General features: G+C 38.5%; 1 protein-coding gene across 1 annotated transcript; it reads right to left on the bottom strand.

Annotated features, from left to right (window-relative positions):
* Positions 1–64,235: 64,235 nt before the first annotated feature.
* Positions 64,236–139,279, bottom strand: MOXD1 (monooxygenase DBH like 1). Its single transcript, XM_037136277.2, has 12 exons — positions 138,970–139,279; positions 120,526–120,672; positions 118,647–118,814; positions 118,435–118,518; positions 84,891–85,070; positions 84,508–84,610; positions 81,565–81,731; positions 79,953–80,144; positions 78,401–78,460; positions 73,494–73,636; positions 65,163–65,331; positions 64,236–64,696 (listed from the first exon to the last, which is right to left on the bottom strand). The coding sequence occupies exons 1-12, from the start codon at positions 139,231–139,233 to the stop codon at positions 64,529–64,531; spliced, it is 1,845 nt and encodes a 614-aa protein (XP_036992172.2). The 5' UTR covers positions 139,234–139,279; the 3' UTR covers positions 64,236–64,528.
* Between the last annotated feature and the right edge of the window lie 4,900 nt (positions 139,280–144,179).

Here is a 144,179-nt window from a genome sequence, read left to right as displayed (position 1 = left end):
TCACACTACCTGCCTAGTGTTATTTTACTTGTTTTCTTTCCAGCTTTCAGTTATTCTCCAGAGTATCTGGTCAGTGAGAGATTTTTTTCTGATTTTCTATTACAGTTCTGAGTCTGAAGCTTTTTATTTTGTAGATGCCACATGACAGAGATTAAGAATTTGGGCTCTAGATTCAGCCTGCCTGGGTTGAATCCTGACTCTGCTATTTTCTGTGTGGCCTTGAGTAAGTTTATTAACTTCTGTGCCTCAGTTTCCTCAACTGTAAGATGACAATCAACATAGTTCATGGGTTGTTATGAAGAGCCAATGTATTGGCATCTAAACTGCTCAGAACAGTGATCAGTTCTGAGGGTGTCATCATTCTAAAATACAGTGTGTAGCATGATTCTAAAATACAAAGCCGATTTCTTTAAACTTGCTATGCAAGGGAGATCTACATTCAAAAACACAACCTCTCAAAATGAAACCTGAAAAGATCTTATATATGCAGCTCCAGACAAACAGAGCATTTTTGAAGATCTCTATCCAAAACTGGGAATAATTCCGTTTGGCTCCTAGATTCAAGCAGAACCACTTTAACATGCCTGGCTTTCTGATGTGTTCCAGGTTAAAGCTGGTTTGTTTTTATCTTGTAGTTTGGATATGATTTCCAACAGCCAAGTCTCTCAAGGTGTCTAATTTTAAATGAGGGGGATTCAAATGTTACGTTCTTGCTGTTTGTATGATCTAAGGAATAAGGCTGTTATAACTCCATCCTTAATGGTCACCAGCTGGACATTGTAGAGTTTAACAATACTAAGTGTTCAATAAATGTCACTTGCCATTCCTATTGTTACTATTTAGAGCGAGCATTGTTATAGTGCTCTTTTTGTGGCCAGTCGTGTCATTTGTTACCACTATGTGACCTTGGGCAAGTCACCTAGAAGTTATTATCATCACACGTTTCATTAGCAGAAGGAGATAACAATACCTATCTCATGAGATTGTCATGAAGACTAGAAATAATGTATTTAATCACACAATCATGGAAATTTTTAAATAAATTATAGTTCTTAAAATTATCACAGTTGACCCATTCTGGCTCAAGTGACTAAAATATCTGTTGGGTAGCACAGGATGGTCATTAGCCCATGAACATCCACGCTCATCAGGAGGGAAGAGTGTGCCATTGGGTAAGCGCAGCATACTTTAGTGCTCAGTGTAAAGGTTCATTTCTGGTCCAGCAGGAGCAGCCCACACATTCTTACTGTGGGTTGTTTCAGAATGATGTGGTTGCATCACTGTGGGCAGGGTATCAGTCCACTGGAGCTGTATCAGCTCAGGGTGCTGGCTGTCAGACTGTCACAGCAGAATGGTAGACTATTAAGTGGTAGCCTAGAACAGTGGTCCTTACATTGGAAGAATCTGGATATATACAAAAGCTTTAGAGAAGACAACCCTTGTTCATCAATTCCATTTGTATTCTTACCTCAAATTTTCTGCCTGACCCCTCCAGAATTGCCTGTGGTAGAACTGGAATCCCCAGCCCCTCCTGCCCTCTTACTACTATTCCCTTTCTCTTTATGACGGCCCACTTCTCACTTCATGGAAGAAAACACGCCCATTGGGATACATACTTCTAGGATGTCAAACAAAAGGGCTCTTTGAAACAAGGGTGCCTTTAGGTAACGTCATATTGCCAGTCAGGTAGTTTTAATACTAGCTTTCAGCAAAATTGAAGAAGAACCTAATCAATCTCTTAACTGATGTCTCATTAAATTTTTTTCAATGACAGATAACTATGCGACATTTGATACTAACTCAAGGGTAGTTTAAAGAACTGAGTGTCAGCACGATCAAGTTCACCTGTATTTTTTTTTATGTGATTCAGTTTTCAGTGTTTACATCTATGCAATTTAAAATAAAAAAATACACTGGCACTGGACTCTGTCTCATCCCAGCGACAAGCAATATTCTCCCTGGGAAATGTGACGCTGAAAACAGAAGAGCCCCATTTATCTCCTTGAGAACTAACTGCATTTCCACAACATTGGACTATTTGTCTGACTAAGTACCAGCATTTTAATGTATTTCATATTGCTTTTAAAGTTGTATGCTCATTATTATTGACTCAAGTACAACAAAAAATTACAACATAGAGCCTTCTGGTTATAGAAATGTGGAAAGCCTTTGAATTTCACTTTCATTCATTCAGAATATATTTAGTCAGCATGTACTCTGTACTAGGCCTCATCTCAAGTGTTAGGAATGCAGCAGTGAAACAAAGGAAAAGAAATTTCAACCATATGGAGTTTACATTCTAATAGGTAAACAAATAGATAAAAAACAAATAACAAATGTATGTAAAACATAATTGCAGATACATATATTTGTGCCAGAAAAATGACAGAAAAATGTGGTAGGGTGTTTAACAGGACTTTCAAGCATAAAATATGCTGCAATAATATTCTGTGGAGAGAGCATAAGTTTAAGGGGAAAAGGACCATTAAAATGAAAGGCATGATCATGAATTTTAGAAATGGATGATGGTGAAGATTATATGGCTCTAACCTTAGATGCCACTGCAATGTTAAAAAGAGTAATAAAATATCTTAAAATTCTTATTTTGTCATTTTTAAAATATACTCTGGAAATCTCACTTTTCAAAAATAATGAAAAAGGTAGAAGTCATCTTTGAAATGTATGAGAGAGGACATAGTTGTATAAACCACATGTGCAAATTTGAGGACAACGTGGTAGAAGACACAAACTCTGACCTTTGGGGAGGGCAAAGGACGAGGTTAACCTGTACAGTATACCCTAAAATCTGGATTCTGTTATATCAATTTCGGGTATGTGATGAAATATAACTTAAGGACTCAGTATAAATCCATGTTAGTTTCGCCTAAGTATTTGCTTTGTATTTATGTCAAAGCAAACAATTTGCTTGAAATTTGAACAGCAAATACCTGCTTAATAATATAGTAATAGGGAAACTCTTTCTAATGTTTAATCAAAAACAATTTTATTAAACCTTAAAAAATACTTTTTATTCTGAAGATATTGATCAATTTCATGAGGGGTAAAAATAGGGACTTATTTTTATAATATCATCATTATTTAGTTTGGAAATTACTTCCCAGTGATCATAGAAAATCTTTTGTGTAAACACATACCACATTACTCTGAGTAAGCAGCTCCTGAGACCTGTGAGGCTGGGGGTACACGAAACCCCCTGACACGTGTCTCTGTTAGGATTCTACACATCCAGGACTGCACTAACTAACCCAGCTCTGCTGTTGCCGGTTTCTATTCACAGAAAGCGAGCTATCATTGGTGAAGCTAGGAGGGCTTGTCTCCATCTAGTGGTCGATGTGTTGTACTAATACTGTTCTAAAAACTATTCAGGGTATTTTCTTAATTGTAGTGAAAAAATGACTCTAACCACGATACTACTGTTACTTTCTAGGGTATATGTATCAAAGTTGATAAGTAAATAATCAGAAATAAAAGACATAATTTTGAATAAATGCATTGAAATATGTGGTTTGAATAAAATATATTTTTCAAATTCCATGAAACTCTCTGCTACAGAAAAAAATTAAAAAATATATGCCTATGTAATTTCTACAGTTCATCCAGGGACTTACTCACATGCTTACAGAAAGTTACATTAAAAGGTATGATTTTATTTCTTTATCGGGCATTTCGTTTTGATACTACATGTAAAATAACATTCATTAGCTTATGCGAAAGGTAGATGATACTGTTTGGAGCTGTTCTTGAGAAAATTATTGTGTCTAATGAAATTTGAAATACTTCTTACCAAATAAAGAGACTAATTTCTAATGTGTCTGTTTGTCATACCCAGTATTTTTTTGTAAAAATGTGTAATTCTTCATAATGACTTTTTTCTTCTCACTTTTTCTTTTTGTAAACCCCTTACAGGCAAGAGATTAGAGATAAGAATATAGATCCCATGTTTATTGAAATTGTATCATAAAATACTGCCTTTCTTTTTTGTAGCATGTCACAGCTTACAAAAGGTCTCACATGGTTTGTATTACTATCCCCATTTGCATGTAAGAAAGGTGTTCATTGAGTCTCCCACTCCCTGCTGTAAGATTGTCTTACATATTAATTCATGCTTTTAGAAATCCAAAGTCCTCCCTCAAGATTTCTGCACATGCCCAGGGGTCTCACATCCTTAAGGCCATGTCCATCTCTGGGCTGCTGAAGGAATTACAGCAACCCAGACATGAAAAACAATTTTTTAAATTCCTAAATACATATCTGTTCAACCCTGGCAGGTGTGAGTACGGTAAGCCAGACTGATTATTACAAGGAAAGGAAGGAAGAGAAAGAAGTTTAGATCCTATCAGTTCAAACTTCAACTTGAACATGAGGTAGCTGGGTTCCAAGGATGTCCTTACAGCTCTCCTCCACCTGGAAAATAAAAGGTCTTTCTCTCCATCTGTCCCTCAGATCCGCACGGAAGGCCCTCCGACAAAAGATGCCTTCCTAGAAAGGAATGGCAAGCACTTTTTTTTCATAAAGAAAAGAAATTGATGTTCATGTGCACAGTTTTACAGAAATTTTGTGTGCTGAGTATTTGCAACATGAGACTAAAGGCAGCCTCTAGATCTTAAAACCCTGTATTTTGCTTATATATTTCTTAAACATCCAACAGAGAAAGGGTTGCCCTACCAGGAGTGAGGTTATTTCTTATACAAACTATGGATGTAATGTGCAAGCATGTCAGAACAGAGTTTTGCCCAGAACAAAGAGGGAAAAAAAGCATATTTGTTTTTGATAGGAAGTTTATGGCACCATCAAAAGTGGGTATATTTTCATTTTGTGACCTGGAACTTGCTTATCTCAAGGCCCTAAAATCTGTGGCAAAGGGAATTTTATACCTAAATTAAAAATTCAAAACATTAGAAATGAAGGCAACAGCCTGCCTTCACTTTTATTAGCAATAAAAATAGGTGATCTCATACAAATTACTCCAGGTTCAGTTTGACTTGTTTTTAAAAATTGTAGTGTTTGGAATATCTCCTCCTAAGCCTCCTCAGATCTGTGGCCAGTTCTTCTTTGGCCACGATTACCAGGAGGAATAAACAGGAGATCAATATGTAGAATAGGTAAGATTAGAGGTTTGCCTCACATTAAGAAAGGGACTTCTTATTGTACAAAGTGATAATGTGGTGTGGAATGATGATAGACACTAGTTAATATTAGCTAATTATGCTGGTAAGGTGGCATATACAGACTGTTCAGTTCTTTCACGCCAAAAGAGAACATGTTTATAGCTTAAACATGGCTTCTTATACTGAGATTAAATAGTTAAAATATTTCTAAGCCACTAGGACAAGGGTCAAATGGTAACAGATCACAGCCAACGACGTTCATGGTTATTTCCTCACTCTGGGAAATTGGAAGCTATGCAAGCTTTTTAAGAAAATAAGAAATGGCTGGGTATATTCAGAAAAATCTTATAGATGGTAACTCCCAAAGGATAAGTATAATTCATATTGGATAAAGAGAAAAGGAGGCAAATAATATGTGTTTCACTGCCATGATTATAGAATGGCTCTCTCTAATCCCTCAAAAATGCCATTTCTCCTTGCCTATGGGTCAGTACCCCCTCTTTGCCCCTACCACCTGCTGAGGTACTAGTCTCCATAGGTGACTCCCCAAAGGAGCTTGCCTTCTCTTTTTCATAACCTTGTGTACCTTTTCCCCTTGAACCTGGACCTTCGGCATGACTCAGAAGCAACAGAGCACAGAAGAAGTGATGCTGTGTGATTCCATGCCTTGTTCAGAGACAATCTTGTTGATTCCCTCGTAGTCTTTCAGAGCACTCTCCCAGCCCTTCCCCACTCCGAGAGGAAGAGTGTCAGATGACAGGGTTTGGTGCATGGATCACACTGTACAAGTGACTGGAGCTCCCAGTCAAGCCCTGTCTGAACTGTAACATATAAGAAAATGGTTGCTTTATGCCACTAAGCCTTGGGGTTGTTTGTTATGCAGCAGTGGATAACCAGAGCATTTGGTTCCCACTTTCCAAGTCTCACTATAGGTTCCACAGCTTTTGGGAAGCCTTTTTTGCCTCCATAGTCTAGATTAAGCACTCCTTCTGGGTAATGCCTCATCCTAGCAATGTAGGTATTGTATTATGGTTGTTTGTTTATTCTTGTCTGAGGTCAGTGAAAACAAGGATCGTGTCTGAATGGATTATCATTCTTCCTTCAAAATCCACAGTGCCTGGTAAATATAATGAGTAATAAGCAATACCGATTAAATCAATGGGTGCATTTCTGATGAAAGTAAACATTCTTCTCTTACTCCACTGGCAAATAAGTCCCTTGTCTGTTAATAATAATCAGCTTCTAATAAGGGCAGTTATGCAAAATACATCTTAGCAAAATGTAAAAGTGACATGCATTGCACAAGCCACTTAGCCACCTAAAGTAATTAAAATGCATAGAAAATTAAGTCATAGACCTGGGCAGTCAGAATTTCTTTACTAAATATTCACTGAACTCCATTTCTCATGAAAAGTTGATTAATCTTGGATCAGTGCTTATCTCGTAGCTTTTGTGGATAAGAATTTTTAGACTGTGGAAATTCATAATCTGTGTATTCTAATTGAAGAAAAGCGTCTTCTCGTATTCTATAAATAAGACATCTGCGTATTGGCAAATGTTAACACAAACAAGTTCATTTGTGACAGTAAAACTGTCATGAACACATTCACACTGAAAATACACAACCAGGAAAATTTTACAAGATGCAGATGTCATGAAAAGCAGTGATCTGAGCCAAACAACTCAGAAGATGTAATGGGCAGGAATTTTTATGAAATGAATCGGAAATCAGGGAAAGCAAAGTGTGCGCACACACACAATGGAATGACACCCACTGTTAGGTCACTCTGTGGTTTCTAGGGTCGTGTGAAAAGTGGACTATGTCTCCACGAGCATCTGACTCTGACTGAAGCACCACCAACAAAAAGGCCAAAGGTGTTCCCAGGCACTTGACTCTGGCTCTCAGTCTTCTTAACTCCTGGCAGTTGTTCACAGTCTGTTCTGAGACCTACCTCCGTGCTCTTCTGTCCCTCTGAGTGCGAGAAGGCGCTCTGGGGTGAGTGGGATTACAGCTTCTGACACACACATCCACCTCTGAGCATTGCCTGTTCAGTGTAAATATTTAGGAAATGAAATTCCAGGTCACTGACATCGACATGAGAGCTCAATTTCCCCAACAACGTATTCCCTACCAAGAACCTCCTATAAAGGAAAAGTACGGTATGAGAACACAGGACCATTGGAACCAACCATACATCTTTTTCTGATATACTGCAAAGTATAACGTTTTTTTTTTAATTTTATTTATTTATCTTTAGAGGGGAAGGGAAGGAGAGAGGGAGAGAAACATCAATGTAGGGTTGCCTTTTGTGCATCCCCTGCTGGGAACTGGCCTGCAGGGAACCGGCCTGCAACCCAGGCATGTGCCCTGACTGGGAATTGAACCACGATAGTCTGGTTCGCAGGCCCGCGCTCAATCCACTGAGCTACACCAGCCAGGTATAACGTTTTTTAATACAACAATTTTTTTCTATTTGCCATTAAGGTCTTTATTATCAATGCATGTTTTATTGTTTGAACATTACCTAAGAGTACATACAGGGGGCAAACCCCTCTGAAGACAACATTATTAATTCTAGGTTTTCCCCAGGGGAAAAAATGAGATACAGTTGAGAGGTTACATGTCCCAAATTAGAATACAATACATTGCAAAAGCATCACATAATAAACTGAAGCCCTTTTTCTACAACTGTCCTGTCTCTCTGAATTAAGAATTATATAAATTAGAACTCAGCATGACTTTAGACATGTAATCATAAGTCTTTGAATTAAGAAGATATGAGATCCAAATTACAAGTAGAGATATTTGTTTCAAATGAAATAATGTGAAATGAAAAAATGTTTCTTAAGTTCTCATGGCACTTTGAGGTTTCAGTAAGTCTAAAAGCTACAGCAGAGATAGAGATGGGCTGCTCTTCACCATTCTTATTACTTTGTGTGGTTTCCTTTCTGGCGCCCCTTATTTTTTCCCACCAATTGGAGTTTCCATAGGCTATCACTTTCCCTTCTACCTGAAGAACTTCTCCTAGCATTTCTTGTAGTAAAAATGTGCAGAAAATTAATTCACACAGCTCTGATAGTTTTGTCAGTTTTGTTATATTGGGAAATAAACTCGTTTCTGATATTCTGTTCTTAGGATTCCCATTTTTCCGACGAAATGTCCCATCTGTGCATGTGTGTTGTTTATGTTGTCCGGGAGGCTCTTTACCATACTTGTCAATGTCATCTTTAAAGGCCTTGTCTAATGTCCATGATATTTGTGAGTCTTCTGTTATTGACTCATTATTCTTTTTGATTGGGGGTTAGGTCTTCCAGTTTCTTTGCATGTCTCCTAATTTTTTGTTTGCCGATGTGCTGCGTTATTATCTCTTTGGAGCTATACTTTCACTTGATCCATAGGCTTAGTTTCTTTAATCCCTGCCAGCACCTGTCTGCTCTGTCTTTTCTTTTATTCTTTTTTAATGATTTTAGTTATTTATTTTTAGACAGAGAGGAAGGGAAGGAGAAAGAGAGGGAGAGAAACATCAGTGTGTGGTTGCCTCTCCAGTGCCCCCTCCTGGGGACCTGGCCTGCAACCCAGGCGTGTGCCCTGGTAGGAAACTGAAGCAGGTAGGACCCTTTGGTTCACGAACCAGCCACACTCCATCCACGGAGCCACACCGGTGAGGGCTCTTATTGTTTTCTTTTGTTAGCACATCTCAGCCTGCATTTTTATCATATCCCTGTTTTTTTAATGTCTCTTGGAAGTAGTGAGCTAGTTCACTGTGAGATAACCAAAGCCCTGGTTCACAAACATTTGCAATCTGTTGAAGTTTTAAGACAAACAAATGCGTTCCTTTTGCTCTTTTGAAGAATTCTGGCTCATAGCAGTAAAGGTGGAGATCAGGGTTGATACGACTAGCCAGGAAAGGTATTGTGAAGGATGAGGATTGAAGAGTGAGTTCGATATTGACTAGCAAGGAGAAAAAGGGAAATATTTTTGGCAAAGAGAAAAAACACAAGGGATAAAAAAAACAAATATGACATTTGCAGGTCTGTGAGTAGATGAATATGACGACAGCAGAGGTTATGTAAAGTTAGAGAAAGTTATGATGAAAAAAATTGTAAAAATTCTCTTTTCTGCCCTGGCTGTGTGCTTCAGTTAGTTGGCATCCCATATAACAAAAAAAAAAAAAGTAAGGTTATGGGTTCAACCCCTGGTCAGGGCACATACCTAGGTTGTAGGTTTGATTTCTGTCTGGGAGGCCTATGGGAGCCAACTGACCAGTGCTTTTCTCCCACATCGATGTGCCTCTTTCTCTACCTCTCCCTTCCTCTCTTTTTCAGATTAATAAACATACCCTCAAATGAATATTTAAAAAAATGAAATAAAGTAGAATAAAATTCTCCTTTTATTCCTTGTAAATTTTTCCGTTACGATTAAATGGTACCAGTAATGTATGATCCTCTATACTATCCCAGTAATTCTATGTGAAGAGCTATCGGTGGTACTTCTTACCCAAATATCTTTATATTTTAGCTTCCATGTTCAATAAACTAATTAAAATACAGTTAGAATGTTTCCCACTTACACTTGACTTTATTCTCCAGTCTAGCTTAATTCTTATCTCTAAAATGTCCTCCCCCCACCAAAAAAAAACATAGAAAAGTGGAAAAAGAATCATCAAATGACTGCTTCATGTCTGAGGGATTAAACTACCAGTATGAATAATTTTTCAGTGAATTGATTTAGTTTTTTTAACCAAATTTAGCAGTCGATGGAATGAAAATGAAGTATTTCTGTAATTAGCAATAAATTATGTGATCCAAATTCATAATTATAATTTTTACTTTGGCAACTGCGATGCTAGAAACTGTTTTCTCTTCCATAAACCTTTAAATTCTCTTTCGTGACCTTTAAATTCTCAGCTCTGCTGGACTTCTAACACATCAAAAACTCCATCAGTATTCTACAAAGAACAAATAATAATCACAAAATGTGTCTACTCTGTGGTAAAAGAAATTCCTGACAAGTTCCTCCCTAAATAAAAATAAATGGAATGACTCCCATAAAATTCATGTGGTCCACACAGAAATAGTTGGACTACATAAAGGCCTCAAAAATGTCTGGTAAAAACATGAGAACCACATGAGGATAAACTTCCTATTGACGAGGTCTCTCACATCACGGATTCTCTGTTAAGAAGGTTATCACTGAAACCTTTGAAAAACATCCAGTGGACAAAGCGCTAAACTATAAAAATTGCAGAGCCAACCTCCTTATCTCCAAGTACTAGGATTCTTAAAGATTCATGTAATACTTACTTTTTTGCCTGCTATCAAAAGCTGTTTCTTCAATTATAAATTCTGTAGGTGTTGTCTTGCCTCTCTGTTTTTGGGTCAGCATCTCTGACCCACGAGATTGTTGATGACCAATAAAATGAAGTGACAATGTTGTTATTTAGAACCCACTGTCTACAAGTTCTAAGATTTCAGTACTGTGCTCAGCACTGGTGATGGAGCTCTTTCCTGGCTCCCCATGCCATCTCCTGGGGGCCGAAGGTCTGCATTTGTGAGAGAGCTGGCGGGAACCAGGCTGCTTTCTCCGGCATTGAAGGAGACAGTTAACTAGGTTGCTAGGAATCAAACTCATAACCTACTTATTTTTATTGAAAAAAATTTTAATTGATCCATCACAAAAACATTGAACAAGGAAATGTTAAATATTAAAAATAAAATATTAAAAATTGTTAAAATTTTAAAAATAAAATATTTAAAAGAAAAAACAGCAAAAATGAATAAAGTATTTAAAACAAAACAGCAGAAAATAACATTAAACTTTGCATAATTATATGCATTTTTAATACATCCACATTCTTTTTGCAACTCAGGTTTGTTCACTTTTGGAACCACGTTAACTTACAGGCAAATGAAAGAATGTAAATGAACATAATTTGCATAAAGTTATAATCTGGAAAACTATTTTCTTACAGAATTATTGACACATAGCAGTTAAATATTTTCTAAAATTGACAATCTGAATAATTATTTGCTTTTCAATGTATCCAAAAATTATAATAGAAAACTGTGATTTTTTTTAATTAAAAAAATAAAACATTTAGGTGTACTTACATAATGCCATGTTCTTTGGCCCATCAGACTAGATATATGTATTCATAACCTATTCTTTATCAACTTCATTTTATGCTTGCCATGTAGTGTAGAACTAAATTGCCATTTAAGATACGAGTGCAAGGTGTTATTTAACTTTGAATACTTGTTATGACAAAGTTTGGTCAGAAATGACTAAAATCACAATATATTGTGGAAGTAAAAGTATGACTGTGAAGATTTGGATAAATGTAACACTGTCCAATAAAGATACTATATTTGAATTGAGACACTACACTTAAAAATAGCAGATAATATTTTATGCTCTTGGAGTTATTTAACCCAGAAACTGATTCTGCTCATTTTTTTTTACCTAGACTACAGAAATAGCTATAAAAATATTTGAGATAGGCACAGCTCCTATATCAGCACCTTAAAATGTTATTTGTATCACCTTTCAATCAGTCTCTCCTCCTAGCCTTTGGAGATGTACTATTTCTCTTTATATTTGCATTTCAGACTCTAACTCACTTCCACTGCATCCTTTAATGGGCATGCACGCATGCAATGCCTAAGCAACTGAGAATTCAGAATCTTGTTCATAGGCTACTTTTCATCATATGTGAAAATATACATGGAAAAGGAGCTGAAGTAAAGATGATAAAGGAAACATTACCATGGAAATGTGCTAATAAATTGATTATTCCATGTGCAACTACTTAAGGCTCGCAGGTATCCTCATCAAGCCACAATTTATATGCCACAATTTGCATAATCAGAGATCTCTAGTTATAGAAATCTTATACAGCGGTCCCCTCTTACCTATGGTTTGCTTCTCATGGTTTTAGCTGCTCATGATCAACTACAGTTTGAAAACATTGAATGGAAAATTCCAGAAATAAACAATTCATAAGTTTTAAATTGCACACCATGCTGAGGACCTCACTTCATTGCACTACACAAGCATCGTGTCATCTCACATCGTCGTAAGAAGGGTGAGAATAACACCACGACACCTTTTGAGAGAGAGGCCACATTTACATAACTTTCATTATATTAGTTTTTACAATTGTTCTACTTTATTAGTTACTGTGATTAATCTCTTACTGTGCCTAATTTACAGATTCAACTTTATCTATCATAAGTATGTATGTATAGGAAAACACATGCTTTATGGGGTTTGGTACTATCTATGGTTTCAGGCATTCACTGGGAGATCTTGGCATGTGTTTCCTGCCGATAAGAGGACTGCTAGAAAATATTATGCAAAAGACTGGGGTATATCTGATTTAATTGTTTATCACAAGATTGCTGCACCTTAATTTCTCTGAATGGGATGATTGGCAGAATTTTACTCCCTACCAGTTGCATAATATAATGTAGCTTGGATGGTTTTAGTGTTTTATATATATTTTGTGACTGGTATGTATGATTCTCTCAACATTCCATATACCATGGGTCAGCTATGGGCCACTGATACTGTTCTGTTGTTTACAGGACATTTCTGCAACTAAGATGTAATTCATGTATCACTGATGTGGTCTGCACATATCTTTAATATTTTTTCAAGGAGGGACTCATTTGGAATTCCTTTTTTAAAAAATATTTTATTTTTAGAGAGAGATAGAGAAATATGGATCAGTGGCCTCTCAGGAACCCCCCACTGGGGACCCAGCCCACAACCCAGGCATGTGCCCTAACCAGGAATCAAACCAATGACCCTTTGGTTGGCAGGCTGGCGCTCAATCCACTGAGGCAGCCACCCCAGCCAGGGCTCATTTGGAATTCCTTACTCTACAAGGTTTGGGGTTTTCTGAGAGCTTGTAACATCGACTAGAACAACCTTGTCATATTTAGCAAAAGAGAAACTACTGCCTTTGATGGCAGGTTGACAAAGCTCCTTTGTCCCTGGAGTCATTTTATTATATCACTACTGTTTTGTTTAGTTTTGTTTTGTTTGCCGAGGAGGCTGGGACCACCTACTCGCACATTCAAAAACACAGCTGAGATCTGTCTTTGTGCCTCAGACACATGCCCTCTTAACTTCTCTCTGTACTGAAGGAAAACATCACAGCCCAGGCCAGATGAAAACAAGCACTCCCCCAACTTTTTCTGTGGGAAAGATGAGCTGAAACCAAAGTTAATATATTTGAAAAATCGGAGAAAAAAACAGAAATAATTTTTTTGAAAAGTCGTTCCTTTACCCTCATCGGTATGTTACTCGCAGGAGTCTTACAAAGAAAACTTCTGTTGCTGTGGAAAACACTAAACGAACCCACGTTATGTGAGCCTTCAATTCCCTGGAGCTGGGGAAGGTGAAAGAATCGGGTCCCTATACTCTTGGACTGTTTTCATTAGTTACCAAGAATGTTTATGCAATTTGTTTTAGCTACTTCATTAGGAGTCCCCTTCATCTGCTTGATATAGTTCACACAAATCAGCCAACGCGAATTTTAAAAAGCTACTGTTATATTACATGCAACATATTTGTGAGGACAAAGATATGGAAGAGAAAGAAGAAGTGATTTGTTGTTCATTTAAAAAATGTTCTTTAGTTACCAACTGGATATCTGCACTATTATTTTATCACCGCAACCTTTCTACAATTTCACTAAATCAACAATTCATGAACCCTGGGGGGAAAATAGCCACTAACAAGGGCTCCTGGTGGCTAATTGGGCTCTCAGCTTTTTAAAAAGAGGGTCCAGCAGCCATTTCTACAAAGGAGCATCTTATGCAAACTGCAATTGAGGCAAAAGCCTGCACTGAATTATCTGCCTCTGCACTGAACTGCCTGCCTGAACTGTTCCTGTCATTTGAGCCAGTCATTATTAAGAAGCTGCTGGAATCCTAGTTTGACCAATAGGACTGAGGCTTTCACTATCCAATCATAGCAGTGCAACTCCATCCCTGCCCCCCCATAAACTTCTTCATCAACCAGTCAGAGAGGTTCTATTCTGACCAATCACTACAGTGCTTTTCAGACCAATCAAACTGCAAGGATTTGGTGTCTTTATTTGTGCAAGGACGGACAAATCAGGGGCCAGAGGCTGGGGCTTCTGTCTATATAAGTCAGCTCCCCTCTGGCTCTGAGCACACTTTCCCTTTCTGCTGAAGACTACAGACTGTGTTTCCCTGGCTGGAGATAAAACACCAAAGATGTCTTGCTGGAGTAGAACAGACCAGTGCAGCCTGGAGTAGAGTGGCACAGAATGAGCAGAGCAGATCTTGCCAGAGAGGGCCCTGGCCCCAGGACTGGCTCACAGCCATGCTGTACCACGGTTGAGCTGTTTCTCACTGAATTAAGTTTCCTTTTTCACTGTAACACCAAACTGGGGATTCCTGTCGGCATCAAATTGGTGCCACTAACTATCAGTTGACAGATATAATGTGATATCTGTCTTAATGCTTTCTTCTTGGAAGGGGTACATTTGGCAAAAAATAGTTAATTTTACACAATGAACTCACAGACAATGAGCCAATCTTGTGAAACCATTGGCTCATACAAAGCTAAATCACATAATAGAATTGCTGCATACAACCTCTTCCATTTTTTCAGTCACTGCATTGCTGATAAATTTAATTCAACAATACCAAAAGGAGAATTGCTGCACCATTAGGTATTTTGCATGATGGACTTCCTTCCCTCTTTCTACCAAGAACAGAGGTTTATTTCTATCACACTAAACAAATTAATTTAACAGAGTGGACTTTAGATCAGTGTTTTTCTAAATTTTTGGAATGTGATTCATATTAAGAGATACATCTTATATCAAGTCCCACATATACTATCTAGAGCAAATTTTCATGAAAGAATATTCATCCTCATTTTTCCCCAGAAATAAAAATTATATTTTTGGTATTTTTTCCCTTTTTGTAGTGAGAATATTTAACATGATATCAACCCTTTAAACTCATTTTTAAGTGTACAATAGAGTATCATTCACTATAAGTGCCATGTTGTATAATATACTAATGCTAATTTTATATGGTGCTCTTTAATATGTTCTGTTCTACTCTATTTTAATAATGTGGACTTTTTGTTTACTTTCATTCCTGATTTGTTTGTCATGAATAGTAATTTGAAATACATAGATTTGACAATATTTGCATTGGAATTGAAAGCCTGGCACAGAATGAAATTACACCCAAAACAACTAGTAATAGCCAAGTTTTATTGAATACTGATCTAAGAACTTCTTTTATTTATTATGCTATAAATCTCCTTCATAATCACACAAACATCTATAAGTGAAGGAAGCATAAGGCCAAGTATAATGCCAAAGTTTGCATAGCTAGTTAGTGGCAGAGCTTTTGTTGAACCTAGGACTACTCATAGTTTTCTGTGTAGCACTTATACAGAAAGCTGAGTCTTGGGTCATCTCCTAGATCTGGACATATGTGGTTGACCCCAGACTCTTCAAATCATAGAAGACATCTGGACAGCCTTACATGGCTCTGAGAGTATCTTCCTAACTCTAGTTTATTTACAGCCTCCTCAACACTCCTCAAATGGTGTATGTCTTTCAATGGGCAAACAACTAGGGCTGGTATACCAAGTGGAAAGGCAGTGAGAATTATTTGTCCAGGATTGGCCTTTGCATGAAAGACAGTTTATTCTATGGCCTAGGGAAAAATGTACTGATGACTTATTCTAGAACTAAGAGTAGGAAACACGAGACTGTGGGCCGGTGACCCCGCTGAGGATAAGGTGATAGGTAGTAATCATAGCTTGGACACTTTTCTTGCAATGATCATAGCAAACTAACTCCAGCTATAGATGAGAAATTCAAAGAAGCACTTTTTCTATATTGAGGGGTTCAATAGGGTTTGATCACTGACCCCTATAACAGGCTTGGGAGTGTTGATAGTTAGCTAACTCATCACCTACAGTCTTTCACTCCTGTTAACAGACATTGCAGCAATCAGTAACTCAAATTTTTGAGGAGCAATCATATCATGATTCCTCAGAATTCAGTGAAACAAGGGTATACCCTCAGAAACTACCAGATAATGTGTTCTAATCAAGGCAGACTAACTGGTGAGGAATTAATTAATTCATTCACAGAGAGATCAAAACGATTAGGTAACTTTAACAGAAATAACTAATAAATTGCTTGAAATTTAACATGTTTCTGGATTAAGTCAATTAACACAGCCAATGTAAATGAAGATTATAAATATTGATAAAAGGAAAAACAAGGGCAAAGTTTGGTTTAGCTATGGAGGCAAAGGATGAGATGTTTTTTCTTTTGACTGGAAAAAACAATTTTGACCTTCAGTATTTTTCACTGAGTCCTTTGGAATGTCTAAAAATATTCTAAATAAATTAACATTATGCCTATTCAGTGTTTCTTCACCTTGGGGAAAAATAGATATAGTTAATGTTAAATTTTAAGACCATGTTTTTCACGATATAAAAATCCCCATATATAATATAGGCTCTTGCCTCCTCTTCCTAGAATGGAAATCCCATGCAAGCCATATTTTTGTCTGGCTTTTCACATTGCTGTATTCCCCACACTCAATTTCCTACAAGTATTCTTTAGCTGTTTATACACTAAATGGTTACTTTTTTAAAGGAAAAACATTTTAAATTATCAGAAATTTTTACAAGTTATTCAAATATTCCTTTAAAACATACATTATAAAACAATTCTTTTAAGGTAATATTTGTTTCTTCACTTAACAAAACCTTACATACTACTACAAAAGGAGCTGCATATAGACTGCATAACATTTTTTCAAATGTTTAAAGAAGTGTAGATCATCAAAACCTGTAGATAAAGATACTGCAAATTCTCGTCAGGTTTAGAAACCAGGGATCCATTTCTTTGGAAAAACAGCTTTTGATAAATTTGTATATGTTGGGTAGCAAGCAAAAGTTATTATTGAACAATAATTCTTACAGTGATTGTGAATAATTTTAAAAATAGTTCATGACAAATAAATACAAGGTGTAAGAGCCAGGTGACTAAACTATTCCCTGAAGGAAAGCTGCTCATCTGTGAAAGATATTTTTCCTAAATTGGACCTTGGTAACAATGCTGGTCTTATACAAAGGTTTTTTTAATTAGTCAGGTCACTGAACAAGTAGAAACAAATCTATAAACTCCTTGCGGAGATGGAATACTTTTTACCTACCCAGGAAAACAACATCCTACACCAAAATTATTCTTAGAAATGCAAAATGTGTATGTCATTTGCTTGCACATGAAGTTGGAAAGCAGATCCCTAAAATAATATAAATAAAAGGGTTTTTTTACACTAACCACATAGATAATTATAATGAAAGACCCTTACAAAAGCCTAGAAAACAGCTTCTCATGTTTTTTTCCAATTGATATACAATACTCTTGTATTTTACATAGACTTGGCCTCTAGGTCATGTAGATTCTAATAGATGCACACAGACTTTTAGATCTAGTTCAGCTCATTTGCAAGATAAAGTTTCTCCTGAACCGTGAAACCATCATTCACTTATGAAAACATATTTGCTTTAATGGCAAATTCTAAAATAAAAAGGTCTCTTATGTGTTTAAGTCAATACTTACATTTCAGGAAAAAGTATCCATGTGTGTGTGCTACAAATAGATTTATATTCTATTATATGTGTATGTATATGTATATATATATATATATATATATATATATATATATATATATATATAATTAGCCCTGGCTTCAGTAACTTATCTTTTCATTTCAGTAACTCAAACCCAGCAGGTTTTACTATTTTACTGAGTACCTTAAGAATGAAAACAGAATTCAGGCTACCTTTTGGTTTATATTTCAGCTAGCATTTGCCCTCTAATTTTTCTTTGCTTTATTGCCAGTTACTGATGAATTTGTCTTACTCAGCATTTTTGTTGTTTTCAACAGGAAGTTGGTTGGGAAATCTAGTCTACCATACTGTTATAATTAATCGTAGTGTTTCATAGGTTCTTCTAAAAATAAAGACTTTAAATGTGATATCACAAATATATAATTAGTCTCTATTCTCTCTTATAAGTAATTATACTCATCTATAATATGTAATCCTTTTGTGACAGGGAAGGTTATGCCATCATCAGGTCTCATATAACTAAGCATGATAACCCTTGTGCCTATTTTGTAAGTTTGTAGGGCAGTTTAAATGGGCTAATAACCATAAAGTGGTATAGTTCTTGTCGTGATACGCAGCATGTTGACAAAAGCCTAGTTATCATGATTTTTATATTTACATCCTATTCATAAAAATCGTGTGACAACTGTAGCTCTGTGTTAATGAGTGAAGCCCTGTTCAACAACACACCTACTTACTAATTTGAAACCACTAGAAGTGTGACCAGAGTTTGAAAGAGACATTTGTTGACAAAGTGCCAGAAGTTTTCAAGAGTAGAAATAATGTAAAACCACATAAAACCGTATAAAATAGTGAACATATATGTAATGAACATTAAAAGTCAAGTAGCAATAGTAACCTAAAAGAAAAATCGGAGTGTGCTATGTAAAAAGAAATAAAGCATCGTGGAAGCAATAGATACAGGATTGTGAGCAGGTTATCCCACCATAGTTGTTTGAGGGGCCACAGTGTTTTTGGTTTGCAGGCAGCCGTTCATTCTGTATACAAGACTCAAGTACTTTAACACAGAGGTCTTTAATGCCTTTACTTCATGTGTCTTCTATTGTGATACCTTATATTCTGAGGCTATGGGGATCTGTACAGGTGATTTGTAAACAATTCTAAACCATGAGATTTATGTCAACAAAATACAATTATACTTGCTGCTCAATAGAACACTAATTTGGAGGGCCACTTGGATCCAGGCTCTCAAAACCATAAGTACATGAAAGTCAAGGAGAGCAATAAATGGGTAGCCTAAGGATTGCAGAGTCTAATGAAGAGACGTATATTTTCTAGATGTTCAGTACCCATTTGCTGCCTCTGTTCTTCTGGATGTTGATGATAATGATGAAGAAATTTGTTATCTTCTTGATAACTTTGACAACTGGGATAAAAACAGATTTTTCAAGTATCTTCTTTTTTTAATGTTTCAAATGAACCGTTAATGAATTAAAGATGATTTCAGGATGAAATCTCAGAAAGCAGAGGGCCATTTGTTCACAGACTGGGGACAGGCCTATGTGGCTTAGATTTGCAGCTTCCCACAGTGTTATGGAAACACCAGTTAGGGTTGGCCTGGAAAAATGAATCTCTGTCATCCTCTGGAAGTGTGCACCTTTGGGGTACAGGCTGCCAAAACAAATAGGCACCATCGGATTCCTTTCCACCTCCCACATGAGAATGGCCTTATTGAGGATGACCCCTAGGATGGTGAGAAAGGATTCATTCACCCATCACTGCCTTTGCCCTCCACAGATTCTTAGACCTCCTCACTTGACCCCTGCAGGGGATGCAGACAATCAGCAAAGGAATGTTTTTGTAAACACCAGTTTTCAGACAGTTCTTCATCAGTGAAAAATGAAGACACACTGGAGCATTCCTCTGCCTGTGCTGTTGTGAGCTGGTTCAGAAAAGTCAGGAGAGCTGGCACTGCAGAGTGGCTTTGCTCTTGAGCACGGGTTTTATAGACCTGCATATACAAGCATGCATATTTAATTTAAAGGTTCTCATTAGCAGGACCTGAGATCTGTCCTTGCTGTTAAATTAGGGTGTCAAAATGTTAACAGCTGGAAAAGATCCAGAGATTAATTAATCCAACCATTTTTCCTACCTAAAACCTGCCTTGCTTGTAGCCCAATTAATTCCTAACCACTCAACAAAATGCTTACTATGTAAAAATTTTAAAACTATGTTTATAAATTTGCCTACCATTCCTCAACCCTTTAGAAAACATTCCTTTTAAAAGGCCATGGGCCTAAGTAACCTGTTATTAAATACAGTGAGAAATTCATTCTGATGTATGAGACCAATGAAAAGATACTCTCAACTTGAGAGGAAAATACATTATTAAATATCAGCAATACAAATATCATTATTATAATCACCTAATTCTAAGAGCAGTTTCATTTGGTCATGTTTTAAAACTAATAAGCCAAGGTCAAGTATTTCTGTCATGGCCTTGTATGTCCGAAGTCCTAAACTTGGCATTTTGAAGAAAAGGAAGTGAGAGGCATCTCTTGCTCACAAGCAGCTGACAGAGGTGAAGACACTGTGACATATTTGTGAATCAGAAGACAGACTGATTTCACATAGCAGAAGGCCCCACTGCATAGCACCTATCAACAAAAGATCTGGGCAAAAAGAGAAATCAAGGGTAATCAGGGAAAACAGAATGGAAGAGATGGCATTTAAGTTTGACTATGGTTACAAAGGGAAATCTTCTGTTTTTATTTCATTTAGAATGGTCCTCAGCATAGAGGACCTCCTCTGCACGAATTGGCATTAAAGAGCTCTCGCTGACCACTTTGCTGAATGAAATGGCCAGCAAGGGAATAACATGGGTTTCACAGGCCACTCGCCCACTAGCCATTAATTGGATCTTCTGGTCCCTAAGTAGTAGTGTTTCACTTACCAGTTTTGTTTTCTAAGTTTAAATACACCTGGTAGAAAGAAATGTAGGTGTAGAAACACAAACAGAAAAGTGAAGTGAAAATCATGACTTCTTTCCAGTACAGAATTTCATAGTGAGTTAGCCCCCATATCCTAAGTGTAATTTTCAGATGTTCCTTATAAGTATTTCACCAGCAATTATCATGAAAAGTGTTTTATAACTTATTGATGATGTCACAGCAGGATTTACAAAATCAAATTTAGAGGTTAAAAGGTCTTGACAGCAGTTTCTTCAGTAGCAAAACATAGTATATCAGGGAAGGCATCAACCACCCCATAACATGAAAATATCTGTAAAATTATACCCCACATGTTTATTCATATGCACAAGTTAGCATACTCACCACTGGACCCAGTGAATTTTCAAAATTGTTTTACATATATCCTATTAATAGTTTACTCAAAGGCTGATTATAGTCATCACTTTTTATGAAATGAACAGATAATTTACTGAAACCAGGGCTACACATATATCTATTTATAGCATATAGATATATATAATAGTACATAGATATATATAATACTATATAAATCTATTTCTAGCATACACACACATTTTCCTCAAATGTAAGTATTGACTTAAATACATGGAAGACCTTCTTTTCATTACAGAATTAGCCACTAAAGCAATGCTGTCATAAATGATGAGGGTTTCAGGGTTCACAAGAAATCTCTGTCTTGCAAATGAGTTGAACAGGATCTAACAGTGTGTATCCATGAGGACCTTACAGACCAAGGCTATGGAATACAGTGAAGTGGTGCATCAGTTATCTATCGCTGCGTGACAAATTCTCCAAACACATGACTTAAAACAACAGTGATTATTTACTATCTCTCACAGTTTCTGTGGTCATGAGTTTTCACAGGTGGTGTAGCGGCAGCATGTCTCCACTTTGCGATGTTGGGAGCCTCAGATGGAAGACTGGAAGCTGGAAGTGAAATTATTTAGAGCCTCTTTCACTCACATTGGTGAGTTCTGGTGACATCTGCTGGTGCTGGCCAGTAACTTAGCTGAAGCAGTCAACCAGAACCTCTGCCCATGGCCTCTCCATGTGACCTGGCTTCTTCACAAATAGAGATTTGGTTCCCAGTGCAAGTGTCCTGCAAGGCAAAGCCTGGCAGAAGCCACATCTTTTTTATGACCTAGCCTCAGTAGTCACATAGCATTATGTGCACATACCATTTTCACTGGGACTTTCATAGGCCCCCGACAGACTTCAGTAACAACAGACATAAATACAGGTCAGTAGTTCCTTCAGGTTGAGGAGGAAAGGTGAGCCAATGCCTTGAAAGGACTCTTAGGGGTTTACTAGGTAATGGGTAATGTTCTGTTCTTGAACAGGGAGACAGAGGTTATGTGAGTGTTTTCCCTGCATCTCTTCGCAAAGCCCTCAAGACATACCTTGTCATGTCTACCCCAAGAAATCACCATTGTTCTAAAATTAAAGTCTCACCTTCTGTGTGTGTCATAATAGACTGTCTATCCTCCGGCCCTGACTATTTCATTAGTCTTATCTTTCACTTCTATCCTACCCCTGACTTTCATTACGCAGCAATATTTTTATTGTGGAAAAAAGAGTCAGCCCATACCAATTAAGATTAGAAGTTGATGACTGAAAACTATTCCATTTTGGACTGGTTCACACAAAACCTCAGCTTTTTAAACCCAATCCCTGCATTTATGTATCTGGCTTTTGTTGTCATTGTTGTTGTTTTGTTTCTTGGCACTCCTAGGCTATTCCTGGAGAATAAGGCCATGAAAACAATTCCTGAAATGACGTTGATTCTTCAGGTCTCTCCTGGAAGCTAAAAAGGAAAAACTTATTTTTCCCATTTGAAAGGCTGGCAATAGTTTCTCAGACTCCGGGTTCGCTCAAACCACTGATTTTTAATTTGTAAAATTCTTCAAATGGTGTTGGAAATAGAAAACTCTACTAAAAATTTTGGAGGTGTTTACTTCTCTGAATTAGGTATGGTCTTGGTTATTTCCTTGAAGGGTACTTCTAGTTAGCACTGCTTGTGCTGAAATTCTCTTTGGCTAAAGACATATCCCTGAACTGACTTTTCTATCAGAACACAATTCTTACATTCCAGTCTGTCAACAAGTGTATGTTGTACAATCTCGTACGCCAGGCACTGTGCTGAGTCCCTGATATTTTGTGGTAAACAAAATTCCCTTTGTTCTTGCTACTAGGAAGTCTAGTGATTATCCTAGAACCGTTGGTATTATTTTACTTAAATCCAAAATAAGATTATTTTATTACTGTCTTGAAAATTTATAAAGATGAATTCTTTCAAGGGTGTCCAACCTTTGGGTGTCTCTGGGCCATGCTGAAAGAAGAAGAATTGCCTTGGGTCACACATTAAATACACAAACACCAACAAAAACTGATGAGCAAAAAAAAGGGGATTTTAAGTAAAATTATGATTTTGTGTTGGGCAGCATTCATAGCCGTCCTGGACCACATGTGGCCCATGGGTCACAAGTTGGACACCCCAGTCCACTTATATTTTCTTAATGATAGTTTGATTATCTAATTCATTTACATATACAAGACAGAACATAGATGAAAAAAGTACATGAAAGTCCATGTCCCAAACACTTTCAGGAGATGCATAATGTCTATGTCAGTTGCACAAAAAACTAAAATAGTTTAAACGATTCTCTCTTACTTACAAATCTTCTTGTTCCCAACCTTAGATAATGCTACTTTTACTTCCAAATGCTCTTTCGATGAAGGAAACAATGATGTTCAATAAGACTGATTTGTTGTAGCAATCCTAAATGTATACATTCTTTATTTCTTTTCTGGGATTGTTTAAAAATAAGTGGAGTCTACTAAGTTTTAGAAACTTAAGTGGTTCTCAAGAAATGCTTCCTGAGGTAAAAACAGCAGTAAGACAGAAAACGAATCACTACTGCACTGGTTTTTCTCTCCTATAATCAAAACATTCATAGAAAATTGACTTGCATCCAGCATTTAAGTCATTTTTCATATAGAGATAACTTTCCAAGTAACCTTGAAGCAATTTGGAAGGTAGTTCTCCTTTAATTAATTTTCCTAACAGTTTTGTGGAATTGTTACCTTTCTTCCACTGAGGTGCATACCACAGTTTTTCTAATTATTTATTTATATACATTATGTGTGTGTGTGTGTGTGTGTGTATGTACAATGTTTATTTATTGAAGAAGTAGGCAGATCTGACAGAGGAAAATGGACAGTTCATTTTGCTGTCTCTACTCCCAAAAACTATCAAAACATCCTCCTTTGCAGCCTATTTAAACAAACGCATATGTTTGGAGTGTATTTTTTAGTTACCACATCAGTGTCAGGGATAAGAAATATTATCAGGTATGCACCTTCCAAAAATACCACATTATCAAAAAAATAATATTGCACCAAGTAGGTCAACCATTCATTACAACCTGGGTAACAGCAATCACAGACCAATGTCAAGAGAAAGTAGGCCTGGCACCGCATAGAGAAAAGCACTCTGTTTGCAGGAGGCCAAATGCTAGAGTTCGGATATGAAAGAGGAAATTGCTTCCTCTTCTAAGTTTTTTTTTAATCTTTAAGCATTCATTCATTCAATAAATATTTGCCAGGTGTCTACTGCATTAAAGTCACAGAGGCTGGCAGTGGGAGAAAGGGGGGGCTGCTGTTCAGTGGGCGTCAGGTTTCAGTTAAGCTGGGTGAGCAAGTTCTAGACGTCGGCTGTACAACAGGGCACCTACAGTTGGCAACACTGCATTGTTCCCTTCAAAACCCATTAGGAGAGTAACTCATGGTAAGTGTCCTTACAACAGACACACACATACACACACAGGACATGGGGAACCCTGGCAGACGTTGGTCACTACCTTACTTATGGTGATGGTGTCAGGGGTCTTGGCACAGGTTCAAGCTCATCAAATCATACATTAAATATGTGCCATTCTTTGCATTTCAATTATCCCTCAATAAAGCTGTTAAAAATTTTACAAAAAGGAGAAAGAGCTTTTCCTGGGCATTCGGGATGCAGCAGTAATGAACAAGTCTGTGTCTCCAGGGCACTCATTTTCTAGCAGGGGAGGCAGAAAACAAACATCAGAGAAGATCAGCTAGTGATATGCTAAAATTGCAGGTGATGCAGCTTAAGTTTAGAGCTTACGAACATCACTGTCACATACATTGACATTAGCATTGGCCTTACCACCTTAAAATGACTTTTATTCAATACCCACAGGAATACCTCTAGGCCAAAGGCTACAGAAGACAAAAAAAGTATCTATGCGCTCAGGTATTTGATGAGGACAAAATTGCTACAGGTCAGCAGAGGAATATCTGATACTTATGCAAAGTTAATTTGTAATCAACAATTGATATTATAGTGTGTGAGGGTATAATTATAAAAAGAATAGGGAGTGTTATGCAGATGGCCTGTCTACTTCCATGAGTCACCAACTGACTTCTTCAAGTTTTCACCGAAAAAAGGAACAGACTTGCCCTGGCCAGGTGGTTCAGTTGGTTGGAGCACCGTCCTGTGCACCAAAAAGTTGCAGGTTCCATCCCCAGTCAGGGCACATACCTAGGATGTGGGTTTGATTCCCAGTTGGTCAGAGCACATAGAGGAGGCAATGGGTAACCAATTGATATCTCTCTCTTAATCAATGTTTCTCTTTCTCTCTCTCTAACTAATAAGCATATCCTTGGGTGAGAATTTTTGAAAAAAGGAAAAAAAAGAACAGACTGATTTTTAACTCGGGCAGTTGCCCCAGTGTTTCCCCCAACTCAACTGTTGTAAGAACTCTTGAGGAGCCTTTGTCACTTGCTGTTGCTGCAAAGCCAAAGCTGATGTGGCCAAGGTGGGCTCCTTCCTAGGACTGAGGCCACCCCAGGAGATCCTGACCTTGCTCCTCAGTGTTGCTTTGCTTCCCAAGAAAGTTCCTGTATGGGCACAGGCTATCACAAAAGTAAAAACCAGAAAAAGTAGAGCTGGTCTCATGCGAACTGAACCTGAGTACTGAAAGCCATACACCTTGCTACTCAAGACCCTTTTTCTATGTTCCATATGATGACCATGCAAATTTAGATGGCAACAATTGGGGGACTTATTAAAATTCCTGAGAAATAATAAAATCGATGCAGTATACCGCTACTTGGGCAGAGTCCTTTGTATCAGGTGATGTCATAGGGTGCTGGTCAGACAATGAGTCACTGTCCTCGGGTCCCATGTCAATATACAATACAATTGGCTATAGAAGACTGTCCTGTGATTCATGCTGCTGCAGCTAAGGGTTTTGAGCGAGGGAGTTTCTCAAGATGAGATCACGAGTAGGAGAGGAAATGAAAAATGTGAGTATCTGTATTAAGTGGAAACATGCCACCTGGAATCAATTACCCACTGAATTATCAGATTAATTAGCTATTCTACAGTGGATCCCAGGATCTCTAGGTGATGGGAAAGAGAGCAGGAAAAACTAACTGGAAGGAAGAAGAAGAAAAGAGAGGAGTGGAAGTTAAGGAAACTACTCAGTCCAAGGGGTATGTTTGGGTTGTATGTAAATGAGTGATTCTTTGGGCCTATAAAGACAATACAGGGAGGCTGGATCACTTATAGAAGAGATGCATCTTGCTATAATGGGTAGTAGTTGTCAATGTAGGTTGTGTATAAAAACCACTTTCTCCCCTTTCTTAATTTTGCTGGAAGCCAGACCTCCGTATGTGACGTGAAATGGCAAATTTTCTGTTTTTATCTGGATGCATAACAATATAGATAGTGTCAATATTCATGAATAACTAAGCGTGGGAAGAGATGAAAGCATAACATACATAAGCCAGCAGAAGCCTTCCAAGACTGAAGGGGCAGTAAACAAATACTAACGGGAATGAGCTGAACACATCTCCCCAGGCCAAACGGTTCTTTCTGGACGCACTCAAAGACTCAGCTCCTTGTCTCTTACAGGAAGGGGATATATGCCTGCCAGTAAAATTACTTACCATGCCCTCTACGAGACCTCAGTTCCTTCCCAGAGGGTCCAGCTCGGGTCTAAAAAGCACAAGGAAAAGCAAATGGTTTGGAAAGAAAAGTTGTTGATGTCTCTTTTCCCCAAAGGTACTTCAAGCAGTAAATGAACACACACACACTCTGTGTTTATTTTCTTTTAAATATATTTTTGAAAATATTGTGTGATCCAAAATATGTGTTTTCAATTTGACTTGTCATTCCCTGGCCACGAGTGATGTATTTTATCCATATTCATAACCATGCACAAACTTTCTATTCATAGTTCACTCTGCAGTATAAATTCTGGCAGCAAGGAGGAATTTCCTTGTGTGGCCTGCACATGGCAATCCTTTACCAGAAGCCTGGCTCCAAATCAGTGTTTGCATTCCTCCAATGGCTCAGGTTAAATGTAAAGATATGAAGTATTTGGGTCCTTTTTCGAAAAATTAACTGCATTTACATGTCCGGGGGGATAGGACAGTGTGTTCACAAGCTCTTGGGAGCCTCAGGAATGTCTAACCTGATTTCCTGTTATAAATATTCCTTTAAAAAAGACTTCAGAAATATGCCAGTTCAAACCCAGTGCAGAGCCTTCCAACCCCAGCTCTCTGTGGCAGTGAAAAACCAGTACCGCAGGCCCCGGTGCCCAGTCCCAGGAGGTCATGGGCATCCCTGCTGTTCCCTTTTTCATCCTCCGTGTGAGGGAGTCATTTTCCTGGGGGTCTCTCCTGGGTGGCAGGGGTAGAGCTGTGGGTGGTAGCTCAGTATGTGTGCACAGCTTGGAAAGGAGGCATGTTTACTAAGGGGGTGACTTCAAAGGTGTCTCGTAGAGGAAGTATCTGTCCCCGTGTCCACCCCTGCTCTAGAGAACAGGCTTTTAGTCTCAGGTAGAAATCTTAGTTGGAGCTTCCTTGTTTGAGGGATGACAGCCAGCCCATTTTCTTTGCACTTCGAGGAGGAGGTATTGGCTCATCACAGGATCCCCCTGCTGCCCAAGCTTGGAGGGAACCATGCTATGTGTGTCTGTGGGCTGCTGATGATACCTGGGAAGATCTGGCCTTTGGAAGTGAGTGAAGTTGCCTCCTAGGTTAAAAAGCCAGCCCAAGGCAGTTCACTTTCCTGAGTCCCTCACCCACACACATCTTCCCACTTGGCATTCATTCCTGAGGCTACCGGTGAACTGAAACTGAGAAGCTATGAAAATACACACAGAAGCAGGAGGTAAGGGAAGGGCATTGTTTATTCCTCTGGATCTGAAATTATAAGTTTCTTTGGTTTCTTCTTGCGTTTTCTCACTTGGCAGTCCCAGCCCAAATAAGATATTGTTCTGCTTCATTTGATTGGCCCTCAATAGGATGTAGGGCCAGCTTTGTGGAAGAAGCAAAGGAGCATTTAAATACTAAGAGGCTGTTGCAGAGTGGTCCTGTTTCCAACAAATGGCTTTTTTTTTAATGTGAAACAGGGGCAGATTGGGGTGTTATTTTTTTCTGTACATTTCCCAGATGCAGCTCTCAGGTTTCCCAGCAATGCAGTTTAGGAGAGTCCTGTTTTTACCATTAAACTTGGATTCATTCACATAACGTTGTTGTAATTGCTGTTTTGAATGTTTTCAAACTGACTGGCATAAAGTTAATAACTTAGATCATGGCCAGCAGTGTCAACAGAGGTTAAGGAATTTGAATGGCCAATTCCTTGATGATATTTATAACTCTTGTACAGAAAATATGTCAGTAATTATCATAAATAACAGGTAGAAAAGGTATATCTATGTACTGAGTATCCCAAAGGCAACTTTATCAATACCCCTCATATTAATAACTTACATATGTCTCTTATCAGAAGAAATCCACACTTACCTTGCCTCATCAGTTGTATACTCAATCACATATCTAAGAAAGGACTAACGAGCACCCACATTTTCTGGAAACACAGGGAACACCAATCAGGTAGATATGGCTTTCTTCCTTAAGAGACAATATGGGTGAGCAAACCAACAACTATGATACAATAACATGCAATTTAGAAGGTGTGCTTCAGGTGCTATGGAAGCAAGGAGTCTATTTCCAAGTTATATTGGGAGATGGAATGTAAGAAAAAAATGTCCTAAGAAGAGAATTTTAGTGGACTTTTGAAGGTGGATAATACTTCCTGGGTTTGAATGGGGTAGAGAGTTGAGTGGGTTGTTCTAGCATGTGCAAAGATGTCAATATGAAAATGTGTTAGAAATCTGAAGAATCCATAATTTGCTAAGATTAAAGAGTAGTATGTGCTTTGGGGACACCAGGAAATAAGATGGAAGAATTAAGTAAGGGAGTGTTTGATTAAAACTTTGATGCCACTCTAAGCAATTAGCAATTATCTAACATCATCACCTTTCTGGAGAAGCCAATGCAAGATTATATCAAGAGAATATCTAAAGTTATTATTTTAGAAAATATCGTTATAGCAGTAACACTGAGGACTGATGAAGAAGAAGAGAGGGCAAGGCTAGAATCAGGAAGATATTAAGTAGCTACAGTAACTGGGTTTCAAAGTGAAAAAAGGAAAGAATTATAGAGCTCTGAATGGGAAATACTCTATAAAGTTCAGTGCCCAGTTTGGGGGAAGGGTGAATACATGAGTGAGAAAAATGTCAAAAACTGTAAAAGGTGGGCAACTTTACCTTCCTTGTGATCTAACAATTTAGCCTGCTATAGTTTCATGGTTGCTGATAGAAGACACAAGTCTCTTGTGTCAGAGACAAAAGACTATTTGTTACTCATAGCAGTGGCAATGGCCAGAGGATCTGCATTTTTGTGCTTCTTTCTTGAGCCTCTGTGTCCACATGGTGACACAAAGAAGGGTGAGGTGACACCTGCAAGCCCAGTAGGTTGTATGATGGGGAAAAATAAACTGAGTGTAGGGAACTCAAAGCAAACTATGAGCATTAAACCTGCTTGTCATTTTCTCTGGAGGGAGACACTGTATCTGCCCTCCAAGACTGTAAGCAAATTTGTACTATGCTCCAAAGAGAGACCCAGTTCTATCTTTCAAGTCTCTACACTCTGCACACACCCTTGTAATGACAACACAAAAACAATAATCACTTGGTTGGTGCCTTGATTGCAAAAATGTAAGACAGTCATGGAAAACTGTCTTACCATAGAACACTCTCACGGAAAAGAAGTAACTAGAATGACCCTCAATTCTGTGGCATGAGCAACTAGGGGAAAGGACTGCAGGAGGAACAGGAGAGGAAAGGTTGGTTTCAAGTGAGTATCAGAACCTAAATGGTAAAGAACACGACACAAATGAGTCCTCCGTATCACAGGGCAGAAACATCTAATTATATATGGCAGTGGTTAACCTCTAAGTTCATACAAAGTTTAGAGTTGTCTTCATAATACTGTAGTGATGAGTCTTCTTAATAAGTATAATCCTTTCTGGAAGAAATTCAGAATTTTTGCCAAGTTTTGAACCAATGTCCAACTTGAATATGGATGATACCTGTCTTTCTAGCCTCCAAGAAGAATCAGTGAGATGAGGAAAAACAATTGCAAGAGCAGAATTAGCAGCTAATGCATAATTCAATCTGAGATCTACTTGAAGAACTACAGATCCTTTCCAAGTTTCCCCAGAAACTTGGAAAAGTTTCCAAGAAAAGAACCTCCCCAGACCAAGAGGTTCTATATCTAGATGATTATCATTCACGTGGTATCCTCCAAACTAAAAGGAAGACCACTGAGTTTGTTGCAGACTGAAGTGTCGTTTGAGAGACCCTCAGACATCTCCTCTCACCACCACGACCACAGCACTGATGTCTATGATCTGTAATTCTTTGCTTACAATTGTTCATCTCTTTCAATAAACCACAACTTTCTGGAACTAGGAAAATTTTATTCATCTATATATTTTCTCACATCTAGCTTCAGTCTGACTATGTTATATAATTCAGGAATGAGAAGTCAATTTATTTTAAATTTAACATTTGCATTTTAGAAACATTTTTGTCTTCTGTACCGTTTAGCTTGGAAACCATCTAGCAAGCCAAATTATCTTCAGAAATTAAGTAGAATTGCTTCAGCAGTTTCTATAAGCAAGATTTAGAAAATCTTACTTAGGTGTTGTTAATTTTATTCATGAATGAATATAATCCCCTCATACAAAACAATGAATTACTGTAATCTATATACTCTTTCTTAAAGTAATTTATGGCTTTGTAAAGAAAACAGTGACATCACTACATTAATCTACAGATTAATGATAAAACATTAGTTTCTCTGAATTTTAACAGCCCAATTAGCATTGTTCTTGCTGTTAGCTTTTTTAAAGATACTATCTGTTTACATGAGTTCATGTTTTGCAATTTCTGTAGCTTGCCTAAGCTCCAAGACTTATGTCCCTGAAACCATTACAGCATTATAAAGCTATTCTGGTATTACACAGAGAACAATCAGTGGTTTTGTATACCACCATTGACTTACATCTCAAAATTTAAGGTCTAAGGTCTAAGGTGTTTTCACAGGTGGAATGGTAAGAACAAAAAAAATTGATAGGAAAGGAGGAGGGAGGTTTTAGACACTTGAATAAGGTGATGATTTGGAGCAGGGTTATAGAAATTTTATTAAAGATTTCCTTAAGTCCAATACTTCTTCTCTAAAGGGTTCAGCTATTATGTTAGTTTCCAAAGGCTGCTACTAAAAAGTACCACAAACTGAATAGCTTGAAAAGCAGAAGTTTATTGCCTTGCAGTTCTGGAGGCTAGAAGTCTAAGATCAAGGTGTCAGCCGGGCTGATTCCTTGTGAGAGCTGTGGAAAGAATCTGGCTGTTCCTACCTCCTCTTCTGGTGGTTTCTCGAGAATCTTTGACATTCCTCAGCCTGTAGACACATCACGCTGACCTCTGCCTTGATATTCACATGGAGTTCTGTGTGTGTGTGTGTGTGTGTGTGTGTGTGTGTGTATGCAAACTTCCTCTTCTCATAAGGACATCACTCATATTAGATGAGGGCCCACCCTAATGATCTCATTTTAGCTTGAGTACGTCCAAAGGACCATATTTTCAAATCAGGTCAATTCTGAGCTACTGAGGGTTAAGACTTTAACATACAAATTCTGAAGAGACATAATTCAGCCCATAACAGCCATTGATACTCAGATCCCCACTTTGTTAATCCTCTTTTCATGCATTCAGCTCTTTTCTTCAAAGCCTACAATCTCTCTCAATAATGCACACTAGCCCACATAAGGAACAAATAAAACCCCAATGACCTTGGTTAATTAAAAAATACCTTTTTTTCTCAATTTTTATGTTTCAGATCTTCAGGCAATTTTTTTCAATGTAAGCAAGAAGTAAAATTCCAATTGAAGTAAAATTATAGTTTCCTTCATTATCACTCCCAGCTTCCACCTAGAATTTCAAACATCAAATAAAAGATACTGAATCATGTCTTTAATGACATCAGAATGCCTGGTATTGTTCTGAGCACATCTGAAATTCTCAATAAACATCAGTTACTTTTCTTTAAATATAGTGGTTATAAATCTTAGGTTCAATAATAATTTATTTCATTATTGTCTATAAATCAAACCAATTCCCTTACAGAATTTTCATTCATTGGGGCGGAAGGATGTCCCATCTTACTGGGATTCTAATGTTTTAGCACAGACACATCTTATGAAACCACGTTCACCTCATCTGTCTAGGGACAGCTCTTTCTAGATTAAAAAGAAATTCCTTCTTATCTCCTTCTTTTCCAAACCACTCTCTCTGAACTCAAATCTTATTTGAATAGGTTTTAGAGCAAAGCATACACAGAACCTGGCTCATTAGCAATAGAAGTCATGTTCTCCTTTCCTCAGGACAATAGGTTTTAATGTTCAAATCTTCCCAGAAAGTGAAAAGAAATATTTGTATTTTTGTCTTCTAGTAAATTAAAGAAAGGAAGCAAGACAAAAGAAGTATGATGATATAATAAAATTTACATCTAATATAGACCAGAGAACAAGGTCAGAACTGTTAAATCCCACTCGCCATCTGCACACAGTGAGTTGTTAAATCAATAAAGGAAAGTAGTTCTTTCCTGATACAGGAAAGACCCTCAGGCATCTGAGGGAAAATGTGAGAGGATAGGCAGTAAATTAGTGCAAAGGCTTACATTTTGGAGAAGACCCAAGTTCAAATTCTAGTCTTTGCTGTTTGACCCATTTTGAGTCTTGGTTTCTGTGACTATTAAATAGAGATATATAACATTTTAGGATTCTCATGAAATTTTAGAGATAATTTATCTCAATTGCTTGGCAAGTTAAAATACTTCACATATGGGTAACTGTGGTATTTATGATTATTATTGTTTCGTCATTGTTGTTTTTACATCCTCAATAAATCATATATAGCTTGGCATATGGTTACTGCTTAATGAAAGGTTAACTGTGAAAAGCTAGAGCTTTCTTGTGGTTTCTCTCAGACAGTATGGATCTACAGAACATTAAACTTGGATGTTTTATTATAAAACACTTTGGTAGACAGAATAATGCCCCCCCAATATGTCCATGTCCAAATCCCAAAAACTTGTGAATATTATTAAGTTAAGAATCTTGAGATGGGGAGGTTATCTTAGTGAACCCAACATAATCACAAGAACCCTTAGAAGAGGGAGCAAGAGGGTCCAAGTCAGGAAAAGTTGAAAGAGGCAGATGCAGAGATTGGACTGACATGTTTTGAAGAGCAGGTGGCTTAAACAACAGATATTATACATCTTCTAATATCCCAGGATGTGGCTTCATATGGGAGAGACAGACCAACCAGACTTGTGGCAGATTATTGAGGTTAGGTTCCAGCTACAGCCGACTACTAGTTTCCCAAGTCATTGATCTGGTGTGAGAGACCCACAATGGGAGAAATCATTCTGCAGCTTCACTCCATGGGGTGACTTCATCAGTTAATCCTTTTGATTTTATCCAGGGTGTTAAATTACATTTTCTATGCCTTGGTTTGGCAGGACAGAGAACCTCAGGTAAAGCTGAAGGAAGGGAGTTGAGGTTCCAGAATACAGGGGACAAGAAACAAGAAAGTCAGAAGTTAGTGGATGGCAGTAAGGGTGGTAGAGTAGCCAATAGGACCAGAGAGAGCTGTGTGTAGGCAGTTCATTGGAGAGGCTCTGCAGAAAAGAGGGGAATGTCAACATTCCATAGTAATTTATACAGTATATACTTAAAGGGATAGCTGCTTTGTCACTAGCTTGTTGAATGTAAAGGAAATCAGACACAGCTAACTAACAATACAGTAGAAAGAAAATAAGAAAGTATGGTATCCTGGAACTCTAGTCAAGAAAATGTGAAAGGGATGATCATGTATGAAAAATGCTGGTGACAAGTCAGATAAGATGCACCCTGAGAACTTGCCTGAGATTTATAGCTACTATGTTTAAATAAAGCCAATTCATATTAAGTATAAGTATCTGTTTTGTGGTCAGGCAGTGCTAGGCATTCGGACACATACATTTTCTCTTTTACTTGATATTTCCTGCTCTCAATTGTGAGAGGGTGTGGCAATGCACGAAACGTCCACTGTCACTGTAGTGTAAACTCATTCCCACTCCTCTCTATACTGCACTTTCTGTGAACACTTCATTTTTCTTCAAATGACTCCAGTCCACCTTTTACATTTCATATTCCTTCTGTCAGAAATGCCTTCACCCTTGTTTACCCAGCCATCTTTCAACCAAACTCAAGTGTCTCTACCTCTACAGAAATATAACCCCTTTTTAAAAAAAATTTTGACTACCATTTATTAAGGGCAACCATATACTGGCATTGAGCTAATACTGTTCCATGCATGATCTCATTCAATCCTCATCCCAAAGAGGAAGGTCTTGTTATTGTTCCTACTTCAGAAAAGGTACAGGGAATATAAATCACTGATTCCAAAACTAGAGATCTTAACTTCTATACCACTGGCCTCTCCCATTGCCCACTTCTCCCCTCTCTCCCACTCCCTGCTTAGAGAGCATCTTGCCTCCCCAGGGTGCACTAAAATGCTCCTGTGTGAGTGGAGGGTACACTTGTTTATGTATTAAGCAGCTCTTTCACCTAAAAGTTATATGTATAAATGACATCTTGGGGAACATACCTGATTAATGACCATCTTACAGAGAAAAACTTGTCCTGGGAGTGAGTAATGCTTACCAGAAAAATTAAGTTTTCTAAGTGCTTTTTTGGGGCTGCTAAATCTCAGCACTTCAAGTCAGTAGGAAAGCAACCTCTCCAAAGAATGTGACTTTCAGTAATAACAGCAGGACTTTCCCTCTCGTGCCCAGACCTTTCTCTGAAAAAAGGAAAATCAATACCCTGCAGGGAATTTTCCAGGTTGGTTTCCTCCAATGTTGCCCTGGTCTGGCCGTGTGTGCCGACAGCCCAGACGGAAAATGTTGGAACATTTATAAGGGTGCACTTCCAACCACAGCAAGCTGAGGCCTGTGGAATAGCTTTGATATACCTACCATTTTTCTTACTATTTCAAGTCTCTCAAGTTAGGGAAGGATGTAGATTCAATGCATAACACTTTATCAGTGACAAATGGTCTATTGGAATCATTGCTTATAAGTTATGATACACGGGTAGTTCATGGTCTATAAAAATATTCATGGACTCAACAGAAAAATGTCTTATAACCGACGAAGAGAAGTTGCACTCCGTGGGGTGTACATATTGCTTTGTCACTTCTAAAGACAAAATACTGCCTTTCCGGGAAGTTACAAAGAAAGAGAGATTCACGTTAGGTAAGGAGGAGGAGGTGGGGCCCTCCCCATTGCTATCTTGAGAAGAGAAGGAACGTGGCCCGTGAAGAAAGCACAACCAGTGCGGGCCAAGTTCCTTGATTTGCAGCCATGCCCTTTCCCCTCCTAACCTTCCTCAGCTTCTCCTTGCAGCAAGACACCCAAGCTAGACTGGTCTTTTTGCTCCCCCTTGTGGCAACATCTAAGCACCATTATAAAACAGTGTCGTTTTGTTTCTTTTATTCAGAAATATTCCCAAAACCTGCATGTAGCTCTTCCTTTTCTGATTAAATAAGGTTTTTTTTGAAACATCACTTAAGGTAACTAAAAACTTCTTTCATGCTATCAAATCATGTAATGTATACTATTTTGTCCTTTGGTGGCACAGGTTGTTAGGAATGATTCATCACTATTTGTGTGTGTGTATTATTAGTTTGAGGCTACTGATTAGCAATGAACTTTTATAACATAAACTTTTTTGCTATTGAAAACAATGAACACAGAGCTGCCATGGAATCAAGAAAAGAACTATAAAATATATATAATAAAAATCACAAAAATTTAATGTAAGAAGGATATGGAGAAAAATCACTTATTGGGCTTGCTAGGTCCACTTAAGGCTTCAGATCTCTGTTCTCACAAGTCCCCAGAAGCACGAGAAAATGGGCTGCACTTCTGCTGCCCTAAGTGAAGGCCTCCTCAAACTGGCCTGTGACAATGGTAGGCCTGATGTTGTTCCATCCCTTCCAGTAAAAACTCTACAGATAATTGGTAACTCCAAGATCTTTCTTTGTTCCCAAAGATTCAGGAAACCATGTGCTGTGTTCTTGATGAAAAATAAACTTTCCATGGAAGAGAATGGTTGAGTTTAACACTCATTCCAGTGTTTGTATTGGGTTCAAGGTCAAAGACACCTGAACAAAGAGCTGAAGACACAGAAGTGTCCGGAGATGAAAAGAAATGTTAATTTCAAAGAAGGTAACAACAGTAGATGCCTAGATTTAAAAAGAAACTTCCAAACTCCCATTCATTAGCTGCAGAAATGAAGAGACATAACTAAGTTGACACATGGCTTGTTCGTAATAGTGTGGAACAAGAGCCAAGGACATCTGATCCCCAGCTCGTGGGCCCTCCCAACAGCAGAGGAAGAAATTCAGGCCATAATGAAATAAAGTCTCCCATCCAAGTACTAACTAGGCCTGACCCTGCTTAGCTTCCGAGATCAGACGAGATCTGGCACGTTCAGAGTGTGAGAACTAAGGGGGGTGGAAATGGGAGGGAGGTGGGGAGCAAGGGGCGGGGGAGGCTGGGATGGGAGAAATAGACAAAAAAACTGTACTTGAAAAATAACTAAATAAAATTAAATAAATAAATAAATAAATAAAGTCAATGAAGCTAAATAGGAAAGTGACAGTTATGCTACCTGCTAAACTTAGACCTGGCTGGTTGTGTTGCTCTAGGTGGCGTGTAATACATGGAGTTCTATGTAGAAGAAAGGGAGGATCTAATCAGGATAGTAAGTACACCAACCCACCTTGTCCAGCATTTGTAAATAACTTCATGGGTAAAGTAACAAGCGCTATATTTGGATTTCTTGCCAATCACATGAGCAGATATTAGCCCATTGTTAGACTAAACATTAATTAGGAGGGTTCTGAACTTATATTACTCTTGGGCTTGTAGCAACTACAGACATGGTCCTCCAGTTTGCACAAGGAACCTCTGAAGAGGCTGAGAATGGAGCGCTTGATGGGTAATATCCATCTTGACATATCTCAGTTCCGGTGCAACCAAACTGCTGTGTAACTGTTACCTGTTCTAATCTCCCTGAGCCGTGGATTTCAGTGGAAACTCTGTTTATGTGTATAGGAAGGCATCACATCTGACTTTTTTAAAAAGTAAAGTTATTGTGGTGACATTGAGTAATAGGATCATGCTGAGCTAAGGGAAAGTCACCTCTTGTAATGGTGCTCTCCTCAGAACTGGGGCACTTACTGACCTTTAAACAACTGTTGCACCCACACTTGAGGGGCAAGTGATGACAAAAACCAGTGCCACTGGAATCCACCCAGCTTCCCCGGGATGTGGCGTGCCCTGATCCGCATCACCCTTGTTGCGCACATCAGAGACAGACGTGTTGGGACATCTGTAGTTATGTGATGTCAAAGGAGGGTTTGCTGCAGGCTTTGGCTGGACAGTTTTGAATCATTTCCCAGAATTTTGGAGGTATTACTGTATTTTCCAAATATAATGTATCCATTTTTTTACGCTGCCAAAATATGTTATATGGGAAAGACAACGTGGAAAGTTGCCTGTGTCTACAGGATTCTAGTTCCCGTGTGTTTCTGTGACCTACACGTATATGTTAGGCGCTGGGCTGTATGAGGAGGGCAATTACCACTAATATATTACATTACTGAGCTACTAATCTTTATATAGCGTGGGGTGTCTAGGCACTCACACAACCAAGCTAGGAGCATAGCCTCAGAGTCATGCCACTCTAGTTTTTCTTATTTATATAGAATAAGAATATTTATTTAGATTTGTTGCAAGTGCTACATTGTATAATGCAAGCAGAGTGCTGCTCACCACTGGCACAGACTGTTCGAAATATGTCACCTAAAACCAGCGTTAAATGATGCCAATTCCATGGACTGAAACTGGGAACAAGACAGTAATTCAGACTGCGGCTAAATGGTTAGAAACATTAAAACGTGAAATCATCTTGTCAATTGAATTTTTAAAAATTTACCATAATACAGACTTCTCCTGGAATTGTCTTTTTCTAAACATGTCATTTTACATGGGGTGTCTAGCATCATGCTTTGCATGTACTTTTGTACAATAGATTTTTGTAAAATAAATGAATTTTAAAAAGCATGAACAAATGTATTGTTACCTATCATATAATACATATTTTTTCTTTCCAAAACATCATAGATATTTATATTTAGCCTGAATTTGCCTGAGAACTTATGAGAAATGGTGGAAGAGCTGAATACAAGTCAATGAATATACTTATTTTTCTGACCCTATTTATATGAATATATTCATTTTAATAGCAAGTTAATCTGTGCACAAATAATTATTGGCAGCTGCTAGGTATGAGGCATTAGTGATACACATGTGAGAAAGAATGAACTTCCTCAGGGAGTTTATATTCTGCTTGAGGTTCAGAGAGCACACACAAGAAATACCACAACAGGAGAGTGAATGTAATTCCTTTCAGTTTTCAGTAATTTGTGGATAAGATAAAATAGGACAATATGATAGAGGCTAGAATATAGGACATGGTTGGGAGAATAATGTTTTGCAGGGATAATTGAGGAGGCTTTTCTGAGGAGGTTAATGGAGAGAAGATCATAGCAAAAATGTTGAGACATATTTTGTCTTTCAATAACTCTTTGTAAATGACTTTAAGATATCTATATGTCTCTATTAATGTGTATATAATATTATTCATCATAAGCAGTCTGTTAATTTATAAAACCGTTATCTATTTTTATTATTCTTACTTATAAACGCTAAATATTAATCTTAAAAACTTGTTGCTAATTCTCAGTTCTTTTAAAGATAATTATATTTTACAGTGAGATTGTTTATGTTGATATTTTAAAATCTCTTTTATCTCTCTCTGTTTCTCTAATTGGATTGAATCAAATTTAGAAACTAAAATTTTCTTTTTATTCTTTTTCAGAAATTCCATTTGTATCAAAACAGTCTGATAAAAATATTGGTACCAAATGATCTAAGACAAGCTGGAGTGAAACAAAAGGATCCTAAGGGTGGAAGCAGATGAACATACTCTTTTTCCAGTATTTTAATTTGATGCTGTTTTTGGTTTTTACACACACACACACAAATGCTTAGAGGAGATTCATGATTCAGGCCAACCACAGCTAAAGAGATACAGAATCTCTCAGCATAACAAGACTGGGTGTAGAGCAAATCTCACATAGAAGCCCAAGGACAGCCTTACAAAGAGCACTCTAACTTTATAGTTATTGAGGATTGTCACAATGAAACTGCACAAAGCAACACAAACTTCAGACATGGGGAGGCTACCCTGAGCATCGCTGTTCCCCGCTGATGCATCATGACAGCAGGAGAGCGAATCTACGGCCTGATGCCTGCTGTGGGTTTCAAGCAGAGGAGAGACTTGGAGGACAGGGATGCAGTCTGCCCAGTCCATTGATTCAATGGTGCACAGTAAGAATGGCTTTGCAGTTTTCAAACACAAACACAATATAATACAGCTTTTAAAAATCCAGGGCAAGGATTTAAAACTATGGTACTTAAGTGTTCAGGAGCAAGGAAGGTAAATACATGCATATAGAAAATATGTAATGAAGGATAATAAGAAAGTGATGAAAATGAAGCATAGTGGGGGAGATGTGAAGATATAGACATTTATTCAGTAGGTAGCTTAAGAATTTCAAGGCACCAGACTGACTTCTCAAAGACACTTACCACAATTCAACTCAACTCAACATATAGTAAGTGTTTATTATGTGCCAGACATTGGATCCAGGTCAATTTTACCAGTTCTTCGAGAGAAGCCCAATGCCAAGCATGCAGTATGTATACCATAAGTGCTTCTGAATGAATAAAAGACTAAATAAAATTTTGTGACCCACTCGGGAATCTCAGTCAGAAACTAAATTCACATTTCTTTCTCTATCTGATTCCATCTCTTCTATCTGCTATTTTACTTATAAATAATTGCATATTTCTAGTTACCCAACTTGACTTTAGTTATTTCCTGACTTAGATTGACTTTTCTGTTATTACGGAGACACACTAGCATGCACGTAGCAACCTAAAACACCACTCATCTATGTTCTCACTGCTTCGTAGGTCAAAAGTCCAGTCTCTGCTTAGGGTCTCACAAGACTGAAGTCGAGGTACTGGTTGGGGTGATCCTTTTTGAAAGGTTTGGGGAAGGAATCCCATCTGTTCTGATTCAGGTTGGCCAAATTCAGTCTCTTGCACTTGTGGGACCCAGAGCACTGTCTTGCTGGCTGATATCTAGGAGTTCCTTTCAACTTCTGCCGGCAGCCTCAGCTTCACTCCTCTGTCTTCAATCAGCAGCAGCCAGTCCTTCTCACGGGGGAGTTGGGTACTTCTCAAGCCTTAAATCTCTCAGACCTCTCTTCTGCTCCCAGCAGCCAGAGAAAACTTTCTGCTCTTAAAGGGCTCATGAGATTGAATTAGGACCACGTGGATAACCTCCTTTTAGTCACATAACATATAATGAGAGGGGTAATACCAGGAGGTAACGGTCATGAGGGCCATCTTAAAACTCTGTTTACCCTTCTCCCCAAAGTCTCTCACACCCACGGAATTGTCAAGCATTATGGATTCTCACAATCACGCCTCTGCATTACTACTATGTGTACATGAATGAGGAGGGTTGGTGTATTTACCAGGAAGTGGTAGGAAGTACAGAGTCATGCCCCAGGTAGGCAGTAGCCCAACGTTACACTTTCAATAAAACCCTAAAAACCCAGATTTGAAGAAATAACTATCTCTATTTCAACTAGAGATACTGATTATTAAATAATTTCTGCAGATCCAAACAAACATTTCTGCTCACTAAAAGTAGCCCTGGGTTATCAGTTTACATGATCTGCACTAGACCTGTACAGACTTCTAGCTCTTCTCCAGACAGGGGTTGTGTGTTTGCTTATCTTCAACAGCTGGAATTGCTCTGACACCTGTTACATCCTCAATTAATGTACATTTATTGAATTAATGATTATACTCATATTTAGTTAAAATAAGGTAATGGTGTGTGTCATTTGCCTCTTCCATGAGAATGTAGTAGAATCAGATTTTTTTAATCTCATTAGATAACAGGCATGCCCTTGATTTAGAACCACAGGAAAAGGTATACTTTAATACTAGAGTAATAGGGTGTGTTCCAGGAACAACTACAGTTAATAAATAAAGAAAATATTTTCACCAGTGAAACTGACATTCCTCAAGGAAGTAGGAGGGAAGATCCAAAAACCCCAGGATTTATTTATAAAAATTGTGTATTTATTCTTACACTTTTAAACTTTGGTCACCTTCAAAGTACTCTCCATTTGATGCAATAAACCTATGAGATGTTCTTTCCACTACTCAAAACAGTTTTTGGACTAGTGGATTTTGATTCCTTACTGCTTCTGCCATTTTTTGTTTCACATCTTCCATATCAGCAAAATGTTTCTCTTCAACGACATTATTTCATCTGGAGAAACAAATAAACAAAAAAAACCTCACTGGGGTGAGACAGGGTGAATAGGGAAGGTGGGGCACATGGGTTATGCCATTTTTGGTCAAAAACGGCTGAACACTCAATGTGGTGTGGGCAGGTGCACTTGGAAATCACCCAGCACGGAATGGGCAAACTCATTGGAATAGTCTTCAAAAAAAACTTCACTGAAGCCGACGACTGCCCCTCACAACACCAGCTGGTGCACTGATCCAGGTGGGTTCCTAGAACACTCGCCCAGCAGAGCAAGCTTGTACTACAAGGGGCCCACCCTTCAGAAGATAGTTCTGAATTTTTGAGGCCCCCCTTGTCAAATACTGACTTTGACAGTATTTATATCCACATAATTAAAAGATTGATCAAAAGCATTTATCCTGTTTAGGAAGCCACATGTGCAGTATCCAAAACCTTCTGAGCTATTCCATTAAATGCTTTACAAGTGAGTTTTCTAGTGGAAGCCCAGGTTTTTAAGCACATTATCAATCCCTAATCCCCAGAGGTTTCTCTCATGGCTCTTTACCAGTGTTCCAGTGTTACATGGTACTATATTTATCACCAGATTTAAAACCTCACTCAAAATTTAAATGTATATTCTCAAAAAATTAATAAGATGGTACAAACTGGTGGCAGGTGTTGGGTGGAGAAGGATTTTTAAAAAGTACAAATGATGATTTTACAGATTACCGCAAAGAGCCTCAGTCAGTGATCTAGACAAAAGGCCCATCCCATCAACAAAACAGCATGCGATACATTTTGAATTTCTGGGATGACTATCCTGCTTCGTGTTCTTCGAGCCTCAGAACCTATTTGTCTCCGTGACAAAGAAAATGTATTTTGAGCTCAGAAGCTATCAGCAAAGAAATTTAGCAAACTGCTGGTTCTATTGCTCCTGCACACAGATAAATGGCATCCCCTGGATTCGCCTGAAGATAAAGCTGGCCATTTGGAGTTGGTGTCGTCTCAGTGTTGCTTATGCTCAAATTTAAAGAATATAGGGTTAGCTAAAGTATTAAAAAATGTATACCTGGTTACATCACTAGAGTACCTGGCTGCATTGATGTTTTTTTCAGCAGGTGTATAAAAATGCTGTGATTTTCTTTATCATATTCAAATAGTAGTTCTGAAGGCACATGACACTGGATTTTTAGGTTGATCATTAAGCTATTTTCGGTTGGTGGTTTTCATGTCCTCATTTGCTACTTTAAGTGCTTTACAAGGAGAATGGCATTTTTGAACTGAAAGGAAACCTGGTATTCTTACGAATCGTGCAGAAATTTAATCTACACTTTGTGGTAAAATGTCCTGATTTTTATTCTATGATTACAAAACTAGTTATCCAACCAATAATATCCTGTATCCTGAGCCAATTGAATTGATACTAAGGACTCAGAAAAATAAATGAAATGAAATGAATTACTCTAAGGGAAGTAATTCTACCACCATAAAACACAGCTGCTTTTCAAATAACGTGAACTGGATTTTTAATATAACCTGTTAGAATTTTGGTTTTTTCCCCTCTTCTGGAGATGTTTTAAGTCAAATATAGTAACCACAATCTACAGTTTGGCTCTCTTCTCTCCAGGCATTCTTTGCTCAATTCCTCCTATTTTTAGCTTCATGCAGTTGTTCCAAGAACATACCTTTTCTCAGAAAGCAATATTTTCTCCACCTTCAGGGAGAAAATTAAGGAAAAGTTTAGAAAATGCAGACTCTCTAAAAATGTCCTTGGCCTGCTTCTCCTCAGAATTTAAGAACACATGTGTTCTCTGGGGCAGTAACTCCAAAACACAAAGGGACAGTGACAACCCGCCACTGTAGCCACGTCACTTAACTGATGACAAGCTAGCAAACTTAGTCACAGTCCCTTCAAACCAAGTCTGTCCCTGCTGTTGATTTGCTTACTTTATTTTGTAGTGGTTCCCTAATTTTCATGAATGCTCACAGTCAAGGCTGGTCTCGAATATCTAAAAAAGGTTAGCCCACATTCGAAGGGGAGCCAGACTTTTGCCACCATTAAACTGCCTTTTGGGATATTGATTTGAAGGTGGTCATTGAGAAACAAGACTCAGAGAGAACTTTGAGTCTTCCCCTTGCTTGATGGAAAGACCTGCTCCTGGAAGGAAATCTTAGGATGTTCACCTCAGCCTGATTTGAATTAAATATGGTGGTTGGGAAGTTCCAGGTGATGGCCTGGGAACTAGATCGCCCTGGGTTGTCCCCCTAAAGCAAGAATGTGACTGCCATGTATGTTCTGCTCTTCCTGATCACCTGTGAATTGTCCACTTTTACTTTTAAAATCTAATACCCAGGTCCCTGGTTTTCCAAAATGACATCTATACCCAATTTTCTTTCTCTCTTTTGGGGGATTTTCATGCTTACGTGAATTGTGTGTTTGTAAATATTAAGATTTTATTTTCTCCCATTAATCTGTTTTTGTTAATTTGATTATGAGCCTAGCTAGAAGAACTTAGAAGGTGGGAGGAAAAGTTTTTTTTTTCTTAGCTTCCACAGACTCCATTGCTCTCTTCACTTCTGTTTAATATCATTGAGTCCTTGGCAGGAGAATTATATCTGACCAGCATGCAATGATTAGGTAGGCAGTGTGGTAATGGCACTGATGTTTTATTATGGGGCTATGATGTAATGATATATTTAGAGGTGTGAGATGATGTAATATGTGATATAATGAGCTCCAAATAAATAAGAACAAGTGATACTAGTATGAAGTACCTAGAAAGACACAAGTTCAGGAGTCAAGTATAATTCACAATGATAAAAATTATTAAAAGTAAACACTGATTGTGGTTACTTCTACTTTATAGGGGGTTATGTTTTATTTGTTTATATCTTTCTTTTGTTTTGTTTTTGGAATAGAAGGAGAATGTGAGGAAAGGAAGTTACTATGTTTTTTAGTATATATTCTCCTAAGGTAAAAGAAATCTGGTGCTTTCAGGTTGAGTAATTAATAGTGGAAAAATAAATCTCTATTCTGTTCCCTTCTCCTTACAGAAGTTGAGGGGGGAACTAAATTTTAAAGCCCATGCTATGTGATGAAGCCTAGAGCAGGCCATTCTTTGCTGAGTAGTTTATATTAACGAGTCTTTTGGTGACGAGAAGTAGGCTCAGAGGTGAGTGGGTGGTGGAGAGTTAACTTGCAGACACCCTAAGACAATGAGCGTGAGAAACGGAAGAGCAGAATGAAGCAGGAGAGACCATGAGAAAAAGATGGGGCAGGAGTAACATAGGCAGAGTAGTAAAGGCAACCACAACACTTAACATGATGGGAAAAGTTAATTTTGAAATATTTGTATTCCATAGCTATTAAAACTCACTGTGTTGTACCTACTCTTAGGCAAAAATCTGAAACACACACAGTACCACCTGGCGGACTGGTGAATCATTCTTAAGCATTAGCTCAAATGTCACCCCTTCTTCATGACTGTGACTCTAACAACCCACCTGTTTCCCAGAAAGTCTGTCAGAGAAAAGTAATCTGTTCTTGCTCTGTGTTCTCGTACTTCATACATAACTTCTAGAACTTACAGTTTTGTTTTGAAAATTTGTTTCATCCATATGACCATAAGCTATTTTAAGTCAAGGGCCTTTTCTATTTATCCCTGTAACTCTAAAATCCTGGCACTATATCTGCCTGGCACCTAATAAACCTTCAATAAATCTTGGTTGAAATGAATCAGTTAAGGCAGCCTTCTAAGAACAAGTAAACTTCTTATCAGTACCGCGCGCTAACCAATTGCACAACTGGAGCTCCGCAAGTAAACTTTTTAAAAAAAATTATTTATTTAGTTGTTGTTCAAGTACAGTTTTCTGTCTTTTAATCCCATCCCAGCCCACCCCCCCACCCAGTGCTCCTCATCTCCCTCCCATTTCCACCCCCCTTAGTTTTTGTCCATGTGTCCACACTTGTTCCTGTAAACTCTTCCCTTTTCCCCTGAAATTCCCTCCACTCTCCACTCTGGACCCTGTCAGCCTGTTCTCTATTTCAGTGTCTTTAGTTATATTTTGCTTGCTTGTTTGTTTTGTTGTTTAGGTTCCTGTTAAAGGTGAGATCATATGGTATTTGTCTTTCACCGCCTGGCTTATTTCACTCAGCATAATGCTTTCCAGTTCCATCCATGCTGTTGCAAAGGGTAGGAGCTCCTTCTTTCTTTCTGCTGCATAGAATTCCGTTGTGTAAATGTACCATAGTTTTTTGATCCATTCATTTACTGATGGGTAGCTAGGTTGCTTCAAACTCTTGGCTATTGTAAATTGTGCTTCTATGAACATTGGGGTGCATGGGTTCTTTTGGATTAGTGTTTTAGGGTTCTTAGGATATAATCCTAAGCAGTGGAATTGCTGGGTCAAAAGGCAAATCTATTTTTAGTTTTCTTAGAATCAAGTAAACTTCTTAAAAAGAAACATTAGTTAAAAATAAAAAGCAGCAACAACCACTTACTGATCAGATAGAAAGATAGATAGCAAAGTAAATTGTATGCAAGTAGGAATTAATGTGGATTCCTAAGGTGTTGTAGGGCATGGCCCAGAATACACCTTGCACATATGTTCCCTTATGTCACTCATATTCCCTTAAGCCATTTATAGTCCCTTATTCCATTTATAGTCCCTTTTGGCATTCATATTCCTTCATGGCATTCAGAAGGTTGTATTGCTACTAATTGTTTTCTATTTTCCTACTAACTTGTAAACATCCTGATGTCAAGACTGTTTTGTATTCCTGAATAAATCACCAGTAGCTGTACGGTAACTGACACACAGAGTAAGCATCAAGAAAAAGTTTGAGGAAGGAAGAAGGACATGAAACAAAGGAAAGGGAAAAGTATGAAAGAGTTGGGGGGGAAGGAAAAGAGTAAACATTTAAGAGCATGATACAAAAATACTACAAAAGAGCCCTGGCTGGTGTGGCTCTGTGAACTGCGTGCTGGACTTTGAATCAAAAGGTTGTCAGTTCAATTCTCAGTCAGGGCACAAGCCTGGGTTGTGTGCCATGTCTCCAGTAGGGGGCACTCGAGGGGCAACCACACATTTATGTTTCTCTCCCTCTCTTCTTCCCTTCCCCCTCTCTAAAAATAAATAAATAAAATCTTTAAAAATATATTACGAAAGTTTTTTTATGGGATTGGGGATGTTAGGCCCTATAAAGCACTCAGAATAGAAATTTCCAGGATGACAGTGATTGAGCCAAAAGCAAATCTTTTCTTCCCAGTCTCCTCCTTGCTGCTCAGGTGCCACATGCGTATCTGAATAATGTCCAAACAGAAAGCTGGACTCCTTGTACAAAAATGTGCTGGCAAGCCGTCGGTGACCTTTAAGAATCAATCATTGCAAATGGGCACCATGGCAAGAGGAAATGATCTTCAGCTGGGCTGTTTCTCTTCTGCTGGCAAAGAGGGATGCATACATTACACGGAGAAGAATTTTTTGTTTTCAAACTGCCTGTCCAAATCTTCCAGTATTTTCCATAGCTTTACTGCAAAAAATAACACAAGCCTCAGGTTTAACAGGATGTGAAAACTCCTTCCATGTCTTGAGACAATCCCCCGCCTAAGCTGCCACTCTGCCCATTGGCCTGTGCTATTCGCCCAGTGTGATTTGCGTAAATTGTTTTAGCAGCCAGGTACCAAGAGCAAATATTGGCCTTTCTTCTTCCTGAGTCCCTGATTTTTTCCTTTATCCACATGCTCCTGCCAAATCCTCAAAGTCAGGAGGCATTGCCTACGTTGTACTTATTAGTTCGGTGTGGATAAACACAGCTGGTCAGCAGCCACCAGTTCTTCCTCCTCACTCAGCCCTTTTCTTTCCCTTCCCAAGCATAGGGTCTCGCTGCCTACCTGAAGCTGCCTACCTGTGGCTCTTTTCAGAACACCATGTAGAGCAGGGGGTTAGGCTGCAGGTGCAATACCTGACCAGACATTTTAAAAATGACCTAAGCCCTGGCTTATGTGGCTCGGTTGGAGCATTGTCCTGTAAACTGAAGGGTTGCAGGTTTAATTCCCAGTTGGGCACATAACTAGAGATGGGTTCAATCCCCAGTTGGGGCACCTGATTGTGTGGCAGGCAACTGATGGATGTTTCTTTCTCAAATAGATGTTTCTCTCTCTCTTCCTTCCTCTTTCTCTAAAAAGCAATGAAAAAATGTCCTCAGGTGAGGATTTAAAATAATAATAATGATAATAATAGTAACAATAATGTGCATTAAATATGCTATCTAGGATAATATTACTCCTTTGACATTTTCCAAGTTCTCACTCACAGGCTTATACATTTTTTGCTTGAATGGTTAATAGAAATTGACAGTTCCTGCTATTCTTCTAATGCAGACAGGCAGACACACACAAGTGTGGGAAACATGTTTAGTCTGTTTACTTGTTTGCTTCCGGAGTGGAAGGAGGAGGTGAGGAAAGGAGGTTGGTTTGTTTTCTAGTATATATGTACACACATATATATGACATAGATATGTCATACATTTTACATATACATGTAAAAACAGGTGTATCAGCTTTCAAAAATCATACTGTCTCGGTACTTTGGATATATGTCATTTTTCCCCTAAAAGAACACATTTCTAGTACAAGTACGGGAGGCCACCCGGAAGGAAGGTCAGCTGCTGTGTAAAACAATGTGATATGAGAAGACTCCAACGTTGTTATAACATTTTGTCAACAGTGGATGATAAGCAATGGCTTCACTGAAGTTTGCACACCATTCAGAAGTGAATCTAATTTTGTAGATGAAACACCACTGCTAAAAATGTTTTTCTGTTTGAACACATCTGTAGACTATAACACATGTAATTGTCATTGTATATCTAACTGTGAAAAAATGTGTGGATGGAAATGCTTTTGAATAAAATTTACACTTATGCCACCTTCTAAAAAGTTTATTATCATTGTATTTTTTCAAAAAGCTATGGGAATACATTTCGAAGTCTCATCTTTGTTCTCTCCTATTTATAGTTCTTCTGAGAAATTTGCTGTGAATGTGTGCTCAGAGCCATGTGTCACGTACGAGCCCACTTCTCTCACCTCAAAGTCTACCTAAGCAGTGGCAAGCCTCACTACAACAGGCTAGTGAGTAACACTAGGTGAGTAAGCCTAGTGTATAACACTAGGTTGGCTCTTGAGTGATGGGACATCACTTCACTGGCCCATCACCCTAACAGACAGCACTCGTCGAAGCCAGTTGCTTTCTCCTGTGGAGAATAGATTAGATTCAACTCTGCCAAATATGAAGCTCCGGAGAGCTAGGGAAACCTATCTCTTGAACTGGTTACAGAGCTGGAGAAAGTCAATGTAGTCCTTTAAAGTCCCTCTCAGTGTCTCGGCATTGTGGTCTCCTACCCACCATCATCGTTCTGGGTGTTCATCGTGGCCAGCCTGAGAAATGTGGTAGCCACTACTTTTCCATAGTTCTGTAATAGAAAGAAAAAAGTGTTTGACCTCTCCGGTTGTACGAGTCAGAGAACTTTCAGAATATTAATAGTGCTGGGCCAGACCTGCTCCTGGAAAAGCTGGTGCCAGGACAGGAGGTTTCTGCAGCTGTGGAAGCAGCACATTCTGTTCCTTTTCTCCATCAGCCAGCCAGACAAAATAAGAACAGGGCTCTCCTCGTCTCTGGAGCCGCATTCCGGTGCGGACTGGAGAGGTGCCCCCGACACATGGCATTTCCTACTGGGAAAAGTGCTAAAATTAACCAGAGGTTCCTCAAGCACTGGCCAGCGAGATATCTCAGTCGGCCCGGCTCACGTCTCCCTTCGGCACACTGGTTTCTTTGCTATCTCTGGAGCGAGTTACCCTTGGCACCCGTGGAGCATTTATAATTGCTGTGTCTTAAAACTTCTAACTCTCTAGTAATGACCCACTTGTGGAAATTTCAGTGAATAGAGCTTTTTTACTCTACTAATTCCAGCCTTGAGCTACAAACAGAAAGATCCTTTTTGAGGATTTTCCTTGCACGGGCTTCCGTCTGGCGTTCGCAACGTGAGTCCAAGGGAACCTCCTAATGAAACGAAGCCTCCTGGTGCTCACCCAGTTATCTGTTGGGTCTGCTATTTAAGACTGCCCGTTTCGAACCAAGCTGCCCTCCTTTCCAAACAACCATCCCAGGGACAGGGCTGCAGGGGCTCAAGGCTCTAAGACCAGTGGAGAGGCGCCGCACACAGAGGCAGCCTCAGGCTGCAGAGGCCCAGCGGGCCGTGCCATGGGAGAGCGGTTATGGCCCTGCTGCTTCCCCAAACCCTCAAAGTCAGTGAATGTCACTTTGTCCCTGTGCTCAGAGGTGTCCAGGCCACTCGAGACTACCTAGCCAGGGCTGACTCCAAGTCCCAACACAAACATTTGACTTTGGATCTTCTTACGTCACCCCCACCCCTACCCCCACCCCCTCTAGCTCTCTGCTTTGGCCTGAGATGACTTCTCACCCCCCAGTCAGGTCGGCCCTGGTGCACTCACCTCACCCTTACTAGCATTCTCCTCGTTCCCGAACAGACCACAGACCTGCCTCCCTGCTGACAAAACATATCTGCACCCCTGAGTCCCTTCTCTCTAGTGTCTTTCTGGAAACTTCCAATCAAGATTCAGCCTCCCAGAAAGCAGAAAGTGGGAATGCAGCCCAAACAAGGGCCACCTGTGGGGGGATGTGGCAGAGCCAGGCAATGCTGAAAAGAGTGCGCAGCCCGGGGGCCATTTACTCCTGCGTTCCCTGACCTTAAGCAAGTCAAACCTGCCCTGAGGCTTGTTTTTGAATTTCGTCCTAACAGGGGGAGAGCTCAAGTACCTAAGGACTAATTAAGTATTCTCTTCAAAACCTTTAGCCTGAGAGTAGCATAAACAATAAGCAAACAATAAAAACCCTTTAGCCTGGGAGATGGCACTTCTCAATATTCGTTTTTGTAATTCCAGCATGTAATCTCACAATCTGGCATACCAAAAAGGCTTCCAAGTTCAAAAATGCAGATTTATGACATTCAGAGTTCTTCCACATAGCTCTGCTTCTACTTTCTCACCCATAATGTGGGACTGATACTAGTCTCTTCCTCCTATTTATTATTTTGTGAGCACAAAATCCGGTGCCAGATATTAAACATTTAGCAAAATACCTGGCATAGCCTATGTGCCCAATACATGTTAACAGGAAGTATTCCTATTACTACTACAGCGACGAATCTGGTGACTCTGAGAAGTCCTGTAATTAAAAAAACAAAAACTTTTACTGTTGCTGAGTGAAGTGTTTGCAAATATAACTTCAACTCCCTAACAGTTAAGAAGTAGTTACATTTAGACAGTACTAAAATTATTTCCGCCCTTCAAAGGCAACTGCAAGGCTGACGTGGCCCCTGGTGAAAATGAGTTTGACACCCCTGCTCTATGAGATCTCCGTTTCTGTGAATCTGTTCCTGTTCTAGTTGTTTACTTAGGTTGTTTTTGCTTTTGTTTTTTTAGGTTCTGTTGTTGCTGGTTGTGAGTTTGTTGTCATTTCACTTTTCGTAGTTTTTGATCATCTTCTTTTTCTTTAACATGTAAAGTCCCTTTAACATTTCATATAATAAGGGCTTGGTGATGATGAACTCCTTTAACTTGACCTTGTCTGGGAAGCACTTTATCTGTTCTCCCATTCTAAATAATAGCTTTGCTGGATAGAGTAATCTTGGATATAGGTCCTTGCCTTTCATGACTTCAAATACTTCTTTCCAGCCCCTTCTTGTCTGCAAGGTTTCTTTTGAGAAATCAGCTGCTTGTCTCATGGGCACTTCTTTGTAGGTAACTGTCTCCTTTCCTCTTGCTGCTTTTAAGATTCTCTCCTTATCTTCAATCTTGGGTGATGTAATTATGATGGGCCTTGGTATGTGAGTCCTTGGGTCCAACTTTTTTGGGTTTCTCTGAGCTTCCTGGACTTCCTGGAGTCTATTTCCTTTGCCAGATTCGGGAAGTTCTCCTTCACTATGTTTTCAAGTAAGTTTTCAATTTGTTGTTCTTCCTCTTCTTCTTTTGGTTTGATTTGGATGTTGGCATGTTCAAAGTTGTCCTGCAGGCTCCTAAGCCTCTCTTTATTTTTTTTGAATTCTTGTTTCTTCATTCTCTTCTAGTTGAATGTTTATTTCTTCCTTCTGCTCCAAACTGTTGATTTGAGTCCTTGTTTCCTTCCCTTCACTGTTGGTTCCCTGTACATTTTCCTTTGTTTCACTTTTCATAGCCTTCACTTCTTCCTCTATTTATGACCACACTCAATTATTTCTGTGAGCATCCTGATTACCAGTGTTTTGAACTGTGCATCTGATAGGTTGGCTATCTCTTCATCATTTAATTGTATTTTTTCTGGAGCTTTGATCTGTTCTTTCATTTGGGCCATAGTTTTTTTTTTTTTGTCTGGGCACACCTGTTATGTACTAAGGGGAAAAGCCTCATGTATTCACCAGGGCAAGGCAACCCACATCTCTTTGTTATGGCCCGGTCTGCATGGCTGTTTCTTCTTTAACTCCTTGGTTTTGGACTTCCATGCAGTTCAATTTTCTGGCAGTTCTGGTTATTTTTTGTCTTTAAATTTGGTGCTGTCCTTCTGTTGGTTGTGTGGGGAGGCAAAGTGTGTCTATCTACGCCTCCATCTCGGTTGGAAGTCCCATTAGTGAATGTACTTCTAAAGTAAGGACTTTATCTCTTCTCTTTAGACAGTTTGTATGCAGTAATGTACCTGAAGCTAATGTATTTAGCACTAAATACTGTTTTAGCATAATAATATCTCTTCAAGTACATTTAAAATACAAACATTAATTTACACAAAGTTAGGTAGCTTTCATTACCTAACTCATCTGTTTCCTGAAAAGGATTATGAACTCTTGCAGGCAGGTAATATAACGTGAAACTTCCTGTTCATTCAACAGAATTCAGCGAAACCAGTATTATTATGCAAAACACCTGCTAAAGATTCTTGAGACATTAATATGGCTGCAGCAGCATTTCTCATGAATGGACATTAACAATAAATTTGGAGGTGCTTTATTATTTGCTTAACTGTTCCAATTTGAAGTGGCTAGAAACATTTGGTCACATCATTATGTTCAACAGATTCCACTAGTGGTGTGAGACAAAGGACTGAAGTAAACACTATTTGGGGTCAAAACAGATGTCTTTTAAAAGACTATATTAAGATAAGCTCCCTTGTTCTTCCTACATAATACAAATAGAAAATATGAAATTCTATCAGGGTTGCATTAAGATTTTTATGTAGATCCTCAGATGCCCACCCGACCATCTAACAATATTCAAGTCATTCTTAAATTCTTACTTTGGAATCTTTCCAGAGAAAATTAGCACTGTCTTCGCAAGGTGGCAGCTCTACCAGAAGAGGGCACTGTAGCCCCAACTCACTCCAAAAACAGCTAAAATTAGAAACAGTACTCTGTCCTGGCTTACTGGAGATTCCAGATGTTGCAAAAAGAACATTTGAACGTGTCTATTGTACTCAAATGAAAATGAAACATGGAAGCCCTTATGAGCCCATTTTTTCCAAAGGCAAGAAAAAAACGTAGTGACTAGTGGTTTGTCAGCGCATCGAGTCATTTTTCATTCGTCCACAAGGACATTTCATTCTTCCTCAATGACAGCTGAGCTGCCCAAGGGGGCAGATATAAATTTCTTTTTTTAAATTTTGTCTTAAAGGGCATTATGGGAAAAAAAACCTGATAAGTAGAAGCTTTATTGAAAACTTTTAAAGTTTTTTTCACCTACCTTTAAAATTTTTCTGGTTTCAGAGAACGTGCTCTTCAAAGATGACCAAGTGGGAGTACAATGAACTAGAGAGCTGTTTTCACTACGTCTAAGGGATTTCCGCCAGTGCCTGTGCAGAGGCTCATTTAATGCAGGTAATTCTGAACCTCACGCGTCTCTCATTTCCGGTGTTAGGCTCAACCTCTCTCAGCAAAACTGACAGAAATCCTTATTTTAAACAATCAGTAACAAGTTAACTGTGAAGTCCATGAAAAAGATAAATTATATTTTGAGGAGTATGATTTCATTACTTAGTGTTGCAATTAGGTTCTCAGTTACGCTAAGTTTAGCTGGATCATTTTCTAACTCGTGGTGTTCTCATTTTGCCATTGACTTGCACAGTCCGTTATTAGTAAAGGTCTCAGGTCCAAGGCGTTTGGGGGCTGGATTGCAGCACTGTGAACTGGGGGTTCTTTCTGTCATATTAGGATGATGTGCTCTAGGGTTCAGGAAGAGGGAAGAAGAGAGCAGACAAGTGAGAATGGGTTTCTACAAGAAATGTGCTGTGATATGATGTAACAACGAGAATACTGATGGGCATTTTTAAGAAGCCACCACATGGCTTTCATTAACCATGTGAGTGTTCTAGGTCCCTTTCTTGACACAATGTTTTAGTAGCTGTGATGTGGGGACTGGGGCTGGGTAGCTTTATTTTTAGAAAATGCCCAAGGTGATTATGACTGATATCCAGGTTTTAATATCACGGATGAGGAAACAATGGCAAAAAGCCTGTTGGAAGATAAGTAGCCTGAGTTAAACTGGTAATGGTGAGGGCAGCAGAATGTATTCCAGGGTCTACAAGACATAGGGATGGACAACAGACCATGAGGACTCAGGAACTGAGTGACATCTCTGTTGAGTTCAAATTTCCATTTAGGTGGGCCCTGAGCCATGTGGCTTGGTTGGTTGGGCGTTAGCCCACAGAGCGAAAGGTCAGTGGTTTGGGCCGGGTCAGAGCACATGCCTTGGGCTGCGGGTTCTGTGCCCAGAAGGGGCATGAAGGGGAGGCAGCTGATTGATGTTTCTCTCTCACATTGATATTTCTCTCCCTCTTTCTCCCTGCCTCACCCTCCCTCTAAACAAATAAATAAATAAAATCTTTAAAAATTTTTCAGACTAGGTGAATGAGATGACTGTGGTGCCAGTTTACAAGAGGGAAATAAATGAGAACATAGACTTTTTGGAGCAAGATGATTTCCATTTGAAATATAGTAACTTTTGAAGTGAATATACATTTAACGGAAAAAATATGTACTTGCCATATATTAATATATTTTATAATAATATACGTTAACATATAGTGCAATTATTGTATACATATAACTTAGTTGCTATGTCTGGCCCAGTGTGTTTGGAGACCAAGAATGATCTCAAGGCAAACAATGGTGAGTCCTGTGGAGCAGACAAAACCCTGACCAGCCCCAGCATGTGAGCCTGGAGCTGGCTGAAGCGCATTTTGTAGGGTCCGCTTAGCACTTTTTTTTAACTTAAAAAGCTTTTTAGTTGAGGCTTGTGTTCTTCATTTTGTTCAGAGACCTCTTTATTTCAAATTTTCTGAGAATCGATAAGAAGGCTTATTTGTATCACTTATGCGGCCACCATGGTTGTTGAACTTGCCTCCTTCTACTCAAGGACTGGGAAGGGTTTGAGAAAAGAAACATTGGGAGAGAGTTGTGATGTATCAGCAAAGGGAACAAGTATGAAGAAGGCAGTGATCATTGTTTTAAACTCAACAGAGAAGGTAGATGAGGTTGGTCTTAGAAACAACCTGGTTTTTCATCTGATAACTCATGAAAGATTGCAGTTAGTCAGCAAGTGTTTATTGATGCTTTCTCTGTACCTGGTAGTACATCAGGAACAAGTGAGACAATAATAAACTTGATGGTTATCATTTTGTCTTCATGGAATGTATAGGCCAGAGGACATAGAAAAATATATAAGGAATATACAATAATAAATCCTCTGAAAAAGTCAGCATATGATGCTGTTAGATAACAGACAAAGAGTGGCTAACCCAGATGAGGGCTGGGGAGGGCCAGGAAAGTGGGAGGAAAGGACACCTACAGCTGGTCACCTCTGTTTGGATAGCCGGTGTCCTTGGCGGGGACCAATCTGACTGGGTTTTCTGCTCTTCTTCAGCTCTGCACTCTCATGAAATAGATGGAAATTTCCCACTCCTGCCGCACTCCCAAGGAGGCCCATTGACTGGGTAGAAAAGCTTTCATCCTCCTTCTTGGGAAAAGTAAGGATTCAGGCAGATGCCAAGTCATTTCAGATATCCAGTCGTAAAGAGATTTGTTGACACATATGCTTATCAGTTTCATGAGTATTCATCTAGGCTGCTGTCTGTGGGTATGACAGGAACCTAGCAGTGTCCCCGAGTCAAGGAGACAGAACTAGGGTTACGGGAAATCCAAGGATGCTAGACTTCATCCTCGGAATGAACTGAGAGTTCATCATGGATGCAAGAAGAGAATGAAAAAAGAGAGAAAGGCATAGAGAGAAATCTCCAAGACCTGCAGGGGACCCATTGAGTATTAAGTTGACTATTAGTCAGCTCAAGCTTAAGCAAGGGAAAACCGCCTGAAAGGGTCCCAGGAAACAGTGCCAGGAGGTCCCTCACCCACAGCCAGAGTGGAAAACCCATGATTTGTGGGGGATCCGCTAAAATGCTGAGAAAGAGCTTGATTCGGTTGCAGGGAAAAGATAACCTTATACTAAATTCTGCTCTGTTTGCAAACACAGAGCTTAAATCTGGAGATTTACAGAAAAAAAAGGTAAGATCTGGGGATTATACTGCTTCCAAGTAATTTAAGAATGTTCTATAAAATGTTCAAGAATATTTATAATAATACAAATAATACAACCAACAAGGTAGATTTCAAAATGTCTGGCATTCCATCAGAATTCATGCAAAGAAAGGTCCTGCAGAGACGCGGGAAGATACAGTTCGTGGTGGAGAAATCAAGTCGATCCGTTGGAACTGACCCAGGGACGTGAAGGTGGGAGCCTAGTAGGTGACATCACAACAGTTACTAGACCTGGGTTCCAATGTTCCGGAAGTCAGAGTACATCTTGAGCATGTTACGTAGAAACAGGGAAGATTTGGTTCAAATTTTTAGAGATGAAAATTATAATACCTCTAATAACAAATACATTGCATGGTAATAACAGCATAGAAGACATTGATGAAAAGACCTAACAATAGAAACTTAGAATAAAACACAGTGAGGAAGAAAAGACAGCATGGAAATAGTGAATAAAGCACCAATATCTCCAGGACAACTTTAAGAGGCAAAATATACAAATAGTTGGAGTCCCTGGAGGAGGAAGATCGGGGGCAGAAAAACTTTTTGAAGAAATAGCCACAATTTTTCCAAATATGGTAGAAACTGTAAACATAGATCCAAGAACATGAACAAAACCCAAACACAAGAAACATAAAGAAAATGATATTAAGTTGCTCCAAACCACTATCAGTTACAGAGATATAGATAGAGATACGGATAGAGATATAAGGTGCATCTACCTCTACGCTTTTCTGTGAGCCTTCACTTTTTCATTTGTACTTTTAAAAAATGTTTTACAAGAAGGTGAAACATTAGTACAGGTAGTCTTTGTACCATTCACCCAGCTGTCCACAGTGATAACCTCCTACATAATCCTTGTACATTGTCAAAAGGACATTGGTGGGATACAAGTCACTGAACTATAGACAAGGATTGTATTTTACCAGTATTTGCAGGTATTATTTCTTTTTATTTGGGAAGAGGAGAAGGGTACATAGTCCTACAAAATCTTATCATATGTGTGCATTTGTGTAACTATCACAAGCAGGACACAAAACTATCCCATTGCCACAAAGACATTTTCATTTTACCCCTTTACGGTCGTACTCGACAGCCAACTCTAATTCCCAGCAACCACACTGCTCTGTCTTCCACCACCATAATTGTGTTGTTTTGATGATATTGTAAAAAGGGGATCATACATCACATAACCTTTCAAAATTGCCTTTTCACTCCATAAAATGACGTGTGACACAGTGCTCAGTCTCTGGGTCAAAGCGGCTTTTAGTATTTGTTCTGATGGGAAGAGCGGATGTTAAATTTTGCTTTATATCATTACAGTAAACAAAAGATTGATTTAAAGTTGACTTAGGTACAATAAAGAAGCTAGAATAAAATATTAAACTTTTAAAAAATCCTCTTAAAATACTTACATATTTAGTCTGCCCACTAGATTATCTACTGTGATCTAACTGAAGAGTTTTCATCTTTACCAGTTTTCCTCATCTCGCTTCATAATTTCTATAGAGTTTAGCCCAGTGAATCACCTACAGTAATTTCATTATAAACATTAGTTGAATAATTTGGAAGTATGTAGTTTTAGGATACCTCTAATTATGCATTTAAAAATTTGTAAGGAGGTTGCTAGATCCCAATAGGTTAAATATATTTAGTATGTAAAACTCTGAAAATCCTGAATTTAGTGTTTTGTCCCAAGTGCAATGTAAAGAATGTAATGTCAAACTAAATGAATGAGCATTTTCATATAAAGTTCTCTCATGGGCTCTGTCACTGTTGGAAAAGACAGAACTGTAAGACCCACTTAAGGTCAGTCTTACGTTCAGGATGCACTTTGTAAACAGTGAAACGTACAGCCATCCATGTGACCTAGCCACATGAACTCGAGCTGGGAGGGTGGATGGACAAACTTGGCTTGCTGGCTGCTGTGTAAAATTCCACAAAACAGGACATTATTATTTGGTAATGGGAAGATAATACTTTAAATCTTATTATTTCTTACAGAGAAGAAATTCAGTGGAACATGATGTAGGGGAGAGGGTTGGAGGAGAGGACCTGTGTGGAATATTCATGTCAACTATGATGACCAGCAAAAATGTGCACTGCGGTCAAGAAGAAACTATGTCCCCTGGACATAGGAATTGATGCTCTATTGGCTATACAAAGAGAACTAAAAAAATAAGACATTTTTTAATTTAATTATTTTTCAAGTACAGTTTTTTGTCTATTTCTCCCATCCCAGCCCACCCCGCCCCATGCTCCCCACCTCCCTCCCATTTCCACCCCCCTTAGTTCTCGTCCCTGTGTCCTTCCTATTTGTTCCTCCAAATCCCTCCCCCTTTTTCCCCTTAACTTCCCTCTCCCCTCTGGTCACTGTCCCCTTGTTCTCTGTTTCAGTGTCTTTGTTTTGTTTTGTTTTATTTTGTTTTGTGTTTCTGCTTGCTTGTTTTGTTGTTTAGCTTCTTGTTAAAGGTGAGATCATTTGGTATTTGTCTTTCAACACTTGGCTAAAATAAGACATTTTTGAAAATCATAACTGCAATCCGTTTTCCCCCCTAACTTGGAGCTTCGGCATTCCTGGGTACCGCTGTATTTCATTCAAGTCCGTAGCAGTGTCTGCCTCAAGGGTGAATGGGCGATGAAAAGTTAGACTTGTTTGAAAGCTGCGTGCAGACTTCCCGCAGAGCCCACATGCACGGCCACATCCCTATTAAGCAAAGGGCAAACTGCCAGAGATCTCTGCTGACCATGAAGATTGGATGTTTTTAAACAGAAGAGTAGAGAAAATTCTCTGACTAGCTATCACGAAGCAGCAGAAGAAAACAAGCAACCCAGAAGTACACGTCCAGTATGCCATGTTTGCCCGCCCTCCCGGTGTACGGGCCATATCTGGCTTCAGGCACAGGGATGGTATTGCCATAATATACTCCAGATCCTGAGGTTTTATAATTTGGAGACTATGGAGTTTCAACAAACAGAGTACTTCATATGAGGACCAGGTGGTCTGTGGGAAGCAGCGCTATTTTTGTAACTCAGGGTGCTGTCTCAGTGATGGGGCTTACAAGTCCAGCAAGATTCACAAATGACTGCACGCCCTGGGCAAACATCCTCCCGGGTCCCAGGGAAATACTTCGCAGGAAGCCGGGGATGTAGGTCTGGCTGAGAGTTCCAGGGAAAAGTGCCCCTCTTTTTCTTGCTTACAAAGTACGTTCTCACCACAGCTCATGATTTCACTTAAGTGCTTCAAACTTTTATTAAAGAAGTATATAATTTTTAAAAATATAGGGAATTAATGGACTAAATAATATATTGAAAAGTAATGATTAACATGGTTAGATCAGAATTAAAAGTGGAAATTTAAATTCAAAACAAAAACAGAAAAGAGAGAAATGAAATTAAAATATATAAGTTAAAGATCTAAACTATTTTAAAATAGAAGGTGAAATATAACACACAAGCGACAGTAAAATAATTTGGAAATGTAAAGAAAGACGCTTCGAATCCTCACAGTAAAAGGGTTAAAGAGACAAAAAAAATTGATCTTAGAACTAAATCCTCAAAAAGAAAATTTTAACTTGAGGTAACTGAATTGAGAATTTACACCAATAAATGTACTAGCGAAGGAAGTAGGTAGAGTTGGAGCTGAGGGGGGTCGGGCAGGTGGTTGGAAGAGACCAGCGCTCCAAGGACCCCTGCTCCTAGGGCTGGATTGACAACCAGGGATACACACGCCCCCTAATGGCTGAGAGCGGACGAGCGACACTTTCCTTATTTACTCTGGATAATCCCTGTCACCCCTCTGTCTTTTATTTCCCACATCTCTCCTTGTTTTCTGGTTAACAGAATGTCATTTTATGTAGTAGGATTATTTGTAAGAGCCTGTTTTTCCAACCATAATAGTAATAAAAGAAGACAGCTTATGGGACTAATTTCTGAAAATGAGGTGAAGATAACCATAATTAAATGCGGAAGAAAGAGCCTCATAAAGCAATTTAAAAAAAGCAGAATTTTAAAGTTATTCACATAAAAACTTATCATATAGAAGAAAGGGGAACTGGCTCATTTCAACTCTGAAGGAGCTGTAGCTTCGATAAGAACAGATTATTTCCAAAACGGAAAAAAATACAGCAAAATACTTCAGACACATAGCACATAACAACTAGCTAGTCATTATGGTTTTTTCTTGAGTAAGTGATCATCAAATTCATTCAGACCTTATATTTATTTGATTAGCTATCATTCCCTCAGCAAAGGTGGTTTGGTTAATGTCAAATTCAGTTGCTTACATCTAAGAGGCAGGAGAGAAAACCTGCGCTTTTTGTCAGATGTTGAGGGCCTTGAAAGTGAGCTCTTGCAAAGGGAGGAAGAAAACTAATTTTGATAGCTCAGGGTGCTGGGCCCTGTCTCTTCATCACCACATTGAACCCACAAGCAAGTTTATAAGGTTAGAAATCATCATCCCTCCTTGACTGATGGGGAACAGAAGCTTAGTGAAGTCCAAGAACCTGGACTGGTTTGTACCTGGTTTACCCACATGCAGTTTGTAAAGTGATCGAAGCTGAGGTCTCCCGTGGGTGCTGCAGCCCAGCGTGCCACCCACTGAGCTTTTCTGAACCTAAGTGTGCACCAGTGAAGGCAGTTTTCAACATTAAATGGAAAATTTTGTGAAAGCACTTTACAGATTTCAAAGCCTTAGGCAAATAGATGCCATTATTGTTGGTTGTCAATATTTAATGGGATTATTTTAAAATATTAAGGAGAAATGGTCTGATTCAGGCTTGCATCTTACCTACATTTATAGATTATTCCCTCAATTTTCTTTTTTGTGTGTTATATCACTTCCTCACTATTAGGCTGTGTCTATAGTTTGAAACTTTTCAAAGATATATAGCCTTATTTGTCAATATTTCTCAAATACCTTATTCTTATCATGTAATTCATTTTATCATTCTTTTTTTTTAACAGGTAAATTACCCTCTTTGCTCTATGTAAATTATACTAACTTTAATTTTAAAAAGCAGTGTTTGTTGGCAAAATAAAAAGCACATGAGGAAAAGGCAGTGAACACAAGTGGATGCCCGCGTCTATCCGGCTGCTGTGCAGGTGCCCAAGCACAGCTGGGAATCTCTGGAAAGCTGTTACAGAAACCTGGTGGTGCTGTGCTGGGAAGGCCGTGCCCCAAAGTGTGTTCCCTGGGGGAAAGTTCCTCCACCACAGCATAGGGACACTCACTGGTCAGTGAGTTCGAGTAATATTTCATACTACATAACCTCTGTAGACTTTCAAATGCATTTTTATATAGTGAGGACTCTGAGAAGTTCCGCTGTAAGCCTGTTTAACTTTGTAACAATTTTCCATGACTCTATATTTTCCGTGGACCACAGCTCTGGCCAAGGGAGTAAGGGATGCTGCTGTGAGTCTATTCCATTGGCCGTTTTCTGCCCATAAAATGCCAGTTTGACTCTGCTGGATTTGGATATGATTATCCGTCAAGGTATTACAGGGCTAAGATGATCAAACTAACATATAAACTAGGTTCACAGTCCAAACAGTCTACAGAGAAATGATGCTCCATGACAGTGAATGAGCTTTTTCATAAAGCTACAATGTTACAATAGCATTTAAAAACCCTCCTAAATCCATCATCCAGAGTCCTCAATTATTATCATTTTACCATATTTGAATTATCATACTCTTCTTGTAGACAGACAAGAGATATAGATTGAATTCTTTAAACCACTTGAGAATAATTTGAACAAGTTGAAGACATCTAGTAATATTCATCAAAATTCACAAATATTTATAATAATTAAAATTCTCAAACATATACAATTAAGTCTGTAATTTTACTTACAGTAACTTATTACGACTTTTTATAGATATGAAAGTTTTAGTCATAAGAATGTTGCTCACAGCAATGTTTATCATATGAGTAGAAATGGCCAGTGTATTCACCAATAAGCATTTGGTTGAGCAAATTATACAATGCAGCTGTGTACTGCTTGTAAATGCCATTGACCTCTGTGGCCCTTAGGAGAAAGTTCAAAGCTCCTAATATGTCTGCCGCTGTGGAATGTATCATTCTTCTCACTACGAGGACTCCTTTGCTCCTGTTTGATGCCTCTTCAGAGGAAATGATCACACGAGATACCCTCAACCTCACATGCCTTGATGAATATTGTTTTCGTCACGTAAGTCTCCCCAACCCTCCCTGCATTCAGGATGAAGTCAGGGACTGCTGTAAATGGGGGCTTCACCTCACCCATTTACAACAAATGGGAGTAAATGGGTCTCGGGCACTCCTTCCTGATGTCCTCCTCGGACAGATAATGTGACTGGATCCAGCGCAGCAATGGGCTCTCTCAGGAAGGCCTTTCAATGTAAGAGCAAATGAACTTGGAATACAATCAGAATCCTACGGGGTTTTCATTCGATAAAGAGTCAATTCCTCAAAATTACATATATTCATGAGAATTCCTAGGAGAAGAATGTCAGCCTCATTCTTAGTCACATCAGCTAGAAAAACAGATTCCCGTGGCTCCAAAAACGCAAGCTTGCAGAAGCTGTGCATCGTTTTCTAACCAGTACGTTTGCCGTCCTTACCAAGAACAATGAACACAAACATAATATTTCATAATTTCCAAAGGGAATCATTTCATTTTGACATCTCAGATTCAGACGTTCTGAAGAAAAAATAAACATAAACTTTCAGATAGAGAATGTTTGGGATTATCATATTTTTTATTTAAATATTTGGCTGGAAAATCATAGAATCTGATATAGCAGTTAAGAAATAAAAAAAATTGAGTATAAAATATGGCTCATAACTAATACAGACATTTCATTAAATGGGCAAAATTCTCGGAATAAAGAAGGAAACACCCCAAAACATAATACTTATTTAAAAACAGTATAGTTTGTGTTGAAGACATTGTTTGTCTGGCAGAAAGGGCTTAAATATGGGATCGAAAACTGCAGCCTATCTAATTGATTTGACCGGAAACATCAGTACGGAATCACCATTTCTCAAGGAATGTATATGATACCACACAAAACTTTAATTGTACTGAGTTTATTAATATTGATCCAAACATAAGAAATAAGGAAAGGACACAAAGCAAGACTTAGCTAAATTACACAAAGAAAACAAAGAAAGTCACAAGATTTTCAACTGGTAACAATTTTATTGTGGGAAATTGGTCTATTAACTAATATAGAAATAAACCTGCGACATCAACTGTGACTCAAATTGAGCCAGTATGCAGCACCTGTGACACCCAACGGCAGGCCCTGAGGTGCCACGTGGACCTCACGCCCTCCTGGCTGGCTCACCCCCACTGTCTGACCTTTGACCTGGAGCCTCACATTAGACCCCTCCCAGCACAGGGTTGGCAGCCAGCTCTGTTCTCCCCTTAGCCTACAGCCAGTCAGGTGCCATTTCCATATTTCCTGTTGCCTCTTTCTTTTCGGATCCTGACAGATCTCAAGGAAACACTCACCTGGCCAGTGCGGAGCAGGGAAGGATGAGAATGTTCCCTGAGATGGGTTTGGGTAGTTTGGGAACAGCACTAGACTCAGGTAAATGAAGAGACTGGAATGGGCATCACCAACAAGGATGGTGGCATGGGACCCACGGGTAATTCACAGGAAAGGACAGCACTGGATAACATTGAAAGACAGGAGGGACCCTTGTTCCACTTGGGAAGTCACATGCAAAGAATGATAAAGAGGAGGAAAACCACAATGGGGAGAGAGAACTTCCTTTTACATTTCTAAGATGAAAGTATTTTTAAAAAGGAGTATAGAAGCCAAAGAAAAATTAAAAAGTAAAATAGCAAGTATGAGTGTTAAATAAAACGTAACACAGAGGTAAATAAAAATTTCTTTTACTTTCACTTGACTTTGTCCAAAGTTTTATAAAGGTACCATTACCAGGCCAGTTTTGCTTTATTGATGATTGATACATTTTATCAGACATTTCTGAAAAAAGGAGGAGAACCTGTGACATCTCTCAGGTTCACTGGGAGAGTGGGGAGGAAGGGAGTATACGAAAGGTGAGTCTCCACGATCTTCACACTCGCTCCTCAGGCCCAAAGTGGTTTGACTTTCATGTTAAATGATAGTTTCAGATCACAGAAAACATCGTCTCCAAGGACTGCAGAATTAGGACCACAAGTGTAATCGGCTCAGCATGCTGCCCAGGACTGCGAAGCACACCAGCAGCCTGAGAGAGGAGTTTCTGCTCGCAGATGAGGAAGGAGAGATGCACACCAAAGGTTCTGCTCTGTATGGCCTTTCTATGTCTGGAGGTGATGCTGTCATCCCTTGGATCTAAAAATGGAAGAGCAGACAATGCCAACAAGTGCATGATTTAAGAGCAGGGCCATGGCCAAGCTCGCACGACCAGCCCTTTCACTTCTGCAGGGATCAGAGTGGTGGGGGGTGGAAGGACAGAGGACTGCTGAAGGTGTCAAACATCAGGAGAGTCACCACCTTAAGGGATTTGAGGGAGGGCCAGTCACACCCCTGGCACAGAAGAGACACAAAACAGGCTCCGTTGCTTCATGAAATAAATGCTCATCTCATCCTATTGCTGTTTCGATACAACTTTCGTTTTAGAGTAAGTTTCCCTCTTTAAAGGGAGTGAAATCAGATTTTGGTCAACCCAAGTAATCATTATCAGCCGAGTTTGTTGTATTTATGGATATTTGTCTGTTCCTTAGATTTTACCTGTTGGGGATTCAAGGTAAAAAGTGAGATGTGGTTTCCCTAAAGATCAAAACAAAGCAGGGCTCACCGACCACTCTGCATTGTCTGTCTTGGAGCATCTCACATTCACTGGCAGGCTGAGGACGAGCTTATTGAAGGACAGACCTCCCTTTGTAGTCCATTTAAACTTATCCATGGCCTCCATGAAGGAAAGGTTTCTATATTGCTTGGGGCTTTTGATAATGAAAGGCCAGGTCCTGAATTAGAAATAAAAAAATGTACAATTAGTCATATTCAGAATAAAAGCATTCCATGTCTCCATTTCTTTCCAACATTCTAAAATAGACTTTGTTCTTGTTCATTTTTACAAACGTAGATGACCCAGTGCAACACATTGATGAACCCATCAGCAGTTACCAGAGGAAAATTCATACTAAGTAAGAAGGAATCTTTTTAAACAATGAAATTCCTTGTTTTAATAGAAAATGAATATTACTTTAAGACAAATAATTTTGATTTCCCCAGACTCTCACAATTCCTTATTTATTTGTTTTGTCTCTAGTTAACAATATAACTGGTAAACAAACAGTTCTAAATAGTGTAATAGTGTAGTTTAAAAATGTGTAGGGTCTTTACAGGGACACTGACAAGACCAAAAGTTCAATTCCACATACATTTTTACATTAGAGAGGCCTGACCTCTAGTGGCTGCCTTGTGCTGGCTTTGCCTACATGGAGATAAATTCAAAAGATTCGAAAATGAACCAGTGTTTTTAAAATTTTACTGCAGAAAAAAACCATATTCTTCAGATGACAGGCTTTGCTTCTACTTTGCTGCTCTAAAACAAACAAATAAAAGCCATGTTAAATGTCCAAGAAAGAAAGAACAAATCACAAAATAACAAGACTCTACATTTTAATATTTGATCCACACACCTTTTTCTCTTACATAAATAACCTAGTCAAACATATTAATATTATCTTTTTAAGTACATTAAAAACCTTTTATTATTTTTAGAGTTATCTTTAGTTTAAAGATAAACTTGTGATGTCTAAATTAAAATTATGTCCTCCATACTCTAGTAATACAGTGAAAAAGGAATGCAGAATACATGGTGACTTTTCTATTCTTTAGTCCTAACTTCCTTTTTCCCTTTCATTAAAGTCAATATATTTTTGTTGAGTTTTAAATGCACTTTGTACAAAGATTTTAAAATTGAATGACATAAAGAGCATCAGTATTACATTACATTAAGCACATCCACCAATGACTTAGAATTTATTGCATTTTAAAATTAAAAGTGCTGTGAAGACTTATAGAGATAAATATCAGAATTAGTACAAAATAAAAACTTGAAGGGGACTATTATGTTTACATACAATGTCCTTTTAAATATAATAAAAGCTACACCTAGATTTTATTAAATATAAAATAGTTTTAAAATAAAATATTAAAATAAAATTTACTTTTCAAAAGGGCAAGGTATTTGAGAAAAAAAGAAATCAACTTCATAACTAGGGAAATAATGAGGGGCAGGGGGCATGGGAAAAGGACGTGAGGGGTGCAATCATCAGCCTGCAACCACCTCACTCACCACAAGGTGGCACTAGAATCTCTACCAATGATCCGAAGTGGCCTAAATCCCCTGAATTTTCTGCAGACTTGCTGATAAAAACGAATACTGTTATTATCGTACCTTGATAAGCTTTGCCGCTAAAATATATTAGCAAAGTAGGATATTTTGACATGAGGTATGAAGACATTTATTAACTTACTATACATATGTGGAAAAGATGTAAAAAGGAAAAACCCACAGGTTCATATGTTGGGGACAGCATAGCATGACTGATAACCTGGGGGCATAGTCACCAGCCTCTCTGAGATGGCAGCGTTGTCTCATGTTCACTGTTTCCTTTCCACCCTACTAACTTTTTTCATGCCCCTGCTCTATATAATAACGTCGCACCATCACCCCCAGACTATCCTGCACCTCACTTTTACCCCTGGAGAAAAGAGGACAAAACAGAAAGAGGAAAAATCCTGAACAAGTGAATGCTTTTATCTTGAGTATTTTCTCTTCTAAGACTAAGCTTTCAGCCAGAAATACATAACCTTGAAGTAGCACATTCTTCTGCTATCACTGAGACTGAGAGTTAAGAATAGCTGGGATGTTCTAGAAATTAAAAGTTACATTTCTGCACATCTGGGCAGTATGCAAACGTCTACCCCAAGTGAATACTCTAAAAAGGGTATTATTTCTATAGTACTGTAGTTGATAAAAATAAATCACATTAATAATTTATGTTAATGAGTCTTCTTTGAAATTTTAATCTAATTCACAGGTTGATTTAAAATACATCCAACAATGAAATAGACTTTCCAAAGTAATTTGGAGAAAAGAAAAAAAACAACATTTGGGGACTTATACCCTCTTATTTGAGGACAAACTATAATACTTGAGTGTGGTATTATATTAAGGCTAAACATGTACAACAAGGGTACAGAATTCAGAATCCAGAAATAGTCAAAGCATGGATAAATGGTTTTCAGTGAGCATACCAGGGAATGCTCAATAGAGATTCAATAGGGAAAAGGTAGGTTTTCTCCATCACATTGATTCTTGAGCAACTCGAGGTCCAGGTGAATAACAAAGAACTTCACATTTATCTCATGCCACACACAGATATTTATTCAAAATGTGTCATCAATCAACATGTAGAACCTACAACAATAAACTTCTTAGCTTTAAAAAAAAGGAGAAAATCTTTATGACCTTAGGCAAATACTCCTTACATAGGATATTAAAAGTACAAAACAAATCACAAATAATAAAATGGATTTCAAAAACCACAGCTAAAAATGAAAATCAAACCACAGACTGGGAGAAATTACTTGTAAAAATACATCTGACAAAGGACTTATATCCAAGCATAAAGAACTCTTTAAAAATAGGACTCCTACAAGTCTATAATTCAACAAATAACCCAACTAAACAGTGGACAAAAATTTGAACAATTAAATAGGAACATATATAAATGACCAATAAGCATGTGAAAAGAGGCTCAAGATTGAGTCACAAGGGAAATGGAAAACAAAATCACACCACATACATACCAGAATAGATAAAATTTAAAATACTGAAAACTCAAAACATTGAGAAGAATGTTAAGCCATAGGAGCGTTTCCACATTCCTTTGTACGGAGAGAATGCACAAAGGCCCACCATTTTGGATAAAATGTTGAAAGTCTTATGAAAGAAATGTGAACTTAGTACACAATGCAGCGATTTCCCCACTGGGTACCAAGCCAAATGCGCAGCAGTCAAACGTGTTCAGTGTAACTCGTGTGTTCTGCAGGTCAAGGACAAGCGCCCATTCATCCACAGAGATCTCCGAAGGGGGTGTGAAGGAACGACCCCACAACATTATACCCAGCCACGTTCTGTCCAAATATAAATGCAGAAAGTCTCAAGTGTAAAAGAACTCTGGGCACAAAACACCTGAAAGTCCTTCTTGATTAAATAAGTTGAGACTCAAATACTAATGAATCAAATAAAAAAACTCAAAAAGGCAGAAATCATATGAAGATTCAGGATTATCACTAAATCTATTTAAAAATTAAAGTTGCATTACATGTTGTTAGGATTAAGTTTCAAAATTAAATGTAAACAATTACAATCTTGATAATATAAAAATTGTAATATAAATAATAAATATTTGGAGGTACAGCCAAGGGGGGGTTAGGGGTGGATACAATGTGACCTATGGATGTCCTCCTCATCTTTCAGAGATCTAGAATCGAAACATGTAGTTTAGGGGGAAAGAAGGAAGAGAAAAACAATAACAAAAGAAAAAACAAGCAAATAATCACCCTAAATCCCAAATTTTAAAAAGAAAAAATAAAAACAAAAAGACCAAGACCAGACCCCACCGTGTAGTGTCTAAAAAGTGAGTGTTACATCATCTTAATGGGTTTTTAAAGGTTTGAATTGCAACCTTTATCTTTGTTTATTTTAATTGTTGTTCAAGTACAGTTTTCTGTCTTTTACTCCCAGCCCACCCCCCTAGTGCTCCCCACCTCCCTCCCATTTCCGCCCTCCTTAGTTGTTGTCCATGTGTCCTTTATACTCGTTCCTGTAAATCCTTCCTTTTTTTTCTTCTGAAATTCCCTCCCCTCTGTCCTCTGGTCACTGTCAGCCTGTTCTCTATTTCAGTGTCTTTGGTTATATTTTGCTTGTTTGATTGTTTTGTTGTTTAGGTTCCTGTTAAAGATGAGATCATGTGGTATTTGTCTTTTGCCCTTTGCAATAGCACAGATGAAACTGGAGAGCATTATGCTAAGCAAAATAAAGCAGGTGGTGAAAGACAAATACCTAATGTTTTTTATAATATATTTTCTTAACATTTGTGAGCCCTTCTATTACTTGCTGTCTCTTGTTGTTAAAAACAGCAGCAACATTTATTTGAAGTTTAATAACTCCTCAGTTTTAGTTCAGTTGCTTTTTCTTCTAATAAATTAAAGAAAAATCAAAATTTAATGTTTTTGTTTAAAAATTGAACAAGTTATAATCTCTATAACATAATCTATTCATCTTTATATCAATACCTACACAGGAAGGTGTCTGTAATAGCTTTCAGTTAATGTTATTAGTGTTTTTTTCTAACAGAATTTGAAGTGATAGCATTTATTCTTTGTCAAACATTTTCTGCATTACCTAAACTATAGTAAGCATTTGTGATTTTCACATATTATAAACATAAAGTGATTTTTCATATAAGTAAAAAAAAAAAAACCTCTCTTCACTCTTTTTTGGAATAGAACAAAAAAAAAAACACACAAGAACTTTTCCGTCACCTAAACCTTCCGGGAGCTGCATCAATGAGTGATGTTTCAGAGACCAGAGAATTGATAAAAACTCATGATCTATTCTGTCGTCTAGTTTTGTGAGTTTTTGCTCTTCCTCAAGCCTTGCCGGCTCTATGGGAGGCACCCCCAGAACAGACAAATGCTGAAACAACATGTAGTTGCCTCAGTTCTCAACAAAGCCATCCTCTAATCTTAGGGTTGCTGTGAAATGTTTAAAGTGAAATGGGGCACCTACTGAATTATTAAAAGTACAAAAGAGGTTATAGGCAGATAATATTCCTTTTTCATGTTGAATCCTAAAGCCAAATTAGCAATTTTATTTTGAACAAAAACAGAAAAAGCCCCCAAACTATTTCCTTTTTCTGATCTTTTAACCAGCACCGTGTGAGTTTGCCCTTCAAAAATATTTGTGTCGCTGTGTTGAACTGGACTGAACATCTGATTTAAAGTCCAAACATCTATTTCATAACAGGCTCTTTTCACTCATAAGAACAAATACATCTACCCTGTAGTTAGATGATTGTATGTAGGCAGTTACATCTCAAACTGGCCTTGTTCTGGGAAGCAGTTCTGTCCTTCTCAGGGATGAAAACGCAACTGCAGGACTTCCTGGGGAGGCCAGAGGCAAGGACACTGGAAGAACTCAGGGAACATGAAAACAGAGAACTCATGGGGACGTGGGGACACTGGAATGGAGCTTGCCGAGGCTTTTATACAATAGGAACCAAAAGAAAACAATTGGACCACAGAATGTTCAAAAAGAGAATGTGTTTTGAATCACCATCTTGTAAATACACAGCCTTGAAAGTCCATTTGTTTCAACATTCTTTCAAATTAACTGTTGATCAGGAAAAAGTCCCAGTCAATATGTGAGAAATATTCTAAAGGGAAAAAAGGCTACTTAAATGTTTGTAGGAGACAATATGGTATCAATATTTTAAAAACAAGACTATATTCTAGTATTTTTAGAATGGCATTTTATGGGCTGTTTTGATTTTCATTACTATTTTATTTAAAATATAATTATTTATTTTAAATAAAAGACATATATATTTACATATAAATAAAATCAGAGACCACAATACAGAAGCCACCATAGCTCTGTCATTTCCTGTAAACCACAGAACATTGAACAATTTTATAACCTCTCAGTTTCCATTTCCTCCTCTGTAAAATTAGGATGGCAAGTCCTGCTCCACCTACTAGAATTGTCTGTAAATAACTTACACGCAGCCATGCATTTGACAATACTTCACAAACTAACTTGTATAAGCATTTTGTTACTTGTGTCTTGGTGGATCCAGCCTTGTGTTCTGGTGGTCACTGGGTTGTCCTGATACAAACTCAGTACAACACATTTACGAACCATAAGTTTAAATTAAAAAGAGTGTTTTAGTTTATAATTTATAATTTTTATAATATTTAGAAACAAAAAGGAGACCATAATTATATTCCCCTTCAACATTTGAATTTTACCACATCCTCATTGGTTTTTTAACCCTCTTCTTAAATATACCCCCTCAAAAATCTATGTGTAACTTGCCTAATTACATCAGCCTCTTTCATTTTGAAAACTCTTAATCATTAGAAAATTCTTCCTTATATTAAAACAAAATCTACCCTTCAAGATTCCCACTAGGCACCCTAATTCTTCTCTGTTTTTTTTCCTACAGACAACTCTAATATATCCTAAACAGAATTTTGCATTTCTCCCTCAAACAGTTTTCCACACACATCACACCACTCACGTGACGTCATTTTTCCTTTGGTTTTTCCCTTTGACCGGCTCCCTGTGATGCAAGCAATCAGCAAGTCCAGTGAACTCTCCCTTCAAAGGTAACCTGATGTAACTATTTCTCAGTGACTCTACTGCCACCGTGTGGTCTGGGGCATGTCACCTCTGCCCTGGACGATCACAACAGTCTGCTGGTTGATACTATTCTCTCCAATCTTCCCCTCCTAGAGTCTCTTCTCAACACAACCACCAAACTGACTTCTTTTAGTACACTACAGTGTCTTCCCTTTGCACCTAAAACCCTATGTCCTCACATAGCCTAAGTCCTACATGATCTGCCCCACTCGCTGTCAGACCTCCCACTCCGGACCACATTCCCCTGCTCTTGCCAAACTGCCTTCGTGTTGTCCTTGGAACATGCTTGCTTCTACCCACCATCGGGTCATTACACTGACTCTCCCCTCTGTATAGCGTATTCTTAAATACCCTATGGAGTATTTAAGAATACTGGCTTCCCACCACTTATATCTCTGCTCAAATATCACCTCCTGCCATGGATTGAATGTCCCAAATTTCCTAGGCTGAAATCCTGTCGCCCCAGGTGACATTATTAGGAGATGGGGCCTTTGGGAGTAAGTCTCTGCCCTCATTTATGGGATCCGTGTCCTTACACAAGCAGCTTGAGAACGCTCCTTGCTCTGTCTGCCATGTGAGGTTACTGTGAGAAGATGAGCATCCAGGAGGAAGTGGGGCTCCTCCAGACACTCAGTCTGCCCGTGCTTTGATCTTGGACTTTGCAGATGCCCAAACTGTGAGAAACCAGGTTTAAGAGTTCCTAAGCCACCCCATTTATGGTCTTCAGGGTATAGTGGTCAGGCTAAGACACCTCCCCCGAAAGGCTTTCCCCACCGATTGACAACAGCTACACTCGTTTGTCACTATCTTGATTATCTTCATAACATCTAATATCTGAACTTTTATATTTGTATTGTTTATTTGTCTATTTTCTCTTCCCCACTTGAGAATATAATTTTAACTTGGCAGGAATAATGACCCTGTTTATCGTTTTGTCTTAAGTAATTCTTATGACTTGCAATTGTGCAGAAAGAGTTAACATGGGCCACCTGAGAATGCTGTTTTTAGCAATGCCTGCTTGGATGGTTGGCATTTGGCTGGCATCAGGGACCCTGACTAGCAACCAATTTGCTGTATTACTACACAATTTTCTGTAAGTGATAAGAGTGACTCTTCGTGCCTGGACTGTTTGTGCAACAGGGTAGCTTCTCCTGGACACCTGTTTTCCTCCTGAGAGTCTGGAATTTAAGTATTTTCTAGGCAGAGGGCACCTATATGACCAGCCCCCAATGAAGACTCTGAGCACGGAGTTGTTAATGAGCTTCTTCAGTTCACCACACTTCATACGTGTTGTCAGAATTTGATGCTGGTGGAATGACACACATTCTGTGTGACTACACTGGGGCGGGTTTCTTGGAAGTTTGCACCTGTTTTCCTGCTGACTTTGCCCCATATGTATTTTCCCTTTTGTTTGTTTTTCTTTGTATTTTCTCACTATAATTAATATGAGCCATGAGTACAACTATATGCTGGACCCTTTAGGTCTTCCTAGTAAAATCTCAGAACCTGGGAGCAGCCTTGCAGACCTGGACAAAGAAACCAAGAAGCTCACCTGGTTTCCCCAGCTGAATATAACCAAATGGAACAGCCCATAAGGAAATATGGTGATAAATTCAATATGAAATTAATGCTCATCCTTTTTGGAATATATTACCCCTACCATGAAATTCATTTATCACTTACGTGACTGGCCTGTAGATCTCCTTAACACCAATGAATTTAAGTTGTTCCATAATGTCTGGAATACTTGCACATCGAGTAAGATTAATTCTCGGGTAATAAAGAAGGTATGAGAGACACATTTCACTCCTGGTGCTTAGGCCTCCCTGAAAATGGAGACGTTTTGTTTAGAAAAACATGTGCCACTAACTGGGGCATTTATAGCACACAAGCCACCAGAGTCATACAGTTCCTTCCAGTATTTAAATGCAATGAATCTTAAAGCTGAAACATAATATCAATGACAATTTAGTTTGTTAAAAGGTAGTAACACATTTGAAATTAATAGAATTATTTCCATCACTTTAAAAGTTGTCTTTCTTAAATGACCTCATAACCTTCTTACATTTCTGTTTAAATGACATTAACTTCTCACCACAGTGAATATTTCAGAGGATCATGGGGGCATTTGGTTAACATGATACCCATCAGGCAGTTGAAAGAGTATTTGCCCGGCAGCAATGGATTTTCTGTAGTCTTATTGACATCTGTGTCAATAGCAGCAGCTGTGTAGCACAGGGGACAGATTTCACATTTTGAATCTAGGTAGTAAATTATCTATTAAAGTAAAAGAAAAAAAAAACCAAAGATCCTCAGAAGAAGAGATTCTAGAATTGATACAGCATATTATCTACACTGTCCAATTTTCAACTAAAGTTATTAAACATGAAAAGAAAGAGAAAACTATGATTTGTATTCAGAAAGAAAAAAGGTCAATCAGTAGAAACTAATTGTGAGAGAATACAGTCATTGGATTTAGCAAAAACTTAAAAGCAGGTATAAATATATTTAAGAAGTTAAAAAAGACATTCGAGTAATTAAAGCAAATATATAAAAATGAGTGAACAAATAGAGGTGACATCAGAAAGAAAAACAAAAAGAACAAAATAAAATTCTAGAATTGAAAGACACCATGATTCAATTAAAAATTTACAGAATGAGTTCAACCACAAATCTGAGATGGAAGAGGAAAGAATCAGTGAATTTGAAGGTAGATCAATAGAAATTATCCAATTTAAAGGCAGAAAAAGTGAAAACAAGACAGAAGCACGTGAAAATTTCCCAGAGATCAGTAGGACAATTGTAAGTGTTCCAACACCCATGAAATTGGGGCTCCAGAATGAGAAAAAAGAAAGGGTTACAAAAAATTAAAAGATAATGGTTAAAATCTCCCCAAATTTAGTAAAAAACCATTAACTTATAACCCCCAGAAGCTCAGCAAATGCCAAAGACAAATATCATGAGAGCCATACCTTGACACATCATAGTTCATATTGCTGAGAGTCAAAGGAAAAAAAAGGAAAACCTTGAAAGAGCAAGAGAAAAATGACATAGCACATGTAGGTGAACAATGATACTATTGACAGCTGACATTTCATCCTGCATGATGGAAGTAACAAGAAGATACTGAAATTACACATTCAACTGCTGCAGGAGAAAAATAAATTAATCAAGAATTATGTATTTGGCATATTATTTATCCTTCAAAAATAAAGGTGAACAATTTAATAATATTGTTCATGATTATAAACTTATGTAGTGGCTCATATGCAATGACTACACATTACGAAAACATAATGCCTTACCGTAGATGAACAAAGCAGGACTAAGCAAAGGGAGAAGCCATTCTATGAATAAGGCTGCATCTAAGACTGCTGTCAATACCATATTTAATCTATCCTTGAGCTGAGGTAGCTACTTAGAGTTTTATCAAACTGTAAGAAGGGACTGGGCTTTGGAATCTCACAACCACCAGTCATTAGCTGCTGGCTGCCACACTAGAGAAAGTATAACTTTAAGAGAATGATTCCCTAGCACCAAAGTCAATACCCAGTGAGGGATACAGTCATGGCTGAGGTTTAGCTGTTTTGGATCTGAAAAGGGAAAGTATCAAGGCAGAGCACCAAAATATACACTAAAACAAAAATTTATTATATATTTAATAAAATACTTCATGTAAACAAAATTATATGTAAGGTGTGATAAAAATAATGTTAACACCAGCATCCAGATTACCTTCTGTATGCTTCTTCTCAACTCTCCTCTTCCCTAGCCAGACCAAAGATGATGCTGATCTCAATATTTTGTTAATCTTTCTATTGCTTTTCATTGCACTGTACACTTAGTTCACTGATGTATCCTTAATACATGTTTAATTTTATATGTTCTTGAACTTTAGATACATGATATCACAACCACATAGAGTCAGTTGCAAATTTGCTCTTTTCAACCAACCTTATATTCTTCAGATACATTAGTTAATATATGAATGGCTTTAGTTCATTAATTTTCATAACTATATATTATTTATATAATATATGGGCATATTGTATTATATTTTTTGTTGTTATTGTTTTCCTTTAAATAAATAATTGAGTTGTTCCCAGGATTTTGTTCCTGGGTTGTTACATGTTACTATGAATATTTTATATATTCGTCTCCTGGAACACTTCCTGCATGAGTAACCTCAAGGTTAAATCCACAGAGGAATGGAACTGGGTAGAGTATATATCAACCTCCAACTCTACTCAAGAATGCCATGTTTTTCCCCAAAGTGGTTTTATACATTTATATTCAACAGCATGTGAGGGGTCTAGTTTCAATACACTGGAATTACAATTTTAAATATTGCCAAACTGCTAGGTATACAATATCTCACTCTGGTTTACATTTGCTTGACTCTGGTTTCAAGTAAAATCAAGGATCCTTTCATATGTTTATTATCTGTTTGGACATTTATTTCTATGAAATATTTTTATCTTTTGTTTCTAGTGTATGTTTGTCTTATGTTACTGAATAATAAAATTTCTTCTAAATGCTGAATAGTAATGCTGTTTTAATCTCTGTATTACAAATATTTTTTCCAGTTTAAAACTTCTTTTCACTTACTTAACCATTTTTTGTAACCAAAAGCTTGAATGTAGTCAAATTCATCAGTCTTTTAATTCATAGTTTGTGCTTTTATGTTTTGTTAGAGAATTCCTACCCACCCCAAAGTCATAAATATACATTCATATATTTTTTTCTAAAGGTTTTTAATTTTTCCTCTTTATGTTTAAATATTTAACTTATCTGGGGTTGATTTTCTGTGTATCTTGCATGATAAAGACATAATTTTACTTTTGTCATTTGGATACCCAATTGTGTCAGTGTTTTTTAATGAAAAGTCCATCCTTTTTTACTTATCTGAATGCCCTGTCTCTCCTAAATCAAGTTTCCACACAAAGGATTTGTAGGTCTGTTTCCACGACTCCTACTCTATTTCACTATTCTAACTCTGGACCCAAACACACTATTAATCACCATAATTTTAAAATAAGACTTCATCTCCCGTATTTTGTTTCTTATCTTGCTCTTTTTAGCAGTGTCCTCACTATTATTAACACTTTGCTCTTCTATGTAGATTTTAGAATTAACTTTCTCCATGTAAAAGCTAAAACTGTCAAAGTTTTATAAGATTACTTACTACATGGGAGAATATCTTTTTTAGCTATTTCTAGGTTCAAATTTCTTAATACATAGTCCCCAATCCTAAAACCTCTCTGAATTTTCACTGAAATTATACAAAATTTATAAGTAAATTTAAATAGAACTATTTTTATTTTACTGAGCTTTTCTACCCATCAATATAGTATCTCTTAATTTCTTTAACACATTTCTTTTATGTCTTGCTATGCATATTTACAATTTTTCCACAAAGATCAAACACAGCTAATGTCAGATTTTATTTCTGTAGAACTTAAGAGTTTTTAATTGTATCTTTTTTAGATAATTTCTTAAATACTAAAATACAGTTAATTTTAGATATGATCAATTTTGAGAAGACTTTTCATGTAGAAAATTGTATATCTGTGAATAATGTGTTTTGGTTTTTTGCCTCTTCCTTTCTGACCTTACATCTCATATTTTTTCTTTTCCAGTACAATGTGGAATAGAAATAGTAATAATAAATATCCCTGTCTTTCTGATTTTCAAGAAATACTTCTAGCCCTTGATTTAGTTTCATATTTGCTATAGATTTTTCATGGCCAATTTTTATTTTGTGAAGAAAATTCTCTCTTTTTTGGTTTGCTCTTTTTTCCCCCATGACTGACCTAAATTTTTGTGAATGATTTTTTTCTTCCCCAGTTGAGGTTATCTTTTTCCTTCAGTCTTTTAAAGGACGCTTCAAGGATGGCATTAATGTATTTTCTAATTTAAGCCAATTTGATATTTCTTAGAAAAACCCAAATTGGTCCTAACATTACATTTTTATATAGTGCATTTTTCTATAATGCTGGATTTGACAACACTTTTGTCAAAGATATTTCCATGGGGTGCATATTGTTGACTGCTCTCAAACTGCCATTCTCAAGTTTCAGTTTAAGATTGTGCTAACTTCATAAAACGAGTTGGTGGGAAATGTGTTCTCTGGAAGAGATAAGCAAATCATGAATGATCTAATTCTTAAATATTAGGCAGAACTCCCCAGTAAATCTGTTGGGATAAAATTTCCCTTTGGGGCCGAAACCCTAAGATCACGCAACTCATTCTTCCTTTTGAAGTCTTGATTCATCTAAATCCAGACTCATGTACATGGTCATTAGTAACTACAGGTCTTTTATTAATAATAGTGTGTGAGGAAAAATTAAAAGACTAAGGATAGCTTTTCATGACAGTGTCAATAAATTCCAGTGCAAATGTTACCATAGTATCATTAGTCAATCTGATAGAATGTTAAAACAAGTCTAATTTCACTTTTATAATGTTTCATGTTTACAACATTTAGGAATTTTGCTTCCCAATGGGAATGTTTTCTATTCTCGTTCTTTAAAATCAAAGTTTATTCCTCCCTTCCTTCAAATAAATTTTCATAATAAAAATGTTCTTACCCAAGTCATCAGGTCTCTATCTTCCGTGTTGTAGCGACACTCAGTAATTAGATTATCTCCCTAAAACATAAAAGTATGAGCTTTCAGATTGGAGTTTTATGCTGTCCCATTTCTCTAATACATCTGTAGGCCAACAGTTGAATTTGCTATATGAAGGAATGCATTAAGTAATTTCATTCGGGAGAAGACCCTTCATCTATTAAATTCTCAACCAACAAGCAAGCAAGCAAACAAGCCAGGCTCCCTGGGCTCAGGGGAGCCCCACCATGTGTGAGCTGCGTGACCTTCAGTAAGGAAATGACTCATCCGGGCACAGCGTGTTCACATAAAAAATAATGATAAAAATAGCACTTATTTTGTACAGCTGTCCTGAGGGGATTCAATGGCAAAACAAATCCTTAGTAGAGATTAAGCACTTCATAAATGTTAGCCAGAGATACTAGATATGGTGATTATCTCTTCTTTTACATTATTTTCTTTTGGCATCTTTAGTCATGTCTTTATTTCCTGACAGCAGAATTGTGAGGTAAATTAATAGTAATTTATTTTTCCAGTGTCTACCAATCGTTTGGACAATTCAGCACACGTAGAAAATAATACTATTTTAGGCTGCCCACTCAGGTAAGTGGACCGGCTATTTCTGGATCAGACACGGGTAACTTGGGTGCTAGCCCTCAGATTCTTCCTCCTTGCCCCGCCAGTCGGAGGGACCAGGGATCAATATCTCAACACACTTATATGCTGCTCACAGACCACTGGTTGGGAAGCTCTGAGATAACACAGTAAAACTGATTGGAAAGCCCCAAGACAAGAGCAGGCACAAAAGAGAGTGAAGAATCTTGACTACATCCATGTTTCTCACACTTCATCTTTCAATTCTCAGGGTGTATCAAAGAATTTCTGCATGTAGAAAAGATATAGCTATTACTCTCATTTCAAAAAGAGTATATAAAAATTGAACTTTTAAAAATAAAATGGGATAAACATTTTTGAAAAAAATGAAGCATCACCAAAATAGAAAAAAACTCCTTTTTAAAACCTTCATTATTGTAAGGCATACATTCTCTTCGTGTCCCTCTGCCATGGACCCAAGTATTGGTGCAAGTAGGTTACAGAGCACAAGATAATTAGCCATGTCTGAACACCACTGTCAAATAAGAGAGTTACCTTTGTAACCATGTTTACTGAAATGAAGCTTTAAAAAAATATATCCTATGGAATAAGGAAAGCTCTGATTCACCATGACTAGAATTGCAGCCAAAAATTTCAACTGGGGAGTCAAGTAAAAGAAGAGTAATGTTAGTGCTTGGAACCAAATATTTACTTTTTTAAAATCAATAACTCGAAGTGCCCCTGGGAATAGCAAGAAAAATAAGTTTTGATTTTGGAAAACAGATCAAACACGTTCCATCTGCACTGTGCATCACCCATTGTGGGTGGTTTAAGAATAAGTGAAGAATTCATTTCACCAGTAGAAACCTTGCTAATTCTCAGCGGATACATGTCTCATGACTTTTATAACATTCATTGAGAAAGAACAAAACATTCATACTGGTAAGATTGTTTGTTCTTCTTTTAGGTACTGAAACTCCTGGAAATTGAAGTCAAAATTGTCATCATAAGCAAGTAATCTCATTTCCTCCCCTTTTCGAAAATGCCGCAGCCTGATGCCTCTGCCGGCCAGGTGAGCGTGGAGAAGAACAGCAAACACGCGGACTCCACTGGGCTTTTCCGCTTCCAGAGCCTACAGGTTGGGGGTGGGGAGAGAGGAAGACTCGATTAGCCCAAACAAGGGAGTATTCAGACAGTTCTTGTTAAAAGTGACTTGGAAGGACAACTGAAAAGAAAAGCTAAGGCAATTTGAATGAGTGCTCGAGCCACCAAACATTTAGAATTTGGGTTTTCCATGACATTCCTGCCAGTGTTATCATTGTGAAGCAACATTTGTTGGAACACTTCTAAATGTTATATTTCTTTTTCCTTCTTTTAAGAGGTAAACAGGAAGTCAAAGCTCCTGGCAAAAATATTCTGGTATGTTAGAAACCTGCAAATTAAAACTCTTAAAAAGACAAATTATTTACGGATAAGAAAACCAAGTGGGAGAGATGCATTAAACGGGCTTGTCCATGGTCCTACAGCTTGTAAGTGATGTAATAGCAATTTAAATTTCAATCTAAATAACTCACAAGAGCATATTTCCAATTCACCAGCCTCCCACACTGCCTATAATCACACCATCTTTTAATTCATAAAGAATCTGATCCATGTTAAAACACTTTCATTCAATAGAAATGAATATAAATGAAAGCAGCCATTGTTAAATAATTACACATAGTTTTATCTTATCCAATCTGTATTTTTAAATATAGTTTATGGATTATGCTATTATGGTTTGCTTATTCCCCCCTTTTTTCCCCTTCACCCTGCACACCCTCTCCTACCTGCACCCCCCCCCCACGCCTTAGTTCATGTCCATGGGTTGTACATATAAGTTCTTTGGCTTCTCCACTTCCTATACTATTCTTAACCTCCTGCAGTCTATTTTCTACCTACTATTTATGCTGCTTATTCCCTGTACCTTTTCCTCCATTCCTTTCCTCCCTGCTGATAACCCTCCATGTGATCTCCATTTCTGTGATTCTGTTTCTGTTCTATTCTTTGCTTAATTTGTTTTTGTTTTCATTCTTGCTGGATTTGATTATTGATAGTTGTGTTTGTTGTCATTCTACTGTTTATATTTTAAATTTGTTATTCTTGCTCTTTGGTTAAAGAAGGGAAGGAAACTATGAAGCAAAGAAAAAGAGAGAACATTAAAAATAAATAATGGAAAAATTGAGATGAAAGGTGAAGTTGAGAAAAGAAACTACATGAACAGAAAAAGAAATTTTAAAAGATAAACTGAAGTGTCCAATATGAAACAAGCATAGGAGGTAGTACTAAGACCAAAAACATGCTGAGTCATTCTTATCTTCAGAATGCTACTCCTGTAGCCTTCAAGATCTGAAAAAGCAATCAAAGGCCTTGCTAAAATTGAAATAATGGTTTTGTAGTGTGACAATAAGAAAAACGTTGATAATGAGCAAGTAGGAATTTTTCCCAACAGAGTTTTCTAAGAACGTTGACTGATCTGTCCAGAGCAGCAGGCAGATGGAGACACAGCATACCTCTCCCAGGCACTCCAGAGTGCAGTGACCCTCGGACTGGAACTCCGGCATGCCAGGAGGGATGGTGTGGAAGAGGCTTACCCAGAGGCCAGCCTCGATCACCCCGGCGTCGTATTTCCTTATATCTGCTGTGTGAAATAACCTCAGTCCAGAGTTATCTATTAAGCCTGGAACAAGAGCATATATATAATTAAAAGTGAGTTTACACTCTTAAAAAAATAATCCCTCTGTGCAGTTGAAGTGTTTCATTAATTTTTCTTAAACTGTCACAAAAAAAGGGATACAAGCAAAGATTAATGAAATTAAAATGGGGATTAAAAGATGAGTCGCCATATTGTCTGCATTCACAGGAGAAATGTTTATATTGACTAGCTGATCTATTCCAATGATCTAAAATGAAGACAGTCCTTTATTTGGCCTTCTATCTTGATTGAGAGCCTTGTTGCATAAAGTAGCCTTGGTTGTAGGCCTCTGGTTCTCATTACTTGGAATATTTCTTGCCATTCTCTTCTTTCTTGGAGTATTTCCATTGGGAAGTCAGTAGCTAACCTTATTGGGGCTCCACAATTCCACTGCTAGGATTATATCCTAAGAATCCTAAAACATCAATTTCAAAGAACCTATGCATCACAATGTTCATAGCAGCACAATTTACAATAGCCAAGAGTTGGAAGCAACCTAGGTGCCCATCAGTAAATGAATGGATCAAAAAATTGTGGTACATATACACAATGGAATTCTATGCAGCAGAGAGAAAGAAGGAGCTACTACCCTTTGCAACAACATGGATGGAACTGGAAAGCATTATGCTGAGTGAAATAGGCCAGGTGTTGAAAGACAGATACCATATGATCGCACCTTTAACAGGAAGCTAAACAACAAAACAAACAAGCAAGCAAAATATAACCAAAGACACTGAAATAGAGAACAAGGGGACAGTGACCAGAGGGGAGAGGGAAGGGAATTTAAGGGGAAAAAGGGGGAGGGATTTGGAGGAACAAATAGGAAGGACACAGGGACGAGAACTAAGGGGGGTGGAAATGGGAGGGAGGTGGGGAGCAAGGGGCGGGGGAGGCTGGGTTGGGAAAAATAGACAAAAAACTGTACTTGAAAAATAACTAAATAAAATTAAAAAAATTATTTGTTAATAAAAGGATATAAATTGAAAAAAATTATTTTCTAGAGTTCCTCTTTCTGAAGTACATTATTACTGTATAAGAATCCAACTGGTTTTTAAATATTTTGTATCCTGCTACTTTAATGAATTTATTTATTAGTTCTAGTAGTTTTTTTGGTGGAATCTTTAGGCTCCTCTCTATGTATAGTATGATGTAGTCTGTGGATAGTGACAGTTTTGCTTCTTCTTTTTAAATTTGGTTGCCTTTTTTTTATTCTTGTCTGACTGGTGTGGTTGGGACTTTCAGCTGTGTTGAAGAAGAACGGTGAGGGTTGACAGGCCTGTCTTCTTTCTACTTTTAAGGGAAAGGCTTGATTTTCCTCATTGCATATGGTGCTACTTGTGATTGTGTCATAAATGGCTTTGTTGTGTTTGGGTATATTCCCTCTGTTCCCACTTTACTGAGAGTTTTTTTAGTATTATAGATGAGTCCTGGATTTTGTCAAGTGCTTTTCTGCTTCTATTGATATGATCATGTGATTTTTGTTCTTCATTTTGTTCATGTGGTGTATTATATTGATTGGTTTGTGAGTGCTGTACAAACCTTGCATCTTAAGATTAAATTCCACTTGATCATGGAAAAAAAATAAAATGAAGACAGAAGGAAAATCTTAAAGTCATTCATTACTGTTAGAAGAACTCAACAAAAAGTCTTATATGGTTTTCTGGTGAAGTTCAATAACATTTACCCGAAGGTGAAAACCAACCACTTGGTTGAGAAACCATGGAGAAAAATATTAATAATTAACTTTCTATATAGTTTGTCACTATCTTTTCAATCATTCAGCAGTTATTCAATTAATACTAATTGAGACTTTATTATGTGAAAAGCACTGCAATAAGCATTGTGGAATGAAAGATGAATAAGACACATTCCTTGTTTTGACATACTTATAAGGAGGGAACATATGAATCCCAAATTCCATACATCTGTTCCGTTAGTTTGGAAATTAGTAGACTCCTTTCTGCAGTGGTGACGTACCTACCTATGAATACCAAATTAACCCTTTGGGTCAATTAGTATATATTATATATAATTTTATATTAATTGGTGTGATTATTCTATTGTTTTCCTTTCCTACTGCACTATAATTTCCACGTGGATAAAAACAGGTTGTTTTGCACAAGCATTATATCATTAAGCACAGCCCCAGCACATGGTGTTCAATATTTGCTGAACAAATGCATGAATTGATATAAAACAACAGCTTTATATTGCTTCTGTTGATGATTTCATATTAAATCTTTCAATATATTGGGTTTGGAATATTACATAAGTAAATTCAGCAATCAAATGTACATATGTATCCCTCTTCATTTCAATATCATATCGTGTAGTGTCTCTAAGTACTTATTGAGTATATTTATGGTTTTCCTTTCACACAACAAAATGCTTAATATTTCCTAGTGTGATAAATGGTAGTTTTTCATATGTGTAGCTAGAAAATGTTTCATAAGCACACTGTATTTGGGACTAATTTACATAACAAGGGGAAGAGTATTCTTCTACTTCCTGGTAAGTAGTACGCAAACTTTGTTTAAGATTAATGACCACAAGGCCCATCTGCTGTGTTCATTTGCTGGTTCATTACTCTTGTCCCAATGTAATTATTAACAGTTCTCTCTTTTACTTTAAAAAGTATCCTAATTTGGATCATAAACATAAAATTTTATTCTAACAATGGGTGCTATTTTATTTCAACTCTAAGACAGAAGTTACAAAACTTTTTAAAATCATAGGTAGAATATATGAAGAACAAACTCACCTTCCTTATATGCCGGGTTGTCATAATGAACTTCCAGAAGTACATAACGAGGATCTAATGGAGTGCCAAGGGATAATCCAACATGAGGCGGATAGGAAAAACCCTAAATCAGAAAAATTTCATGAGACAGTGTCCTATGAAAGTGCCTGAAAGCTTTACTCCACTCAAAAACCAACCATTCTGAAAGAGATTTCAACATACTGGAACTCCACTAATCAATAGCTAATAAGGTAAAAAGGATTAAGGAAAGAATTTCTTTCCTTGGAAAGAAAAATAAGCCACCCTCATATCAAAAATAATGTGTAGCTTTACTTATAAGTATTGGAATCGTAGAGAAAAGCATGATCAGTTCATTGTTACATCTCAGTAAATACTAGCCTCACCTCTCCACCAATGGCCCAGGCAAACACAACAGTCTCGCAGGTGTGGAATGCATCGGGCATATTGGGGTGGTAGCACTCGTGGCCATAGTCCAGAACACTGTCGTTCAAGTTGCTGCTGCACTGATAGAGCAGGATGTGATGGACCAGACTCTCGTGGCCTCTCTGTATCACGGGCTCCACCTAAACAAGCACGGAGCAGAGAGAGGAGGCAATACATTAAATCAGCCCACCACACGGCACAAGCCTGGGACTAGCATAACTGATGATCAGTTTCTCAAAGAAATGGTTTTCTCAGTCATGTAAAGGTTGTGTGGCTCAAGTATAATTTGTTGTAATGATGACAACAACAACCACGGAAACAACAAAAAAGGAGATAACAACTCCAAGAATCACAGGACTTTATTAATCCTTTTTTTAAAATTTCCCTTCCCATTCTGCATAACAGATGTTTCAAAACTTGCTTGCCTTCTGCCAAGCTTTACTTCTCCCTTGCTCCTCTTCCCTTGTTTTTCACTTCCAAATAGAAAAAAAAATCAAGGCACCTCTACTGAAGGTGAGAGATGATGTCTCATGCATCTAGCTTCTCTATTTACCTGTCTGTCTTCTTAATGCTGAGCACAGAGCTGAGCACAAAATAAGGGTCAATAATGGGTACTTTTATTTTAGGATTTAAAAAGAAATTCTATTAAGAATTTGACTATTAGAATTTGGGAGAGAAGAGAGAAAACACTGTAGTGATGTGCTCCTGTGACACCCCTAAAAATAGGAAGGGGAAGCAGTGAAAATAGAATCAGCAGGGAAGTTAGTCCTTGAAGTGAAAGCACGGTCCATGGGAGCAGGGCTCCTTCCACTGCCCCTTCCATGAGCTCCCTTCAGAACACTCTCCCACATCAGCCAGGGAGCTCAGAGAGAGCTCAGCATATCCTCACATCCCAAAAAGCTTTCTAGCCAGAGAGAATGCATGAACCTTGTACTTAGCCTAGTTGAGTTATTGATGCTGCCACCAGTTGCACGATTCTTTGAACCTTCTATTTATCAGACAAAGAAACCCTAGTGTGTCCCTAAATTTCCAAAAGTTAAGCTGTTTTAGGGCTCTCCCACACTTCTTTTAGCCATATTTACTCAAATGCAGGCAATGCATTTTGAAATCTTTGCTTGTTTTTCTGCCTCAAACATGCATATAAAGATGAAGTGTTTTCAGCTATTTTCTCCTAAGGCTTTCCATTTAAATTTTCTACATCATTTCACTTTAAAATATAGTAAAATCTAAGCAGCAGAAGAGGGAAATGGTATGTAGTGGGTAGAGATCTGAATAGGCAGCTAGGGATTCAAGTTTCTAAATCCAGCTTTATTTCGAGTTGCGCAGTGAAGCATTCCTTACTTACCACTTGTACATTTTTAACATCACATACACAGAAATGACATTGCACTTGGCTTTGTCTGCACTTGTCTCTAAAACAATGTGCACCCTGAAGGCAGAAACTATATTCTATTTTGCTTGGAAATCACAACAGTTATTATTCAAACATGGTTGCATAATATACAATGGTTACACAAAATAACCCAAGATTTCTATTAGATTTCACTTTCCACATGTAGTTTGAGCTTTCTTGTGAGACTTTATTGATTTGGGTATCTCAGTGCTCTAAGGGGCACTGGGTACTGCAAATATGTCCACAGTGAAGTACTTAGGCACATGTGAGATTTTTGCTAAGTGCGTTATAAATTCAAGAGGAACTTCTAGGTTATAATGAGCTTTACAAGGTAAAACCTGGAAAGGAATTGTTAGGTCGAAACGGCTGGGTGTTGCCAAGGCAGCTACAGAAAGTAGTGGTCTTCATTAAGGCATAGCAAGGGTGAGGTAAGAGTGTGTTTGCAGAGATGTGAGGCTAGGTGGTGCCTGCCATTATGATGCTTAAAAAGAGGCAAAGGACCCAAATAGACACTTCTCCAAAGACAACATACATATGGCTGATAGATATATGAAAAATTGCTCAGCACTGCTAATCATCAGAGGAATGCAAATTAAAACCACTATGAGATATCACCTCATACCTGTCAGAATGGCTATCATTAATAAATCAATGAACAAGTGCTGGCAAGGATGTAGAGAAAAGGGAACCCTCATGCACTGTTGGTGGAAATGTAGACTGGTACAGGCACTATGGAAAGCAGTATGGAAATACCTCCAAAAATTAAACATGAAACTGCCTTGTGACCTACCGATTCCTTCCACTTCTGGGAATTTATTGAAAGAAATCCAAAACACTGATTCAAAAAAGTACATGCACTCCTATGTTCTTTACAGCATTATTTACAATAACCAAGATTTGGAAGCAGCCCAAGTGTCCATCAGTAGGTGAGTGAATAAAAAAGCTGTGGTACATTTATACAGTGGAAATACTCAGCTGTAAAAAAGAAGAAAGTTTTACCCTTTTGACAGCACTGATGGACATGGAGAGCATTATGTTAAGTGAAATAAGCCAGTCAGAAAAAGACAAATACCATATGATTTCACTCACATGTGGAATCTAATGAACAGAATGAGCTAACAAACAGAATACTGATAGGCTCATAGATAGAGAGCAGGCTGATAGCTCTTGGTGAGGGTGCAGCAGGGAAAAGGAGGGATAGAACAAAAGAAAGGAAAAAAGCTCATGGACATGGACAACAGTGTGGTGACTGCTTGGGGGAGAAGGGTTGGGAGAGGTGGAGGAAGGTATATGGGGGATAAATGGAGATGGAAAGAGACTTGACTTGCAGTGGTGAACATACAATACTGTGTACAGATGACTATAGAACTGTGCACTTGAAACCTGTATAATTTTGTTAACCAGTGTCACCCCAATAAACTCAATAAAAAAGAAAAAAGATGCTTCAAATGAATGTCTTAAAAGAAGCTTTTTTTTCAAATGTCATTCTTACTTTTATTTTACTTTTTTTTAAATAGATTTTTTTTAATTTTATTTAGTTATTTTTCAAGTACAGTTTAAGAGCAAGTGCCTTTCCTGGGAGTCCTGCAACCAATATCAAACTTCCAAGGTACCATTGCACTTAGGAATAATATTAATAACTTCTGTCTTTTCTTTAGCACCTACTATCTGCCAGCCACTATATTAGTCATTTGATATATCTCATCTAATATTTATAAGAAATGTATAAAGTAAATATTAGTCTTCATTTTACAGATGAGAAACCTGAGACTCAGAGGATTGCATAACAAACCCAAAGTATCATAGCTAGGAAGTGGTGGACAGGGATTTGAAACCAGGCTGGTCTGACCCCAGAGTCAGTTCTCCTATTGCAACATTCTATTGCAGGAAGACATGCTGTAGATGCACCTGCCAGCTGATGCCTTAAGAGGGAGGCTGAAAGGCTTTAGTGAGGCCCATTGCTGACAAATGTCAGCAAGGAGGGTGATGGCACCACAAGCCCAATGCCTGAAGGTGCTTTGGAGCTACTACCCAGAGTCACCACACAGCCCTGCCAGCAGAGGAGCAATGCCAGGCGGGGAGCCTGATGGGTTGGAGGGGTCTCCAGCCCTCCTTGCCACCCTAGTCCAAGCACACTTTGACCTCTAAGGAGAGGAGACAACCAGTGTCACCCCAATAAGTTCAATAAAAAAGAAAAAATGCTTTAAATAAATGTCTTAAAGGAAGCTTTTTTTAAAAAGAGAACAAATAATGATTTTTTTCCTTGAAACCTAGTGAGGGCTTCAGGGAAAATTAAAATGTAATCTGACCTATAGATTGCAAATGAGGGTAAGCACTAGAAAATGAGGATTTCCTAAGGAAAAAATACATTCATAATACAATAAGGAACCTTTATGCATGCCCACCTGGGCACTGATTACAGGAAAAGATAAGGAGACATGGAAGAAGCAATTTCTTGGCAAAATAGAATGGATGTAAGAGATGAAAGGGACAAACAGAGAGAATTGCCGGGAAGTATATGTAAAGCTAGCAACTGAGTTAAGCGGCTACTAATATAGGAGAAAATATGTGGGTTATCAAACTCCCAAAGAATGGGTGACTTTCTCAAGAAGCACTTTTAAGATAATTATGTGGAATAAGTAAGTGAGAAACCAAGAATATTCCTGTGGATAAGCACAACCTGTTTAGCACAGGGTACAAGTTCCCAAGAATGGGGGCACTTTGATCAGAGTAGGTCAGGGCCATCAGCTCACAGCATGCCCCCCCACCAGTGAGAGAGAAGATCCCACAATACTTTCTGCCATGCTTACAGAGCCTAAGGATAGAGGCGCATTGCCACCAATCCCCAAATGATGGCTGTTGCTATCTTCTGCTTCCTCTCCAGCCCCGCAAAACACCTGAGGCAGCCATGGCACCTATGTTCTATGCTGTGTTGTGATCTTCTTTAGCCCAAGTGATGCTGAGGCAGAGACTGGGCAGCAGTGTCTGAGGCAGGACAGGGAGGCACACCAGTGCTCCAGACACGTGCTACTTGTTGGCTGAATGCAAGCATCAAAGACTGCTGTTTCTTGTGTATTCGGTAAATGTTCATGGGAAAAAGACTTTTCTTTCTGGGTCATTAGGGTGTTTGAAAGAAAAATGTAGTTATACTTTTTTGTATTAAAATATTTCTGAGATAAATGAGGCTGTAATGAATTAGTGCTACAAGAAGCAGCACTTAAAGAGGCTGCCCTATTTTGATCACTTCACGGATGTCACAGTATTATCACAACCAAATGGGAATGCCAGGCAGGTGCCGCTATTCAAAACATACTGAAGTTACAGAAATTGTCAAAGAAGGCATGGCAACATAAAGTATAGAAAGAAATAAATTAGTGTTTCTGAGATTGAAATGAACATTTAAGTTTTGTTTTAGGTTGGCTCTATGATTGCAGAAGAAATAATACAAAAGAATACAAAGCAGAGCACATGGAAGTGGGTGGCAATGACACACTCACCCGATGACATGTTAAAGTGTGTTATTGATCATTGTGTTCTTCATCACAAAAGTGAGATTTACAGACTCGCCTTCATATGCAATAGATGCCAGGCAAGGATGACTTGGCAGTTGGAGGTGATCTGTGAATGTGGGTGCATAGTAAAGGAACAGCCCAGGAACCAAAACACAAATGAAAGAGAAGAAAAAAAGAGTTGCTAAGTACAGCCAAGACCAAGGTGGAAATTAACATCAGCCATAACATCGACCACTGGAAAGTGAAGAGCCTCAAATATTTATACTATAGCCTGTGACCTGTCATCTTCTCTTACACTCTTTTTCCAGGTCAGACGCGTCTAGTGTAGTCCCTGCAACATACAGACCACTTAATAAATGGTTATTGAATGAAAATAATAAATATTCCTCTATCTCTGAAGCTATCATCAATAAGCCTAAGTCATCAAATTCAAATGCATTGACCTCTAATTTCTGGGTAGTTTCATTTCCATTGACCTACCCTGCATTGCACATCAGCAACCCCACTGTCCCACCCTGGACTTATACCCACCCAGGGCTGCATGCCCTCTGAAACTCTCTTCCCACCCCCTGCCCTGCTCTTTTAGTTCTCTCGCATCTTTTCAGTCACTCCACCCATCACTAAACTACTTATTTAGTCACCAAACCCTCACAATGGACCCAGAAGCTCACAACTGTGAATCGACCCTATAATCTGCCCTCCCAATCCTCCACTTGAGATGCTCTTACAACCATTTGTACAAGACCTCAATAATCACGATTCACACCTTTGCCTCCATGCATTGGTCTTTCTTTACTTTGCTCTGCATCTTTTTCTTGGCTATGAATGGCCATAACCTGTTCGGTGCAGGACACACTTTCAGGGAATGGGAGCACTCTGCTCTCAATGCAAACCTTTAAGAATCTGTGCATACTCCGAATCAGTTCTCAGTACATGACTCAACTATCTCAACGAGAGATGAATGAATACCTATCTATTCTAGCTGCATAAGGGCCATTGTGGGTATAATTAATGGAAAGGACAAAATGAATGAAAAATCTTAAACATCAGCAACCTATTCTACATATTCAGTTTTTTTAAGCACATAAAGTTTTATAAAGTAACACAATGGTCCAAAGAATCTCACATAGTTTCATCCTATTTCAGTTGGGATAGAATTAGACAGGAATAAGATTTAAAAACAAAAACAAAACTTCTAAGTGTCTCAGAATTCCTTCAAACTTAGAGCCAAGGCACTGAGAACAGGAGGTAAGAAAATCTTAGGAGAAATGTATGTTATCTTTCTGAGACTGGAGCTGGGGGCGGGGTCCTTGACAAAGCTGTGCTGACCTCCTGCTCTCCCTTCACCAGCACCTACAGTGAAACAGATTCAGTGCCAGCAGGACTTCTGAGAGTCCCTCACATCAGGAAACTTAAGAATCCACATTCCTTTGAAACTTCAAACACCAATTACCTAAACAGAAACAGTTACTGAGAGAAACATATTTTTTTTTTTTTGCCTAATTCCTCTGTGCTGGGTTGAACAGTACCCCTTCAAAATTTATGACACCTAGAACCTCAGAATATGACCTTATTTGGAAATAGGGTCTTCAGAGGGAATCAGTAAAGGTGAAGTCATCCTGCCCCAGGGAGGGTCCTAAATCCAGTGACTAGTATCTTCATAAAAACGTAGTGGGACATTCAGATCCAGACTCGCAGAAAGAGAAGATGGCCACATGAAGACAGAAGCAGATACTGGAGTCAGGCTACCACAAGGCAAGGAATGCCAAAACCACCAGAAGCTGGAAAAACAAGGAAGGATTCTTTCCCAGAGCCTCCAGAAAGAGCATGGCCCTGCTGGTGCCTTGATTTTTGGACTTCAGGCCTCCAGAGTTGTGAGAGATTAAATTTCTGCTCTTTAAAGCTACCCAGCTTGTGGTTATTTATTATAGTACCATAGAAAGCTAATGCATCCACCACTCTCAATTTGGGGTCATAAATTAACCATTTGCAGATTTGAACATTTTATACCTAGGTCATAATTGTCCCTCTATTTATTTGTGACATGAACTTATCACAAATATATATGCTCCCCCCTACAGGATTGAGGTTGACTAGGTTTCATATCTATAGCTGAACATATGTGTCTCTTACTTTAGATTTTATTTTGTGGGGTAGAAAATAGGGAAGTGCTTTTCTTGACTTGTCTAAGTATAGCTCAATGTAAGAAAAACCAGAGGCTATTAGAGGTCTTATGGACAGTTTTCCTATACTTATTCTTCCAAGTTTACCCACTTAAGATATTGCTTGTTAAAACATGAGTGGAACAGAGCTCTCTGCAAACAGCTTGCAGTTCAATAAATTAAAATTAAAACAAAATGAAAGAGGTAATGGGTGAGCTCTGTAATGAGCTGGAAATTTTGTAAATTCCCATCACTTTTCTTCCTGCCTGTTCTTGTTCCTGGCACCTTGCTTTTATCCATTTGTTCAAGGCACAGGTTTCTACCCATGTAAAACCCAGTAAACCATCTCTGACAAAGATTATCCAAAGAGCAGCTGGCTCATAAAGAGATGCTGCCTATGAGGGCATTTCAGCCAGAGCTAGCAGTGTATATAGACGACTACAAGATCATGTGGATATGCTCATGTGATTATAGTGGGACAAGGGTATCCAATTTGTAAGAGGTAACCAAACTGAGTGAGAGAATGGCTGTCCCACAGGCAGTCCACTCTGGAAAAGGGCAAGTTCCAAGCAAAACCTGACTTGCTGATGTGGTGTCAAAGGGCAACAGCCTGAATGGACTAGGCAGCTGAAGCTCAGGAAGTGACAGTCAAGTGGGAGAGAATTGAAGAAAAGGAATGAAGAAGAGGGGAGAGCTGAGGGAGACTTACTAATTCTGGGGAAAAATAACCCCCTACTGTAACCCTGAATTTTTATGGGCAGTATTTCTCAAGCCACGGGCATGCCCTACCAGCCTCCACAGATCAGGTCAGGGATCGGTACCCAACACAGCAATCTTTCCTTGGGATTTTCAAACTATGGAAAAAAACAAAACAGAACAGAACAGAACAAAACATCACCCCCTAGAAGCTGGAGATCATGAAGCCAGTGTTGTAGTAAGATACAAGTCAGCACACAGAAAAATTCCAAAGACAGCAGACAGACCTGGCAGGCTTTGAAAACCTAGCAAGTTGTGTCTGAAACCAGCTGCATCTCTGCCATTTTGCGGCTTAGTTAGTCAACTTCTCCTCTTATTTCTGAGTCAGTGCATTCCTTTCTATTTCCTAAGCTAATTCAGGTTGGCTTCCTGCTATGTGCAACCAAGAGTTCTCATTATTAACCAAACACGAGTAACTGTGCATCAGTTCATCAAGATGCATGTGCAGTTATGTACGTGCTATCTGAAATCATCCTTTATTTTTTCTTAGGAAACTTGCCATATAAAATTACTTTGCTTTTGTTTTACTCTTTCATTTTAATTGGATCTGGGTGAGTTAATAACCAAGTTACTTCAATAAATGCCCTTGAAAAGCAATAGGAGGGGAAAAATCACCCACTCTAACACACACAACGCCTTTCTCCCTTGCTTATTGATTCCAGAAATTCCACATATGTAGGTAGTATTGAAGCTGTTTTCTGCATGAATATACAAGGATCCCTGAGAATAAGAAAACGCTAGGACTTATACTCATTTATTTCAAAATATGGGTTAATTAGGTTCTTTTGCCAAACACCTCAAGAATATAAAAACAAGAGAAAATTACACTTAAGAAAGTTTTTAACACAGTTTTAGTGTATATATTGTTCTTTGAATTTTTAATAGATTATTAATGAACTCTAAGGTAGCTTTTGAGGCTATATTAACACGTATATTAATTTTCAGCTAACTGAGATACTCAGTAAACTAGAGATCACTTAGCTACTCTAAGAAATTTTCAATTAACCCCTATATGGCCAGAAAGGAGTGGGAGAAAGACCTGGAGGCCAGGAGACCACTTCCTAGCTGTGTTGCTAATCAGCTGAGTGACGTGACCTCCAGCAAGTCCCATTCCACCAGCTCTTCCTTTTCATCAGTCTCCAACACTCTAGTCTCTCTCTAGGCTTCAGTCCTCAAAACGACCTTACAAATTTATAACAGGTTCCTCACACATTTTGTAGATGTAGAAAATAAAACCCGCATCAGTCAAGAAAATTGCCCACGTGCCAGAGCCACGATTCTGACCTCCGGTAGCCCCCGATCAGGAGTCAGTGCCCCCAACCACCACACTGGCACACTCGTACCCTTACTGACAGGGTCACAGTGGGATGGGACCAGCACTCCAGCAAGATCACTGCAGTGCCCTTTAACCTTTTCTGTACGTCCATCACCCAAGTACGGGGTGCCTCATTTCTAAGCACTCACACCTGTGACTTTCCTCCGAGGCCTGACCTTGGGTTCACCCTGAAGAGAGCAGAGGTACCAGAAGGTGTACATTCCCCTGGGGAAGAGGAAAGGAAAGGGAGTGTCAATGTCCAGCAATCTTGTGTCAGAGGAGGCAAACCCCAAACATGCTGCTCTCCATGGGTGCTGCGGACTGAACATTTGTGTCCCCCGCCAATAAAATTTATCTTGGAATCCTCCCCCCAAGGGGGTGGTAGCAGGAGATGAGGCCTTTGGGAGCTCATGAAGGTAGATCCCTCATAAAGGGGGTAGGTGTCCTTATAGAAGAGACCCAGAGAGCTCCCTCACCCCTTCCACCACGTGAGGACTGGTGAGAAGACAGCCGTCACTGAGGAAGCAACCTTCACCCGACACCGGGGGCCTTAACCTTGGACTTTCCTGTCCTCTACCTTTTTGGATGTTTAGGTGCTTTCTCTCTGGACAACACTCCATATTCCAGCCAATTTTCCCAAATTAGCACTTTTCACTTCATTAATCTGACTGATCACATTCAATGGCTCCACACCACCCATCCTGTAGTTGATCAAGCCCACACTTCTCTTTCTGAGATGCAGGACCCTCTGTCATTGGCTGAGTGTAAACTGCACAGCCGCACACGCACAATTTCCTGTCACAGGGTTCCCTTCCCCTTTACACACCATGTTCAGTGTGACCCTCATGATTTCTTCTGCACCATTTTCTCCATCACACTTCCCCTTGTTCAACTGTACTTATTAAAATCCTGTTCATTCCTGAAAGCCCAGGCTTTGTTTTCGCTGGATGCCCTCTCTGATTATTTTGGCTCACATTTGCCTATTTCTCAGAACTTCTTGCAGGAAGCAATACTATGGGGTGGCCTGAAGCTAAAGACTCAGTTCAGAATCCAACCTCTGGTGCTTACTAGCTGCTCGACCTGAGACAAATTGCTTAACCTTACTGAAACTCAGTTTTTTTATTTATAAGGTAGAAGTACAAATCGACTTTCAAGCCATTATAAAAAAATAAGGAAGAAAATGTATCTATCACATCATAATTTATGGTAAACAGTTGAAAACTATATTCTGTTATATATAACTTAGCACACATACCATTTTTATTGGATGTCATTATTTCATACGTGACTTTTTTTCTCCTTAATTGGAGCAGCAACTCATTGTTTCACCACTTACTGACAATTCATTATATGAAGCAGACTTCTTCAAAGCCTTTATTATTTGTGTGTGTTGTAATTAGGAAAATATAATATCAAGGCTAGATCTTGCTGGTTAGTCTTTGACATACTATCGCTTACATCTTTACAGGTGTAAGCTGTTTTAAGTGAAAAACTGGATTATTTTTAAGATTAGCCTGTATGTCAAAACCCAGTAATTTGTGGAATCAAAAGTATATACAGTTCAAGATCATCTACCACAGATATGACTGCAGAAAACTGGCTCAGAAAACTTTTCCAACAGTTTTATTGGTCAACACGGGCTCTTTAATGCATCAAAGGTGTGAGTATATCTGGATTTCTGCCAATCCCATGCAAGGTAGAGAGGCAGCAGGAACCAACATGTTTCATGGAGAATACAAACTGCTGAAATGGGAACCACCTTAAAGGAGGACTCATATAGTTCCGTTTCTCAGAATGACAGGCAAGACAGACCTGCACAGAAAAAGGTACAGACACTCCAACCTCATTGTACATGACCGTCCTCCTGCCCTAGAGAAGTGAACTATAAGTTAACAAAGAATTAGAAGCAACACTCAGCTGAGCTAAGAAAAATAAACACTAAATTACTGAAACAATGGAGAAAATCTTTGCAACCTTTATGTCAAACAAAGAGCTAATACCCTTAATACAAAAAAGTTCTGATAACACAAACCAAAAAACCCAATAGTGAAAATGGGCAAAGCACATGAACAAAAATTCATAGCAAAGATATTACAGAGAAAAAAGATGTTAAAGGATATGAATAATTAAATAAATGGACATGAAATGACATACTTTTTTCACTTTTCAGGTTGACAACATTTTAAAGGTTTGATAGGCGATATTGGAGAGTGTTACGGACTGAATGCTGAGTCCTCCCTGCCCACCCCAAGTTCATATGCTGAAGCCCCGGTCATCTACAAGCCAAGAGAAGAAGCCTCAGAATGAAACCTGTCTTGCTGGCACCTTGATCTCGGACTTTCCAGCCTCCCGAATGGTGAGAAAGGAATTTCTGTTGTTGAAAGACACCCAGTCTTGTTATGGAAGCCTAAGCAAACTAATACAGAAATAAAGTATGTACTGGCATTAGAAATAATAAAATGCTGCTGATTAAACTACATCTAAATTCCAATCATATATAATTACATAATCTTAAAAAATAAGATAGATCTATACATACTGAAGTGGAACATTTTCCAAGAGGTCCCACTAAACATAAAAGAAAGTGTCAAAATAGTGTAACCCCATTAGTTTCTCAAGATCAAAACAAGGAATGAACAGCAATAAACATAAAGGTATGTGATTGCATATAAATGTATATAGAAAAATGTAAGAAACTACTAATGGCGTTTATGGAAAGTGAAATGTGAGTGGTAGAAGTTAGTGATTCACTGTTTTTTACTTAGTGGCTTTCTGTATTTGAATTTAAAAAATTATTTATTTATCTTTAGAGGGGAAGGAAAGGAGAGAGGGAGAGAAATATCAATGTGTGGTTGCCTCTCATGCATCCCCTGCTGGGAACTGGCCTGCAACCCAGGCACATGCCCTGACTGGGAATTGAACCATAATCCTTTGGTTAGCAGGCCTGTGCTCAGTCCACTAAGCTACACCAGCCAGGACTGTTTTTGAAATTTTTATAGTGAACAAATATTAATTCTAAAATATATATTTTTTAATTCTGGCTTCATCACTTACTAGCTTATTCTCCCTGACAAGATAACTAAATATATGAGTCTCAATTTCCCACCTCACAGTGTGATTGTGAAAATTCCACAACATATTGGAAAACCCCACACAGTGCACAATTATATACAAAACATTCACCAACTATTTGTTCTCATGCTGCCCACCCACAACGATGTTACATGTGTATCGTATTTATGTCATGCTATTCTCGTTAATTTTAGAATAGAGTCTCCAAAAGCCTTGGAGAATTTTTATTTCCCTCTACAGTGCAACATAATCTATTTTCTCTCACAGTATTCTGAATTAAAATTTGTTACTTAGAGCAATACTTGACCAAGATGGATTTGGGACTAGGTTTCCAGAGCAACACACTGTCATTCTGAAAACGCAATTTTATCCTTTGAATTTTTTAAGCCCTTAGAATTATTTCAAACATTTCCTTCGGCAAACTGGCTCTGAAGACCTCACAGCGCAGTGACAGATGTCACCACGTGTGCCTTCTCCCCAGAGCAGGCGCAGCTCCTGCTGGGAGTGTCCGGGCAGTGACTCAGTGATGCCGTGACACCGAGGCCTTCACTTGGTCCTGCATCAAACATTTTCTAGCTCTCTGAGTTGGTTTTTTTTTTTGCTTTTTTTGTCTCCTTTGAAGTTAGAGTTGCTAGTCTGCTTTTATTGTTGTTATGTTGTGTATGGGCTTTTTCTTCTTCTTCTTCTTCTTCTTCTTTTTTATGGTTTTAAAGGCCCAGTAATCCCATCCATGAAAGGACAGAACTCAATTACTAACAGATGATCTTCATGATAAAACCCCACAGCCCCAAATTATGGGAAAGAAACAAAAGTTTTTCATTTAGTCCAATACCACTTACATATACAAATGGCCAACTTATTTCTGCATATTTTAAACTAACTTTTCAAAACTTGTGTTTCACATCCTGAAACTTCTAGTGCCTGTGTTTATATATAATTTATAATAATAATTTTGGCAGTTTTAAATAAAGCATATCTTTTTAGCATTTATTCATCACAATTTAAGAATTACATTTCCTAAAGAAATTCAATAAATGGACTATCTTTTTTTCTTCTAAGAGAATGGAAATAATCATGGCAGGGCATTTTTTATTTCTTCAGACATAAAGATTAGATCTACTAATTGTAAGCAATACAGATTTATAACATTGCCTCTCTACTGAGAGGCAGAGTTCTACTGAGAGAGTAGAGTTCATTGCAGAACTCTACTGGCTTTATCCAGGGGTCTAGAATTCATTGCTCTTTAAATTTAAAGTATATTCTGTTTTATCCTTTAATGCAAATAGGATAAGCTAATGTTGAGTATTGTTCTCTAAGATACAACATAGCTATACTTTGGAGCTGGTAATAAATCCAGGTATTCAATCATAATGTACTTCATTGAATTTTGTAGTTGTCTATTAAGCATCTCCAAGTAGCACACAGAACTGTTCAGTTCGTCCCTTAAATTAGATGCACACTCCACAGTGACACAAGTTCCAAGTTCATTTGTCCCAGGGTTAAGATAGAGCTTCTGAACATTGTTTACAACTCACCATCCTTGACTTGAGTCTAGATTTGAGTTATTCATTTAACAAACATTCTTTAAGCACCATTGTCAGGGTCTGTCCCCAAGGCTGAAGACCCAAGGCCAAAAAAGCGAAACTGTCAGGGGACTTAAGTATCAAGAAAGATGAGTCCCTTAGAAAATGTATAGGTGTTATGGTATATCAATAATAGCTGCCATTTGCATTTACATGTACTGAGGCCACTACACATATTATCATATTTAGTTTTATATCACCTTCATACACTCCTGAGAAAAGTATCATTCTCACAGACGAGGAAACTGAGGCACAGTTTAGTACATTTAACAAACACAGTTGCGGAGTAGCAGGCTTGAATTTGCACCTAAGGCTCACCTGCTTCAGTCCCATTATCTGGGCCACTGTGCTTGTCTTCCTCTCTTATCTGTACAGGCTGCAATGAAGTGTGAAGGGGGAAGGTATGGTTAGAAAAGGAATTGCAATAAGGGCCCAAATAGCTTGATACTTTAATATCATAGTGCTGTTTCAAAGAGCCACTGGTGTTTTTTACAGAGTTTTGCCCTCTGGCTGGGAAAGGAATGATAAAGACATGAACAATTCTGTGCTTGATTGCACAGAATTTATGACTAACAGTTATTACAATTAAGAAATACTATCTTTTTATTATGCTAAGTGAAATAAGTCAGTCAGAGAAAGATAAATACTGTATGATTTCACTTATATATAGAATCTAATAAACAAAATAAATAAACAAAATAGAAACAGACTCATAGATTCAGAGAACAGACTGACAGCTGTTAGAGGGGAAGAGGGTTGCAGGGCTGGGTGAAAGAGGTGAAGAGATTGAACATCCCCCCCAAAAAAAAACCCTCCTAGATAGACAGCTGTAAACCAGCAGTAAGGTCATCACTGGAGGGAAAGGGAGAAGGGGGAGGTAGGAGAGAATAAAGAGGGGTAAATGGTGATTGAAAGAGATATGAGTTGGGCTGGTGGACGCCCAATACAATGCACAGATGATTTATTAACCAATGTAAGCCCAACAAACTCAATTTATAAGAAAGAAATACTGTATTCTATACTTTGGGAAAGTTAAACAAATACATGAACACCAGTGGGTGGCTTTTCTAATTCTGGTTCCTCTCCATTTCTCTCATTATCTGTGTATTTAAGCATGAGGCCTCCATAAAAAGAAGACCTCATTTATAAGGCAATTGCATGAAAAAGGGAAAACAAACTGGACTCTGTTTCAGGCTATGGCTGAGTTAAACACTGGTCTCCTGTGAGTGGATCTCACTCTAGGTAGATAACTCCCTTCAAGGAAGCCTTTGCTTAGGTTAATAAGCAGGTTCACACCTAATTCACCTTTCTAAGCCCTTATGTCTCCTGCTGCCTTCCAGCCATTTGAACAAGTAACTCTTCTCTAGATGGAGGTTTCTGGGGAGCAAAACAAACATGTTGTTAAACTTTGAGGCAGTATGCTTTTGATTCCATTTGAAAAGTTTATATCCAGAGAAAAGAGCATACGTCATATATCAACCACACAAACGTAATTAACATCTTGTCATTTTTACTTTGGTATTCATCTTTGCCCTCACTGATCCAGCACCTTTCTCTGTTCCCACTAGGGACTCAATGGTGACCTCAGTTTCCACACTCATACGTGAAGGGGGGTCTCAAGGACAATTTCAGGGGTCATTAGTCTCAACAAGTTTAATGTTTTTTCCCTTTTCTAAATATGTCAGCCATCTCTTTTAAATTAAACCTAAAATAGCTTTTGTAATTAATATGTTTTATCAGAATTTAAATATTCTCAGGTCTACAGTCATAGAAATCATGATAAAAAGGGATCTACATATAAAGGAAACATATAAAGCATGAATGAGTTATGCCAGATTTTTCTACAGCAGATAAAAGTTACACTCAATCTCAACTGCCTAATTTTCAGCCAGCATAGACATCCAAAGAGAAATCTGCAGTTTCCAAAATGTGGCAATCTCCTTTCTTGGCAGTTGAAAGAAGAAATGTAAAAAGATCTGATAAATTAAGTTATAATAATAGTTCCAAAAGAGACCTCATCATCTTGTCTACCCTGTGAACCATCTCTTCTTTTGGATTTTTATTAAAGTCCTAACCCCCAATATCAAATGTTTTGCCAAGTGCTTGAATTTCTACCTCTGCAACAAACTTGTGTGTATTCTCTCCTTACTTCCAAGGCCACTTTTCCAGTTGGGCCTGCCTTTTCCTCTCACACACCTTGTCCCAGTGTGTCTAGGCTAATACCTTGGCTCTAATCTACTGAATCTGGAACTCTATACTGAATCATGCCATTCCTTCAATCAACAATAGTTCTTTTGCCTTGAGAGAAACTCACTTCTTGGCTTGCTAGCCATGTTTTCAGCAAGTCGAATCCACACCTCCCCCCATCACTACCAAATTACCAAGAATATACATTTTCTGTGCCTTTATCACAGCATTCCAGACTTCTCATTTTAGAATGGGGCAACACTGAACTAATCTATCAGAACTTGAACTATCACTAGAAGGATAGCTCGATGTTCTGAATATCCCTTACTTGGAAAGCAACTAGATTCTCAAAATTTAAAATCAATATGCCTTGAAATGTATTGATAAGTTCAGTAAGAAATTAAGGAGAACTTTCCAAAGTTAAAATTACAAGAATATAAAATTGAGATCAAAGTGATAAGCAAAAATCAGAAACCACGGCTCCTGTGAGAATGTGTACCTACTGCAACCCCGGAGTCTGTAGGAGGGGCCCACAGGACAGGGTAATTCAATGAAGGGGTAGACAAAGCCTGACACACACTGCTTCCCCTGCACCCTTCATTCAGGTATGAATCCTGGACCCTCCAAGTCAGTACAACTCCAGTGATGAGGGGGACTGAAAAAAATATAACTGCTAGCAAAGGCAGCTAATGAAAAAAATCTATTTGTCTCTGCCAGAGTTCCAGGTTGCTGCAAACTGAGTGCTCATGGCCCCCCAATTCATATACTGAAGCCTGGATTTCCTATGTGACAGCATTTGAGATAGGGCCTTTGAGAGGTAACTAAGGTTAGATGGGGTCATGAGAACGGGGCCCTCCTGATGGCTTTAGTGCCCTAATAAGAAATCAGACAGCTTGCTCTCGCTGCCCACGTTCTCACCCAGAGTAGAGGTGATAGATACAGGCACACAATGAAATGGCAGCCACCTACAAGCTAAAAGAGGAGCTCAGAATGAAATCTGTCTGACCAGCACCGTGATCTTGGCTTCCTGGCCTCCAGAACTGTAAGAAATAGATTTCTGTTGTTTACCAGTCTACGGTATTTTGTTATGGTAGCCCAGCTGACGAACACATGGGTAGAAGAAAAATAATGACAATATTCTTCCTGGAAATGTGAGAATATACATCCACCCTCATGTGAAAGCAGCATGTGAATTTATAGCCCTGAACATTTGGGGAAATGCCAAACAAAGAAAATAAAGAATCCCTCATAGGTTACCTCCCCTGGCTTCTGGCAAAAGCACATAAACTTTAATACTTCCTGGGAGACGCATCCTCAGTCCAGTAGGTTGTGATTCCCATAAAAATAGGTTAACTTGGTGAAATTTAACAAACTCTTTGGGAAACAAGAGACTACACACAACATATTCAGATTCCCAAGGACTCAAGTTATTGGAATTATCAAAATAAAAAATAGAAAATAACTATGTATATATTATAAATGTTTAAAAGATGGAGTTGGAAAGATGAGCAAGAAATAGGAAGATTAACTCAGCAAAACAGAACACAATTTCTACAAATAAAAATAATTAAAATTTAACTCTCTATGAGGTGGATGTAATATTAAATGCAATTTAAGGGAGAATTATTGAATGTGAAAATATTCTAACCTCAAACTTCTCCAAGACAACTTTTTTTTCACTTTTACTAAGGTATAATTGACATACACTAAAAAACTGCATATTTTTAAAGTATAAAATTTGATGTTTTGACATATATACATACTCATAACAACAATCAAGATAATGAATCTCTCCCTCCCTCTCTCTCTCTATATATACATAGATATCTTATATACCTATATATCTATAGATTATATAGATTTATCTATCTATCTAGATATAGATATAGATATATCTATTACCCGCAAAAGTTTCATTGTGCCCCTTGGAAATCTCTCTTTGTCTTCCCTCCTCAAGCCATTATCATTCCCAGGAAACCACTCAATGGCTTCTTTCCACTATAGATTACTTACATTTTTCTAGGATTTTATTTTAAAAATGAAATTATTATTACATATAATTTGCTTTGTGTGGCTAGTTTCATTTAACATAATTATCTTCCGATTAATCCATATTGGTTTTATGTCTCACTATTTCATCATTTTCCATTGCTGTGCAGTGTCCCATTGTGTGTCTGTCCATTCACCTATTAATAGACATTCTTGTTGTTTCTATCTTTTTGGCTATTACCAATAAAGCTGCTATGAATACTCTTATTTACAAGTCTCTGCATGGACATATGCTTTCATTACTCTTGGATATATAAAAAATGATAAAAATTGCTGAAATACAAGGTAGTGTTTGTTTAATTATTTTAAAAACTTCCCAATGGTTTTTCAAAGTGGTGGCATCACTTTATATTTCCATCCACAGTGTATTAAAGTTTCAGTTACTCCACATCTTGCCAACCTTTTAATTTTCATATAGCTCTTCATATAAGTGGTATCCCAATCCAATGTGGCTTTAATTTGTGCTTTTTAATGTGTAATGATGTTGGGCAGTGTCTCAAGACAGTGGACATGGAGCAAAAATAAGAGAGTAAACATATTTTAGAGATTTCTCTGAGAAATGAGGAACGGATGAGATCAGCCCTATGATTTCCTCAGTTTCCCACCTGGAGAAAGTTTCCAGGCTGTTGCACAGGAAGGTGCAACCCAGGTGGAACTTGACATTCTCCCTCAGTAAAGGAGAGAGAGCTGAGAGCTCAGGGAGACCAATGTATTGGAAAAGTTTATTTGCTATATGAATAAACAGTATTACTCAAGATTACTGACATTTCCTATTTACCATTAAAAAAACTTAGTTCTCTAACCTTGTAAATTTAATTCGTGACTTTTTTGCAATGAGAGCTTGTCTTACATGACAAGTAAGATGGATTTGGCAGGCTAGCTCTTAACAAAAACTAAGTTTTATCTTAACAGTGAGTATAAAAATAAAAAAGCTAAGGCAGTAAAAATAGTAAATTTAAGTTATAAAAGGACTAATATACCATATAAAATCCAGTTGGACATAAACAAATATATTTCAGTGTTTTACTCTTTTGAATGTCTCAAAAAATTAATGAAATCAAGGTGAGTTTCATAACCACTCTAAATTCCTAGATAATTACATGTACATGATTAAGAGCTTTTTCAAAAAACTCTAAAAATTCTTTTATTATAGATTATTTAAAGATGACAGAATAGAAAGGGATATAAATCTTGGGTAAACTTTTGCCTTGATATTATTTTATATTTTATATGTTGAAAGAGAGATTCAATTAATAGCAATTTGGGATTTATGACCTAAATTTGAATCCTAGTTTTCATTAATTAACTGGATGAGAAAGGCAGTTATTTGTAGTAACCTTAATTTTCTGTAACCATGGAAGAGACTATTGATAAAAGCAAACAGAAGATTTAGAATGTCAGAGTAAAGAATAAAACTTACTGCAGAATCATAATATTTCACATCTATCATGCCTCAGGTACTTTATAACCATTTTCAAATAATTTTCTCAGTAACCTATGAGTAGAGTAGACAGCATCTCCATTTTACCAATAAGGAAATGGAGATTCCAACTTCTATATATGACCCCCAAATCTGTAGATGAGAGCACTGCTCTGTAGATGAAACCTGCTCGGAGTGACCAGGAAGACAGTCTCTCCCAACTTAGTCTTGTGGAGGTTACATAGACTGGGCCAGTCCCCACTGCTGGACTAAGTAAGTGACATTCTCTATGGGGTTTATTGGTTGCCACTGGTCAACAAAACCATACAGGTCTTGGGGGTTTTTAGTATTTAATACTCTGTGGCATTAGGAAAGAAGAGCTGTTCTGAGCTTCCGTTTCCCAACCTGCAAAACGGCATGAGTAGTGGGTAAAGCACGTACAGAGTGAGCAATCAACAAATATTGCTTTTTAGAATTTAATATTTTAAAGCAGTTTCAGGGTAATCTTAAGAAAGGAACTGGTATTTCCATTGTATGCAGGTATGTGCTGATGCCAAGATCACAGCACTCAATACTACGACCTGTCGTTGAATGTGCCCTTTGTCGGGATGAGAAGCCTGCCTTCCATTTTTGTCCAAAAGAACTGATTTTGCCTCGAAACCACGGAGTTAAAAATCTGTGCAGAAAGCATCCAATTTCATTATGGAAGATGACTTTAGAAAACCTAAGGTTTTTTTTTTTTTTTGTATTTACAAGAAGCATACATCTTTAGATGGTGGTTTTAAACAGTTTTTTTTCAAATATTGGGCCATATCTGTGGTAAACAAATAATTTTTTGAGATAGATCTTATTAGACCTACGTTTCAATAAAACAAAAAACTAAATGATACAAACCTCTTCTACAAAGAATCCCACACACATTAAATACATTTAAACTATTAAGAAAATGTGACTGACACTGACAATGGGAATGGACGTCCAACCAAGTACAGTTAAGTCACTCAGAGTGACTAGGGCTCCAGAGAAGACGCATTCATTTCCTCAAGAACTGCAAGGCCAGCTCCTCTGAGGAGCTGCTTGCAGCTTTAAAGAACTAAATGGTTATCTGCATATGTGTGCAATTAAGAGGTAGCCTTGATTTCTATTCTGGAGAGTATGATGCAACTTGTCAGAGTGTCACCATTAAGCAAAACTGGTAAATTTATGTCTGGGAATAAGCGACACAATGGTATCATTCAAAATAAAATCAGTGACCCCATTTAGGTACCAGAGGCTGCAGTCTGCAGTCCCTTTCAGTATTTCACACTAGGGGCTTTGGGATGGCTAAGGCATTCTCTGGTCAAAAATGCAGTTACCCTGACAACAAGTCACTGCAGGGATTCTGCATTCTAATCTGACATAACTAGACTATGGATTTAAAGTTCAGCCAGCAGCTGCTGGTTGGCTCTATCATGAGCAGATGCTGGTTGTGACATCAAGTATTGTTTGCCACATGTGGGACCAGATGGAGCTTCCGCACAATACGTAATAGTGCAGGACTTTAACAATGAATCTTGATTCTTATTTTCCTGTGCTTTTCCACAGACATAAAAGTCTTAGTTTGAGGTTAAACCTGCAAAAGTGGTCATTCATGTTTATTTTTAGAATATACTATCTTCCTCAGGGAAATCTATAGGAACAAGAAAATGATCAATATTGGGCAAGTTACTTAACCTCCTTGGACTTCAGCATCCTCATGAGTAAAGTGAGAATAGTACTACCTACTTTCTGGGATTTCGTAAAGGCTGATGGTACACAAACTGCACAGGGCTCTCAATAAGTGTAGTCTTACCCTGTGATTTTACTTTGGCATTTGAGCATATAAACAGAGAGGCTGCCTCCTAGCTGTCCTCACCACGCAGGTCTAAGATCCATCTAGTTGTATTTTCCCCAAGTTACTCTTCCCATGTGGCGCAGGACCGCCGTTCACTGCCATCCCCTTTCTTTTTTTGCCTGTACGATGTGCGTTGACACCAGTGTTTGTCTCTATCGTTCTGTGCACCCCTTCTCCTCATCTATGGGGGGTCCTTGGAGGAGAGAGGCTACAACTTATATTGCCTTATATCTGACAAAGGACATAGCACTGAGTACTGTCCAGAGCAGGCACTCACTGGACACTCACTAATTCATTCTTCATTATGATTCAGAGGTAGTGGGAAGGGGTATTTCCAGCTACTTAAGATACAAGTACACAGTGTACAAGTACACATTTGATTTCTGAAACATATCACAAACCAAGTGCCTTTCCTGTATTCTCAGGACTTCCTCACATTAAGCTAAAGGCTGAGAGGCTATGAGCAGCATCTATATACAGTACTTAGTAACAGTTATTTACATGGTCTTGACTGCACTTAATATTTAAAATTCCACACAGAGCAATTCAGTGAGACTTCAGTAGTGACAAGATCCCTCTTTATTGGGAAAGGAATGCATTTAAAGTGAGCAAGGTGGCCTTCAGTATACAGTTTCTAAAATGGGTCCATTACAGGATAAACAGTAATGTAGAGAGTTAAGTTTGATGTATACATTTCACTAGGACATAAATCTTTTTCCCTTCATAAAAGAAAATATCCCTTGTATCTGAATTAGTTCATGTTGAAATTTTATAACGAAAGTCAGCTGCAGCTCCAGGAAACAGCTGGTGTTTTTCGCTTCTCCACTTCCACAAAGAAATACGCAGTGCATCACGGAATAAACCATCTCAGGACCATAAACTGCTTAAATCTTCTTCAAGTTCAGACAACTAACTGTATGTCTTGTAGTCGATGTTCAATGTGTGTTTGATTTTTAGCTGAACAGTGTATTACTCAAAATACGTGTATTTGTGATACTTAATATAAAAGATGTTTTAGGAGGTGCTATGAAATATAACTTAAAAACAGCCTCCTGGGAAATTTTAGTAAGTATAAAGCAGTGATTCTGAATCGGGGAGTTTGTATTAAAATCACTCGGAGAACTTTTCCAAAAGATAGCAACAACCAACACCAGCAAAGGGGCTTTGACACCAAACCTAAAGATTCTCTTCAAATGATTCTAGTGTGTGCTCTAGGTTAGGAGTTAAGGAAAATGACAATGACTCAAAGAAGCAAGACTCAACTATAATGCTGTTGACTTGTGAGTGTAATACTCTTCTTCATAAAATAGGTATATTGTTAAATTCATATATAATTTAAATTCTTTATATAGAAGTACATTCATTTTAAATGCATCAAGAGAGGCTTGCTGTTGTAAAAATTACAACTGTGCAGCCTTTTATAACTTGACTAGGGTTGTATAAAACTATCCTTTGATTTATGAGTTTTACAAACTAGAATGGTAAATATTTATTGAAAATGAGTTTCCATTATATATATGTTTTTTACCAGTAACTGAAATATCCATTCACAAAAACTATTAAATATTTCATTGTTGCATCAAAAAGGGAACAATGGATGTCATCTTGTTTTAATAAATGTATAATTTTAATATTGAAAACAGATATAAAAATAAAATTGGCACATTATATCCTATGGGAACACACATGAAGATTACCTTCATTTCTTTTACAATTTTTAAGAAAGCCTTTTATTTTAGTTTATTTTTAAAATGTTATCAAATTTACACATTTATTGTATAAATTTCCAGTTTTGTCAGTTCTAATATTTAACTGAAATCTTGGAATTTTAAGGACTGAAGGTCACTTAGAACAACTCTCAGGGTTACAGATTTGCAGTCTTGAACTGTATTATCAGCAAGAACTGAATTCAGTCTCCTGAGAAGCACTGAGCAACCACACACATTCCCAGCGGACCAGCGGTTAGAGCAGGACCAGAACACACACTACCAGTCTGGTCCTTAGGCCACTCTGAGATGCCAACACTTTTAGCATCCTTTCCAAAAAACATGATCCTTATTTTTAGGGCACTTTTCTATAGGAATTTTGCCAAAATTTAGCTTCCAGATACAAATGTTAGTATTTCTTCTCACAAGTCCTTTTTATACACCATTATAATGAAGGGGAACAAAACAGGTCATTACCATTATTTTCACTTAACTCTAAAGAGGGCCGTAACTCAGTTTAAACAGAGGCTAAAGGGATGGTTTCCAATGGTCCTTATGTTACAAGACATGTTCAATAGGATTAGCAGGCTACCTTCTTGCCACTGAAATTATTTCCAGCTCCTTCTTTCTGCACATCATTTTTGAGATTTAACATTTTGTAGCCATATGCATGTTTTGCTCAATCATCCTAATTCTTATCTTATTTAAATGCTTTCCTAAATCATGAACTCTGCCTGTGCCACTTCCTGTTATTAAGCATTTCCAACCCCCCAGAGCAAAAACAGCAGGCCTCTGGGTACTCAAATGCCCTCTGACAGGGTGGAAGTTAATTCCCAGCACCTCGGGACTGTGTCTCGGGACAGTTCTGGAGGGATCTGCTCATGCAGCCCTTGGTCTATGCACTGATTTTGTAGGACACACAAGGATTGTGGGTTCTGGGGGCATCATCAAAGGGCCGGGGGCTGCATGTGAGCTGCCAGACATTTCTCACCCAAAAGATTTTTCCTTGTAGCACGTACATCTAAAAAAATCACACGACCTGTGCTAGTAGAAATTGTGTAGAGAAAGGCTCACCAGTTCTGCTAAGTGATGTCCCCTTTCAGCTCTGCTTCACATAATGTTTGTAACATTAAGCAAGTCACTTATTCATGCCATACCTCAGTGTGTTCGCCCAGAAAGTAGTGGGAATTCAACTTACCTAGTGGGAGGCTGTGAAAATCTAACAAGATAATATATTAAAGTAGCAAAAAATAGGTAAGTATTTTATGGTACCTATATACTTCCCTGTATGAAAGGAAAAGTCATTCACATCTCAATATTACCACACTTCTTAATGCTACTATGCCATTAATATCTAGAATTCAAGATAAATGTCTTAGTGTTCTTTTATTAAAAGTGATGTTAATTAAACTATTTACCAATTTTTATAGCTAATAATTATTAATAAATGTACTAATGTTTGTCAATTTTTTCATGTAACCTTTTGGACTACTTAAAATATATATCAAAGTGGAGAGAGAGTTTAGTGTAAAAGAACAAAAAAAGTAAACATATTTCCACGTCTATTGAAAATGGCATTATTTAAGGCCATAGAATGGAAGGCTAATGGTTGACCTTGGAATGCAAAAGAATATTTCCCAGACGATAGTCACCAGCTGGGTTTTATCCTTACTTAGACAAGAACAGGAGGAAATTAGCTTGAATTTCATTTGGTTTAGAACAATGGAAGCAAGCTATGAAATCCAATTCCTAGGGAATCTTTTCTTCAAAATAAAATAGAGACTTACGGCCTACCATGGTTTCAGTGCAGTCCTTCTTAAAGTATGAGAAAATGCTAGAAGAAGTTTAAGTCATCCATCTCTATAATCCCCACCAAGAGAAGAAAACAAGCAATTACAAGCCTATTATGCAACAGGTGTTTTCGCTTCTATTCATTTCATCTTCACTAGAAATTATTTTTCCTACTTCACAAGTGAAGACACAAACTCTGAGAATGTAGTTGGCCCAAGGTCACTGAACTAATGAAGAGCAGAGTTACATACAACCCTGACCACCTCCACAGCCCACCCAGGACCCTGCACCACTACAAGCCTTGCTCACCCTGGCACTCTAACCTCTATTCTTTATAAAAATGAGAGTATTTCCAAGATTTAGATTACTTATCTATTTACTTAAATTTATGTTATTTAGAGATAAATTTGTTATTTATTAATAATTTATGTTATTATGTTATTTATGTAATTTAGATTAGTTCCAAGATTTAGAGATACACGAAACCAATGTATGGGAATATAGCTAGCACCTATTGAGCTATCTAATAATCCATGCCGAACACATAGAACTCTGCAGATATTAATCTCACTTAATAATGACAGCTACCATTTGAGACACATACTATTATTATTATTCCCATTATTATTCCCATTTACAGAGGAAATGTAGCCGCAGAACATATGCTAAGAAAGTCCACGCCCAAGGCACTAAAGAAGGGAGCCTTTTAACTTTGAGGGATGCAGCGGGGCCCTAAGTGTCCCACCCTGCCACACCCAGGGACACCGAGAAGCAAGCAGGTCAAGAACTCCGGACTACAGGGCACTCAAATCCCCGCACATATTTCACTTCTACTTTCCAGCAAGTCATAGATATTTAGAAGTAAAAAGAGCCAGCTGAAATCATCTGGCGCAATTCCTTTATTTTACTGGCAAGGAATTTGAGAACCAGCAAGAGGTTAAGTACTTTCTCTAGGGTCAGAAAGCTAATTAGTGACAGTTAACAATAAATCACTTCTATGAAAAGACATGCTTTCAAAGTGAGTTCAATTACCTTGTAGCCACAAGTAGCTATTGAGAACACCCAAGTAGCTAGACAATCTCCAGTGTTCCTGTGAAAGAGTTGTAACCCAAGAGGATGGAAAAAGAACTTTGCAACAATGAGCCATCTAAGTCAACAGTCTTTACAATGTGCTAATGTGAGTCAACTTACTGTTAGGGGCTGTGTTCCTACCAATACATCTGACCAAAGTTACAGTATCAGCCATGTAAATGCCAAGTATTTTCATCTCTTCTCTAGTAAATAAAACATATACAAATTTAATACATGCTTGGATATAAGGGTATGTTTATTTTGGTGTTTATGGACTATGGATGGCAAATTCCCAAAGAAGAAGATTGCTTTGAATTTATAGCACAACCTTCCCTAGAGAACAAGGCTTATTCACTTTGTCAATGAATAGGAAATCTCAGGGGCCAGTGGTAATACACTGGTAGTAAGAACTTAAAAAATTAGGTAGTGGTCACTGAGCAGACTGGACTCTTTTCTTGTTCATGCGCCTCCTTCGGCTTCCTCAGCAACCAGGTCTGATAAAACCAATATGGCCAAGATTAAGAAATTCGGTTAGTCCAAACTGAAGAAAACAGAAATACAAGAGAAAAATCCACTGCCTTCCAAAGAAATGATTGAACAGGAAAAGCAAGCAGGAGAATCGTAATGAGGCCCGCACTGCCAAACTCACTGTACATTCCACAAGCATTGCCTTCTTCTTTTACTTCTTTTAGCTGTTTAACTTTGTAAGCTGCAAAGAGGTTGCATCAGTTCAAATGACTGTGCTGCCCCCTTTCACATCAGAACTACTGACGATGAAGGCCGCACCTGCCTCTCCCATCTGCCTCTCTAGCTGGCAGGGAAGGAAAAGAACTTGCATGTCGGTGAAGGAAGAAGCTGGGTAGGACCACAGTGAAATCTAGAGTAGAACCAAGCCAGTCCAGGGTGCCCTGCAGGCTGTAGAATCCAGTTTAATCAGAGTGCCATTTTTTTGTTAAAATGATTTAATTATTGGAAGGAACACTTTTTAAATATACAAATAAAAAGTTTTAAAACCGAAAAAAAAGGAACCAAAAATGCTACAAAATATTTAAAACGAATGGAAAGTATTTTCACATGAGGCCTTCCTTGAAAGTTGACTTCTTTCATATACTAAATAAATCTGCCTAAAGATCCACAGATTTGACTTTAGGAAATAATAAATTAGTAAAAGGTAAATAGGAAATCTCAGTAAGACAAAAAAAAACTCTGCACCATTAGAATGGAAACGGGTAAAAATACAAACCAATCATTCAGCCCCCCATCGACAGCAAACACCTACTCACCTGCCACCTAATGAAGGGAAATAGAAGGTGAATGAACACACGAAAAGAGAATGAGAACTAAAGAGAAGAGACCATGGAGATGCGTTCTGATGACAGACCAAAAAGCTATTTCCACTGGGGGGAAAATCACTTTAATTAAAATATACTTTGAAATATCTCAGGGGAAGAAAAAGGAAGAATATATTAACAAAAAAGAAATAATTCTAAACAGGCGTCAAATCATGTAGTTTAAAATGAAGAATTCTCACAACTGAGTTTAACCCTGAAATCTCACACATTTTCAGAAATAGAAACTCCCTGACATACTTGACACTTCAGAACGTGTCGATGCTAAAATTCTGCATTTGATGGTGTCCTTTCAGTAGTAAGAACAGGGGGAGGGTGGTATGAACGTCACAGAGAAACGCAGCCGGGCTGTAATGACCACGTAACAGTGGATATAAAGTCACCTGTTCCTGCTATGTATCTAGGACAGAAAAATCAACTTTCGAACAACTATTTCACGGCTCTACTCTGGCTTCAAGAACATTTCATGGTTATTCAATGACAATTATGCTTAGACTTTCTTGTCCTAGGAAACATTCACAAGTAAATCATTCACATTCACAAGTGCCACCAACAGGAGGAGGGTGGGGTGGGAAGCAGCATCTAATTTCATGGCAAGAAAGATGTTCTGCTCAGTAGCAAGTACAAAGCATAGTATTTCCTTTCCTTCCTGCTTCTGTCGATGAAGAGAATGACGGACAGAGTTCTGTTCACCTGAACCTCAGATTTCTCCAGAGCAGAGAGTTTCTCAGGAAGGTCTCCCTAAATGAAATGAGTGGCATGCATAGTTTTATCTGAAACTCTGTCTCCAAAGTGTGGGCTGGTTTGGGATTCCTCAGCATTCAAGAGATCTAACAAGATGAGCAACAGATGAACAATTGTGGATTGCTAGTGACTTACATGATTTTGTTTAATTATCCTATTTAGCAAACACTGTGTGCCAGGCCCTGTTTTAAATACTTACAAATATGAAACTCCTGTTACTCACTTAATAGTTAGAAGAACCCTGTTAGGTAAGAACTATTATGCCCATTTTCCAGATGAGAAAAACTTAGGTACAGGAAAGTAAATAATTTCCCCGAGGTCACAATAAAAGTAATCCTCTCTCAAAACTCAGCAATGGTCAATCTTTTAGCAGGATGCTCTATTCTGTTTTGGGTGTCCTCCCTAAAGGGCAGTTTTCAATGAAAAGTCATTCAGAATGCAACATGGAAAACAAATGGCCTAATGATAGCAGTTGGACTTATTAAGAGTTTTCTCTGTCAGATGCTATGCCAAGTGTTAACAATTTTTGTAAAAAACGATTTAACCTTCAGCACAAACAATCAGGCAAAGAAGGTACCATTTCCATTTGAACAATAAAGTTAAGCTGTGGATGACATTAAACTTTCCCACAGATAAATGACGAGTAATGGAAAGAAAAGATTCAAACCTGGCCCTTCGGAGCACAGAACCTGATATCATGAAGCTCACTGCGTCCCTTAAAGAACAGGAAGCCCGTTCTTTAAGAAGAGATGACTAAGAAATGATGATTCGATCTGGCTTTTTTTCTTTTTTCCTCTTTAACATAATGGGCCATCAACAACTATTTATTAAATTGAATGACACATCAAATTTAAACAGATAAATGAGATATTTATCTTTGAGAATCTCCTGACAATTATCCTCAAAAGAGTGTGTTAAACCAATTGATAACCCCAGCTTCTAGCAGAGTATATCCCATCATTACTGGTAGGTGGTAATGATATTACCATTGACTAAGATAGTGGAAAGAATCCCTTCCTACCCCCTACCCCCAAATTTTAAATTTAGAGTAAAGGCAGATATTTGGCAAAGCATAACTAGGGTCATGTTTAAATGTGAAGAGGTGGGCTAGACAGTGGGTCTCAAGACAGAGAGACGACCTCATATGAGAAGTGTTGTTTGAATATAAATCACCAATAATCTTTTTCGCAGTCTCCATATCTGTCTGCATGTATAATGTGTTATCATCTGATGATACAAACATTTTCAAGTCACAATTTTAAACATTTTTGCAAAGATCAAAATACAAATCAGTGAACTAGAATCACAAGTGAATTGGAACCACCAATAATTTTATCATAAGCCCATCTATACAGCAGATGAAAGTATTTATTATTTTATCATTTTAGAAATTATTTACCATGTCATACTTTTAGTAGTAAATATTTTTATGATTACATGATTAAAATTTAAGTAAAAAATATAACTAATATTTTGAATTTTAGCCATTCCATTAAATATATTCATGATCAAGCCAACAATTTTTTTATCTGCTATCTTTGGACCTATTACAAGTACAAAGTATATATTAGCTAGAACTGTTAATGATACAGGGTACAGACAGGGGGGCCCCCAAAAAAGATTTGGAATAGTGTCCAGAATTCAAAGTGTATAGAAATATTGGAGAGACATATAAGATGTCCTCACCGCCCCCCCCCCCCCAGGGGGAAGGGATGAATGGAGCCAGGCCATTGAGAGCTATTTTGCATAGCAACAGTTTTGGAGCTAACCTCTGGAGGAATGGTTATTTAACATATCTATAACCTTTAACTGGTTTCATAGATATGGTAAATAGCAGTGGCCAAGTTGGGAGCCAAGGAGAAGGGAGAAGGTTGTGGCGGGGAGAAGGAACTAGCAAGGACTGAGGATGGAACTAGGAGGACTCAGGATGGGAACTAAGGTCTGCTCTCCGGAGGGAGAAGGGCTTGGACTCAGAATGTAACGAGGGGCTGCGCTCCTGAGTGAGAAGGCCTGGGAGAGAGAGCCACGCGGTTTCAGCAGAGTGAGGACTCCCTCTTGGTGAGGTGAAAGAGGGAGCCACGTGGTTTTGGCAGGGTGCGGACCCCCTCTTTCCCAGGTGAAAGGGAAAAACCACGCAGCTTTGCCAGAATGAAGATCCCTGCAGCCAGGTGAAGAAGAAAGCCACATGCTTTTGGTGGAGTGCAGACTCCTGCAGCTTTGGTAGAAGAGGCCCACGCGGCTTTGGGGTGCCCCCTTTGGCCACGTGGCCTGAAAAGCAACAGAGACTTTGACTGGAACTGGGTACAAAGGACTCTTGCCAGTGGACCATGAGAGGGTACAACAGTACTTTGGATTAACTCGAGATCCTGTCTGCACGGTGACACAGCTGACGGTGCCAGCGTCCCTGAAAAAGGGACGTGTGCTCTTTTCCTGATTTACGGTACCCGGAGTTGGGACAGTGGGAGAAGGGAGCGCTGTGTGGGTGTAGGTGTATACCCTAAAGGACTTTGATATTTTAGTGGTGGCATTAGGCCTGAATAGCATTAAATAAACATTTTGTTTCCTTTTCACAAATCTCTGGCATTAAGAGATGTCTTTCCAATTGGTGGCGGACAGAAGGGCCCAGTAGATTTTAGTATTTTGTTTTTGGGAGGGGCCCCTGTTGTATAGCAGTTGTGGGCATCCCTAGGTGGGCCAAATATTGTATTGCCCCTCCCTCGGACCTCCACCTCTTGTTCGGTAACATTAACATTTAAAGTTTTACACACTTTTTCTTTGTTTGAAATAGAGTGGAGACAGTACAGTTGATTTCTCACAAAACTACTATAATCAATATGTTCTTAAAATTCACTGCGAATGACATACAGTGTAAAGGCAAAATTCTTTATTCTAAGAAAGCACCATTTGTTTGGTGCAGAGAAGACCTGTGGCTTTTTGATGCAGCGATTCGTGGGACATAAACTAAGGAATAGGAGAAGCATTTAGCTAATGGCTTCTCACAACATAGGAGTCTTTTTGATTCTATGAAAAAGAGATGTGCTTTTCTTACATTTTTAGAAATCATCTCTGTTAAGGAAAAGAGAACAAAAATGAGACAATTTTTAAGAAGAGTTCTAGCCCTGGCTGGTATAGCTCAGTGAATTGAGCACAGGCCTGTGAACCAAAGCATCACTGGTTTGATCCCAGTCAGGGCACAAGCCTGGGTTGTGGGCCAGGTCCCCAGCCTGGAGTGTGCCAGAGGCAACCACACATTGATGTTTCGTTCCCTCTCCTTCTCCCTCTCTTCCCCATTTCTCTAAAATAAATAAATAAAATCTTAAAAAATATTCTAGATCTATGAATTCTACTATAAAAATTTCTTTAAATTACTGTAAACTGTCATAAGCTGCACATTAACACTCAGATGTTACATAACTTAAATGGTTTGAATTTCTTTTTCCCTGAAAACTTTCTTGCTCTTATTGTATATTATCCTATTTGAATTCATGTTCAAGTTAAACGTTTCATAATATTTAATGAACTTGAAAATATTTTAGGATTTAAGAACAAGCTCAGAGATTTTTTATAAGTGGTATTCTTAAATAATAATAGAATCATAAAATCTAGCCACTGACCCTCTGCCCCACCAAAACAAAAGCTAATTTCTGACCTGCTGTCCTTCCCTCACATCCCCTTCGCTGGAGTAAAGAACTTTCACCCTTTTATAGACCGCCAGACACAGCAAAAATATTCCAAAGCCTTTCAAGTCACTGAGATCCCTCTTGGTACACAGTGAAGACAGTAACGTAGACCCAAAAGTACTTAATTCTAAATACCAGGATGTTCTTGTGATGGGAAATCTAGCAAAGAATTGGGTGAGGTACCAAGCAAAAGGCCTATGTGGAGGGTCAGGATATGCACTGCCCTCCCTTAAGTGTAGGCAATTGTTTTTATTTCATTCAATTTTATTGTTAGCATTAATAATGACAAGACTATAAATGCATTAGGGTAAGTGATTAAGGACTTTGTATCCCATCAATTAACATTTGCTAAAATATGAATCAAGGACCTATTTGGGGAAACATTCACTTTTATTTCTGAACTTGGTTTTTTATATGTCCCTTAAATTTACTGCAGGTTCCAATTAAATTTACTGCAAATGGCACACAGTAATATATGACTCACAGTGTATATAATTTTAACATTCTCTTCCTGAGGAAAGCTTTTCCTGCGTACAAGGACGTGGGCATTGTATCAATATGTAAAGCTAGGCCTTGCACCCCCTTTTTATGTGTGGGAAATAGAAAGTTACATTGCACAGAGGTAAAGGACTCATGTGTAGTCCTATTGCTGGTGTCTTCTGATTACCAAAATGTTCCACAACTATTTAGGACAGCTTACTAATTCAATAAACATTTTCTTAACCTGCTGCCCTTACCTCTCTAAGAAGTTATGAATCATTCTATAAATGAAAAGCAGATCTGTGCCAGTGGACAAATCTACTAGAAATTAACAGATTTAAGTCCCTTCATAGAATGTGCTCAGTGTTTCCCTCTCTGCCAGAACGTGTTGAGGTCGGTAGCCAGGGCACTGCGACTGACCGCTTTTCACAGACGGGGCACTCAGGGGCTGCAGTGAGCGTGAACCACACAGCAGCTTACCTGAGACGCACAGTTAATTACAGAGTAGACCTGCGAATCAAACCCACATATTTTCCTCTAAATTCCAGAATCTATAAGTGTGCCATTTTCTCACATCCACACTGTTTCATTGCACAGTCTGAGGGCTGACAAAGAGTTGGCAATGCTGGTTTCCAGTATTTGATGAGCACTATTTAATTCTGTCTTATTCTTCTCTGTGACCTATAATCCCACTACAGGTTAAGACAATGGATATCTTCAGCCACTGGAATGGCCAGGCAATTCCCGGCACAAAGCCAAGGACCTGTAGGTGTTTAAAAACACTTGTTCATTCACTAACTAGAGGCAAAAGTTTGGGGAGACCTATCCCTGAGAGAGTGGGAGGGACTTACGTGTCACAGGCAAACTGGGCTTGTTTGCTACATAATTCTGTATTTTGTAAATTCTGCAGAAATTCACTAATTTTTTTCTTAGTTTTCATAATACTGTATTTTTTATGAGAATATTCAGTATTTTCAATGAAGCATATGTTCTCAAACAACTTTGGTGGGGAACTTAACCTTCTTGAATATAATTTATCAATACATGAACATTTAAATTGCAACTCCAGAATTCCAACTGTAGAAGTGTTGTCCAAGAAATAACTAGAGGTTCAAATTTTACATTTAATGTGTGAAATTAGGTGAGAAAATGCAAAACAGTGGGTGCAATCCCGGCTCTCTCCCTAAAATCAATGACATTTAAGACAATGTGTGTGTCAGATAAGCCAGTTCTTTGTTCCCTAAATAACTTTCAAAGAATGAAAAATCATTTCTATATATTTTTTATCATTTTCATTTTAAGAACCACAATTTCTCCTCCATTTATACTAATTCAGTTTAGCCTGTGAGTGAGTCACATACCTTTATTACATGATGCTTCTCCTGGAACATGGGAATCTTAAACATCTGGCACCAATATACCGTACCTTTCTTTGGGATGAGGACCTGTCTTAATAAAAAGGGGACAGGAACACAAAGTCACATCCTCTTGATAGACAATTAAATACAAGTAAAAACTCTTATACACTTTCAATAAGCCCACCCCTATAGTCATAAAACCTGAAAAAACTTACGTCTTGATTTACCAGGTCAAAGTATGGTATGGCTGTAGACAACACATCGGTTTTCTCAGGATTCAATAACCGCAGACTCTTGGTGCCACGGTTGGAGTCGTGGTACTTGGGACCATCTTCTCCCACATCCTCACGGTGATAGGCCCAGATCACTCTCACGGTGCTCTCCTGGGATCAGACATGGGCACAGTTATGTCCCAGGAGAGCGCTTCCCTTACCACAGAGTTGAGTTTAAAGAGCTCTATTTGAAGCAAGATATCGAAGTGAAGGAAAAAGAATAATAATATTTGGAATTCTTAATATGCTCTCTGACATTTATTGTGTTAATCTCATTGAATCATTAACTACCCAAATAGATAAGTATTTGGGGGATGGGAGGGCGGGTGAGGAAAGAGTTGTCTGTCAGCAGGCGAGATTATGTGTTCCAAAACAGTGTGAAGGACACGGACTTCAGGCATGCTTTCATGCATGCTGAAAGTGCAAATCATCGTCATGCTAACCCTCCAAACCAGCAACTGGTAGTTACCAAGCAAATAGTCTTGTTATGCAGCAGGGATTTTAGAAAATTAAAACCTGTTTTAACACCATGGACATTTTAGGGAAATGTCCATTTCCTAAATGTCCATTCATTTAGGAAAATGAATAAATGAGATGACAATTAAAATTAGTTTCCAGGTCAGAGAAAAGTCACTTGAATGAATTTACATAAAATGCAAACACAGGAGGAACTTCTAATGCTGGGTTTGTGTATTAACCTTGAATTTATCTGATAGTCATTTTAGGAATCCTGGGACTTTCTAAGGAATTGGTCTGCTCTTCGTCTTGATTTTGGAAGCTCACTAATTTGTCAGTTACAAATCAGATGAACTGCTATTTCCCAACCAGGAGAAGTATTAGGAGACACTGGCTTCCACTCGGCAATGAAGAGAGATTACCCCAAAGTGGGGGTGTATGGGGGAGGGTTTGCTGGGGGGTAAATAAATGGCCCACTCCTCCCACACATAAAGGTGTCTTTGCCCCGCCTTTGTAATAAGAACTTTGGGAATAGACAATAAAGCAAAAGCTATTTATTTTAAAAGCTATATTCTTTCTTAATAAGTCAAATGACTATAATTATTACTCCAATTAAAGTATAATTGCACTGTATGTTGCATAAAATATGATCCATGTCTTTGCTTGTGTTTTTTCTTCCCCTTTTACTCTTTAGGATGAATGTTAATCAAAACAGCTTTAGATTTTTATATCCCTATTTTTAAAGCTTTGATACACTAAATAAAAGAGATAATTTTATTGGTCTACACAAAGTGAAATTGATCTAAGAAATTCATGGAAACTTCCAAAGTACCACATGAATTATAAAGTCTCTAAATATTAAGTTTGCATCTGCATGAAATATTACTTTTTCTATGAGTTTTGACAATAAGAAATCTTTTACAATATTTGATAGACAATTTTAATTAGTTTACTACTCATCTTGATTTTAGGGGTTTACTAAGATGCATCAGTAACAAATCTGATGAATTTATATTTACTATCATACTTCTCTCTCCTGTAATACATGTCTTCCTATCATTATCTATTGTCTATTTTCAAATATCATAGAAAGATGCTTAAAAGCATTTGTAAGTCAAATTATACACACTTTAAACAGTTCCCAAAAATTTTAGATTAACACAAAAACTGCCTTTATTGATACTTATAGTCTTAGATTTTTTTTTGTGGGTGGCTTGTAAAGAGAATTCAAAAATATTCCCCCGAAGACTCTGTGATTTCGTTATTGACGTTATTTTTAAATATTTGTTCCTTTTATTCTGTAAGGGACTTCACAACTGTAAATGTACAACTTCTTCACACGTGTACTCGCTTGGACGCTCTTTACCGTTATAGTCCTGTCATTCATGTCACACGTGTGCAGTTCTCGGGTGAATTCAATCACTGTGTGTGTGCTGTTTTCCATGGCGTACTCCAGCTGGTAGTCTTGCTGGGCATCTTTTTTCAAGTCTCTATTTGCATTTGTAAAATAATCCTGTGGAAAATATGGAAAAGAAAAGTCAGGATATCCTAAATTCAGAAGGAAAAGAATATAGATTAAGTGAATGACAACAAAATAACAGAAATTTTAAAAAGAGAGAGTATATACAGGACCTTAAAAAACTGATTCTGGGTTTGCTTATTACAAAATTCTATATCTGTAGTCATTTTTTAAGTCCTGAAAATTTCTAAGGGGCTGGAGGATCCCAACTAGGGAATCAATTGCCTGGGAAACTGGCCCATCTTTGAACTTCTGGCTCTTCAAGAAAAGACGGTGTGGATGTATAATACCATAAAGCATCCAAAGAGATGGAATGTTCCAGATGACTGAGTACTTTTCATTTATTATGCAAATAAAAAGAAGAAATTCTACATGTGAAATTGCTTGCCTCAAAATGAAGTAACTAATTTGTGGCAAAGCAAGAACCAGCCCCAAGGTCAGCACTTTTTCCACAATTTCCACAGATAGTGTCTCTTCTGCAGTTAAAAAGGAAACCCACTCTTAAGATGATGGGTTGTTCTAGTGTGAGCTTTAAAGGCATATACTCATTAAAATGAAATGGAATAAAAAATAAGAAAATAATTAGAGATAATTATTAATAATTCTTTTAATAATTACAAGATATTAAAAGATTAGGGAAGTTTCATTTTTGTGGATCAGCAGTAACTTTTGTACTAAAACTTAATCAATGGGGTGCAGATCACTTCTGGGAGGCAGACAGACACTACAGAAAAAGCATGAGCTTTGGAATCGCATGACTAGGAGCTGACCCCCATTTCTCCCCTAAATAAATGAAACAGCATATACGGGGCAAATGCCTATCACTGTTAGTGTCCATTCAATCCTTTTTCTTTCCATGCTAAAACATAGCTTTTTTCCAAAAGATTTCTCTGTGCTTTTACCATTAGCTTACTATATTGACAGCTACAAAAATCACATTGTTAATTATTATCACTTATGGACATAAATTTTGCCTTACTTATACTGGTTTTTCAGTAATCGCAAAGAGTCGATTTAGAATATACATACTGATACTAATAGTAAAAAATTACATTTGAAGAAAATATTGCTATGCTTGGAAGAGAAAAATATATTATATGAGAAAAAAATACCTTAAGCCATCAATAAATGTCACACTTCCATGGGTAGTATTTGGACTTTTTATTCCCAGTACCTTTTGAAGGTACTTACCAAGTATGTGTGATTTGCATCCAGGTTCCCAGATCTAGACATTGTGCAAACCCTGCATTATTGGCAATGCTCCGAGCCTAACCAACTTTTTCATTCCGGTAACCGCAACTTATTGGAAACATGCTATGCATCAGGCCCACTGTAAGCATTTCACAGGTAGCAACTCATTTAATGTTCACATCAAGTCTACAGGCTAAACGATTTCACAAACGAAGACACTGCAGCACTAAGCATCCTGCTCAGGCCGCACAGCTGGTAAGCAGTGGGAAAGCCAGGGTTTGACCCGAGGCTGTCTGGCCCACACCATCAGGCTCACTTCTGGGAAAGTACGAGTGAGCTCACTTTTCAGTCTCTGGAGAATATCTTTGTCAAGTTTTTCACATAAAATGTACTGTTGCTACTGCTAAAGTTGGGGTTTGTCAAAAAAGTTTTGACAACCAGTTGGGATTGTGAAAGTTGTTCAGCTGCCATATTCCTATGAAACAGTGATTTTCCCATTTTTAATTACATAGATTTTCAATATGTAAACAAAATAACAAGGCCTATGGGCAATGAGGGGTTTAGGTTCATGCAATGAATCAAGCAATCAGTTTTTGCAAACAAAAAGAATACAATACAAAATGTAATCAGTTCAAAGAGTACAATAATTATCTTCATCTTGTAAACATGTTTCTAAAGCCATTAGTCCCACAAAATATCCAGCTGGTTTGCCAATTTTCCATTTGTTCTATTTCCATTCACCAATACCAATTCCTTCCAGCTATTCTGCATTTTCTGGCTTTTCAGATAACTTAGCTCTGAAAAAGAAAATGGGAGAAGCTTTACTCAGGTCTTAACTAAAACCCTTGAGTTCATCTGCCCTGTGTAAAACACCGAGGGCTCACTATACAGAAAGACAGCAGCCAATCATGCCACGGTCTGGACTCCTAGCAAAACGTGATTGTCTAAAAGAGCTGATATCTTCAATGTTCATGAGGGGAAACATGAATGTATCTGATTAAAACTAAAATTGAAATGCAAAACATCCTAATCACTACTGTAATTCCATTGCGATTTTTTTCACATTTTTCAAATTTTAAGGCTTATTTGGAAACATAGCTTCAGATTAGCTACCCAAGTAGTATTATTAGTTGGTTACACGTCCACTTCAGCCAGGGACCTTATTAGTGCGTGGGAGTCCATGTCACTCTCTTGCTGTTTTCTCAGGAGATACCCCAAGACAAATGTCCTAAACCTTCTCCAGACAAATAGCAACATTTCCTGGCCCTCAGTTTATCATCATACATCTCAACTTAATTGAAGGAATTTCAGCAGCAATCGTGAGAGCTCTCATCTTCCTTTCTTTTTATCCTAAATAACATCTAATTCATGAAACCATAGAATATAACTCAGTTTAAAAGAAAGCCTAAAAAAGAGAAAATTAAAATAAAGAAAAGATAGGACGTGCAGAAAACAAATAGGTGTAAATGAAATGAAAGATGAATATTAAAATAGATCCTACAGACATCTAAAGGTTAATATTATGTTTGCCTTGATACATAAAACTTGGATAATTTAGATGAGAAGAACTCAATCTTTTGGAAAGACACAAACCACCAACTTATTCAGAAAACCAGATACTCTAAATAGCCCTGTGATCTATTCATGGCTAAAAGCCTTCCTACATAGAAAATTCTAAGCCAAGGTGCTTTCACTGTCGATTGTACCAAATCTCAAAGGCAGAGACAATGCCAACCCTTCACAAACCCTTCTAGGAAGGAAGGAAGAAAAGGGTGCTTCCCATCTCATCTTTTCATGCTTTGATGCTAACATTACCCTGATACCAAATCAAAGACATTGCAAGAAAATTTACAGATTACTCTCTCTCATGGGCCTACACGCAAATCTTAACAATATACATTAGCAAATAAAACCCAGCAACATAAAAAGGATAATATATTAAGACCATGCAGAGTTGGTTGAACGTTAGAAAATCCATCAGTGTAATTCATTGTATCAAAAGCCTAAAAAAATCATACAATCACCTTGATAAATGCAGAAAAACCATTGGTAACATTCATTCATGGTAAAATCTCTCAGTAAACTAGCAATACAAAAGTACTGTCTTAAACTTATAAAGGGCATCTAGAAAAACCTTACAGCTAACATCATACTTAACAATGAAAGACTGAATTCTTCCCCTCTGAATCTGGGAACAAGTCAGTCCTGGCGACAAGGCAAGAATGCCCACATTCCTCACTTCGAGAAGGCTCCACTGTTGACTGCCACCTCGGATAGCTACCTCTGTCATTTCCATCCTCTAGCATGGACATCAAAGTTATCTCTTGACACGTCCTCCTCTGTCTTCATATTTCTTCATTCTGGAATCTCATCTACTCCAACAGTTTCCAACCATCACCTTTATTCAGTATCACATATTCAAAAGCCTATTGCAAATGAGAGCCTATACTCTCATTTGCAAGCCTTATTGCCAAATCGTATGCAATATATCAAAAATTATATTTACCTTTACTCGGTGAGACTAGTTTTCTTGATGTTCTGACATGCCCTTCTCCCAGCCATCCAAATTCACAACCACAATCTTAACTTCTTTTTCTGTTACTCGCAACTCCACAGTGTCTGCTCCTATCATATCTTCCTTGGAAAAATAACCCACCTTTTGCTTCTTCTCCATGACAACTTCTCCTATCTCAGTGCAGACCACCTCCTACTTATTTCTGTCAAGCTCTCTCTTCAGAATCACTCTCGGTATGTGAATACATTTAATTCAATGGTTTATAGTACAAAATCTTATAATTTAGATTCACATTTACCTAAAATTTAGCCTAACCCAGTTTTGCAGGATGTCTATCAATTAATCTTACCATAGGATCTCTATCATGCCCCCTAAATACTCTGCCTTGTTCATACTGCTTTCATTCATTTTGTTCCCATCTCCTGTTCTCCTCACCCCACTGAGATGGACTCTGAACTAATGCCTTCCATTGAAACACTTCCTTCTCTTCCAGACCCTCCCTCCTCTAGGTAGTCTTCTTCCATCATTCCATCTGGAAGTGATCATTCCCTCTCTGGATCCTTATCCCTGTACCTGCGTTCCATGTCCAGGCAATATATTCTAGACACAGCATTATCTTCACCATGTGGTAAAAGCCTAGTCACAGAGACCTAACACCGTTAATCCATTTATAAATTCGTAACCTCAGAATAGTTGTTTACATTATAAATAGAACAAAAAGAGAGAGACAGTTTATTTTCTCACTTGCTCTCCATTATATTTACATATGGTTAAGATCGGACGTGGAAAGTGTTTAGCCAGATGCTAGGATGAATTTGGGTCTGCATGACCTGCCATGCAAACACATCTGGCACTGAACTCTGGGGATGTTGTTACAACCTTTTAGCCCCTAAATGGACATGAATCTTGTGAAACTGACATCACATTTAGAAAAAAAAGTTTATGCATGCAAATGCTCTTTGAAAGCCTTACTAGGAGGGCATTCCCTAACTTATTTTAAAGGAAAGAAAAAAAACAGTTCTAAGAGAGAAAAAACATGTTTTAGAATGTTTTCTAATGTAGAAACCATGCTTGTGAATGTTTTCTAATGTAATTTATATCCTCAGTGCCTAACAGAATGGCCTACACAGAGCAGAGGCTCATTAAATAGGTGTAATTTTAAAAGGAGCATCCTGCTTTCATTTTGCTAAATCTAAACAAAAATAAAAAATAGGAATCCAATATTCACATCTTTGTGTTATAGTCATAATTTAACTTGTTGGGAGCAAAACTTTCCCTAGTAGTACCTTACATTTTTTCTTCCTTCACCCTGTATTAATAAAAAATACATGGTCTATAATCAAATGCAGTCTTAATGCTATCAATACTATACAATAAAAATGGTTTATTGGCAAACCCTAAGAGAACAATTAGATTAGGCAAGAGGAGAGAAAAAGCACCCTCCCACGCAAAAAAAAACTCCTTGCATTCAACTATTCTTGCTTGGAGGAAGAAAAGAAGGAAGGGTGGATGGGGAAGGAGAAAAAAGAGGGAGAGAAAGAAGTCACTCAAGGGCTTGTGGGTCTTAAAAATCCTTCATGCAGATTGGCTAAACCTAAAAAAAGTATGTTCAGTGAGTTTAAAAGTTTCCTGACACTGTGACAAAGGGATGAATATAACTCAAGTGGGTAATTCAGCAGAATAGTTTTTTTGTAACCATCGTACTGGGGAGTGGGAAGCAGGGGACCGGGGAATGAAACTGACAGTAAATTATCGACCATCGACCATCGAAGAGTTTGAATAGCGGTAACATCACCTAGAAATTTATATTCACAAAACTGTACTGTAGCAGTTAGGAGATATTTAAGAAAATTTCCCAGATCATTTTTACTGATTTTCGCCTTCAGAATTAGAACCAAATGGCATCCCTTACCTCACCCCCACTCCCAGCCCCAGTGAGCAAACGGGCCCCAATGCGGCTCTACATTAAATTTACAGTGAAGGCCTTTCCTCAGCTAACTACCTAGAGTGCTTGATACTCTAGGACTTTTAAAATAAAAATAGGAATGTGATCACAGTGCCCTCTCGTTGTCATGTTGCAGTCAGCCATTACACAAATCTAATTGGATGATACATGTATCAAATGTATTGTGTATTTTATAAATATAACAACATACTAATACATAAAAGTGGGCTCCGATTAAGTCTCATTAAAAATGGAGTCTGTGAAGGCAAGAGCACTGAGGAGAACTCGGAGAGTGGTAGAGATTTTCTAAGAGTGTCAAAACATGCAGATGTTCTAATTATGTAAATATAAAAGCTGATACCCAGAAGCCACCCTTCTCTGCACTTACTCAGTTTGCAGGTTCTGTAAAGTGGAGTGTGAAGTAAAGTTGCCCTAAATCGACGGCCTTACGTGAATGTCAATCATTCTAATGCAAACCTCTGCACTAAGATCGGCTCCAAATGAATTGTCACTGAGATCATTTTTTCACTGTGGATGATCATCATAATCATGTTTTTAACTTGTTGATGTTTCTCAAAGGTAAAATATTACCTATTAGCCTTGAAAGTCAGAGTTAATAATTAGACTCCAGCAATAAAGTTACCAGTATTTTGCAGCTGTGTCATGAAAGATAGTAGTACTCCTGAAACATGTTCTCACAGGATATTTTTTCTTTTGAACATTTTATGCTTTGAAAAAATTATGAAATACATCATTAAGGTTTCCAAATGCTGTGTGGCAAGAGCGAAGTCAGCATTAGCAACAGTTGGCACTGCCCACGAAAGTGCTAGAACTGGCTGCCACGTTCCAGCGAAGACAACACACCCACAAAGCCCGCGTCTAGATTCTGCAAGATCGCCGTGACCTCTTGCTAAAAAACATGATTGCACAGATGTTAAACTGGTTCTCACTCATTGTCAGTTTTGTTCCTCTCTTGAGTAAAATCTCTGACACAGAATAGAGCTTTGACGCTGCTGTGTTAAACAGGACAAAGTGAAAACTCAGAGTGTAATAAAAGATATGAATAAACTCTGGCTCAGCCGGGAGACCTGAATGTAAGCACAGCTGCAGGAAAAAAACTTGAGAAAAATGTTGCCATCTGTCATCACTTTCTCCAACAGGTGCTTGTAGTTTTTCTTTTTTTCCCACAACTCAAAAGCCTGGTTCCTTCAAACATTTGTTTGTAATATCAATTTCTATAATAACTGTTATGGTGGTTAAATAATATTGATAGTAAAATAATAAATATTTGGGTGTTAAAGGGAATCTTTGATCCTAAAAAATCATAAAATTGTATAAGTGAACTATATAAACATAGTTTCCAGAAGTCAAGACAAGCTGATTTTAACAAGTTATTTCTTCACAAATCTTATAAATTTGAACAAAAGGTCAAAACGGAAGGGGCCTGCCTTCTGGAAACCACTTCAGATAAAACTGGAACTGTAGGTCTAATAAGAGATCTGTTAAATAGCTACCAGATACCGAAATGTGAACCCTGCTGCTTGCATTCCATTGAGGGGCCCACCTGAGCGATCCGTGCCGTAAGTTCCACCTTCTGAAAATACACATCCTCAATAATAATAAAATTAATATTCTCATTTTAATTTTACTATAATTTAATACTTTGCTACAATTATAGAGTTATCAGAGACACAGGGTAAAATTAAAATTTTGCTTCTTTAACCATGAACTTTAGTGAAAAAAGCAACTTCAGATCTTGCCATTGAAATAGGATGTCATTTTACCTTCGTCCTAAAGTTTAGATGACTTCTCTTAATTCTCTGCGATCAGTTTATGCAAGGAACACATTTTGAGAAGAAAGTACCTCACTCTGTCTTCCTCACTCTGACTCTCTCTCCCTCCCCCTCCCTCCTTCCTCTTCTTTCTTCCAACACATTGTATTGAGTCACTACTATTCCTCAGCCCCTTTTGTAAAGCCAAAGACACATGATTGCCCAGGATAGGAAACATAGTCCCCCTATAATAAAACTGATAGTTTAGGTGGGAGAGGGTACAGACATTTTTTTAAATTGAAATCACCATATAACCAAAACTGTTCAGATGTTAAGTGCTTATAGGAAAACAGAACAGAGATTACAGAGAGGCAGCAGAGGGCCTTTGGGCTGAGTGATCAAAAAGTCACTGCCGAGGCAGCGATACCTTCTTGTTCTATGAAACCAGCTACAAGTAAAAGCCAGCCACAACAAACAAAAACAAGTAAACAAACAAAAAATAAATTCCAGGAAGACAGAAGAGCTATTGGAAAGAACCTGAAGTGGGGATTGAAGTGTTCAATCCCCTCAACTGGGGATGAACATCCAATTTGATGCAGCAGACAAAAGCCGGTGTGCCTGAACTACAGTACTCAGAATGGGTAAACGCAGTGAGCCAGGACCAGATGAGGCCCCAGATGTTGTTAGAACACCTTGCATGGCAGTACAGGGAACTTGAATGCTAGGCTTAAATGAAAGTCATTCGAGCTTTAAGCAGCAAGTTGGTATATTCTGACTGACATGCAAAAAGTGTATAAACATGAGTATGCACTGCTGTGGGTACAGTGTGGAGAATGCAGAGAAAGAAGAAGAGGGGTGGTCAGGGAGACAGAAGGTGGTCCCAGTGGCTCCAGCTACAGTGGGGGCAGGTTAAAAAACCAAGGCAGTTTCATAGTTGCTAATGTCTTCCCTTCTGTTAATTTCTTGAATAACCTAAAAGCATGACTGTGGAGTAAGATTATTTTTAGCATCATACTCAAGTTGGAACACAACCTGAAGATACCTAAATCCTAGCTCCTGCCAAAGGAAGATTTCTTAAGAGATGATCATGGTATTTAATGCCTCCAGTGACAAAGCTCATAAATTTACAGCCTCACAAAAACAAATCAGTTAAGTTTCATACCTCTGCTTCCCAGAAATACCCTTTATTGTATATTAACTGGGTCTCTTTTTGTCCTTTTGGAGCCTGATAGGTGACATCTAATGCATATTTCTCGAGGAAGACAGTCCACTCGTTCAAAGACAATTATCATGTCTTTTCCACTTGTTCTTTCTCCTGGTGCAATGTTGCCAGCTGTTCCCATAACTCAGGTACCCAATTTCCAGAGAGTTCAACTGTCTTTGTAACCCCAGTTCACCCACACATTCTTCGAAAATGTTGTTCTAGAAAGTATCTTCTGGTGTGATTAGCCTGGTGTGACTGGTATAGAACAGAACACTATACCAATATCCTTCACACAAACAATAGAGTGTGTAGGTTAATACTGCATTTGTCTGTTCAGCAAGCACATTCTTTGAGCTTAAAATGAATTAATACTTACATCTTGTTCATATGAACTCTAATTAAGTCCAATTTTACACTTCTTGTGCATACACATCTAATTTTTTAACCAAATGTTTAACTTAATTTGTGTTCTCATTAAATTTTTAACTTTCCATTTTCTTTCATTATTTTAATATATCACTGTCTTTTACTGTCTTTTGAGTCCTCAGTCATTCTGCAGTCTAATGTAGCCAGTTTGTTATTAACATATTTTGAGTTTGCATGTTTAAACATCTATGATTATAACTAATTCAACTTTATTAGTCCATCTTTTGTAAAGACATTATGCAAAACCCTGATAATTACTTGCTATCATTCAGATGCACCATTTACTTGATTTCCCAATTACTGGCCCAATAAATCCAATTCAAAAGAAAATGCAGTCTTGTCAGTAAAATCTATGATTATTAAAACTGTGCTGGCCTCTAATCATTAAGGACTGCCAAGTGTTCACAAACCATCTGCTTAAAGTTTGTCCTCAGATTTTGTCAGAAATTTCTGTCAACCACCTCCCTCTATACATTTAACAGAAACCTTTTCCCACATTCAGAAGCTGGAACATATGTCTCCATGTAATCGTCCCATGATATTTCATTAAGAAATTGATTCATGACATCTTGTATTTATGGAGTACTTTCGATGTGTCACATATTGTGCGAAGAGTTTTACTTGCCTATTTTATTTATTCCTCACAAAAGCCCCATGTGTTGCATTGCATTAGCTACCTGCAACTTATTTGTTGTATAACTGGAACAGCACAGGGAAAATTTTATTGTAATAACTTTGGTGGTGGATGGCTACTACATCAATGTTGATCACGTCATAAGGTATATGCGTTCAATCACTATGTTGTATACTCGAAACTAATATAACGTTGAATGTCAACTATACTTTAATAAATAACTACCTAATGTGGGCCAGAGAGGCAGGATTAAAAGAACAACAACAACGTCCCCCCATGCATTAGATATGATTCCTTTCCTCATAAAGGAAACTGTCACTTAGAGAGGTTAAGGGGTCTGCGGAGGGCGCCTCCACGAATAAACAGCAAGCAGGGGTGAGATTTCCACAACTTCCTGCTCCTAACTGCTCAGCAGGCGTCCAGCAGGTAACACATGCACTTGCTCCTGGAACCTCAGGAAGATGTGGCAGCCCCAGCACAGTCATGAACTTGTAAAAAAAAACCACTATTCACCTCTTCTGCTACTTTTGCTCCTTCTCCCTTCTGCAATAATAGCTGTGGGGTATTTCACACCATGGGGCTTATAAGTAACCTTGGAAAAGACCAGAGGGAAAGGAAAGGCTGTGCGTTTATCTAACCGGAGAAATGCTTGAGGAGAGTTTAACCAAATGCAAAGGGAGTCCACTCTGTTACTGTTAATTCTAACAAAAGATTTTAGAGAACACTATTCTTGGCTTAAATACAGGCTGAAAATTATCTGGGACATTTCTTTATTAATGTTCCACTGATGCTCTGGTATCACATATAACATATTTTAGGCTCTGTGTGGGCAAATATTCCTGTTGCTTAGGAATACAGCAGACAGTACAAACTGAAGAAAGGTGTGTCGGTACGGCAGAGGGCTTGGAAGAAGACAGAGACTTCTGGTTCTGTGTGTTTCGAAATATATCACTACCCAGTTCTTCCATTGCTGGTCTTGTTTCAACATGTAAATTTAAGAAAATACATAGTATTATCAACTAATTCATTAAATTCACCTCACGATTGTTTCCATTCTAGGAAAACCACTTTATTTTTGTTTTTGCAAAATAATCTTAAACACCAAATGCTAGCCCGTGCTTCAGACATCAAATGGTTTGTGGAAATTGCTTTGTACAGAGACCTGCTTTGCATCCCTATGCCCTGTGCCTGGAATCTTCCAAGCTTCTCTATGTGGATTACAAACGAATTACCGTATTCTTATCAAAGAGTCTTACCACACAGGGTCAGTATTTCCTGAACTTTCCTGCACATAAAAATCACCAGAAAAACTAAAAACTATATTAATGTTTTGTCCACCATCCCTCTGCAGAGACTGTGATTTAATTGGTGTGGAGGAGAAAAGATTTTCTGGACATTAAAGATTTTAAAGGATACCCAAGTGACTCTAATGTGCAGAAAAAATTTGGAACATGTGACAGGGAAGCATCTTTCCCAGTTCTCAGCTCTCTATTGGCCCCCGCCTACCCATCACTAGACTGCAATCTGCCATAGCATGAAGCCTCCTTGGTCTTGACCAAAGGCATCCAAAGTATCAGGAGGCTGAATTTCTACGTGGTTTTATCTACCGTGAGCTTCCTTGTAGGAGTACATTTCAGTGCATAGACTTTGCCAGGGGTGGGAGAGGAGGAAGGTAGCAATTAAATTTTATCTATGAAACCAAGATTCAAAGGTTTTAGTTTAAAAATTGTCCAAAAGATGGAAATCTTCCCCAGACATATGTGGTTTTGTTGATTTAGCTTCTCAGAATCCTTAAGCTCTATAAGATTATTGAAAATGAGAAAGAACACAGAGTATAAGAGGAACACATTCCCACCTAGTATTAAGAAACTTCTATAAAATCACCAAGTCTCTAGATTAAAGCTTGGAAGACTCTAGTTGAGCCTACTAAACATCTGTGTAACAATGCCACAGAAATAGAGGAGAGTGCTCATGTGGTTCAGACACATTTGAAAAAGCACTAATTATATTTCCTCCAGGTAGGCACTCCCCTATATTCAAGGTCTACAGAGTTCTTTGATGCCCAGACCAGGTAATCTTCTTCATAGTATATAATATTTTTCATTGTAAACACTATGGCTAATCTTGCAAACAACCTTTAAAACTTGGGATAAATTATTTCCCTTTGGTTTGCTTATAAGCATCCTAATCTGAAAAAGCCACGCAGCCCCTTAGCACATCATCCTCTTTTAATTCTTGGCATAGCGCTGATCACTTTCTGGTGATAAGTGCTATGGTATTTTTCTTATTCATTTATTTATTTTTCTGGTATTTTTCTTGTTCATTTATTTATTTGTATGAGCTCCATAATATCCATAACCTCATCTCACTCAGTACTATGTTCCCAGCATCTAGAACTGTTTGATAAACCTTTAGTAAATATTGACTGACTGAATGCATGAACATGCCAACATTCTCTGTCTAGAGGGTAGCACTTTACAAAAATAGTCAAAGTCAGAAAAGATTCCCAGGCTGTGTGATCTAAAGTCTCAGGATAACATGTCTACAAAATGGGAGAAATAAGATATTGACATCACTGGGTTACTGTGAGAATTACACACTTTAAGGAGTTACCAGAATGTATGGTTGGTTATATTAAGAGCCCAGTGAATGAAAAATTGTATACTAGAAATATATACCTATGACATTTATAGTGAAACGAAAGTAGCCAAAATACAATGATTTCATTTTATCAGTTTCTTAAAACGTATTTTATTATACATGTTCTTTCACTACTAAGGAAGAAAATGCATATGATTTTTGTAAACTACAGCTTTGCTTGCAGAAGAAAGAACATCAAATTGGGATTCAGAAAGGCAACAAGTCATTTATGTAACAGCTACTCAAAACTTAAGTTTCCTCATCTTTAAAATGGGCAGGGAGTGAGAAGCAGCAAGCACAGACATGAAACATCAACATTGAACCTGTAATAACAAGAAGTGTTTAAAGACTTTCTCATAAGTATGTGTGCACATAAGATTAATAAGAAAGACCTCAGTTGTAAACTAAATTTGGTCCATTCATTATTTGTGTAGCATTCAGATATATAACCCCAGTTTTACAGTTAACAAAAATTATATGTAAGTATTTTGCAAAGTTCTCTACTAACATATTGCATGCTGTCCTTAGGAGTAGGGGTTTTTTAAATCTGCTCTAGAATTTTACAAGGTAAAAAGACATAGGTTTGGAAGAAGATTCCTGGAGAAATATTTTTTAGAAGTTCTGCATTACTTACTTTTTGAAGTTACAATAAACAGCGTTGTGAAGCATCTGTGTGCACAGTTTTTTTAAACATATGGATCAAACATTTCCAGAAACATGATGATATATAATGAATTCATTCTTTTTGCCAGCAACTTTATTTTATGATGGCTCTATTACAAATGACAATTCAATAAAATACCATTTACTTTCTTGGAAGTAGAATCTTGCCTCTCCTTTCAAGAATTCAGAAATTGCCATTGGTTGCCTGAAGCCTTGAACTCTGTTGGTCAATTCAGGTACATTGTTCCCATGGCTCTTAGGTCTGCCATTTCCTCAAGGCTGTCGTTATGAAATCATCTGCTCTGCCAGGGAGAACCACACACTGAAGACGATCACTGTGTATTGAGCATCACACTGGCCATGTGTCCGTACTACTAATTCCCAAGCATGAAGCTTGGAGAAGTCCCTCTGTCATCTGGTTATTGGGGGGCATTGTCCAAAGACTTATAAATATCTCTTAACAAAGCTCCAGCTGAGATGTGTCAGGGGTGCACACTCTCTTCATCTTCCCCTTACAGCTTTTCAATTTGCTTTCCAAACATTTCTTTGTTGCCATTGGCTGGGATGCACTTGAATGAAGCACATCATTAACCACAAAGAATGCTCACTGTTTTCTGTGATTTCAAATCAGCTCCAAGCACTTCCTCAGCTCCTCAGCAAGCAGCCGGGCAGCAATTACCCTGCTGCTGACGACTCACTTCTAATCACAGAAACGCTTCAGTTTTAGAGACAGCCAACAAGCAAGGCTGTAACAAATGATGACACATATTATGGCCTCCATTCACTAATGATTTACACCCCCAAAGGAAGAGTGAATCAATTTTTGTGCAAATTCAACAGCACATCCGACAATGCTGCCCTCTTCTCTGACTCACACAAACTGCGCATTCATCAGCCCGGATCACTTGCCTCAAATGGGGACTCACAGTTGCTAAGCGGCTCTGGTGGGGGTGGGATTGCTCTGTGTCAAAAAGGGGCAAAGTACAAGGAAAGGACATGATCCATCAAGGAAGGGAGCATTGAGCTAATTCATTGAGGAAAAAAAATGGTGAAGTTTTCAAAAGCTGACGCCAAAGGAAGGACTGCTTTCCATCGCCACCCCTGGCAGTTCTGTGAAAGATAGTGTAGAAAGTGACTCAGCAGCATCCCCCACAGAGCACGCTTCCCCAAGGGTAAACATCTGCAGGACAACGTTCCTCATTGAGTTCACTGAGATGGGCTTGGTTTCGCAACCATATTTCTCTCTTTCCTTCTCCATTTTGGTGGTACCTGATTATATACCATTTCAGAAAATATCTGTAGACAGGGTCAGAGGGTCACAAAATGGGCAGAGAAAATTCCCATAATACCTCTTCTCTGGGCATAGTAAGTCTTTTGCCCTGTAAGGATTTTTCATTATACCAACTGACAAATGCCACACTGCCCTCTAGAGGTTGACTCATTGGGTAGTTGGCAACCATTGAACACTATGGGTTGTGGAAGGTCAGAACTCATTTTGAGATGGGGGAGGAGTGGAAGGAGTATGGAATAGGAGGACAATGGAGAAATCACCAACTGTTCACTAACTTCTTACAGTTAGTGTGTGTGTGTACATGTACCAGAGAGAGAGAGGGGGAAGGAAAGAAGGTGAATAAGTAAACACTGCCTCCAAATCTCAGCAGTGTCAAGAGAGAGTGGATGCATCTAGACAGGTACAAAATTCAAAAGGAGACGGTGGCAAGACTGTAAGTACGGGTATGGCAGAATGTTTCTTCCGAAGATGGCCATACTGATATAGTTCATTCCCATGTGACCTTACAATGTGATGTTCCCTCTTAAACCCAGTGGGACTGTGACTACAGCAAAAGACACATTACATGACTCAAAGGCTAGGTTTAAAAAATGTTATACAGTTCCACAGGGACATCTCTGGATGTCCACACTTGGGACCCAGTCACTTTGCTGTGAGGACGCCCAGAAGCTACACGAAGAGGCCACACTGCCACCGCAGGACCAGTGGAGCTCCCTGACAACAGCCAACACCAAGTGCCAGTCGAGCCTTCAGATGATTCCAACCACTCCCCTTGGGGTTGACGCCAGGTGGAACAGAGGACAGGTGTCCCCACTAAGCTCTGCTCAACCTGCAGATTTGTGAGCAAAATACATGCTGTCCTTGGATTAAGCCACTATATTGTAGAGTGATTTGTTACACAATAGATAACAAAAACAATGGGCAAGGTCCCTTCTGACACCGGACGGAATGTTCATGGCACAGAATAAACCTGACCTGAAAAGGCATGGTACCCACCTCTCTGACTTTCAAGGATTCTCGTAATTGGGCGTGACACTTTATTAACATTAGCTTTTTTCCCCTCTTGGTCCCAGATGAAGCTGTCTGTAGGGTCTATCTGAACTGAAACCATGTGTGTATACGTGGTGCTTCGAACAAACTTGAATTGTGGTCAGTACTTGGCAATCAGAAGATTTTACTGCACACACACAATTAAATTTTTGTCTTGTCTCAAAAACAGAACAAAACAAAACAAGATAGAAAAGTCTGGTAATACTTGGTGTGTATCCCCACATAACAGTAAATCACTTGCAAAAACTCTGGTTTCCTCAGTCCTCCCTGCTTTCTGTTACATGACATCCTGCTTGTCCACTCTAGCCTTCTTCTGCACAGGCTGCTTGTCCTCTATGGGTATTTGGGTTTGTAACATCTATTTAGACAACAGTTTTCTACGTGGTTGGTTGGGACTTACTCGTGCACAGTTATTCAGCAGGTAACATCCCGCGTGAAGAGAAGGGTTTGATCAGGCAAATAAAATTCAGAATAATACAAGAACAAAAAAATCCCCTAAAAGTCAAGTCTGTAAAATTTAATTAAGAGAGGAGGAAATCAAATAATGGGGAAAAGTTACAGGGGGCGGTGCCTGGGAAGTAAGCTTAGGTTATCATGCAGCCTAATGCTGTCTCCAGTATCAATGGCTGCTGCACATGCAAAGAAGCCCCAGAAGCTGATGCTTTTGTTTTCTTGGTTCATGTAAAGTTTGTTCTCCCTGGAAGTAAAATTACACAGTCTCCAATTGACACTGCGTGCACTATGGTTAGGGGCTCTATTTATCTTTGGGTACACTTGCTGAGAATGCCCTTACCACACCACCGCGTGAAGACTCTCAAATAGTTTCTAGGGAGAAGATTTAGCATCAACTCTTGGCAAATGGAATCACCCAGCTTGGATGAATGAGCTGGATCCGACACATTTCTTTGATTATCAATCTTTGGTGTCTTCAACTTTATTAGAGGCTTTGAATAAATTATCTTTGAACCTAATTGATTACCATAATTTTATTGTATCTTATATGGCCTAAAATGATTAGGGTGTTTAAGGAAATTACGTAGTAGAGGCAGTCAGCCAACTAAGAAAATGGTTATCTTTATATGTGAAACTAAGGATTTTTCTTTAGGAATAAAAGTGGAAGAATATAATCCTATTTCTTGCTCATTAATTATTTTAGAAAAGTGTTCATTATAAGGTTCATCTCATAGTGATATGTATCTCCTAATTATTTTAAGAAAAGTTCTATGGTTCAAAATCAACCTAAATAGCACTTAATTAATTCTTGTGCAATCTTTATAAAGAACCACCAGCAGTGTGAAAACCCTCTTTATTCAACAAAGTCTATGCTTGTGTTGGGCCCATTATGGCATGTTGAAACAGGAGAACTCTTGGCCTTTCGTTTGATATCAAATTGAGTGGGTTTTCTAGAAATGCTACTCTTTTGGGAAAAACAATGTCAGTTATCTTTGATAGCATATATACCCTGTTTTGTGATATTAACTTAGTAAGATTCCCATGTTCCCTTCAATAGAGCATGCAGGGATAGTTACAGGGCATACTACTTTCCCCACCCTAAACAAACAACAAACAAAAACCAGACAAAAAGATCTGGTTCAAATAGTTATTCATATAAGGTATTGTCTACTTTGTATCACAGGAAAGTTAAGAGAGCTAATGAGGGTTGTGTTTGGGGTTGAATTTGTGGTTTACAAATGTAATGTCTGAGATGCTGCACCAGAAGAAAATTTATATGTCAGTGACTTCAGCAGACTGTTATCCTCATAAAACTTTATTTTATTGGAGCTGTAGAGTACTTCGTTTGGGAGGGAAGGATTAATTTATGAGAAAAAGAGAACAGAGTGGTTCTGAAGTTTTAATTGCTGTCATCTTCTTTATTTCCGGCCAACTTGCATAGGTTGGTGCCAGAATTAGGGTTCAAATTTGATGGCATCTCAGTCAGAACGTTGTAGAAATCAAACCCAGAAGTCAGGAATAAAATTACAGAGAAATGCACTTTGAAATCTATGGGGTACATTGATTTTAATATCACCAAAGCCTAACACAATGCCAGAACAGCTAGGAGTCTTCATCTGAATCAAGAGACTTTTAGCAAAGGGCAGCTGGATGAACTTTGGTAAGTAAACACGCTGTTATGTTATCGTGGAAAAGTGTCTAAATGTTGGTCTAGGTCAAAAACCGAGATGTCCAGAACACTTAACTACCTAATCATTCTCGTTATCTCACGAGTCTTTTCTCCTAGTCGTAAAGACATCTGAGAACGGGCAACGTTGCTACTCCAGCTCTTTCAAAACAAACTGCCAGCTGTCAAATTAGCTTTGTTAGCTACTAAAGTATGTGAAAAGTTTTGCAACTTCATAAGGGAATTTGCCTGGGTCACTCAGATCCTTGAATGCAGCTTCCTAACGGCTCTCAGAATAGCAAAGGTCCTAAAGGATTTTTGGAGAGTTACCTTCATCTATCTGAAGAAGCTGGCACCAGCCCCGCGCATAGGGGTCCCCAAACAGCCGTGACTATCTCAGAGTCCCTGACACGAGGCAGCAAGTCAGCAAAATGCCTAAAATTCTCCGACCCATCCAACCCTGAGAGCGGTCCGTCAGGGACCCGAAGCCTGGGTCCCTCTCCTTTCCCATCAGGGTTGAGGGGAATGAGCGGCAGGTGTGTACTTGGGGTCTGTTAAGAGGGGCGCTGGAGACGGAAAAGGACGCACAGACGCAACTCTGCCTGGAGTCGCGGTGTTCAGGTTCCGGGGGCGAAAACCCTGGGCCCAGGCGGGGAGCGGGGCGGGTGGCTGGCTGCTGGAAGCCCGGGGGTGACCGCCAGCGGGAGCGGGGCTGCGCCCGGAGAAGGCGTCCAGCCTCCGCCAAAGATCAGCCGGGGGCCCCGGGGGGCCCTCCACTCGCGCTTATCCCGGGGTAGGAACGGGACCCGGCAGGGTGTGCCCCGGGAGCGGACGCGCTTACCTGGAGGTAGGGTCGCCCCTGGGCCACCCCGCCCACGACGATGTCCGCCGCAGCCATGGCCCCGGTGGGCGAGAAGCCGAAGCCCACGTAGCCGGCGGTGCGCACCTCGAGGCGGAAGGCGAGCCGGTTGCCCCGCAGGCTCCAGCTCAGCCAGTACTTGCCCTCCGAGTCCAGGAGCGCGCGGTGCGGGAAGGTGCGGCCGGAGCCCCCCGCCGCCGCCCGGGGGCACAGCGCCCACAGCAGCAGCAGCAACCAGCGGTGCATCCTCCCGGCCTCCTGCCCGCAGGCACCTGGGCTCCCGCCGACTGGCGGAGCGGGGAGGAGGAGGAGGAGGAGGAGGAGGAACGAGGGGCGGCGTGGGGAGAGCCAGCCTGGGACCGCCCCGCCGCCCGCCGGGAGGGGCAAGACCCGCGCTCCCAACCCCGCCTGTGGGGCCGGAGTCCCGACGACTCTGGCCCTGGCCCGCCCTTCCCACCGAGCCACCTGCCGGCCCGCACCCCTGACTGGGTCAGGCAGTTCTGGATTCGGCGGCAAGGAACGCGAGGGGCGTTCTGGAGAGAAAGGAGGGGAAGGACGGGGCGATCCAGCGGGTAGGGTGTGGCACTTGCTGGGGGAGTGGGGCCCGTATCCCCGCACAAAGAATGAGAATTCATTAGACGGCAAGTTTAGCCTAGGCCAGGAGAGAAGTTGAGTGTGAGAAAGAGATGATCCTGGGTTTTGCGGAGGCAAAGTGAGAGAAAGTCCCCTTCCATAACATCTTTCTATCCCTTGCTGTCGATTTCCTGGAGCCGGTGAAGCCAGCAAAGACCCTACCTGGTGGAGAGATGCGGTTCCCCTGCAGGGCATTTCTCTGACCCTTTAACCTCACTGGGGCCCCAAGTCTGGGGAAGTTTTGTTATTGACCCTTAGACTTGCCTAGTGCATGGTTTGAGTTTGGATTGGTTTGGTTGTGAGGGGACAGTTCTGCCAAACTACTTTGCCATCAGTAAGTAGAGTAAGTGAGAATTAAAGAACCATTTGGCGGTTAGATTTTAATTTAAAGTTCTCTTTTTCTGCTATTTCAAATTCTCGTCATAAGCATATTTATCAAAAGGTAGTTTTGCCTCTGCCTTTGACCACATCACCTCTGTCGTCAGATGGCTAATTACTCAATGTGGCAACTGTAAATTGCCTTCTTTATTTATTGACTTACTTATACTCTGCCATGTTTCCAAAAAAAGTTTATAAGGTGTGTAAGTCTTATACAAACAATACAAAATAGAAAAATAACATGAGAGGATAAATGAAAAATCGGGGTAAGAAGAATACTATAAATGTGTACTATTTACTCTGGATTCAGAGGCTCAGCATAAGCCACCTGTATTTCTTATTCTCTCCCTTCGAGACATGTTTCAGCTCGTTTCGTTCTTGCTCCTGTTTTCTCTTCCCATTTCTTTGCCCATAACTTTTCCGAAGTTATCAGCATGCATCAAAGCTCCCAAAGATTCAGGCATATTTGACAGAATCTGGAAGGCAGCCATCAAGTGGGTCTGCTTACCAGGCAGGGAGCTCAAGGAGTTACCCAGGAAGGGACTTACCCAAGGAGAGAGGGGTTTGGGTCCACAGTTTTAGCCAATGACAAAAGGCCAACATCAGAGAGAAGTGATGTTGAAACCTCGGGAAAAGGCAAGAAAAAAGAGTCTGGGATGCCTTAATAGAACTATCAGCAACTACAGGGCCAACTGGGTGGACATGAGGGCAGCAGGATCAGTTGCAGCAACCTAAGAGCTACCACCTTAAAACTGAGTGTCTGCGAATACCAGGAGCTTAGCTACTGCAGGCTGGCTCCAGCCAGGAAGAGGAGAGTATATACAGAGAGAGAAACAAAACGGATGAAAGGGTCAGGCCAGTGTCCCAGCCTGCTGGACTGCCCATGACTCAGTTATCCCGATCTCTTGAGAGCCTGCAGCTAATCGAAACTCTCACCTCCCACAATAGATATCTCACTCCAGCCGTAATGGTCAGTGCTCAGACTGACCTTTCTGTATTGGGGAACAGCCTGGCCCTTTACCCAACCCATTGTCCCGGCTCACATCCTGAAACCCTGAAACTAAACCAGAAGAACAAGAGACTAACCCCTCCTCTACCCCCACAAACCCCCACTTTTTCTCTTAAAAATCTCATTCTTGCCTTGACCCAGGGCTGCAGTTGGTCCAGACTCAGCCTGCCTGCAAGCCCAGCAACAAATAAAGGCATTTGGATCCAATCATCTGGCTCCTCCCACCTCTCTCTCTCACTCGTTTCCGACAGTGGCCATGGACGCTAAGAAGAACTGTTCTTGCTACTGTGTGAGGCACACTTACCATTCTGGCCAGTATCTCAGGAGAGTTAAGCTACTCCAGGGTGATCAAAGGCAAACTTCCTTTGTTGTGACCCTACTTTTATTCCTATCACAGAGGAGCCTGGAACACATGGCTATGCCTGCTTCCGGAGTTCATTATGCAAATTCACATCTAGAATTATCCTGGTTTACTGTCCTAGTTTCCCCTTCCATCACTCTTATGCCATTCACCCGTTGCCCTCTAGACACATGACAACTACCTCGGGGATTCTCAAAAGAGAGCTGTGCTGTGTCATTCACATCACAGCCCGCCAGCCCTTTCCAGACTGCGAACTTGGCCAAGACTGCCCTTTCTCCCCTTTGTTCTTTGCGGTATTTTCCAATCCCACCCTTGGCAATGGTGCCCGTGGAATGGTCCTGTGGACCTCATGCTGGCCCCCTAACACTTCAGTGTCTGTGCACTTGTTTTCCTTCAGGAACCTCTTCGGGTCAGGGGCAGCTTCAGGTTCCCTGTTTTAAACACCCTGCTGAGAATGCGGACCAGCCTGCAGGAGGGCTTAATAAATAGTTGCAGGAAGAGCAAAGGCATTTCCTGATCCTCCTGGTAGAGACCTCTTAACAAAGTTGGATTTGGGGGGTGGAAAGCATAGATCCAAGATATGATTGAATATTCTTCTCTCCATTCATATGAGAAAAAAATAGTAAAGAAGATGATACATAAATATGCAAAAGAGGAAGTCATAATGGCTTTTATTCTCTCTTTAAGTGAGATCAGGTTATTGAGAATGGAGCAATTGTCTTTTGTTTCTCTATGACTGGCACTGCCCCTAAAACACCCTGAGTGCTCAAGAAATCTTGAAATTATATAATCGTTTTGCAATTGGTCAACAAACAGAATATTATTAACATAATTTATACTCAGGGGACCTGCTGCGTTTTGGTTTGAATTACCACAGTAAATGAACAAAAGAGAAAATTTTATCTAAGGGTGCTTTGTAAATTGCCTAAGTTCTCTAGATCAAAACCGACTCCCCACTCAACTGCATAGAGGTGTTGGTCTCCCAATTTGGAAATTAATGACTATATAAGGAAAGCAGGAAGAAAGTGTAGCTCCATTAAAAGCTTGGGGTATAAGGCAGACAGAAGAATGAGATCATGGGTAAGGGGTTTCACATTTATTTTTTTAAAAACATAAATTTTTATTTAAAGAAAAAGTTCAGGTAATGCCAGAAAAGGGCTGAATAAGAAAGTAAACTAAAAAAAGAATCACCTGGAATTCCACCATCTAATAATAACCCTTGTGTGTATTCTGAGGAATTCATTCCAGAACCTAGTTCCATTACAGCCTTGGAGGGACAGCTTTTTGGACAAGAATTTGCAATGAAACAGGTGAATTAGTTTTGTAAGATTTTACTTGAAACAAACAGAGCAACTCTAAACCTTTCAGTTGCAATGGTTTTTTTTAGATGTCTTCTCTTTGCATGCATCCAAAACAGAAACACAGCTGGCCAAACTGGATACTCAGTGAGGTTTTACTTAAATTCAGAACATTCAAGCAAATTATTCATTCTTAAAATGAATCATTTTCTCACACTTTTCAATCAGGAATTCTGAATGGAATGTTTATTTTGCATCTTCACCCGTTCTGATACACAGCATCAGATCAGCCAGAGTGACTGCACCCACGCTGTGCTTCCTCACCTTGGTTTATTTATATTTCCCAACTCATCAGCTGCAAGGGGGGAAGGGGGCAGACTAAGCCCAACACACAGAAACAAGCCAATGCAGAGTGGTTTGGTATGAAATAGGATTGTCTGAACTAAGTAACTTCTTACATAAATATGATAGTACCATAATTTTCTGTCTACTTGTATCTAAGGCGAAACAATAATACTAAATATTTATAAAGTCCCCATCTTCCAGGGAGCTCAAAGAGAAATATTTATATAAGTGATCTCAGCAGGTCTCCTACATTAAAATAGGAAAGCTGAAGCATTTTCTCACTTTCTCCTCTATTTACTGTGCCTCTTGTGTGGATAGGTGACTGGTTCAAGTTAATGCTGTGAGTCAGAGGCAGAAAAGCCAAAAATAGAACTTGGGTTTCTCTCCTTAAAAAAAAATTAACTGAATACTTTCTCTAGCTCTCACTCCATCACCAGTTTCAAAAAAATTTAAAGTCACCACATCATCACCATGAAATATTCTTTCAGTAGGGCTGATTTTGCCACATGAACACGATGCTGTGATCCACTATTAACCCAATGTTTTATTAATTTTAATAATGGATGACACTAATGCTGATGGTGGTATGGGTAAAGGTGAGGCTATAACACATGGATTTTTGTCAGCAGGAAACCAAAATGGGCTTAACTGAGTTCTTGAAGCTACTTTGAAATTGAGTGCCAGTTGGCATTGAAAATCACTTGTAGGTTCTTCCATATGAAAACAACAAGCAAACCGATTTCCCTGTGCGAAAATCTACATTTTGGTACTATCTGTAGGCTATGTTTTGAAATAAAACTCAACGTAAATGAAGTCTGGGGAAAAATACTTCCTTTAATCACTAATGATCATTTTTTTGAATTTTCCTTTATAAGGAGCCATGATGTGTATGAATAACGTGGTAGGAAAAAATTGACTTGTGTTAGTACTCAGCCTGTATTATGGTAAAGTCATGTGTATAAAGTCGTTTGGGTACTTTTAAAAATATATAGCTATTGGTTTTTAGAGAGAGAAGAAGGGGGGGAAGAGAGACAGAGAGATGTGGATGTGACAGAGAAACATGGTTAGGTCCCCTCCCACGCGTGCCTGGACATCAAACCTGCAACCTTTTGATGCACAGGACGATGCTCCAACTAAGTGAGCCACATTGGCCAGAGCAAAGCTGCTG

This window comes from Artibeus jamaicensis, unplaced genomic scaffold (genome assembly GCF_021234435.1).
Source record: "Artibeus jamaicensis isolate MK-2021 breed Jamaican fruit bat unplaced genomic scaffold, CSHL_Jam_final contig_387, whole genome shotgun sequence".
NCBI lineage: Eukaryota > Metazoa > Chordata > Mammalia > Chiroptera > Phyllostomidae > Artibeus > Artibeus jamaicensis.
Note: the sequence above shows the minus strand (reverse complement) of the source record. Positions and strands in the feature narration are given on the sequence as shown.

Excerpts from the sequence above, each read along its gene's own strand:
- MOXD1 (XM_037136277.2), bottom strand. The coding sequence starts at position 139,233 with ATGCACCGCTGGTTGCTGCTGCTGCTGTGGGCGCTGTGCCCCCGGGCG. Across the intron at positions 120,673-138,969 it reads AGGGGCGACCCTACCTCCAG|GATTATTTTACAAATGCAAA; the intron begins GTAAGCGCGTCC and ends TATTTTCCACAG. Across the intron at positions 78,461-79,952 it reads AAGAACAAACAATCTTACCA|GGAGATAATCTAATTACTGA; the intron begins GTATGAATGTTT and ends TTTATGTTTTAG.